At 37.1% G+C, this 144,179-nt stretch overlaps 3 protein-coding genes and 1 pseudogene across 3 annotated transcripts in view; all 4 read right to left on the reverse strand.

Moving 5' to 3' along the window:
* Positions 1-253, reverse strand: part of SCN9A (sodium voltage-gated channel alpha subunit 9) — a 164,569-nt gene extending 164,316 nt beyond the window's left edge. Inside the window, exon 1 of the mRNA XM_043487903.1 lies at positions 9-253. The gene's annotated coding sequence lies outside the window, so the exon portion shown is untranslated. The remainder of the gene's footprint in view (positions 1-8) is intronic.
* A 21,248-nt stretch (positions 254-21,501) lies between these two features.
* LOC122453938 (transmembrane protein 147-like) lies at positions 21,502-22,340 on the reverse strand. The gene has a single exon (XM_043488278.1). It carries the CDS (start codon positions 22,262-22,264, stop codon positions 21,590-21,592), a length of 675 nt encoding a protein of 224 aa, XP_043344213.1. The 5' UTR covers positions 22,265-22,340; the 3' UTR covers positions 21,502-21,589.
* A 2,527-nt stretch (positions 22,341-24,867) lies between these two features.
* Positions 24,868-103,278, reverse strand: SCN7A (sodium voltage-gated channel alpha subunit 7). The gene is made up of 25 exons (XM_043488190.1): positions 102,838-103,278; positions 85,235-85,473; positions 82,626-82,738; positions 82,190-82,279; positions 81,036-81,164; positions 77,808-77,899; positions 70,808-71,014; positions 70,334-70,403; positions 67,424-67,565; positions 63,438-63,641; positions 55,515-55,611; positions 54,585-54,829; positions 53,148-53,321; positions 51,229-51,585; positions 46,845-47,282; positions 43,976-44,081; positions 41,670-41,824; positions 39,200-39,373; positions 37,426-37,533; positions 34,965-35,243; positions 34,153-34,206; positions 33,268-33,405; positions 31,223-31,327; positions 30,640-30,910; positions 24,868-27,831 (listed from the first exon to the last, which is right to left on the reverse strand). Exons 1-25 carry the CDS (start codon positions 102,845-102,847, stop codon positions 26,765-26,767), a joined length of 5,064 nt encoding a protein of 1,687 aa, XP_043344125.1. The 5' UTR covers positions 102,848-103,278; the 3' UTR covers positions 24,868-26,764.
* A 40,891-nt stretch (positions 103,279-144,169) lies between these two features.
* Positions 144,170-144,179, reverse strand: part of LOC122453661 — a 1,408-nt pseudogene continuing 1,398 nt past the window's right edge.

The raw sequence follows: 144,179 nt of genomic DNA on the forward strand, positions 1-144,179 counted from the left end.
GCACTCACCTGCCGCCGTGCCCGCCGATCATGCCCACCCAGTGCGCCCGCAGAGTCTGGCCCTGGGGAGGGCGCGGGCTTCAGGGACCCTTCCTCTCCCCCGGCGTCCTCTCCACTGCTGCCGCGCCCTCTTTCTCTGAGCTCCTGTTGCTCGGCCGGCGCCTGCCACTGCCCGCCGCTGGCACCCAAGCCAGCCCAGCCCCAATTCCGGAGCCCGCGGAATTGGAAACCAGACACTCGCCTGGCGAACGCGGGCGAGGGCCAGCCGGGCGACTGCGCCCCTCCTTCCGGGGCGCGCCCAGAAAGGCGGCGGCCCCGCCCCGGCGCTCCGGCCCCTCCTCGCTCCCCGCCCCTGCCCCACCCTCGCTCGGCGCAGCCCTCCGCTCCTGCTGGGGGCGCTGGGCGGGGACCCGGGCGGGGCCCAGCCCCACCTCCGTGTTGGAGATGCCACATGCTCTCCATTGTCCTCCAGTAGAGAGCCGAGGAGGGGGTCGCTCGACTGCGCACCCTCACCTACCCCATTGGACGGGGCGTGAATGTGTGTGAGTGTGTGCGTGTGCGTGTATCTGTGTGTCCCTCCAGCTGCCAGCAGAGTCCTTCCCTTATTTCACACCGCCCCATCACCCTTTCCACTCTTCCTGCTTTGCTGAATCGGCTAACGTTTCCGAGAAGCCACCTGACGCGGAGCGAGAGAAAGAACGACGGGCAGAGGAGGTGGGGACCGGTGGCAGTGACCCCGCCAGTCCCTCCTGGGCCCCGAGCTCCGAGGATTCAATACTGGGAAGCCGTTCCCTCCCTGGGAGTTTGCCCACGGAGTCTGTTGTGGGGGATGGTGGCGCGCAAGACCTGTCTAGGCTGCGATTTTTCCTTTCTCTTTTATGATAGATCGATCGGGCTACCGAGACTTCCAGGCAAGCAAAGAATGCATTTCCTTTCAAAGGTGGAGTGAGGAGCCCAGGTCGCCCTGGGTGGGGAGGGAGACTTGGCGCAGAGGGTGCCTTCCCCGACCTGGGACCCGCTCATCTGGATAGGCCATCAGTCATATAGGTTCTGACTTTCGGAGCTGGGTAGGAGCGATTGTGAAAAGAAATCTCTATAAATCATTGTGTGCGGTTGCATGTGTGCGCGCGCGCGTTTTCTACAACAGCCTGTTGGGAGGAAGAATGATGCAAACAGAATCGAATTATCTTTCTCAAAGAGAAACGGGAAATTTCCACCAAGGAGGAAACTGGAAGGATTTTTGACGTTGTGGCAAAGTGGATCCCGGCCTTAAAAAAAGAGATAGATCACCTTGCTATGTAAATATGAATGATGGGCATTTGCAGCTTTAGTGTAATTTACTTGCATACCTTCTAAAATGGAGATGATAACCTAGTGGTAAACACACAGAATTTCAAGCCCCAGGATTTACTTTTCTGGGCGGCTTACTGAGCTTCAGAGATTTGCCCTTTGGCCCTTAGCTGTCAAGTTTGTGAGGCTTTCAGTTGAAGAGCACACTCGGTCACTTAGGGCTAATACTCAAGGCCACTTCGTGACCAAGTCACTTTCTCTTCATTATTTGCAGATAGAGGAAAAAGAATTAACAGTAGTAGGAGTGATAGCCTTTTTGACTAGATGCAGTAAAGTCACTGTCTTTTCTTACCACCTTGAAGTGCCCCTTCAACTAAATCGTCTGATGTACAGTCACTGAGATGTAAAATTAGCTCAACCAACCATTTCTCTATAGTTCCCTGACACCTAATCTGGGTTTCATTAGGGAATAATCCATATGATATTCAGAATAATTAGAACCCAGAGACTTTCAAACTCATGTTACTTTTTCCTCAAGAAAACTGTAACTTAGCACATAAAGACTCTAGCTGATTAAGACAAAGAAATAATGATCAATGCCAATGAGATGATTAAATTTATTAATATGATTAAGAGGAATGTTGATCAAATTCCATAGTACTCAAAGCCTTAAAGAAGCAGTCAAGAACAAACCAAAGTACCATGCTATAAAATATAGAGTGAGTTTATTGGATTTGTATTTCCTAGAGATGATATAAAATCAAGACAAAAAGAGTCAAGATGAACTGATAAATGATGGCACCATATAGGAAATTAGAGTCACTTTTGGTGGTTAATGTCATATAACACTGTCCAGAAAACATCTCTAGGGATAGTGATGAGGTACTAGGCTGGGTGATTCATTGGTCTGATGAAGTATAGCTGTTTTTCTTCGTGGCAAAAAACAGTTCTCCCCACCTGTGTGGTAGGAAAGGGATTTAGTATCCCCCTCCCCCTGCCACTAAGAAAATAATATACACCATGCTTTGACAATGAGTGTATACCACGCTTTGCCACTGTAGGAGTCCCTTCACTATACCTAGGTTCTCACTGGAAGTCTTAAAAAATAAAACCTCCTTGGTGTGTATGAGGGGTCCCTGGTGAGAGTTTGCCTGGGAATTTATTTGCAAAGTATGGTGTGTATTATTCATTCTTTTTCTAATTCTGCCTCATCTCCCAACTATTTAGTTACCATAATCTATTTAGTTCATGTACCCTTTTCAGTCTCACAAGCTTTTTGTAATCTCTTGCCTTTAGTCCATGCTGCTTGTGTTTTTATTGCTCTTCTGGCAGTGCTGGGATTATTATATTTTTGTCTCTGCCTAAATTCAGAAAAAGATCATCTGAGTCTCCTATTCAGTATTACATTAAATGCCCCTAAGAATTCACCAAGTACTCAAGTGATGGTGTTATATGTAGATATAACTAGATAATGCCATTGAAAATGTTAAAAGGTAGGCTTGAATTGTAGGAGGCAGAGAAGAACCTGACTGAACCAGCCAACAACCAATTAATTTATGAACTATTCACAACTGATCTTCTATAATTTGGGTAGAAAAAAGTAGAGATGTTTGTATTTTGAAATTACTAACATTATTCTTCAAAACCAAAGCAAAAAAGAATTGTTTTACTTTGGGCTGCCCGGGTGGTTCAGCGGTAAAGGATCTGCTGCAGGAGAAACGGGTTCAGTCCCTGGTTTGGGAAGATCCCCTGGAGGAGGGCATGGCAACCCATTCCAGTATTCTTGCCTGGGGAATCTCCATGGACAGAGGAGCCTGGCAGGCTACAGTCCATAGGGTTGCAAAGAGTCGGACATGACTGAGGCGAATTAGCATCTACACACTACATGGAAATCTACACATTTGTCTTTTTCACAATTGCCACTCCAATTTTCAAAACTATAGAAGTTTCTGGAGAAGACATAGGCAGCAATGTGAGACAATAAACTAAGCAACGTAGTACTGGCAGACTTTGCTTTTTCTCATTAAATAGGATTAGAAATATATTTCCTTTCTAGTATGTGCTAATGACAGTACTCTAATTTGAGATAAGTCAATTACAGTGAAAAAATGGGAGAATACAGCTACAAGTCTTTCTGTATATATAGCTAAAAAGTAGGGTTCGAAAGTAGTTTCAAAGTAAAATTATAAAGGTCTAGAAACGTGATGCAATATGCAAGGGCTTCCCAGGTGGCTCAGTGATAAAAAATCCATTTGTCAAGCAGGAGTGCGTGCATGCATGCTTATTCACTTCAGTGGTGTCTGACTCTTTGCGACGCTATGGACTGTAGCCTACCAGGCTCTCTCTGTCCGTGGGATTCTCCAGGTAAGAATACTGGAGTGGATTGCCATGCCCTTGGCCAGGGGATCTTTCTGGCCCAGGGATCCAACCAGCGTTTCTTGCATTGCAAGCAGATCCTTTACCACTGGGGAAACCTGCCAAGCAGAAGATACAGGTTCAATTCCTGAGTAGGGAATATGCCCTGGAGGAGGAAATGGCAACCCACTCAAGTATTCTTGCCTGGAAAGTCCTATAGAAAAAGGAGCCTGGCAGGCTACAGTCCATGAGGTGGCAAAGAGACACAACTTAGCAACTGAATGCAGACATACACAATATACAAAGAAGATTTTAGACATAATCTGAAGTAATAAGCATTATTTATGCATATGCATATAAAATCATGCATAATGAAACAGCAGGAGAAAAGCAGTTTCCTAAAAATGTGTCAGCTTCAGAATGTTTGCTGATCTAATTTTATATGGTCTTGGCCTTCGTGCCAGGGCTAAAAATAATTTGCATTCCTGCAGTGAACATGTAAAGACCTTTTTACATGTGAGATACTGGTAGAATTCTTAGAAGAGTATTTATTGTCTTAGTAGTGGGGCTAAATTAGTTTTAAAGTTGCTCCAGATTTACACCAACAAAGCTTAAAAGCAAGATTTGAAAGAATCCAACTGGTTTCAACTTGCTCAAATGCTAACCAGAATAAAATTAAACACTTTCTGAAGGACCTAACAATGTAAAATTATCACTGACTGGCATCCATTTAAAAAAATTACCACACTTGCAAAGAAGAAGGAAAATATGAACCGTAACTAGCAGAAAAGCAAATTAACGTGAACAGACTCAAAAATTATATAGATGATGGAATTAACAGATTAGTACATTATATTCCACATTTATGTGTGCTTTGTATGCCCTAGATAGCAGAAAAAAATCTGAGCATACACAAAATACAAACTGTTCTCTCCTTAAGCATTCATATTAGATAAATGTTATATCTACTGCTACCTGGTGTTCAAAATAAGTCAAATGTTACAGAAACATAATCTTTTATACTGTTTTCTTTCTCTTCTTCTATTTTTGTTTAACTACATTTTTTAAGAGAAGCTTTAAGTTTACAACAAAACTGAAAGGGAGATACAGATCTTTCTCATATACACCCTGCCTCCGTACATGTCCAGCATGTTTGTTCTAACTAAGCAAAGGAGAAAAGAAGCATAGAGCAAACTTTTTCCCAGGAGATCTTTCTTTCCTTCTTTTTTCTTTTTTCTCCTTCCTTCCTTTATTTCTTTTGTGGGGGACAGTATTTATACCAAGTTCTCTCAAATTTACTTATTTGCATTACTATTCCCATTCTCTTAGCTTGAGTGGCATGAACTTTTATCTGGGTTATATAAACAGTATACACGTTGCTTTTTCAGCTTCAGCACTACCAATTCTAATTCTCTACAGTCCCTATTTACCAAGTGGCCTTCAGGATGAAGGTCAAATTTCTTAACTTAGGTTTTACCTCTAACAGAACACTTTTGCTCTTGTGCTTTCCTCTAAAGAAGCAGTCTGCCCCAATACCTATGCTTGACTCACTCCTGTCATTGTCCAGGTCTTAGATGTCACATTCTCTAAGCCCTGCTTGCAGTGCTAAGTATGGATTCAATTCCCCTCCTCCCTGCTTCCATTATACCCTGAACTTTATCAAAACATTTATCACATTTTATTGTAACTGTTTGGGTGCCAGCGAAACCTTCCCAATGAAGTGATGCGTTAGCTGGACTTGGGAGGCTGTTCATGAATTAGTCAGGTAGATGGAGTTGAGGATAAAGGCCTTCCAGGAAGAAGGAATATTCCTGTGCAGCTGCAGATGACTTCACTTTCAGTTTGAAGGAAATTTAGGAAGCATTTGGGCCAATGATAGAACATAAACCAAGAGGGAAGGAGGCATGTGGTCATAAAAGGTCTTGAATGTACACTGATAAATTGTCTGGACTTAATCCAGAAGGGTGACATTCTCAGTGTTTTGAAAATATGAATTATCATCAGCATATTTGATATGTAGAAACACAACTTATATTAGAAAAAAATACACATTACTCTGGCAACACTGGGAAGGATAGTTTGAATAATCATACAGAGGAGAAAAAATAAAGACCTAAAGAAACTAATGAAGTAAAAGTGGAACAGTATAGTCAGAACTCATAGTTTGTTTTTTTTCCTTTAAGTAGAATTTTTTTTAAATACATATTTATTGAATTCAGACAGGAGAATAGATTGAGATATTTAGGATAGATCAAAAGTTTTTGACATGAGTGGCAATAGATGACAATGTTGATTTTATTAATAACCCTCTGCTACTCTCCAAGAGTATTATCAGAGGAATAGACTTAATGTGAGAATTAGATGACTAAGAGATACTGGGGGACATCCAGGTGGAAGTGTTCAGGAAGAAATCTGGATGTGTGGACTCAACATAGTATTGTCATTTTTAAAAATCCCAAATACGATATTTAAAACCTATATTTTAACAAAGGAGTACACAGAACATAATCTCGAAAAAAGTGTTTTTGATAGGAGTCACAACTCAATTTTATTTGGCAACATCACTTTGCTCATATTATTTTCTTGATTTATGCTTGTCACTTTGCTGCTGCTGCTGCTAAGTCGCTTCAGTAGTGTCCGACTCTGTGCGACCCCAAAGACGGCAGTCCACCAGATTCCTCTGTACCTGGGATTCTCCAGGCAAGAATACTGGAGTGGGTTGCCATTTCCTTCTCCAATGCATGCATGCATGCTAAGTCACTTCAGTCATGTCCGACTCTCTGCAACCCCATGGACAAGCAGCCCACCAGGCTCCTCTGCCCACAGGATTGTCTAGACAAGAACACTGGAGTGGGTTGCCATTTCCTTCATTCTTGTCACTTTAGGGATCCACATTTGGCAACAAAACACAGAGAAGAGAACCAAACAAACATCCAGTGTACCCCATCCAGTGTATCACAGGGTATCCACATAGTGGATGTTGTGGCACGTTTCCCATCCTCCAGGGAAAATAAACTAATCCCTGAAATCAGAAGATGTATGGGTTCCTCATGGCTTATAGCTGTGGTCCTATATGGGAGTTATCCTTGAATGAAGGAAGAAGCCTAACTCACGGTGTGGCCCCTCTCCAGAGGCAGCCCGTATTCCAATGACTGGTTAATGGAAGGTACATAGACCCAGTCACTTTGCCTGGATAAAGGGGAGTAAGTGCCCTAAGCTGACTGAGGCTGCTCCTGCCACTGCACTAAGATTCAATTTCTTTTGCCCAACCAGTCTTCCTTTATTTCTGCTCAGCTATGATTCCTGAGATGACTTCCCAACGAACCTCCGTACTAATCTTTATGTCTGATTCCTCTGTCTCAAAAGAGTCAGTATTGCACAGAAATGTTGAGGGAAGTGGAGCCAACTGCCCTGTTGTATTGTTATGGGGAAACTGAGAGTTTGAAGAAAATATTTTCCAGTCTCTATCATCTGGCAGTATTTCTGACATTTCCTTGGAAGTCAGAGGTTCAAAGCATTGGAGACAAGGGAGTGAATTGGCTGTTTGTTAGAGGTATAAGAGCTTTGGAGACTGCAGACCCCTTCAAGCCAGATAGATAGCTGCTTACAATGAGAGTGTAGACTGGAGGTTTTGATCCCTGTTATAAAGAAGTCAGAAGTTGAGGACACATGAAAACGCCTAATGAATTTGTATCAACCATGGACCAACAGTGACAACCTCTTGTTTGGAGAGTCTGTTATTGTTTATATTACTCCTTACCATAGACTTTGTTCAGCTCAGTTCAGTTCAGTTGCTCAGTTGTGTCCGACTCTTTGTGACCCCATGAATTGCAGCACGCCAGGCCTCCCTGTCCATCACCAACTCCCAGAGTTTACTCAAACTCATGTCCATCAAGTCGGTGATACCATCCAACCATCTCATCCTCTGTCATCCCCTTCTCCTCCCGCCTTCAATCTTTCCCAGCATCAGGGTCCTTTCAAATGAGTCAGTTCTTCACATCAGGTGGCCAAAATATTGGAGTTTCAGCTTCAGCATCAGTCCTTCCAATGAAAATATTCAGGACTGATCTCCTTTAGGATGGACTGGTTGGATCTCCCTGCAGTCCAAGGGACTCTCAAGAGTCTTCTCCAACACCACAGTTCAAAAGCATTAATTCTTTGGCGCTCAGATTTCTTCACTGTCCAACTCTCACATCCATACATGACCACTGGAAAAACCATAGCCTTAACTAGACAGAACTTTGTTGGTAAAGTACTGTCTCTGCTTTTTAATATGCTGTCTAGGTTGGTCATAAGTTTTCTCCCAAGGAGTAAACATCTTTTAATTTCATGGCTGCATAGACTTTGTAGTGTGATTAAAAACATGGAGTGTCTTCCCCAACTCAAATGATGCACAAAAGATCTGGACTTAATAAGTACAGATGATTTTTCACTTCAGGTTCTTATCAAAGAATGTATTACATTCTGTAATTCAAAAGCATTGTTGAAAGAAAGGGAATACTGTCCTAGTTAGCCATTGTATGTGCTTCTGATTTATGAACACCCCTAAAATATATATCTGAACCAGACCATTAGAGAACTGCAAACTGAGGTCCAACTGATATAATTGCTTTTTCTGATCTCTTAGGCCACTAGCCCATATTGAGGGTTGTTATCATAAAGTATCAGTCTCATGGGAACTGGGGAAGGAAGAGGATGGTGACAGAAGGTTGAAATGATGGCCATTGGCTAATTGTAGCTTTTAATGATCTACCCTACAGTTTTTTGGAAATCTCCCAAATTATACATATTTGGAAAATGATCTGTATCATTAAGCTGGGTTGACAAGGACATTGTAGTGCTCAAGAATGAACAGGATAATGGCTGCACTTTGATTGACTTATTTTCTTTTACATTCTTGTAACAATCACTTTGCTTTCTATCCTTTTTTCCCCAGTGATTTAACTTTGCAGTAGCTACTTATAAGCTGAAGAGTCCTGCTATCTTATTTTGTTTCTATCCTACATTTGAGTTCAGACTCTCTATACCTAGACAAAGCTAAACAGCTTTGTCAGAGTCAAATATATTAAAGAACATATTTCCTTCTTAAAAAAGATGACAGGATAAAAGATACTGTTGTGTTTAACTCATGAAACTCATGAAAGGATGAAGTGTACTATAGTGTTTAAAAATCCTAGGCTTTAGGGGCAGGTGAAGGTTGTCGATTGTGTTATCATGAAAAAGTTCTCTAAACACTCTACACCTTAGTTCTCTCCTTATGGAAATAGTAACCCCTGTCCTGTATGAGTCTGTAAGGATTTCGTTAGACCATGTCTCTACAAAGCGCTTATGACTAGGCTTGTCACGTAGAACTGATAGTTAATGCTCAATGAAAAATAGATGAATAAATAGAGCAATAGCTAAGTTTTTGAGGCAGTTGGCACACAATCATTCAATCCTCAGTACAACCCAAGTGTTAAGGATTTTTGCTATTCCTATTGAACAGATAAGGAGACTAGGGGCATATCTTAAATAATTTTCTACACAAATAATAAATGATGCTATACCACCTCTTCTGAGTGGAAACAAAAATCAACAACCAAAGAGGTAAGGAGGAGAAGAAAAGGGAGAAAGAGGAAGGGAAGGAGGAAGAAACAGGAGTGGGGCAGTATAAAGAAAGAAAGAGAGATAGAAAGGAGAAGCAGTTTATTTCGGATTGTTGGAACATGAAATACTTCTTTTCATTTCAACAGTCTTTAACCATGCAGCTTTCTCTGACTGGAAAGGCAGCCTCATTCTTTGTGTAGATAATTCTTTTCAACCATTATTTCTCAATTTGAAGCCAATTCTCAACTTCTAAGCCTGGGTCAGTTTCTCCCTGCCTTATGCTTTGTACTTTTCTTTCATTACATTTGACACAATTGTAATTAATTTTCTATTTTTCAGCCTAGCCTGCTAAACCATAGCTCTGTGGGAAAAAAAGGAATATATGTATCCTATTTATTGTTGTTAGCTGTTTTGTCTCACAGTTGTGCCCAACTCTTTGCAACTCCAGAAAGTGAAGCTCACCGGGCTTCTCTATCCATTAGACTTCCCAGACAATAATACTGGAGCGGTTGCCATTTCCTTCTCCAAGGGATCTTCCTGACCCAGAAATTGAACCTGCATCTCCTGCATTGGCAGGCGGATTCTTTATCCTTGAGTCACCAGGGAAACACTCTATTTATTACTATACCTTAATGCTAAAGGTGCCTGGTACAGAGAAGAAGTTCAAATGTTGAATGAATGAATGTAATAATAAAGAAGAAACTGGTAAGTGAATGTGGGGCTGATGGTGATAAAATATTTTATCAAATAGCATGTGCAAACATGGAAGGCAGAAAAAAATGGTGCATTGAAATTATGACAATCTGTTTGATAACTTTTGTGTATGATACTGAAGCTGAAGCTCCAATACTTTGGCCAACTGAAGCAAAGAGCCAACTCATTGGAAAAGACTCTGGTGCTGGGAAAGACTGAGGGCAGGAGAAGAGGGTGACAGAGGATGGGATGGCTGGATAGCATCTCAACTCAATGGACATGAGTATGAGATATCACTCCCAGACATGAGTATCACTCCCAGAGATAGTGAAGGGCAGGGAAGCCTGTCCTTCCCTGTGATGCAGTTCACGGGGTCACAAAGAGTTAGACACAAGTTAGCAACTGAACAACAGTGAGGAAGGGAATGAATGAAAGTGAAGTGGAAAAGATAAGCAGAAATAAATCATGGAGGGACTTTTTTTAAAATTTTTTTTTCATTTATTTTTGTCAGTTGGAGGCTAATTACTTTACAATATTGTAGTGGGTTTTGTCATACATTGACATGAATCAGCCATGGATTTACATGTATTCCCCATCCCGATCCCCCCTCCCACCTCCCTCTCTACCCGATCCCTCTGGGTCTTCCCAGTGCACCAGCCCTGAGCACTTGTCTCATGCATCCAGCCTGGGCTGGTGATCTGTTTCACCCTAGAAAATATACATGTTTCGATGCTGTTCTCTCAAAACATCCCACCCTCGCCTTCTCCCACAGAGTCCAAAAGTCTGTTCTGTACACCTGTGTCTCTTTTTCTGTTTTGCATATAGGGTTATCATTACCATCTTTCTAAATTCCATATATATGCGTTAGTATACTGTAATGGTCTTTATCTTCCTGGCTTACTTCACTCTGTATAATGGGCTCCAGTTTCATCCATCTCATTAGAACTGATTCAAATGAATTCTTTTTAATGGCTGAGTAATATTCCATGGTGTATATGTACCACAGCTTCCTTATCCATTCGTCTGCTGATGGGCATCTAGGTTGCTTCCATGTCCTGGCTATTATAAACAGTGCTGTGATGAACATTGGGGTGCACGTGTCTCTTTCAGATCTGGTTTCCTCAGTGTGTATGCCCAGAAGTGGGATTGCTGGGTCATATGGCAGTTCTAATTCCAGTTTTTTAAGAAATCATGGAGGGACTTTTATGACATGCCAAGGAACCTATTTAGACTTTATCTTGTCTGTCATTGGCAACCAGATTGCTGTTATCTTAAGAGGACTTTGATTCATCAGTTTCTCTCTGAACAGAATGATAGAAAATTTAAGACAATTTTCATAGTGCATTTCTAACAAGTATAGGGAACCCATGAAATGAATACTTGCCTACTTAAATTTATTGCTGCTTTCATTATATCTTTCCTTCCCTTGTTTTCTTTTAGTTTCATTCCCTTCTTTCCTTGCTTTTAAAGCTAAAAAATAACTCATTAGGGAAATATTGGGATCCTTGAATCTCTCTCTCCCAATCCAACTTCTACACTTAACCTCCTCATCACCATATTGTAGCTCCTGAGTCTTCTTTCAGGTCTTATAATCCACTAAATTTATTCTGAGCTGTATTCCTTTCCTAGGGCTGCTGTGATAAAGTACTGCAAACAGCAGATTGCCTTAAAAAAACAGAAATTTTTTCTCTCATAGTTCTGGAAACCAGATGTCTAAAAGCAAGGTGTAGGCAGTGTTGATTTCTTCTAGAGGATCTTAGGGAAGAAACTAGTTATTCCATGCCTTTCTCTTGGTTTTTGGTCATTGTTGACAGTTCTTGGTGATTTTTTTGGTCTCTAAATGCTTGAATTGGTCTCTGTTTTCACATGGCACTCTCCTTGAGTGTGTCTGTCTCTGTCCAGATTTCCAAATTTCCCTCTTCTTATAAAGGTACCAGTCATCTCATCTCATCTCAATTTGATGGCATCTGCAAGGACCCTTTTTTACATAAAGCCACATTCATAGGTACTGGGGGTTAGGACTTGAACGTGTCTTTATGCAGGACAAAATTCAACTCTCAACACGAGCCTGGAGTTTGACTTAGCACTGGTTGTTTCCTCTGCCTAAGATGGTCTGCCTTCAGATCTTAGCATGGCTGACTCCTTGTTATCAAGTACCAGCCCAAATGTCCCTTTCTGAAATCAATAGTGATGCCACTCCACAATGTTTCCTTCCCTGATCACATTCTATGCCTCACATCTTCTCTTTCCCAGTCAGTCTCTGTTACACCATCTGGTTTGATTTTCTTCATGTACCTTTAACTATCTGAAAGTATCTTGTACACATTAAAAAAAATCTGTGTCCTTGTATGAACATAATCTCTGCAAAGAACAAGGACCTTGTCTGTTTAAATAACTACTGTAGCTCTAGGATCTAGAATAAGGTGACCACTCACAATCTCTGCTCATTGAAATTTATATTCAGGCAGTTATTTATAGCCATAATAATAATGGATAATCTGCAGTCACAAAAATCTCAATGACATACAATAATTGGCATTTGTTGCCACAGGGATTGGATCAGTTCAGTTTAGTCCAGTTGCTCAGTCATGTCCAACTCTTTGCGACCCCGTGGACTGCAGCATGCCAGGCCTCCCTGTCCATCACCAAGTCCCAGAACTTGCTCAAATTCCTGTCCATCGAGTCGGTGATGCCATCCAACCATCCCATCCTCTGTCATCCCCTTCTCCTCCCGCCTTCAATCATTGCCAGCATCAGGGTCTTTTCAAATGAGTCAGTTCTTTGCATCAGATGGCCAAAGTATTGGAGTTTCAGCTTCAGCATCAGTCCTTCCAATGAATATTCAGGACTGATCTCCTTTAGGATGGACTGGTTGGATCTGCTTGCACTCCAAGGGACTCTCAAGTGTCTTCTCCAACACCATAATTCAAAAGCATCAATTCTTTGGTGGTTGATTCAGAGATTGGATGGGTGGCCCTAATTGTCTGGACTGGGCTTACACATTTGGAGGTTGGCCAGAAGTAACTAACCTAGACTGGCCTAGATTGGCTTCAGCTGGGACACTTTGGACAGCTCAGTTCTACAGTGTATTCTTTCACCATCCGCAGGCTTGCTGAGGCAGGTTTCCATGTTTTCAGGCACACGACACAGAAGTGGAAATATTTAAAATCTCTTGCAGCCTGTGCTCAGAACTGGTGTGAAAAGGCCAAAGCAAATCACATGACAAGGCTCAGATTCAAGGATGGAGAAATGAATGTATCTCACTCTTTTGTGAGATAAACTGTAACACCACATAGTAAAGGGCATTATAGGGAAGAGCGAAAAATTGGGACAAGAAATACAATCTACTATATAAGTAATTTTAAAAGTTACCTTAACTCCCATTCTAGAAAAGTATGGGTTACAAATCAATACCTATACAAATGTAAGTTTTTCTTCATTTAAGAAAACCAAATAGACATTTCACTGTTTTTATATAGAAGTGGTTAAGTGTAGTAGAATCTGATTGCATAGATTTGAATCATATCTCTAGCATACACCAGCCTAAGAGTCATCTGTAAAATGAGGACAAGAATAATTTCCATCCGCTAAAACTTTGTAAGAAGGTAATATGTATAAAATGCTCAGCATTGAGAGCTTGGCTTATTGTCAGCATTCAATAAACGATTGCCACTATTATTAGTATTGTTATTCATCACCTTTGAGGGAAAGAGCGAAATATATGGTATTATGCATAAAATGCTTTTATGAATGCTGTATTATTGTAAGCACTAAAGTGTTCAGTACAAATTTAGTTGAAACATTTTTTCTTATAATTTTTCTGTGGCTAATTTGGTTGGTAAAAGTTACAATAAAAAATCTACTGTCTCTATATACTAGAGATATAGAAAGATATACTCTCTCTTTTATACTATTTATATATCTATAGACTGAATAAAAGAAAGTCATAATCAGAATTAAGAGTAAGACCAGTATTTAATAAAGTGAGATATCTTGTGATTTATTACAATTATACAAAAATTTAAGTTAATTTATAATGCTAATTATAAATGCTAATTTATAATATATAAAGCACTGATATCATGATAATCCCCTGATTGGTACTATTTCATCTATTTTACTAGAATCCAATTTGGAATCCATCTCACTATCTGAGAAGAATTATTTCAAAGGTATTCCTTCATTAGGATATATCTGATGGCTCAGCCAAAGAATATTGACTACTTATGAGGATAAGGTATTCCTGAAATTATAATGTAAGTCAGAAGTGTGTGAGAAGTCACTAAACAGAACATTGTTTTCCAATATCTTGGCTGAAGCTTCTCTTTCCATTATGGGATTAAGTTACATAAGAAAGAAAGAAAAAAGGGAGGAAGGAAGGAACAGGGAGAGCAGGAGAAATTGAGGAAAGCTAGACTGTGAAAAATAAAGTGGTGAGGACAGAAGACCAAGGAGGGAGAATGGAAAGAAGAAAAGTGTTGCTGTTTTTTATGTCTGGAAAGATGATTGCGCTATTTATTCATTCTTTTTTTTTTTCGCGACTGTCTTCAGCATGCTTGGACAACTTCTCTTCCACATGACTTGCCAAATTCCAACAAGAACAGTAAAATGAAGAAAAAACATTAATTTGAATTATATTAATTTTAGGAGAGTTTGCATTTTTTTTTAATATTGAGGCTTTCCATCAACATACTTATTCAATTATTCTTTTTTGAAAAATGACTTAATAGCTCTTAGAAATTTCTCTAATATGTTCTTGTTCATTATTTGTTACCAATTTCAATTTTTTTAATGATCATGTTGTTGAAAAAATTGTATATATTTTATGTGCAGGTTAAATCAACTCATTAATAGTGATCTTCAAGTTTTCTAAATTATTACTAGTTTCTTTCACATAACATATTTCTCGAAAAAGTATGCTAAAGTATGTCCTTGTATGAATATATAACTTTGTTTATAATTCTATTATTTTTTGCACCTCTAATTTGAATGCCACCTTATTAGGTTTATGCTTTTTTATTTATTTTTTAATTGAAGGATAATTGCTTTACAGAATTTTGCTGTTTTCTGTCAAACCGCAACATGAATCAGCCATAGGTATACATGTATCCCCTCCCTTCTGAACCTCCCTCCCGTCTCCCTCCCCATCCCACCCTTCTAGATTGATGCAGGGCCCCTGTTTGAGTTTCCTGAGCCAGACAGCAAATTCCCGTTGGCTATCTATTTTACATAGGGTGATATAACTTTCCATGTTACTCTCTCCATACAGCTCATCCTCTCCTCCCCTCTCCCCATGTCCATAAGTCTATTCTCTATGTCTGTTTCTCCAATACTGCCCTGCAAATAAATTCTTCAGTACCATTTCTCTAGATTCTATATATATGCATTAGTATACAATATTTATCTTTCTCTTTCTGACCTACTTCACTCTGTATAATAGGCTCTAGGTTCATCCACCTTATAGAATGGACTCAAACGCTTTCCTTTTTATGGCTGAGTAATATTCCATGGTGTGTATGTACCACAACTTCTTTATCCATTCATCTGTCAACAGACATCTAGGTTGCTTTCATATTCTAGCTATTGTAAATAGTGCTGCAATGAATATTGGGATACACGTGTCTTTTGCAGTTTTGGTTTCCTCAGGATATATGGCTAGTAGTGGGATTGCTGGGTCATATGGTGGTTTTATTCCTAGTTTTTTGCATGTCTTTTTTTTAAAAATCATTTAAGTAGCATCCTTGTTCATTAAAGCTTTTTATCATATAGTTTTTATATGATAAATATTTATATGATAAATAAAGTTATATTGATAAAATTTTATGATAAATATATAATAGATAGTTTTTATCTATTAAAGCTTTTTATCATATAGTTTTTATATAAATATTTATATGATAAATATTTTATATGATAAATAAAGTTATATTGATAAAGTTTTATATGATAAATATTTATATAATAGATAGTTTTTATCTATTAAAGCTTTTTACCATATAGTTAGTGTTGTCTAATGTTAATAGTGCTAACCCTCCTTTTGATTAGCATTTGGTTGTGTGTGTGTTTTGCTGTTTCAACCTAGCTCTACTATTTCCTTTATCTGTACATCTCTGAGGATATATATCTGGTATTTGTTTCTTTTTTATATATAGTCTTAAAATTATTTTTAAGAGCAAATTTTATGGAGTTATTTTTGTTCTTATATATGTTTTGTGATTTTTATTTACTTTAAAAATAGATTTGTTTTTACTCTGTTCTTTTATCTTTAGAGCTAAATACTTAATATAGTAATTTGTCTTAGATTCATATATACGTAAATTTATAATGTATTTTTAAATTTAAAAAGTATATATTTTTATATTTAAAAATCTCCTGAACAATTTTAGATTTATAGAACAAAAATGAGAAGTTTCCATATATCTCACCCCGTCCCTCCAATTATTAATTTTTTAATTTAACATGGTATTTGTTATAATTACTGAGCTAATACTGAGAGATAATTATTAACTAAAGTCCATATTTTATTCAGACTTCCTTAGTTTTTACCTAATGTTCATTTTCGTTTCCAAAATCCCATCCAGGATAACACACTGCCTATACCTGTCATGTCTTGTGTGATAGTCTCCCAGGCTTCCATTGTTTTTGATGACCTGGACAACTGTGAAGAGTTCAGTTGAGTTGAGTTCAGTTCAGTTCAGTTCAGCCACTCAGTCGTGCCCAACTCTCTGCCACCCCATGAACCGCAGCACACCAGGCCTCCCTGTCCATCACCAACTCCCGGAGTCCCCAAAACCATGTCCATTGAATCGGTGATGCCATCCAACCATCTCATCCTCTGTCATCCCCTTCTCCTCCTGCCCTCAATCTTTCCCAGCATCAGGGTCTTTTCAAATGAGTCAGCCCTTCGTATCAAGTCAATTCTGCCAAATGCCCCTCAGTTGTAGTTTGTTTCTGTTTCTCCAATGATTAGACAGGGGTTGTAGGATTTGAAGAGGAAGATCACAGAAGTAACATATTTTTTTTGCTGCATCATGTCAAGTGTATGGGTTTCCCTGGTGGCTCAGTGGTAAAGAATCCACCTGCCAATGTAGGAGATGCAGCTCGATCCCTGGGTTAGGAAGATCCCCTGGAGTAGGAAATGGCAACCTACTCCAGTATTCTTGCATGAAAAATCCCTATCCATGGGGTTGCAAAAGAGTCAGACATGACTGGGCGACTAAACAACAGCAGTTATTGATATTTACATCAATCATCTTGCTATCCACTATTTGCTTTCTATTTATTTCATCTGTTTTTTTTTTTTTTTGGTTCGTTTTCAAGTTTTCCTTCTTTTAAAAATTATTTTAGTACTTTAAATTTTCCATTATACTCCTCTCTTTGGATTATTAACCTTCTGTTTTTTTATATTTTTTAATGGCTATTCTACAATTTTGAATGTGTTTCTTGAACTTATTATGGTCTAATTTCAAATAACATACCATTTCACGTAGACAGTATAAAACCTATTCCAGTACACTTTTATTAATATTTCCTCAGTCTTATCCATTTCACTATGTTGTTGTGCATTTTTATACATGTATTACAAATTATAAACAATATACATTACCTTTGCTTTATACAGTCAACTTAAAAACTGTTAAAGATGAGAAATATGTCTTCCATATTTATCTACATGTTTACAATTTCTAGTGCTCTTCAGTCCATTGTTTAAATCCACCTTTCAATCTCATATTTGCTTTCCACCTGAAGAACCTCCTTTGACCTTGTAGTACCGCGCTACTGGTGTTTGTCTTAAGAGGGGGCTTAAGTGGTGGGCTTGGACTTGGTGGGCTTCTTGGGCTTCCTGGATGGCTCAGTGGTGATGAGTCAGCCTGCCAATGCAGGGACATGAGTTCTATCCTTGGTCTGGGAAGATTCCACATGCCATGGAGCAGCAACTAAGCCCAAGTACCACAACCACTGAGCCTGTGCTCTAGGGCCTGAGAACCGCAACTGCTGAGCCACATGCCACAATTACTGAAGCCCTTGCATCCACAGCCTGTGCTCCACACAACAGAAGCCACCCCAAAAAGAATCTTGCACACTCCACAGAGAGAGTCCCTGCTTCTGCAATATAGAGAAAAGTCTGCACAGTAACGAAGACTCAGCACAGGGAAAAAGAAAGTAAAATTATTTTTAAAAAGTACTCATCTTTATTTCGGCAAGATTATACATATATAAGGTTGCTAATTATTGGCCCATAGGTCACTAAATCTCTGTAATTTTGTTTTTCTCTCTGTTAAATTTGCATAGTTTTTATTCCACATTTTCAAGTTCACTGATCTCTTTTGCAATTTCTAATCTGCAGTTGAATTCATCTGGTTTATTTTTCATTTCGGATGATTTTTGTTTATCCTTAGGACTTTACTTGTATAATTTTTACACTTACAATTTCTCTTATTAATTCATATGTACCTTTATAATCTTGTCCATAGCTATGATATTCAGAATACCTATTTTAACATCCTGGTCTCTTATTTCATAATTAATATCAAAACTGAATCTGTTTCTTTTTACTTCTGCTTTAGGGCCACATTTTCCTGCTTCTTCCATCATCTGAAAGTTTTGGATATTGGACATTGTGAATTTTACATTCCTGAGTGCTATTTTTTATTGTATTGCTTAAGTATGGCAATACTTAAATTCCTTTCAGACTTGTTTAGTCTTTTTGAGGCTTGCATTGACGTGTATTTAAGTCAGGTCTAGAGCAACCTTTAATAAAGGGTGGAGATCCTGAAACTTAACTGTCCCAGGACCCATTCTCTCAGATTTCATAATTTTGTGCTCACTATTGATTGATATCTACAAATATTTGTTTCACACATTTTGTTATGTTTTCTAGTTATTTACAGTGAGATGGCAATTCCCACATCAATCTTTTGTAAATGTAGAGAGAAGATCCTGACTTTAAATAATCTTAAATAAATTCCTTTCCCCCCACCCCCAATGATTGCATCTCACATTAGTAACAGCTTAGATTTGATTTTTTTCCCTTCCACATTAGCATATTCAATTTTCATGCATTAAACCAACACAGATAAGTAGAAGTAACTAAGATATGGAGAACATAACCATGACAGACAGCCAACAATACAGAATCTCCAGATCACCTAGATGAATTACTCTATAATTTCAGAGAAAATTAGTCAGATGCAAGTAATATTCTATAGGACTTATTGATAATATAAGAGTCACTGAGAAAAAGCAATATAAAACAAATAAAAACATACGGAAATTATTCTAGTACTGTCTTACAAATGCCTATAAATGCTTAGTATAATAATAATTTACAGTCTAGTTAGGATAGTATATCACATTTCCATTTTCTTGTTAAAGAAGATTTGTGTACAGAGTTGAGAGGTTTATATCTGTAGTATATGACTTGGCCTTGAGGGTCATCCTTCCTCCTTCTACCAAGAGCAGCAGCCAATTGTGTTAATAATTCTGGCAGATTGAGGTGAATGTACAAAAGCTGTTATATTGTAGGTTTAGCACAAGTCTGTGATCATGCAAAAATAAAAAGTGCTCACTAGTTTTTTTCATCTAAAATAATAAAAAGGTAATGTGATCGTATTGGAGATTAATGATGGCTGTTCCTGGAAGGTGCTTAGAGCCTCCTGACATTTCTTGTCATTGGTGTTAAGAAAATGGAATAGAGTGGACTCATGTCCTACAAGCTGTTCCATTGGTGGTACATCAGTACTCAACACTGCCTCATGAGCACTTGTCTAATTATAACGTGGCCTCGTGATAAGCTGTTTTTGCTTCTGAACATACTCTACAGTGAATGAATTGTTCTGGATGTACATACTCATTGTTTTAAATCATTGTATATTTCTGTTTAGCACTACAATTCTGGTTATTGCTATGATTTGTGTGGGTTTTCAGTAGATAATAATGCAGGCCAATTCAAGCTAATGCACACGCAATCGATGTCTTGCAAGCTTTTCATCATACTCTCTTCCTGTACAGATCAATCACTAATGAAGGTATCCAATTACTTTCTTTGGAGTGTGTTTGGGAATAGCATTAAGTGAAGATCTTGATATGGCCACCTGTTTATAACTGTGTATTATTCATGAGACCTTTCCTGTGTATATTATATGCTGCAGCAGCAGAGATCCCCAGCAGACCTTGGCTGGTTTTGCTTGTGGCGCACTGCAGTAGAATCTTTGTGCTCACTGGAAGGATGCAGTATTTTCTTCTGCAGAAAGCTATGCGAGGACAGGGAAATATGTTTAATAATTTAAGGTTCAGGAGGAAAACAGACATCTTAGAGATGATTCTTAGTCACTCTCTGTGATGTAAAGAGCACATAAATCAACACATCTTCTTTAATCAAACTGATGCTACTATTTCAGTCTTACATGTCCTAAATATGTCAATGCTTCTCCTTGATCTGAAAGCTTCACTCAGTCAAGAAAACAAATACTTTCATTCACCAGAACTGTGAAGCATAACTGATAAAACCTTCAGAAGGAAATAATTGTTGTTGTTCAGTCACTCAGTCGTGTCCAACTCTTTGTGACCCCATGGCCTGCAGCATGCCAGGCTTCCACATCCTCCATTATCTCCCGGAGTCTGCCCAAACTCATGTCCATTGAGTCAGTGATACAGAAATAATTATTCAACAAAAAAGATAGCTCTTTCATGTACTGAAACAGTATGATGTGCCCAATGATCAAAAAGGCATTCCTACTTCACATTGCACTATTTTATGGGTTTATGATAGTTTCCTTCTAGTTCAGTTCTTTGGGTTCTTTGGTGAGTGTTAGTCACTCAGCCATGTCCAACTCTTTGCGACCTCATGAGCTGTAGCCCACTAGGCTCCTCTCTGCATGGGATTCTCCAGGCAAGAATACTGGAGTGAGTAGCCATTCCTTTCTCCAAGAATGGCTGAATCTTCCCACGTGATCTTCCCAACCCAGGGATTGAATCTGGGTCTCCTGCATTACCAGCAGACTCTTTACCATCTGAGCCACCAGGGAAGTACGTACTAAGTAAAAAGTAAAAGTCAACATAGGGTTGGAAACTACTTCTTGTAACACCTGTATAGCTAATGAAGAGCAAATTATAATAGGATATTATATTAGAGTGATATGCTCTCTACTGGATAACAATTTTTTTGGTTTGAACTCTAAAGAATATGGTATGGATTTTTTTTTTTTAAAAAGAGTTGAACATTTGTTTAGAAATTTTGAAAAGAGATTTGGGTCATCCCTCAAGGGTTCTTATTTTTCTTCATAGCTTAGGAAAAGGAGATACAATGTGATCTGACTGTTGCCTGCTTTAATCATAAAATATGATTATAATTTAATCATTAAATATGATTACCTGAACCAGGCTCTTCTATCTTATTGCTTATCATTCACTGATTGTTGGCCTTCCTTGTTTCATAACAGATGGCCTGCCTCTTCATCCACGTCCAGTCAGTGGAAAGAAAGTTAAAAAGGATAGAATTTAGTTACATGGCCAGCCTTAACTGAAAAAAAAAAAAAAAAAAAAAGGTTATAAAGTATTTATTCCAGAAGGCCATGCATTTTTTTTTTTTTTAACTTTCCAAATACTGTTTACTTCACTGAACCTGGGGACGGGGAGAAGGTATGTGAAAGTCTGGGATGCCAAGCCTAGGAGTGCACGTTGACAACGGCGACATACAGGGCCAAGGTGCTGAGGGCCAGCAGCCCCGTCACTAGCGCTCGGGCCAGCAGTGCCGTCCAGCTGCCCAGGGAACAGAGGTGGACAAAGGTCTCCATGACAAAGGCCTTGTAGACGCTAAGGAACATCAGGAGGAGGACTGCTGGCTGGTAAGTGTGGTACAGGTCGTAGCGTGTTATCATCCACACCTGGGCAGAGGCGATGATGTAATGGACCAGGCTGATGTTGGAGTCGATGCTCATCTGGATGTATTTCCAGTAAAACTCAATGCCCCGAGCTCCAACCCAGAGGGGGATGCAGCAGGACATAATGAGCTCGGCGGTGGCCCAGCCCAGGGCAGCAACCATGATCTTGTATTCCCCCTTGCCGGCATTCCAGGACATGACAAGGTTTAGGCCTATCAGGTCTGCCACATCCACGCTGGCCTTCATGAACTTCCCAATGAAGTCATAGATGCCGCCTTCCCAGGTGGGAAAGAAAGTGGCCAAGAACAGCATCTTGCACAGCTGCACGAACAGGTAGGTGACCCCGGCCTGGACGCACTTCCAGAAGGCGTTGTACTCCGACAGGCCGCTGCACTTGTAGGTGATGAAGTAGGGGAAGTAGGCCAGGGCGAAGCAATTCCCGAAGTGGAAGAGCGTCATGACGACGGCCGCCCGGCCCGCCGGAGCGCGCCTCTCTGCCTCGGCGGCCTGGCACCCGAGCCCGGGCTTGGCGCCCACCTGCTAAGAAGCAGGAATGCTATTACCATATAGGAATGGGAGAATATGTTTGAGGAGCTAATAGTCACTTGTAATATACTCAGAGTCTACTTAATGATGAGACTTAGTTATAAAATAAACTTTTATCTAAAGCTTTCACTTAGTGAAAGGAATTTATTGAACAGTATTTACTCTTGTGCCTTGAATTTTCTGCAGTTTTGCCCTTCAAGATGACAGAGTATAGTGCCCATTTGGAAAGGAGTCCACTATTTCTGTTTCCACTAGATGGACTGTAAGCTTCGAGAACATTATACTCAGTATGCTTGATGATGGATTTTCAAGTGCTCAGTCTGGGCTGTGGCAGCAAAGTTGTGATTTTCTCAACAGGAGAACTTCAAGTAATTGGGAGTTGAAGCAAGAGAGGAAGAATGGGACTGACGTGTGAAAATATTTTCCTAATTGCGTGCATACTGCTAGCGTGTGGTCAAAGGCCAGACCGAGTCCTGTGGTGATCATCAATATAGCAGCTGTGGTACATTTACTTCCATTAATAATCTGAGTTGTCACATATACCAACTTTTATATATCATTTTATCAATGGTCTGTTCTCCCACTAGATGACAAGTTCTTGAAGTCAGAGACTCTGTATTTTAACTTGGTTTTTGTATCTAAATACACTACTTGGGTCACTCAACTAGAGCCAGACATCTTGAAGTGCAAAGTCAAGTAGGCCTTAGGAAACATCAATAAGAAAAGCTAGTGGAGGTGATGGAATTCCAGCTGAGCTATTTCAAATCCTAAAAGATGATGCTGTTAAAGTGCTGCACTCAATATGCCAGCACATTTGGGAGACTCAGCAGTGGCCACAGGACTGGAAAGGGTCAGTATTCATTCCAATCCCAAAGAAAGGCAATGCCAAAGAATGTTCAAACTACTGCATGTTTGCACACATCTCACATGGTAGCAAAGTAATGCTCAAAATTCTCCAAGCTAGTCTTCAACAGTATATGAACAGAGAACTTCCGGATGTTCAAACTGGATTTAGAAAATGTAGAGGAACCAGAGATCAAATGGCCAACATCTGTTGAGGTATAGTAAAAGCAAGAGAATTCTAGAAGAACATCTACTTCTGCTTCATTGACTACACTAAAACCTTTGACTGTGTGGATCACAACAAACTGTGGAAAATTCTTCAAGAGATGGGAATACCACATCACCTTATCTGCCACCTGAGAAATCTGTATGCAGGTCAAGAAGCAATAGTTAGAACCAGAAATGGAGCAACAAACTGGTTCCAAATTGGGAAAGGATTGTGTCAAGGCTGTATATGGTCACCCTGCTTATTTAACTTAAATGCAGAGTACATTATGCAAAATGCCAGACTGGATGAAACACAAACTGGAATAAAGATTGCTAGGAGAAATATCAATAACCTCAGATATGCAGATGACATCACCCTTATGGCAGAAAATGAAGAGGAACTAAACAGCCTCTTGATGAAAGTGAAGGAGGAAAGTGAAAAAGCTTAAAACTCAACATTCAAAAAACTAAGATCATGGCTTACGGTCCCATCACTTCATGGCAAATAGTTGGGGAAAAAATGGAAACAGTGACAGACTTTATTTTCTTGGACTCAAAAATCACTGCAGATGGTGACTGCAGCCATGAAATTAGGATGCTTGCTCCTTGGAAGAAAATTATGACCAACCTAGACAGCATATTAAAAAGAAGAGACATTACCGGCAAAGGCTTGTCTAGTCAAAGCTATGGTTTTTCCACTAGTCATGTATGGAGGTGAGATTTGGACCATAAAGAAAGCTGAGTGCCAAAGAATTGATGCTTTTGAACTGTGGTGTTGGAAAAGATTCTTAGGAGTCCCTTGGTCTGCAAGGAGATCAATCCTAAAGGAAATCATTCCTGAATATTTATTGGAAGGGTTGATGTTGAAGCTGAAGCTCCAATACTTAGGGCATTTGATGTGAAGAACTGACTCATTGAAAAAGACCCTGATGCTGGGAAAGATTGAAGGCAGGAAGAGAAGGGAATGGCAGAGGATGAGATGGTTGGATGGCATCACTGACTCGACGAACGTGAGTTTGAGCAAGCTCCAGGAGTTGGTGATGGACAGGGAAGCCTGGCATACTTGAATCCATGGGGTGCAAAGAGTCAGACATGACTTAGCAACTAAACTGAATTGAATGCTACTTGGAAGGGCTTCCCAGGTAGAGCTAATGATAAAACACCCATCTGCCAATGTAGGAGACATAAGAGACATGGGTAAGATCCCTGGGTAGGGAAGATCCCCTGGAGAAGGGCATGGCAACCCACTCCAGTATTCTTGCCTGGAGAATCCCAAGGGCAGAGGAACCTGGCAGGCTACAATCCATAGGGTTGCAGAGAGTATGACATGACTTAGCATGTATGAATGCACACTACTTGGAAACGTGAACAGACTGGTTTGATAGTATATATGAGACAGTATATGCTATAAGAATTTTAGCACAAAAAGAAAATGAGATGCTATTTTCCGTATTTTCAGGTAAACTCTGAATGAATAAGCTTTAATTTACAGCTCATCTTAAACAGTTCTTATTATACAAATTGCCATAATTTACCAAAGAAAAAGAACCAAAGCTTACATAGTTAACAAGTAGTATTTACTATTTTCTTTAATATCTAAAAAGTACAATATTATAAGATTTCCTAAAAATAATTCTTTACATAGTTTTTGGAAGGTTAGTGGCAAACATGATTTATAATTAAAAGACATAATTTTCAAACTAAAATCAGTTCATAGTCTTTACGGATTTTACAGAAGCAAGTTAAGATTCAGTTGAAGTATATGAAGCAGTTTCCACAATAAAGCTTTTCCAAGAAATAGAAAACTGAGACGCTTAAACAAAGCACCATCTGTTACCATGTCACCAAATTAACACTGACTCCTCCCTGGTCCCCATCACATGATGGAGAATGGGAGGAGAGAGGGAAGGAACACTTATAATAAGAAACAGAACCCTGAAATTACATTTGCTTAGGGAACCCCCCAAAGGCATCTTGGTCAGGTTAATACATTTCTGAGGAGCAGAAATAGATTATAATAGTTAAGGCTCAATCAAGATCATGCACTCATAATAAAATACAATTACTGATATTTAAGTAATGTTGAATGCCATACAACATATTTAAAACTTGTCATTAAGTCAACAGTATACATATTTTCTTTTTGAATCCTTTAGCACTTTGTAGGGACAAAGAAGTCAGTCTTAAGACAATGGAGTAAATACCAGAATCCCAAACCATAGAGATGCCTGTGACTAAATTTTATTACATGAAAACAACTATTTGTGTCTATCTTTAAAATTAATTTTACTAGTGAAAATTAATGCTTAGGATTTTAAAGTTTTTCAAACAGAAAGTATTTTACAGAGTATTATGTATGTGATGAAATAAAAACAAGACAAGAAATTTGGAAAAATAAATGAGAAATGGAAAATTAACTTGCATACACTAATGTTATAAAACACTACCACTAACAAACTCATATTTTGATCTCCTAGTTCAGAGGTCCACATGGTTTTAGTGATTTCTTTTTTTCTTAAAGTTATATATATAAAAAAAACCGAAGTGCCGTGAAAAGTAGTTAAAGTGACTACTATTTTCCAAGGAGAAATGAGATAAATTTGAAAATGTAGGCCATAAATTTAGTTCCCTTTATGTTCTAGGAACCCGTGCTCTTAAAAGAGCTGGTCCTTAACTGAAACTGGCCAAAGAGAAAAGACACTGGGAACCCAAGAGCAAAGAAATAACTAACTCCCAGACCAAATGTAAAATAAAACCAAAACAATCAAAAACAAAATCTGGGCTCTAATCAATCTTTTTCAAAAATGGTTTGGATCCACAGCCCAAGAGTCTCTCTGATTGATCTCAAAGGCACTTCTAAGAACTGCATTTTCCCTTCTCCTGACCGGTATCTGTCTAGGCTAGTTTATGATTCAATGGCCTGTAGCACTGTATTATTTTTTAAAACACCGTCCCACTTTAAGAAAGTACTTGTTTATTTGTAATTAAGTCCTATTAGTGGTGACTTGAATCCCATCAAGTTAAAGTAAACATAAAACATATAAGGAAGTTCCTTTTCCTACTAATTTCTGCCATTAGCTCCTTCTTCCCCTAGAAGTACACAGCATATAAGCCATATAGAGAAAGCAAGTATTGGAATATTAAACAATAATTTTAACCTAATTTAACTCTGCAGTAATATTAAGGGGTTGTCTTTGTTAGATTGAATATTTAGGGATAAATGTAAGTTGGACATGGGATCTTGTGAGCACAAGCTAATCTTTCATGGGTTATAAACAGTTGATTATTAAGTGAAACCTTTACTTTCTTAAACTTTTAAAATTTGGGGGACATGTAAAAAAGGTGAAAAGGAAGTAAGAGGGATTATACCTGGCTTTGAATTACTGACACTCCCTCAGCTTTATCAATATAGGAATCTTCTTTGATAGCTTGAACTTCCCTGTCACCACCTATCATATGAGTATCTGAAGTATTTTTGTCACTTTGCCTCAAACGGTAACTTTTATAAGCACGCTGAATGATGGTTGCTGAGACTACCTCTTGTTTTCGTTTCAGAGTAGTTGTAATTGGCTCATATGTGATCTTAAAAGTGTTGGTTAATGTAAATCCTGATTCCATCTCTGAAAGAACTTTCTCCATGCTCAGATCTTTACCCATAACTCTCTTTGTTAAAGCAAGTAAGATGTCAAGGCAATGAATTCTGTCTCCAACAGCCATGGGAAGATCCATGGCAACAAGCTGGCCCTTGTTTGGTTTTGCCATGAAAAGAGGAGGATCAAGAGCAGCTGCAAAGTCTGAAAGCTTGCTAGAGTCTATGTACTGGGTTCTATCAGGATCGAACCTCTTCCATACCTGAAAGAATTTCCTAAAATCTTCCTCACTCAATGTCTTGGCTTGTTTTTTAGAAGCAATATTTAAAAACTCCATGACAACAACAATGTACATGTTTACAATGATCAGCCTAGATAAGATGATGTAACTGACAAAATAAATAATCCCAAGAAAGGGATTGCCACAGTCTCCTCTAACCTGAGTCCCAGGGTTAATTTTATCAGGATCACAGTCAGACCATTTACTACTGAAAATTGCGTTGAGCATCCCATCCCAACCAGCAAATATTGTAACTTGGAAAAGACAGAGCATACTGCTGCCAAAGGTTTCAAAGTTGGACATATCATCAATTCCAGCTTCCTTTTTAACATAGGCAAAATTATACATTCCGAAGATGGCATAGATAAACATGATCAGGAAGATGAGAAGACTGATGTTCAACAAGGCAGGGAGGGACAGCATCAAAGGAAGCAGCAGATTATGGAACAGCTTTAGTCCTTTCTCAGGATGCAGAATGTGGATGATCCGTGAGAGAAGTATCAGTTGCACAAGGGAAGGAGATACAAGGTAATATCCTACCATCAGAGGCAGAAATAGTCCTTGGTGTAGGAAAAAATAAAGCAGGCAATACAATTACTTAGAGGAATATAAATTATTTTACATTTGTTTTTTTCTATATGTTCAGATAATTAATCCTACCCCTGTAACATTTGGCACACATTGAAAGTTTGGCTTAGCCAAATACTAATAGTGGCAATGTTCAGCGTCTAACAAATTTGGATGAGAATTTGGATGAGAATTATTTCTACCATTATTTCCAGGGTACTAGGGATCAGACACTTCTGGAGTCACAGATGGCATGTATCCATAATGTAGGACAGTAGTCATATTTTTTTTTTCTGATTGCAGTTAGATCCAGCAATTTAGTTCAAACCAACTTTTACTGGATATCTAATAAAGGTACCATGAAAATAAGCAAAGGTAAATGACATGACTCCTATCCTCAAAGACCATATGATACAGACAGTAGAGGTAGACATTTAAACTAATTATCATGCAAAGCAGAAAGACCTAGTTAATAAATATAATTGAAAAAAATACTTTGCATTCAGATTCATAGGTTATAATTTGGTTTATTGACTTCATAAATACCATATGGACCCTTAGGAATTTTAAATGTGAATAAACAAGTCTTGGTCTAGAAGTTTTCTTTCTCACTGTGGTGAGAAGAGAACTATGAGAGTGAGATATATAACTATAAAACAAGGTGAAATTATAATTACCATAAAAAAACATAAGGAATGCTCTCTGGAAGTACTGGAGACAGTGTGGTTCATTTTGAGTCGAAAAGATGGAGAAGGGGAAAATTCTATGAAGCTTCTAAATGAGATAGTATATTTGCTGAATCTGGAAGGATCGTGTCTCACATTTCTGTTAATTTGGTTACTGGCAATGATGGCATTCTCTCTGATGTTATATCTTACATATATCCCCCTCTCCACAGTGCTTTAGTGAACCTTCTACTCTGACTCAAATTTTCATTTCTCCTCAATCTTCCAAACTCTTACATTATGTAGGAGGTTTCCCCCTTTAATTGTAAACACATCTTTACTCCCTGTTCACTAAGATTTTAGATAAGAAAGGAAGTGAAGAAAATTGTCTCTATCTTGAGGATACTACTTCCGCTCAAGCACAGACAGCTCATTCTTTCCCACTCAACATTTCTCAGTATAGAAAGATGGAACAAGCAAGCATCTTTTCTTCTTTCCAATGTGATTTCTAGATACTTCTCTTTCATATTAATTTTATAAAGAAAAAAATTTTGATAGTTTGTGGATCATGCCATTCAACTATAACATCTACCATTCCTTAGCTCTATGATCTGTTCATTCCCCCTCATTCATATTCATTGCAGACTTTAGTACACGGCTCACTGGTGTCCATTCCACCCCAGCACCTACCATCAACAGTCCATTGAAAGGCTAGTCTTTCAGTCTTTGGCTTTGTTAACTTTAATACTCTCCATCATTTTACTTTAGTTATACCTATCTATCAGTATGTTCTGAACCCAGGATATCTGACCTTCTGAGATATTTCCTCTCCTTCTAGACGTCTGATTCAATTATCCTCATTTCAACCTACAGGGGTCCTTACTTTCATTTTCTTCCATTTTCCTTCTTTCCGCTCTCTCCTGATTTCATGTGCTTTTCTAGGAAGCTTCTTGCAATTGTCCATCAGTGTTGATTGCACTGCCTCTATTACCAGCTGAACGAGTTAATTTTCTGGAGGTAAAACTGGGCAGAAAGTTTATCCACATTTTCACTACTGACTGCTTAGAATAGTACTTGACATTAACACTGAGATATTGTCCATACTCTTATGAAGATAACATTCTAGTATGTGTATTATGGGAGGCAGACAGTAAACCTTTTCTGCCTAGAACACTTTTATCCTAGATTCTTGGCTAGCTCCTTAACCAGTGGGTCTCCATTTAGTTTCTTGCCTCTTCTGTGAAGCTTTCTCTGACCTCTACTTACTGATTATGTGCTTCTCACTTCATTGTGGTGCCGGGGCGCCCTGTGCTTCTTATCTTACCAATACCTTAATAGCACATTAACATGTACTATTTAATTATCTGTATCCTTTGATAGATTATAAACTATGTATATATAGGAATTATGCCTACCTCATTCGCTACTGAATTCTTTGCATATAGCATAATATCTATTCAGAAAGAGGATAATCAAATATATTTGTTAAATAAAGGACTGAGATCTCCAGAGTAAGAGAAAACTTGTGACCAATTCATAAAAGCCTAAAACTCTAGTGTTGCGAAACTAGTAAACAATTTTAGAGATTAGAGGAAGGAAAACAATGAGTTTGAAAGGTTCTATCACACTAAAACATAAAGGTCCTGTGAGTGTCATCTTAAATAAATAATGTATGTGATATACTGAAGGGATAATTAAGCATTTATCTGGTGGTCTGTGTAATAAAGTCTATGTATTAATTCAGAAAGTATTTTTTAAGTATGTTAGATAAATATATCTGTCAGGCATGTGTACACGTGTAAATGTAAAAATGTAAGGCATTCCCTGGTGACTCAGATGGTAAAGAATCTGTCCGTAATGTGGGAGACCCGAGTTTGATTCCTGGGTGAGGATGATCCCTTAGAGAAAGGAATGGCTACCCACTCCAGTATTCCTTGGGGAAGTTGGGGCTTTCCTGGTGTCTCAGATGGACTAATACTTTCATTTTTTTCAAGGCATTCCTGCTGGAAATAAAGAGTCCCCCCCCCCCCCACCGTTGTGTTTATTAAAGAGACTATACCTCAGAAGATGATTACTATAGGAGCTTGACTGAATTAATATTATTACAAATGAAAATCTGAGTAAACAAAATCTTACCTGTAATAGAGAAAACAACCACCATGAAGTCAAAAATGTTCCATCCACTGGTGAAATAGTTACAATGGAAAATGATGAGCTTTAGTACACATTCTCCAGTATATAGCATAACATAAACTGAGTTAATCCAAAACAGAGCAGTGTCGATTTGGGGGCTCTGTTCATCACTTTGTATCATAACAGTTATTGCTTGGAAGCATATAAGAGTCATAATGATGATATTAAAAACTCGACTTGTTACCAAGTCAAAGATGAATCGTTGGAACTTGTTCTGTGTATAAAGGAAAAAGGTATAATATTCTTATTAATAAGATACTTATACACATTGTCTTTAGATTTACAACTTCCCTCCCAGCATAAATAGTAGAATACGTGAAAACTAAGATTTTTACCAAGCTATAATTACAGCATGTAGTCAAAGAAAATAAACAAAAGACCATCAAAAGTTGTGTCAAGGAACACCTTTAAAAAATCATGTCAAAAGCATTTGTTGTTAAGAATTTTAAAAACACATCTTCATTTGTAACAGAGTATATAAAGGAAACTTTTTCAGAAAGCTAAAAAAATCTAGATGTTTCCTTACTTCTGGGTGGGGTACTGGTTTCTGAGAGTCTTCATACATCAGCTTCTTCAGGGCACGGTACTGCTTCTTCTGTTTGACTGTTATAAAGATATTTGAGCCTCCCTGGTAAAGCAATGAAAGAAAAAGATATTAAAATCATATTTAATCCACATTTCACCTTATATTAATATGCATTTTCTAAAGCTTGGCAATTATTGATTTAATCCTCTAAAGAATGCTTAACTGCAATGGGCTATATAATGTTTAAACATGTCTGACCTTCTGCACAAAAATCCATACAAAATACAGAGTATACACTGGAAATGATTGATATTCAATTATATTTTGATGCATTTTGCTATGGGTAGTCAACCCTATTTTAATTTTTTAGTTACTGGGACCTACCTCTTGTTAGAGACAAAAGAGAAACAGCAGAGGATATCTGGAAAGGTTACTAAGAATAGTTAACCTCAAAAGCTGCACTTGATTTGTACCTTTCAATAATCAAGAAAAAATAGAATTGGTCATATACTTGTTTTTATATGTTCACAGGTTACTTAATTTTCCAAATATTATCAGAAGATATCTTTTCATTATTATTCCAAAAGCACCTAGGGCTTACCCCTTCACAATACCTTCTAGGAATTATTCATTTTTGTGTTTTTAGTGTTAAGTTCAGTATCTTATATAGGAAAAGCAAAGTGAATAAGAGGTGAACACTTAATGTGTTAATCTAGGAGTTAGGAATTGTTACTGCCCATGTCAGGACTGGGTCACTTAAATTGACGGGGTTCACCAATTTGAAGCCCCTGGGCAAATCCTAGGATGTTATTCCACTGGGCTGAAATCCTTAAGAAGCTGAAGCATACAGTCCAATGACCACTGATCCTTCTGCATGCATGCATGCTAAGTAGCTTCAGTCCTTCTGCTGCTAAGTCGCTTCAGTCATGTCCAACTCTGTGCAACCCCAAAGACCGCAGCGCACCAGGCTCCCCCATCCCTGGGATTCTCCAGGCAAGAACATTGGAGTGTGTTGCCATTTCCTTCTCCAATGCATGAAAGTGAAAAGTGAAAGGGAAGTCACTCAGTTGTGTCCGACTCTTGGCGACCCCATGGACTGCAGCCTACCAGGCTCCTCCGTCCATGGGATTTTCCAGGCAAGAGTACTGGAGTGGGAAAGCCCATCTAATTACTCTAATCCCATCTAATTAGTGCAGACTCAGAATGATTTGTTTACCAGATTCTACACCACATTGATGACTTTGCTAACTAGGAAATTTCAAGATTAAACTATTCTTTTCTTTAATTGACTAGAAGCCATTTCTACACTTAATAGAAAGTAGATCCCTGGGGTTAAAATAAGTGGATTTACATGACATTTGAGGCATTTGTATTAACAGAAGCCCTGAAGGGAGTCTTTGTGTGGAGATGACACTGAACAGGGGTTTTTCAATTCTGCCTCTGAATTTTCTTATTTGTTCCAAGGAACTTCTACTTAGGTCACCTAATTAGGATTTATGACTCTCTACTTTCAGCAGAATACTCCAGTATTCTTGCCTGGAGAATCCCTTGGAGGGAGGAGCCTGGTAGGCTACAGTTCACCGGGTCGCAGAGTTGGACACGACTGAGCTACTTTTCACTTCACTTTCACTTTTAGCAGAAAAAGCCATTTCAACTGACAAAGATGTCTCTGCTGGGTACAATTTTGAACCACTTTGAGTACATCAAAGAGTAAAAAAGTGTGGTTTATTTTTCTTGAACATCTTCACATATTTGTGCAGATATAACAATGTTATTTTTCAGCATGTCATGATTTACAAACACATACACGGAAACAGTTGTAATGTTTAATGTTTAAACTTGTCTGTGCTTATTTGAATATAGAAAAGAATGTAAAGATAAACATTTTAGCAATATTCAATCTGCAGGAACATAAATAATTTTTTAAAGGTTAAGTACCAAATAAAAATGCTATTAAGCTGAATCTAAAACCAATTATTTGAAGCAGGACATTTCCCCACCCCCCCCACTTGGACATTGACTGACAAAAGAATATTTATACTTATCTTTATTTTATGCTTGTGGAAATTGGCAACAATAGCACCAATCAACATACTCAGAGGAAGAAATAATCCGATGATAATAAAGTCAATAAAGTAACAATACATATAGATGTTGTTTTCAAAATTAGGTTGCATATCTACCTAAAAGTTAAAAAAATAAGCAAAATAAGGCAGAGCACAGAGGATTTTTAGCACAGTGAAAATATGCTATATGATACCCTTATAACTAAGGGTATACGTCATTATACATTTGTCCAAACCCATAGAATGTACAACACTGAGTGAATTTTGGGTGATCATGATGTGTTAGTGTAGGTTTATCTTTGGTAAAAAAAATATAGCATTGTGGTGAGTGATATCAATAATGAGGAGGCTATGCACTTGTGAGGGTAAAGGTATATAGGAAATCTCTGTAACTCCCTCTCAATGCTGTAGATCTAAAACTGCTCTGAAAAAAATATGTTTTTAAAAATAAAATACATGAAAAAGTGAGAAAACAGCAAAATATTGACACTGACTTTTTAAAACATAAGATTTAGAAAATATTTTAGGACAAGAAAATCTAACAGTGCTACTTGAGGCAGTATTTCCTCTTTGTTCTTTGGTAAAGAGTTATCACTGCTTTTATTTGAATTTTAAAGTTTATTGCATTGGTTTAATCATTGTTATAATAATCTTCAAATGTGCCTGTTGGGCTTCAACCATTGTATATAATTCTGGAAGGAGTTCATTGTTCATGAAATATTCAATCTGAAATGAACTTTCTGTCTAGCATAAACATTTGCTATTACCATGTTAATTACTCAATTATTGCTTGTGTCCTGTCCTTGAATTGCAAAAATGACTTAGCCAACCTTAAGGATGGTTCTCGGATTGTACAGTACTTACATCAGTAGAATCAACTGCTGAATTCATAATAGTGATCCATCCATTAAATGTTGCCTGTAAAAATGGCATGTATTTAATTCTTATGGAAATCTTATGCTTTGAGGCAAATAAAAATTAACGGTCAATATTATTAATACAGTAAAACATTTGATTAGTAAGGTCAACCACACTTCAAAATATTGTGTAACTGAGATCTTTACCACTTTCATTATTACATTTATATTGTCTATTAAAAACTATTTAAAAACGAAAAAAATAAAAGCTATTTAAAGCTATGTAGTTTATTTGTAGTAACTTGAAATATTTTAAAACAGTATAAATAAAAAGAGAGAGATAGATGGATAAATGGTGAATAACTACCTGCTGCCCAAGTGTCATGGTTACTTGTAATTGCTATATGTGTGCTTTATACTATGAGGGAGGTAAGACAGGAAAGATGCTAGATGTTGGGGGACTGAAGAGTCATTCCTCAAAGCACTAAGTAGAAACAAAACCGCAGTAACCTGAGTTGGATCAAAAATTGTGTACCTATTGTCTGATCAGTGGTGGAGGTAATAGGTTTGGTCAATACCTGGCATTTCTTCTGTTAACCTAGTTCTACCTTTATCTCCACTTCCTTTTTCCAACAAAGCAAGGACTATATTTCACTTTTGTCTTTCTAAATGAGCTTGGTATACTATGTCCCATAACCTACATCTACTATCAATTGCTAAAATAATTTAAAACTAATTTTATTAAGCATCCACATTTTGTCCTTTATGTTCACCTACAATACGAATAAACATAATTCAAAAATTCAAACATATACTTACTACTTGAAGCAGTGAAAGAAAACTGATTCCAACATTATCAAAATTTAGTTTTGCATTCTCCCATGGCATGGATTCATTAAATACAAGGCTTTCACATTGACTTCTGTTCATGACTTCAGATAGAGGAAACCTTTCGCCACTTGTTGGGTCAATGCACTCATAGAATTTGCCAGCAAATAAGTGTACTCCTATGATGCCAAAAGCCAGCCAGATCATAAGGCAGACCAGAAACACATTCAATGTGGGTAAAGTTGTTTTAATCAAAGCTCTCACTACCACCTGGCATATAAAAGACAAACATATAAACTTTCAGTAAGAAATGTGAAAGTATTTTAATTAAATTGGGAATATTTATTAACATAATGTCATATTCAAATAACAAAAAAGGCCATCTTTGAAGATGTAATGGCTCACTTGCTAGTATTTGAATAACCTAAATAACAATTTATATTTAAAATATATATTAAAAATTCATATATTCTCAAAAATTTTGCACTAAAATACAATGGTGCTGATTAGTATAAATACGGAAATAAATAATTACTTCACTGATTTAACATGTTTATCCATCTCCCATATTGTACCAGAAATAGGCAAAACAAGTGAGCCTGTGTAAATGTATGAGATTATTTAGAAAGCAGATAAAATGAGAGTGAAAAGAACCTAGGCCTAAGTCTTGGGGATTCTAACTTCAGGGATGATTAACCTACACAGTGGAGGGAAATTAAGAGGAAGACCAGAAGACTGTAGATCAGTGAAGCCAAGGCAAGTGACTATTTAAAGAAACACTGAGTGCCCACAGTGCCACTGTGCTTCTCAAAATCACTAACCACTCTGAACCACTGTCTCTGGTGAACCACTTCAGAGTGGGAAGTCTGGGAAATGAATCTACTGCCTAAACTTAAATAAGCAGCAACAATCTATAATCACTGTCTCCATTTTCTCAGGTCCCTTTAATTCTTTAATTATTATATTCAGAATTTTATTTCTATAATTCCACTAAAGCTCTTATACAAATGTAAACCAGCGGCTATACTCAATGCAATATACTTCATCTTTGCTTTCTCTTAATCTTTTCTTCATCATTTACACTTGACTCCCTTTCCACAGCCTCACTTCCTTCTCTCTTTTCCCCCCACCCTGAGGCCCCATTCTCTTTCCTATCATTCTAATCTTGCCTTCTATCAGCCATTTCTGAAAATGTAGCCATTTGTCTGTACTTTCTTGTTTATATTCCTTAGATTTCTGTCCTTGAATTAATATTTTTACATTTAATTGTACTTCTAATTATATTTAGTTTCATTTCTAAAACTAAGTCACGGATCTTTTGTTGACACTACATATTTTGAAAGATCCGCTGATGCCTCTGATGAAAATAAGTCTATGTCTATTAGAAAATATATACAAATGTTAAGAATAAAAGAAAGAGATATGGTTGAAATAAATATTTAAGTAATAAGAGCACCTGAAGACCTGAAGCTTATAAAATACATAAAATTTTAATTTTGTAATCACATACCTTCCTTATATACTCATGATATATCTTCAGAATTAATTCAACTACAGATAGAACTACCAGAGGATGAGATGAAGATTAAGATCTGGATCTGACTTTGGCCTAAGCATAATTATTTATCTGATGTCAAATTATCCATGGCTACTATCTCATTGCCATTCTAATTAATGTACGGCATCAAATAGTACGGACTTGATTTCTGACAGAGCCACTTTCCCTAGCAAATCATTTCCTAAAATTGCCTGTGTTTCTATAAATTGAGGGAAGACAATTTGCTAATTTTGAAACTCTTTTTTCCTCTCCGTGTATCTAAATTGATTAGGAAAAAAATACACGATATGTCAGAATGTTTTTAAAGTTAAAACATGTTATTTTAGTTACATTTATTATCTAATTTGTGTGTATAACTATATATGTGTATATGTATTTCACTTTATTTAGGTATAATTTACAAAAACTGTATAAGTTTAAGATGTACAAGATGATGTCCAAATATATGTATAAAATGTGAAATGATCCCCATAATCATACTAATTAACACATCTATCACCTCACATAGATATCTTTTGGGATAAATGGTGAAAAACATTTAAGCTGTACTCTCAGAAAATTTCAAGTATATAATGTAGTATTACTAACTGTAGTTATGATACTGTATACTAAATTCCCCAGGACTTATTCATTTTATAAATGAAAGTTTTGGATCCTTTGATCAACATGTCCCCATTTCCTTCACCCACAACCCATGTTTTAATAGGCTATGTGTAGTTTATAGCCCTAAAATATTGTATGAAATCTTTCTATCACTAAACTGAATGTGCATTGGAAATTTGGCTTTTGTATTAATAGAGACACAAATGAGAAGATAACAAAGATTATTAATTTATGGATGTTTATTAATTCCAAATAAAAACTTGTAGATTATATTAGAAACTTTTCTCTTACCTTCATTTTTTCAAATTGAGATAGAACTCTGAGTGCCCGAAGGAATTTAATGGAAACAAGTGGTTTTAGTTCTTCCCGAGATTTGCCTATTAAACTAAGACAGAACACCTGGATATATATAAATAAAAAATTGAATAGAATTTAATTTTAAATTTAATCAAAACAATCTGTAAATGAACATTTATTACAGAAAATTACAGTCAAAGCCTACTAAAATTTTTAAAAGTATTCTAAAGCTAGTTAAGAACTATTTCACAAAATTCAAAAGTATTTTTTGGTGAGAATAATAAATGTTATTGAGATAAAAAATTGTGTATTTGAGATTCTTTATGGTCAAAGATTAATATTTACATTCATTTTTATTTTAAAATTAGATTAAGAATTAGTTTCATGATTACTTGCAATAGAGTAATAGTAAAGAGTATATTTGTTAAAACAGAATTTAAAATATGTTTTCATATGAATCCAAATATATATATAGTTAAGACAATATGAACAATAGGATTTCAGAGATGAGGCATCAAGGAGGAAATGAATATTGTTAAGTTCAAATACTAATTACAAAAAAATAAGGATTCAAAGGTGATTTTTTTTAAAGTAAACATACATGCATAAATATGATTCAATATTAATAAAAATGAAGGTGGTATAGTTATGATTAATTTTGTTGTACCTTCATTTTTCTATATTTTCAAGGTAATATAAATGAAAAAAATTATTCTCTTTTACCCTACACTAAAGAGGCTCAGAGTGGGCTTCAAAGTAAGGATATCATTTACATACGCATGGAAGAATGCAGATACAAAAGAACAATAACCAAGAAACAGGAAAGTGGGTTGCAGGTACAGTGTGGTATCATTGAAATAGAAGGTTAATTTGCAAGAATTGATTTAGAAGACAAAGGTCAGATATTATAAGTCATTATTTATAGACTGAGAAGTTTCAATCATTGTTGATAGAATGGGGAGACATTTGTTCATTCAACAAAAATTAATGAGCACCTACTATGTGACATGAATTGTTCTAGGCATATAGGGTAAGGAGAGAACAAAATTGAGAAAATATCTTGGTTTAATGGAGCTTATTTTTCTTGTTATGTGGAGAACAGAATAAATGTGTGCAGTGGTGGAATCTCCTGTAGTGATTCACATGTTCTGGTACCTAGGATAATGTGCTACTGGTGAAGTTTACGATGGAAAAGTGCTCAGATGCTCAGTTGTGTCCAACTCTGCAATTCCATGGACTGTAGCCCGCCAGGCTCCTCGGTCCATGGGATTCTCCTGGCCAGAATACTGGAGTGGGTAACCATTTCCTCCTCCAGGGGATCGTCTCGACCCAGGAATCAAACTCGTGTCTCTTAAGTTTCCTGCATTCGGCAGGCAGATCCTTTACCACTAGGGCCATATGGGAAGCCCGAAGTTTATGTTAGGTGGTCTAATTTTAAATGTATGATTTAAAGGTAGAGCCAATAGAATTTGAATAGTTTATAATGATGATATTTTCAAAATATTGTTCAATAAGTCTATTCTCTTAGCAGCAGGTTTATAGGTAATGATTAGAAAAATCCAGGAGTTAAGTGCTGAAATGTTAAAATTTTAAAATGGAAAGGATGGATGTTAAACATTACATATAAAGAAATATGGGATATTGGTGACTGAGAATGTATAGAGAAAGGTAAAAGAAAGATACACATAAATCAAAAAGAAAGTCAGAGTAAGAGTAAAGAAGGAAGAGTAAACAAATAGCCTTTAAAATTTTTCTTTAAAATACGTACGATAACAACCATGAAGTCTAGTTTGTACCAGCCATTAGTGAAATAGGCTTTAAAACCATATGCCATCCACTTTAGAAGCATTTCCAGAATAAAGATGTAAGTGAAGATCATGTCAGCATATTCTAATAAGATTTTAATAGTCTTTCTCTGATCAATATATATATCTTCAAAAGCCTGTGGGTGAAATATTTAAAGATCAATGTACATGTAAATTCTAAAAACTCTTCTGGCAAAGTGGGGAATGAAATCCCATCTCCAGATGGTGACCACTGTCATAGATTGCAGTCTCAAGGGCTTATACACTTGGTTTGAGTTTTTTCAAACAATCCATGTCCATTTTCTGCTCCCACGCCTGCAGCAGACATCACTAATTGATTCCAAAACCTCTACTTATAGAGTCTGAACTTGACCTCAACACTGTTCTAAACAATGAACTGAAAATTCTCTCTCAAATCAGTTATTCAAACTTAGATGGAATCTTTAGTCATATCTGACCTGGTTCTTATCTCTTATAGCCATCTCACAGATACATGCCATTGTGAATCAAGGAGTAGAGATACAAAGAAAACCCCTAAACTTGTGTTTTCAGAAATCCCTACAGCTATTACAAGAAAAGTCACAAAGCATGTCAGATAAACCAGTGGAAATAAATGAGTATGAAATAAGACTATAATATTCTTCTAACGTTTCTCAGTTTTAATAGATCAACCTCAGTTTTATTGTGGAGGAAGCAAAGTCTGATAATGTCATTCAAATTAATTTCATAGTAATTTTTTTAGCATTGAAAAAAAGGCCATAAAGTATCAATAACCTCAGGCAGACTTGTTGCAAAGTGCAACGGAGGTCAAAGATTCAACACAGACGAAAATAACCATACATATAGAAAGGTGTGATTCTTGAAAAACTACTGTTAAATAAAAGTATATATAAAATAATAGAATTAACTGGCTCAATGGAACCAAGTATGGACTAAAGTATCCTTTAAAACAGATTATAAACTTAAGCCAAAGTTATTCTAAAGTACTCTTTACTAAATGGATTTACCTACTGAAAAGATACATAATGCAAAATAATGTAAAAAGATACGCAGAAGCCTCTATTTCAATTAAAACATTAAAAAAATAGGCAACCTCGGGACTTTGCTGGTGGCTCAGTGGTAAAGAATCTGCCTACGAATACAGGGGACACAAGTTTGATCCGTGGTCCAGGAAGATCCCACACGCCACAGGACAGCCAAGCCCACGTGGCCACAGCTGCTGAGTCTGAGCTCTAGAGCCCGTGGGCCACAACAAGGGAAGCTACCGCAGTGCGCAGCCCGGGCACCTCAACAAAGAGTAGACGTCACTCGCAGCACCTGGAAAAGCCTTTGTGCAGCAGCAAAGACCCAGTGCAGCCATAAATTTAATAAATAAATAAATCTTTTTTAAAAAAACAGGCGAAACCAGTAGACGGCAGTTGAAGCCCACACACTGGCTACCCACGTGGAATGCGGAAGTAACGTGAGGGGTCAGAGGGCGGTTCTGGAGCCCTGGGAGTGCTCTCCTTCTCAAGGCAAGCGATGGTTATGTGGGTACATTCACTTGGTGAAAATCCTTTATGCTATGCACTTATGATCTGTATGCTTTCTGGGATGTGTGCTAAATGTCAATATAAAGTTTACTTTTAAAATGTATGCAGGACAAAGTCTGGTTCCCAACCATCACACCCTCTTCTGTTTCCTGTATCTCACAATTAACTTTCTTGTGGATCAGTCTCTCATCTTCTTTAATCATACGCAAGCAAATATCAATGCACATTCTATTTTTCTTCCTTTCCTACATAGAATGCAGCATGCTGTGTGCTTTATTCTTTCTTTTTTTTCACTTGTTACTATATCTTGGGGAATTGCAATATCAACATGCAGACAGGTCTTGCATTTTCTAGCTAACGGCACAGTACCCCACTGGATGACTGTACCATAGTGTATTTAAATAGTCACCTAATATGTATTGTTTTTGCTTTTCAGTTTTTTGGTATTACAAAAGTTCTTCTTGTAAACACACTTAACACATGTGAAGATTCTAAGATAATTTCCCAGAATTAAGATAGTTGTGTCAATGAGTAAATATATTTGTAGTTCAAAGGTTCTTAAAAATATATACAGTCTGTCTCTTTCCTTATGGAACAAGTACCAAAGTACTAGCACAATATGTGCACATTATTAAACTTTATTAAAATAATAGGGTATTTATTAACATTCTTTTTCCTGCTATCATTCACATATTTTGAAATTATTTATTTAATATTGAATGAAGCATATACAGACTCTCTAAGAAACTGCAATGTATATCTTCCAAAACTAAAATCATAGAATATAAAATTTGGTACTATATTAAGTATTCTGGGGGAAAATAATTTGGCTTGATGACATTATGAATTAATAGACACATGATGCATTTTTCCCATAAAAATATCACATAGGCTCACTTACCAGAGCACCTGTGCTAAGCAGAGTGACAAGGCCAATAAAACACCTAAAGCAACTGTTTTCTACTATTTTGCAGCAAGTTTTCCTTATGTTCTGCCAGATTTTTCCTTTCTTCGGGCCTCTACTGATTTGAGCAGATGAAGATCTTCGTTCATAAACTGTCAAGAATGAAACTATTAAGAACAAAAATCTAGAAATTCATGAAAAGTTAAATATTTCAAATGCTTTAACAATCATTTATTTACAGTATCTAATATAGATGTTCTCTGACTTATAAACATTAGATTTATACTCCTACTGTAGTGACCACTGCAATGGCTGAGGAAAAAAAACAAAAGTTCGTGAGTTCCATAATAGTAAGGAAGGAAGGAAAAAAACCTTGATGCTGGGAAAGGCTGAGGACAGGAGAAGGGGGCGACAGAGGATGAGATGGTTGGATGTCATCACCAACTCAACAGACATGAGTTTGAACAAACTCTAGGAGATAGTGAAGGACAGGGAAACCTGTCATGCTGAAGTCCACGGGGTCGCAAAGCATTGGACATGAATCAGCAAGTGAACAACAAGTAAGTAAGTATATGTTAATCGCGTCCAATTCTTTGCAATCCCATGGACAGTAGCCCACACCAGGCTCCTCTGACCTGGAATTTCCCAGGCAAGAATATTGGAGTGGGTCGCCATTTCCTGTTCCAGGAGATCTTCCCAACCAAGAGTTCAAACCCATATGTCTTGAGTCTCCTGCATTAGCAAGGGGATTCTTTACCACTGCACCACCTGGGGACCATAGCAGGAAAAAAGAAATTGTGAAAGGCACAGATGACTCAGAACATCCTGTTACCCTATTAGACACAATCTGAGAAAGAAGATACCCCCACTCCTACAAAACAAACACACCCACACACACCATCTTCCGATTATTAGATTTTTTTGGTATAATGCCTGAAAATTCATTCTGTGAAGATTCACATAACAAGCATTTTCATTTAAATATGCAAATATTTATGACATGTTAAGAGGTATAATATCAATTAAGTAAATTAAATTTATCCTAGTTCTTCAGTGACATGGGATAGAAATTTTGAATGAGACTATTTAAGGAGCTAAGCCTGGATTATGGAGTTTTTATGGGTAGGGTACAGGTGTAATTCTATCTTCTGATCAAGAGAGTTAGCATAAGGAAAACCTGAGGCTTGAAAAGGGTGTGATTAACTAATAAGAGAATGAAGCATGGAGGTGGGTGCAGTTTAAAGTCAATACATTTAAAATTTTTCCCTAGAGCCAATTTATACATTCTTGGTCAGAAAAACATAGGAAATGTTTTCTCCCTGGTCTTTTATCATGTAAGTCCTAGAACTCAGGCTACTGAAAGCAGATTCTTATTTTTGAGTATAGGAATTTGAACATTTAGGAATTGCCATTTTGATGATTTCAGTGATTTTAAATATTTAGAACCTATGGTTATTTGTCAGTCTTGATAGGAGACTAATACACTACTCAGTAGCCCAGTCATCTCCGACTCTTTTTATAGCCTAACAGGCTCCTCTGCCCATGGAATTTTCCAGACAAGAATACTAGAGCAGTTTGCCATTTCCTACTCCAGGGGATCTTCCCAACTCAGGGATTGAACCCGTATCTCTTGTGTCTCCTGCATTGGCAGGTGGATTAGTTACCATTAGCCCCACCTGGGAAGCCCCTTTAGGAAACTAAATTAAATTATAAATTATAGAGAGGTGCATATTACATGTTTAATAACTTAGACAACTGACCGAAGCCCTATATATTTCTTAATATTCATGGAGCTTATAAAAATAAATGACTATTACATTTGTTTTCCTATGAGTATTTTAAATATTGACCCCATTCTATGAGGTATAAACACACACACACACTAAATTAATCTTTCTATTAATCCCATGAAGTAAGTCTTATTCTTATCCTCATTTTACGTATTAGGAAATGAGTCAGAGGAGGGTAAGTAAAAGCTAGTAAATGGTGGGCTGGGATCTGAACTCAGTATGTGTGATTTCAGAACTAAAACTTTTAACTACTTCATGAGATCCCCTAGGAAGCAGGCCCTTTCTCCCCATTCCAGACATTGACTTTTTCTTTGACATTTATTATAAGTTTCTATCTGTATATATATGAGCATGAGTGCATGTACACACACACAAACACATTTGCATGTGTGTATTCCTTAGTCAAGTTAATAAACTCTTTAAAATTAAAAGGGTATTTAATAGTATTATTAGGTTAAGAGAAATTTAGCCTAATGTTAATATAATGATTAAAAGAACTTATTTTTTTCTTACCATTTCTAAGATGCTTTGGCTTTTCATGTTCATAGACCATTTCTTCTTCTTCAGAGAGAACAATATCAACTGTACTACATTCAGATGAGCTCGACTGCTTTACTTTCTGAAAAGTAAGTCCCACCAAGAAAGTTGCCATTAAAGTTTCATTTACTCCACTATACCTAAAGCTTATTTCATTTTCAGAAAAAAGAAAAATTATGTACAGAAAAATTACTGTCACAGTAAATGACTTTACGCCAATTTCATGATTGATATTAAAATACATACAGAGACTTCCCTGGTGGTTAAGACTGAGCTTCAAGGCAAGGTGCAGGGGTTCAATCCCTGGTCAGGGAATTAAGATCCCACATGCCACATGCCAGTTTTTACAAAAAATAAAAACTAAATTAGAAATAAAATTTAAATGTATACATATCTCTGGGTGTCGAAATGTTTAAAGATATTTTAAAAATTAATGTAAGATAAAATAATTTTCACATTAAAATGAACATATAGTGAATAACATTGTTCTAAAAGATGTATAGGCTATCCCAAATTTCTGAAAAATCTAGTTGGAATATATTAAAAAATTATAAATATTTTGTTCTCTGTCTTTTGCACAATAAATGTCAAAGACGTAAAATTAGCAAGTTTTGTTTGCTTTAAGCCATATATTGTCAATTTTAAGACATTATACTGCTCTATTAAAAACAAAATATTCAGGAGGATATTACTTTTAAATAAACAAATCTTTTAAAAGGTTATTTGATTTCCCTTTGTATTCTCTTTATTATTGATAAAATAAGGTATAGCAATGCATTGATTTGGGAGTAGACAATAAATTAATATTATATAATATTCAAGCATACAATAATTGAAAATCATACATTATATATTTAAATGATTCATTTGAGTATTTAAAACCCTCACACATAAATTACTTGATATGATTTTCTCAAAACCCTGAGTATTTATTATTTTAAATTTATAAATAACTCAAAATTATAAATCATTTTAGTAAAAGATTACTTAGTGACCAATATATATGGCTACATTATGAAAAAAATAAGTTTCAAAATCTGATTTAAGTTTGATGTTATTTTTATGAAATTTATATAATTACATATTTGTACTAAAAGAGAAAAGTTCAAATACCAAAGAAAACAAGAATATGAATCTCTGAATTATCATATCACTTGTAATTTTTATATTTTATTCTTTGCTTTTTTAGATCAACATCCTAAATACTCTTGGGCTACATAATCTGGAGAGTGATTAATTAAATATATAATGAAATATATAAATGATAAAATCTTCTCTGAGTAGTTAACCAATCAAAAGAACCAAATAATTATGCAGCTTAAGTAACAACTTCTGAAACTTCAACATTTACAGTTACATTAAGTTCCATCTTTCCTATATATTTTCATATCTCAGACTTTCTAATGAGATTGACAAGAAGTTTTTCAGGACATTTTCACACAATGTGTTGCGATAAATAGCAATTTTACCCAGAAATGTATGGTAGCACATGCCTTATAATGTTGTTATAATTTAAATAAAATCAGTGTGCAAGAGAAGAATATTTTTCATTTCCTAACATTGGTATTAATTAAAGGAAAATGGACCTGACAAGATTGGGTATGATAAGGAGTGAAAATGTTTCTCTGAAAGGAAGATGCTTTTACCAGAAACTAGAAGGACTCTGGATAATTGAAACTTAATGCCTGTTAGAAGGCCAATTTGATAAGCTATTACAGAGAACAGCTGATAAACCAGAAGAGGTCTGGGAGATAAGATGGTACCAGAGACTTTGAGGATCTGGAAAAAGACATTATCTTCCCTGCCCTATGCCAGTGAATGAAATAAAACAATTCTCTAGTGAAGTTCAGTGGAAGTGGCTCACACTGCAGATGTGATCGCTATAGATGTAGCTTTGTATTAAATGGTACCTCCTACTAAGACTGTGCTACTTGCAAATGAAGACAGTAAGACTGGATTCAGTGAAGTATACATTTTTAAAGCTAAGTGAACAGTAGTGTCTGCCCTTCTTTAAAGGTGATCCTTTATTATTTTTTTGGTTCCCTGATGGCTCAGCAGTAAAAAAATCTGCCTACAATGCAGAAGATGTGGGTTCAATCCCTGGGTCAGGAAGATCCCCTGGAGAAGGAAATGGCAATCCACTCCAGGATTCTTGCCTGCAAAATCCCATAGACAGAGGAGACTGGCGTGTTACAGTCCATGAGGCCACAAAGGAGTTTGACACGACTTAGTGTCTAAACAACAACAACAAATTGTTTACATTTACAACTGATGTTTCTTTTACCCTTTGGTCTTTTAGTCCAACTCAATTATGCTGGACTAATTATGTTCTAATATATGTTGCAGAAATAAACTGACAAGAATCTTAAAATTTTAGCAAGCAGGAAAGTATCTGTATCTTAGCACGCTTCTAGTCTCATCTTATATTAAAGATGATAAAGCCTAGGAGAGTTTAGTGATTTCTCCAGTAATATGCATTAATTGTAAAAATCTAGGTTTCTTCAATATGCTTTTTATCACCCCATTAACTGAAGATATTATAATTATGTTATCTAATGTTTGCTAAGTGCTTCCATATTTTAGACATTATTCTATGTACTATTGAACTATTTTCCTTAATCATTCTATCTCTTCTGAGAAATAGATACAATTTTATCCTCATTCACAGATGAAGAAACTTAGGAAGTTTAAGAGACTGGATCAGGAGCAGAAAATCAGGAGAAGGAGTGCTGTAGCTAGGACTGAATGGGTAATAATCTAACTTTGGAACTTCAGCATTGCTTCACTTCCTTGTCAACAGTGCCATCAATCAACAATACGAAACCGTGATGTTACAACAACTTACCTCTTTGCTGCTTCCATCACCTGACTTGCTCTGAATCTCCTTATTGTCTGGATTTTCTATATCAGATTCTTCTGAAGCAATCGGTACAGTTTCTGAGACACTGGGACTGGGGATTAGTGACTGATTCTCATTCTCGGTCATTGTGTTTTTCTCTGTGCCGCTGCTTTTTTCCTTATCCTTGAGGAAATCTTGGGTGTTGCTCAATTCAGAGAGCGTGTGGTCAGAAATATTCTCTTTAACATATACATCACTTACATTGTCCATTGTTTCCTCTAGAACATTTTGTTTTTTGCATAGTATTTTAGAAAGCACATAATTTATTCCCTTTTTAATTCTTGCCATTGCACGCTGGAGATTTTTTGCTTCATCATTTTCTTCAGTTGTTGCAGGCTTGCATGAACCAAATGAGATGATCAACGCCAGAAACAGGTAAAGTATCTGAATGCGGAAGTAAATGAAGCTAAATGCATCTCATTTTTTGTTTTCTTTCAAACAACAACAACAACAACAAATATTTTTAAAAAGCTGGCCTGCAATCTGAAAACAGCATACACATTATGATGCTCTTTAAGCTGTTCAGTTCTTATCTACAGAGGATCAGTTGCTGTGTTAGGAATTTGGATAGCCAGAAGGTTACAATGTTTTATGAAATATCATTTGTTTCTCCTTTACAGATGAAAAACACAAAGCTTACAGATGCCAAGTATCAAAAATCACAGAGGTTGAACTTAAGTCTGTCTTACTCCAGTTTGTTTTCTTTTCTACTAAGCCAGGCAGACTCTCCCAAGGTGAGAAAATCAATTGCTACTCCAGGTGGCTGAATTCACTTCAACCTAACTCAGAAAGATATCAGAAAGATATGTAATGATGTCTTCATGGGTTCTGCAAATTCATGAGGACATTCCTGGGGAGAGAGCTATCCCTAGTTTTGAAGGCCACATCTAATTTTCCTTGTGATGTGCAAGCACAGGGTTTGGGTAGGTTAGTTGATTCTCTGTGGTAATAAATTTGGTCAAATAAGAAAGAGATGAGTAATGGAAGGATCACTCCTAATATATGCAAATTATTTTGAATTCGAAGATGGTGTGTATTTCAACATTTACTATCACTGAGAAATAAGATCAAGGCATGTCCAATTTCCAGAGAATTAGATTTTTATTTTGTTTCTTATTGTAGAGTATAAATTATAATTTTAGATTATAAGATTAGAGATAATTAGAGATACATTGATTATTCTTTTAAAGTAATAATTTAGGCATTTTGTCCTTTATGGAAGTTTTCTCTCTTCTCTTCAAATATTTGAACTTTTGGAAATTTAAATTACTTTATGCTTTACATATTATTTTTAAAGGGAAAAGTTCAAATGATATTATGTATAAGAATATGTATATAACTTACATAAAACTTTTCTACTGTATTTCCGAGTTCTTAATACTTACACTGATAATTTATGTGTACATAAAATAAAATAATTAACTATATGAAGATCTGCAACATTCATTTGTTAAAATATCTTTCAGAATTTTGGATCTATCTGAAGAGACAAATTCTCAAACACTCTGATAATTGTTGAGTTTCTCATGCATATATACACCTAAAATATTATGAAGTACCCACCAAATTGTGTTCAATTCTAATAGATTACCTTTAAGTCTCAATAACCAAATCTTTTTATCTCTTAGGAATATAGAAAGCTCAAATAAGACTCACTTGTGGAAAAATAAAAATACTTTTGCAGATAATAAAGTCATAAAATAAATTATCTTAACTGAAACCATAGTTTGGTGTATAAAATAAAATGGAGGGTTTAACATTTGGCTCAGCATTGGAAATTTCTTACAGGTAGGATCTCCTGAACAACTAACATATGTTTTCTATAACCTACCATGACAGACTCTCAATGGCTGAAAAACTGAAAACTGAAAAGATAGTAATTGAATGTCAGTATGGCATCACCAATGCAACAGACATGAACTAAGGCAAACTTCAGGAGATGGTGAGGGACAGGGAGGCCTGGCATGCTGCAATCCATGAGGTTGCAAAGAGTCGGACATGACTGGGCGACTGAAAAACACCACCTACAGACTAGTTTGATTGTTCTTCCACTAGTGTTCCATTTTGCTATCAAGGTTTATTTACACAGAATCTGGGCAGGGGCTCCACGGGCCTTGTAGAAACTACCTTATTAGCATCTCTATCATTCTCAAAGGACAAAGAGCAAGAACAAGCATAATTTAAGGTTGTTGGTTGTTTCTTTTTCCTTTGGTTAAGTATTGTTCACAGTGAGAAAAAAGAAAAGGGTGTTAAGGAAGAATTTCATGACTACAAGCTTCATATGAGTTGGAACCATTTTTTCTCTTCAGTAGATAACTAGCACAATGCAAAGCACAAAGTACATGATAAAGTATGGAATATTTGTTGAAAAATTAATGAATTATGGAACAAATGAAAGATTTCTATGTCAGGATTTGGAGAGGAAAAATTATAATACAATTGTATTTCTAAGAGCTTATGATCTAACATTTCTTATATCTTAGACATGTACACACACTCCCTATCACGCATATATACATATGCAGTGAGTGTTAAAAGACTGAAAATTAAGTTGAAAATGCTGTGATGTAAAGAAAGAACTGTGTAACACTGTAAAATGCAACCACTTTATGGGACTCATGATCCCTTCCTTCATGGAAGTTCTAGCTTAATAAGGAAGATAGACAAGTACATGAACAATTAAACACAGTGTCAGTATGTACTTAGGACAGGAGTGGGTCCAGGGTAAATAAAAGCAATGAGAAATGCACTGATACAATGAATTTTAACCTGTGATTTTTTTGTTTCTTTCTTTTGGGAGATCCGCTTGATCTCTGTGAGTTAGGAGTGAAAAGTAAATATTGAGTCTCTTTTTTTCCCAATAAGAACAAATATATTTTATAAACCATTTTTTTCCCTAAGAAGAATTATGAAAGTGAAAGTCACTCAGTTGTGTCTGACTCTTTGCAACCTCATGGACTACATAGTCCTTGGAATTCTCCAGGCCAGAGTACTGGAGTGGGTAGCCTTTCCCTTCTCTAGGGCATCTTCCCAACCCAGGGATCAAACCCAGGTTTCCTGCATTGCAGGCAGATTCTTCACCAGTCGAGCCACAAGGGAAGCCCTAGAAGAAGTATAAGATACTTCAATTAATGTAATCACTCCAATTATGGAAATTTAGGAGTGAAAGTGTTTCCTCTTAGTTAATATATGATAGTTTCAAAGATCAGTGGTTTTCAAAATTTGCTGCACAATTTAATCAAATGAGGATTTTTTTTTAATCCTGATGACTAAGCTATGTCCACATAACAATAAAATCAGAATCTCTGGGAATGAATCCAAGACATTATTTTATTTTTATTAGTTCTCCAAGTAACTCCAATGTGCAGTCAAATTTGACAACCAGTGCTACATTTAAGTGCTTCTTAGAATTTAATGTGTACACAGATCACTTAGGGATATTGTTAAAATGTAGATTCCACTTTCACAGGTCTGGGATGGGGTCTGAGAGTCTACATTAATAACTGTCTCCCACATAAAACCAAAGCTACTTAGAGTAGCAGGTTATAACCAGTGAAAATATGATGAACGTCATGTATGCAATTTTCCAGCAGCCACATTAAAAGTATAAACAAAAACAGGTGAAATTAACTTAACTAATACATTTTATTCAACTAAATGTATAAAAATATTATAATTAAAATGCTTTCACTTCAGTCATGTCCAACTCCTGATGGCGCCATGGACCATAGCTCACCAGACTCCTCTGCCCATGGGATTTTCCAGGCAAGAATATTGGAGTGGGGTGCCATTTCCTTCTCCAGGGGATCTTTCCAACCCAGGGATTGAAGCTGCATCTCTTGTGTCTCCTGCACCGGCAGGCGGATTCTTTACCACTAGTGCCACCTAGGAAGCACTTTCAATATAAGAATTATTAATGAAATCATTTACATTCTTTTTTGGGGGAGGGCAGGAGAAGAGGGGGACAACAGAGGATGAGATGGTTGGATGGCATCACCAACACAATGGACATGGGTTTGGGTGGACTCCGGGAGTTGATGATGGACAGGGAGGCCTGGCATGGTGCAGTTCATGGGGTTGCAAAGAGTCGGACACAACTGAGCAACTGAACTGAACTGAAGACTTCAAATTCAGTGGGTATATTACACTTATAACATATCTCAAAGTGGACCACTCATATTTTAACTGATTAATGGCCACATGTGGCTAAAGGCCTCCATATCAGACAGCACAGTTGTAGACCACTGGCTTCCATAAGTCTTCATTAGGAAAATGCCAGACTACAATACATAAGTTTTTCAAGGAAAGTTTTAAAGCACGGATTACTTACCAATAATTTTCCAATTAAAATCACCATCATGTAAAAAGGAATACAACTCAATTGACCTGCTACCTTAAAGCAATCCCATAAAGTCTCTATCCACTCTCCACAGAGAATCCGGAATACATTCAGGAAAGAATGGAAGAAATCATGCATGTGCCAGTGTGGAAGCTGACAGTCTTCATTTATGTTGCAGACATATTTTTTGTAATTTGAACCATACAGGTTTAGGCCAACCACAGCAGAAAAGAATATAAACGTGAACAACAGCAGGACCAAGTCTTTCAGGGCAACTATTGAGTTACAAAGAGTCAGCATCAGAATCTTAAATGTTGGCCAGTATCTTCCCAATCTAAAAATTCGTAACTGATGGAGCAATGTAAAAACAACAAAAATAAGAAAAAAAATAACAAAAACTCTGGTCACTATTAATTACAATGTACATTTAAAATTTTTATTAGCATTATACCTATAAATGTGTGTAGTCTCTAATGTAATATTCACTTTTGAGCATTATTAATACTAAGCACCGAAAATTCAGTTTATATACAACTTTTAATACATCTTACATGTTCTATAGTTTTTTACACCAAACTTAAGTATACTTTCTATTGATCTGTCAATTCCCATTTTTTCAATATTATACTATCATAAGTACTCTAGTTTTGTTTTAATATCTGGTAAAGCAAGTTTCCATTCTTTATTTTTTTACAAAATATATTGAATATTTTCCCACATTTCAACATATAGATGATATTGGAAAAGTCTCAAGGGTCCATTGAAGTCCACTGACAGTTCTATTGTGTGCATGAGTGCTAAGTTACTCAGTCGTGTCTGACTCTTTGTGACCCCATGGACTGTAGCCTTGCCAGGCTCCTCTGTCCATGGGATTTTCCAGGCAAGAATACTATTGTGTATTTACCTTTAAAATTAACATGAGAGCGAAACATTCAAGGTTTAATCTGAATATTTCACTTATTTTCACTAGATTTAAAAATTTTTATTCACATGGCACAAAATCACTTTAATATTTGAGTCATCTAAAATCCACATAAAATCCATATCCAACTTTTTCCGGTATGTAGTTGGCTTATGGGACTCAAGGATTAGGACTTAACACTTAACCATGTAAAACTTAATCATTTTAGGTTCAATCTGTTACTAGTCTTTCAGATATTTTGATACAATCTTTTATTATATTGTCTGTATTTCCTAGTCTTGCTTCATTTATAAATTCAATAAATACAACTTTTATATTTTCCTCTTACTCATTAGATAAGCCTATGGATAAAGACAGGGTTCTGAAGAATTACTTGGATAAGATTAAATCTACGTAATTATTTTCATTTCTGCTACATTCCTTCAACTGGTTAACAGAATAAGATAGTATATTATTTATCAAATACCCAACAAATTCCATAAATATTATTCTAATAACATAATTTCTTTGCTTAGTTCCCTGATGCTTTTACTGCCACCTATATTTTAGGCATATATTGATTCTGACTTGATAACCTTCATAGTAACATTCTATTAGCCTGACAGTCTTTCTTTTACAAAATTTTCAAATCTATATTTAGATATACTCACCTGATTCTAACTCTTTAGTTACACATTGGCATTCAGCTTTTGGGACTCTGTATTACCCTGCTTCTCAAAACTGCCCCAGTAATCCTGACCCTGCTTTACAGAACTATATCTCAAATTCACTGTATATATGGCTTATTTCTTTTAATGCCTGGGCCAAACAGCGTTAGAAACTACTTACTCTTTTCTGGGTTACTTTCTAACCTTGTTACATAGGAATTATTTCATTTAATAGTTCCAACATACCAACAGGATAGGTATTACTATTCCTCCCACTTTATGTCTGAGGAAACTGAAATGAATTTTTATAAAATAAAATTTAGGTCTTGTATTCTACTTACCACCCTGAATGATCGTAAAATAGCCAGTTCATGAAAATTTGTTAGATAAAGTTCTGCTAAACCATGGAACACAATTAGGCTATCATAAATGTTCCAGCCTACTTGGAAATATCCATATGGATGCAAGGCAATTATTTTAAACATCATTTCTGTTGTGAAAATTCCAATAAACACCTAAATAAAACAAAACACAGGGATGAGAATATGATTTCAATAGCTCTATCAGAACCCTCACACAGAATAAATTTTCACTGTCACTTTCTTCACATTTTCTCTATCAAAATATGATTAGTTTTGGAGTCTGCATCACAAGGACATGTTCATACATTTTGTTTGACAATCTAAAGTCAAACATTGTATATAGAATCTTCAATTACTTTAATAAAAGTCATCCTGGAAGAAAACAAAGGAATATTTGAGAGTGAAAAATCTTTTCATTTTGAATAGTTCCTTTGGGGATAAAGAGTACATATTAAGATTCTTAATTTTTTAAAAATATAAAAGAAAATTTTAAAAATATAGATGATCTAAAAAAAGGTAAACCTATGAAAACTGTCATTTGAAAAACTGTACGGGCAGAAATAACTAAATTATTGTTTTGGTAGCAAATAAATATATAGTTCAAAACTGGTAGCAACTGACAGTATTAACATCAAGCAACTGTGCTATGCTGTGTTTAGTTGTGTCTCAGCTGTGTCTGACTCTTTGCGACCCCATGGACTGTAGCCTGCCAGGCTCCTCTGTCCATAGGGATTTTCCAGGCAAGAATACTGGAGTGGGTTGCCATGTCCTCTTCCAGGGGATCTAAACCCAGGTCTCCAGCATTGCAGGCGGATTCTTTACCATCTGAGCCACCACAAAAGCCTACTATTCAGCAATAAAAGCAAACAAAATTGAACAATATAGATTGACCAAAACTGATCGAATATAACTTGTTTTTAAACTCATGGAAAGTTTTTTCTCTTGCCTTTTTTTTACATGAAAAAAAAAAAGAGGTGAATTTCAAAAATACCTTGCCACAAAGATAAGCTCCAATCTAAGGTAGGTTCAGTTGTAACAGGATTCAAAATTCAGGTGTCAGTGAAGAACTTGTGTCTGTTATTTCACCTCTGCCTTTGTGATCTAGGGGCTACCATATTAAGAGAGGGGATATTTGAGATGGGAAAGGAAATAAATAATTTTTATTTAACTTGACTGCCATGCAGCTGGCTAGAAATCTTAAACAGACTCTAGCTAGAAATCTATTCAAAGGTAAGAACATTTACAAAGGAGGGCTTGGAGAGGTGAGGTAAGGAAGCATGAAAACGATACTTCATTTAATACTCATACAATGTATTTGCAACATTTTGGAGTTATAAAGTAAAATAATGAGGATAATGGTGACTAAAGAAAAGCCCTGAAATTGCAGGAGAAAATAACTTACAATGAGAGCCTTACCACGTTTCCAATGCTGAGAATATTGCTGCTTTCCAGACTCATTGGATAGTGTTCCAAGGCCAAAAAATTTATGTTTAGAATTATACATATGATAAGGAAAAGATCAGTAAATGGGTCCATTATAATCCCATGGACAAACTCTTTCAATTTTAACCAACAGGGAGAACAATCCCAGATCAATAAAGTTTTAGCACATCTATACCAACAAAATGGGCATCTCTGCCTGGATTTTTCAAGCTCTGAAACTGAAAGAACAGAAAATTATACATGAGTTAATTGTTTATTTAATCATTAAGCATCTAATTAGTAGAAAATTTTTACTTTTGCAAGCAAAGGGAGGTTATAAACTAGACTTCTAATTTTGAAATAGCAAACAGAAATATTTTGAATTAATGAAAATCAAAGCAAAGTAAATTTCCTCTATTTTGCTCATGCTTGCTGTCCTAGACAAATGAAAATGAAAAAATTATGTACTAGAATTAAAATATAGGAGTACTTCTCAAGAAAAACTAATATGGAATATAACTGAGAGTACCATGTTTATAATTTTAGATTTATATGCTTTATAAAATAATGTCTTTCAATATTATCTATAATAATGATTACTGGTTATACATATATTAAAAGTAGAGACAAGTATAAAAAGAGCCTCAATATGTTAATGTTATATACTCCAACCTGTATTTTTAGTTAAAATACTCATGCCACTTTCAGTGTTAAAGAAAATTCCTTGGCAGTTTTTGGTGGCCTTTTTCAGTGTTTAAAACATTATGCTTATGAAATTTTAAAGTACTGTTAACCCTAATAGTCTCATGTTCTTCCTTAAATTTTAGTTATTATCAACTAAAATTCGGAAGAAACTGGAGGATTTCTTAAAACTGAGTTATAAAAATGATACCTTTCATCACGTCTAAATATTTTTTACTTTACCTCCTTTATGGTTGATAGTAGCATCATCCGACGCACCCAAAGAAGTAATCATAGAAGTTGATGATCTTTTCTTCATTTCTATCTGTATGGTCTTGGTCTAAAAAGAAATTTGATGAGTCTAATTCTGGCTTCTCCCCTTTGTAGATTCAAGATTATAGCTATAAGAAGGTTTATAACCTTCTTAAAAATGCCAATTCTTACTTCCAAAAACCTTTCGGGTTCCATAATTGGCCACTTTTTACACTATAGTTACTTTTTTTGGGGGGGTGCTGTGTGGCATGAGCGATCTTAGTGCCCCAACCAGGGATCAAACCATTGCACCTGCAGTGGAAGCACAGAGTCCTAACCACTAGCCTTTCCGGGAAGTCCCACTATACGTACTATTAAACTGACTTAGGATTATTTGGAAAACACATGTGCATTACTTGTAGGTCAACCAAATCACTTTATACTATGAGGTAAACTATAAAAGGAGCAAACTAGAGAATGTTAGTGCTATTACCCATATTTGACAAAGAATTCAATGTCCAGTTTAGAATTATTGTGGAACATCCAGTTGGCAGATATGCTACTGAATATTAACTGCTACTGAGTATTAACACCTTACATTTCTCTAGCGCCTTATATTTTTTTACTTGAAGATGTGTTAACTATGACTTCGTAAACACTCTTGATTAAACCAAATTATTTGGTGTTGAGATGATAGAATATGTCTCATGTAATATCAGGTAACAGAATGAATTTTAAAGGATGGGTCTGATTAGAACACACATAATAATCCCAAAAAGAAATCATTTCTTTCTGTCCCTCTTGTCTCTTGTATAATGGTTTTAAGATATCCTGTTTTGCTGATACAAAGTTTAAAAGAACCCTTGCATTGGATAGGCGCTCAAAACACTTAAGGCTGTGATGTAGGTATTACAAGTTCTACATATTCATGATGATCACAAGTATGGCCCCAGAGGTCTCTAGTGATCATGAGTAAATTTTGTTTTTGAATTTAAACTGTAAGTAACTGACAAGGGATAGATGATATCACACCATAGAACTCCCAACGATTTTTACATTCGGCACACACGAAGAATAATAATATTTGTATGTTTCTTAATTTGGTAAATAGGTGAGCCTAATAGGTGAAATAGTGTGTGTTAGTCACGCAGGTGTGTCTGACTTTTTGTTACCCCATAGACTGTAGCCCACCAGGCCCCTCTGTCCATGGAATTATCCAGGCAGGAATACTGGGGTGGGAAGCCATTCCCTTCTCCAGTGGATCTTCCTGATCCAGGGATCAAACCCGGGTCTCCCACATTGCAGGCAGATTTCTTTACCATCTGAGCCACCAGTGAATAAACTTACATAGGTGAGGTACCTTTTGAATAAGGATAACTGGCATGGGCACTGAGGGAATTAATGGTTGAGGTTCACTGATAACCCAGAACACTCTGGCAGGCAGGCTCTGCTGTGGTCTATCTGAAGTCTCAGAAGAGATATCAAGGAAATCATCAAATTCATTTCACTCGGTATCAGTCAAGTTCCCCCTAATTTCAAAAATACTAGAGCTCAAAGAGGCAAAAACTAATTCCACTATATACTGAGTTCCATCAGAAAAATGAGTTTCTTTAAGTCTACAGATCTCTGTTGCTTCACTTTTTTCTTAATTGAAAAAATAAGCAAAAGTTCAGGATGCAAAACTAATTTATTGATCTAAACCATGCTTATTCCAGAAAGTATTTTCTTAGCTGACTTACAAGGCTATATAAAATATGTGATAATTTCTATAATTCCAAATTTCTATGAGTTAAAATCCAACAGAACTATAATTTTTCTGTTATTAAAGCCCAAGAGGAATTTGCCAGGTGTTTCTTCATAAAGATACCCTGTCAAATCGTTAATAATATCCTTCACTACATTCTTAATACTGAGGAATTATTCCTCACAGAGCTGCTTCTGATAGTGACAATGTTTGATGAATTTACATCAAAGAACAATCTGGTAAAGATAACCATCCATGGTTGGAGGGGCAGTGGAGGGGGAAGGGTAATAATATTATTGTTGATACAGTCAAGGCTCAATTCTTTACTGATTTAGTTTGAACTGTGGATACATTTGGGCTTCCCAGGTGGTGTATGGTAAAGAACCCACCTGCCAATGCAGAAGATTTAAGAGATGTGGGTTCGATCCCTAGGTCAAAAAGATCCCCCGGAGAAGAGCAAGGCCAACCACTCCAGCATTCTTGCCTGGATAATCCCATGAACAGAGGAGCCTGGTGGGCTACAGTCCACATGGTCACAAAGAGTTGGAAACAACTGAAACGACTTGGCATGCACACATGCAAGGATGTATTTTAGGATATGAAATGAACAAACTACATTATCAGTCTAGTAATATATTTACCTCAATTGAGCCTTTCAAAAAATATTGAATAAGTGCCCATAAGTTGGCCAACTACTAAAGATATTGCTATTTTATAATGCAAATTGAGAGGACTATGATGGAAAAAAAATCTCCTTTTTGAAAGTATAAGTGCTAATAAGGGCATATGCCTGAATTTTAGACAATCCAATGTTAAAATTAGACTGGAAGAAGGGGCTAAGATTCTTCTCAGCACTGGTTTCAATTTTCTCTGGAAGGGAGCTATTAATAAGGAAGAACTCAGTCATACTTCTGGTGTTAAGCAATGAACACCTGGATTGTTCATCTTGGACTCAGGCTCACTCTCCTTACTGAAACCACACTGGCCTATTTCATTCTCTAACTCATCCTGTTCCTGCCCACCAGAGAGCAAGGAAGGAATCATTCTTCAGATCTCAACTCAAATGCCAGGTCCTCATAAAAACCTTTTCTGACTCAGAGAAATCCTTCATTAAAGGCTCTCAAAGAACTATGTTTCTCACTTTTATAGCACCTTCCACATTTTCATTTAATTTTTTTAGGGAAGAATAATACTCACCAGGTACCCAATAGGTTGCTTCAACCATTAATGACATTATACTTTCCATTTTTCATGTATTACCCACCCTACTTTTTTCCTGAAGTATTGTAAAACAAATTTCACACATCATAAAATTTCAGGTAAGCTCTTTTAAAAAATAATCACAACACCATTACCAACATCAAGCAAAATTAGCAATTCCTTAATACTACCCAATACCTATATCATGCTCAATTTTATTTCATTACTCAGAAACATTCTATTATAGTTAATTTGTTCCAATCAAAATAAGGTAAAACTTTTTTTGGTTTGTGGTTCTGTTGGTTATCTTATATCATTTTATTTATCCTACATGATTTGTTAAAAATACTGAATCACTCATAGAATTTTCCACATTCTTAATTTGGCAGATTATGTCTTTTTAGTGTAATTCAATGCATTCTTCTCTCCTATAGTCTCTAGAAAGAGATGATTAGATTTAGAAGCTTATTAGACAGTACAGATTTTGGCAAGAATATATTGTGGTGTTTTATGTTTCTTATTTAAAAACATCAGGAAACACAATGCCTGGTGGTCCCAGTTACAGATTTGCTAGAATAGTTTTATAGTTTATCTCCCCAATAGACCACTAGCTTCATGAAGATAGACAGTGTATCTGTATTCACTAATTTTTAAATCTCCAATGTTTAATACAAGCCTAATACAGAAAATTGTCAATGATGTTTTATTTAATTATACATGTAAATTCTAAGATTGTCATTTTAGATGGGCAAATATTTTTTAATACCTACATTCCTACTGTTGTGTATATCTGATTCTTTTCGTAAGTTTTGCCAATAACTGAGAATTCATAGACAAATTTCACCTAGAAACTGTGTAATTGATGGAATAATAAGGTTTCAGTGTTGACTCTCTAGAACAATGATGAAAAATGTGTTCTCTTTCTCACTGTCATGAAATCAAATACCTATAAGTATAGATTGAATTTTGCAACTGGAACTCCTCAGTAAGAATTAAATTGAGAATTTGTGAAGACACTATTTATGTATCTGGCACATGATGTTGTTGCTCAGTCGCTAAGTCATATCTGACTCTTTGTGACCACATGGACCGCACCATGCCAGGCTTTCTTGTCCTTCACTATCTCCCCAAGTTTGCTCAAAGTTACATCCATTGATTGGCGATGCTATCTAACCATCTCGTTCTCTGCGGCTCTCTTCTCCTGGCACATAGCTGACAATAAATATTATATACTATTATTATTACTTTCATTATTATTATTTTAATTATCCCTTTAGGGGGACACAGTCAAAGACTTGAGAATTTCATATTGAGGAGTATTCTCCATATGGACTGCTGTGCCTTCTTGCAGTTGCCTTCTTGTGTTTCCTATAATTAATCAATACCATTTTTTCAGTTGCTTAGTATACTCTAAGCAGTGCCAAGTGCTTTACAAGCATTTATTTAATTTGAATCTCACAACTTACGACAGATATTATAATATACACCTTACAGATGAAGAAACTGAGGTTTAGAATGGTTAACTTCAGATATGTAGATGACACCACCATAATGACAGAAAGTGAAGAGGAACTAAAGAGCCTCTTGATGAAGGTGAAAGAGGAGAGTTAAAAAGCTGGCTGAAAACTCAAAATTAAAAAAACAAAGATCATGGCATCCGGTCCCCTCACTTCATGGCACATAGATGGGGAAAAAATAGAACAGTGACAGGCTTTATTTTCTTGGGCTACAAAACCACTGTGGCTGCAGCCATGAAATTAAAATACACTTGCTTCTTAGAAGAAAAGCTTTGACAAACCTAGACAGCATATAAAAAGAAGAGACATTATGGTCCATATATTCAAAGTTCTGGTTTTTCCAGTAGTCCTATACGGATGTGAGAGTTGAACCATAAAGAACGCTGAGCACCAAAGAATTGATGCTTTCAAACTGTGGAGCTGGAGAAGACCCTCGAGAGTCTCTTGGACTACAATGAGATCAAATCAGTCAATCGTAAAGGAGATCCACCCTGACTATTCATTAGAAGGACTGATGGTAAAGCTGAAGTCTCAATACTTTGGCCACCTGATGTGGAGAGCCAACTCATTGGAAAGGACCAAGATGTTGGGAAAGACCGAAGGCAGGAGAAGGGGGCGACAGAGGATGAGACGGTTGGATGGCATCACCAACTCAATGGACATGAGTTTGAGCAAACTCCAAGAGATAGTGAAGGATGGGGAAGCGTGGCGTGCTGCAGTCCATGGGGTTGCAAAGAGTTGGACCTGACTGAGTAACAACAACGGAAGGTTAACATACTTGGCAAATATCATAAATCTAGTAAGCAGCTAAAATGGACTGAAATCTATATTAATCTGACTGCAAAACTGTGATTTTAGCCAATATAATCTACTGTTTTATTGTAATGTGAGAATATGAAACATATATGCAATTTCCCAGTAATTTCAATGTAGGAATTAGAATTTGCCGAGTGTTACATCAGTCACCTAAAGAGTCCTCAGTATGTTCCATTTAAAATTCTTCATTCTCCAGCATTATCTTATGTGTAAAAAAGGAAAAGAAAATACATCTTGCAAAAATGACTTTTACTCTCATTTTCCCAAGAAACTTTTGAATGACAAAATGTTCTAGTACTCTTCCAGGAAAAGAAATCTCTCATAATTGAAAGACTATTTAAATCCAGAAAGGGTTTATGTGGTCCAGAATAGCCAAATGAATGGAGATATTGGGAAATTACAAAATACTCTAAGTTCTTCACAAGCAGAGTTAATAGGGCATCTTATCTGAAATAAGAGAAGAATTGTGCTCTTGGATATATCTGTGTGTAGCTCTTATCATTTGAAATGCCACTTCAAAACAAATTATACATTCCACATATCATTCGGACTACAATCATTCAATCTGTAGGATCTCAGACTCATTTCTAGAGACAGAAAGCTGTGTAATTTATCTGTGACTTCCTCATGAGTGATATAAAGGCTATACTCAATAGCTTCTTTTGATTAATATACATGCTTTCTTCATACCGTCCACAATTGCTTCTTCTTTCAGTGGTATGCACTGACCTTGTAGATAAATGTATCTATCAATAACTTGTCATTTGGTATGATCCTACATTATGTCATTCAGGCCCTACTTTTTAGTGGAATGACTTTTCTTGAGTTTCTTTACTGATCACAGCTTAATGAGAGAGCTAGTTAATAGAGAGTTATCATTTTCCCCTTTTGGTCCAGCAGAGGCCTTTGATTAATGAACCTCTTCGCCAGTCATACCACACATGCCAGAGTGAATCATGGCCCATTTCCTCCTTTTTTTTTTTTTTATCTTTTCTACATGAGGGATAAGCAAGATACAGTTCTTTTCCCTCAATTCTGTCCTTTTTACATCTACTAGAAAATGTAGTTCAAACACTTCTTCCCATGTAGACAGTCTTCATTAGCGAGTGTCAAGAGTGAAAATAGTAACAAACCCAGAGGGAGGGAAGAGAAGGCAAGGCACGGCTCCCTTCCCACAAGTGAGGGCCCTGTAATCAGGTCAGTGGGTGGGAGCACTGGACTTGCTTGTGACCCCTCTGGGCTGAGCACCTTCCAAAGGACAAACTCTGAGGCAGTGGGGCACCTCACAGCACCGGGGAAGGGAGCAGCACCTCAGAAGAGGCAGGAGTTCCACCCCTCAGGCTGCTCTGGCCCCTGCCCGCCACACACCTGGACAGCTCTGGGGAGGGATACTAGGCGGCTGAGCCAAGCCTGGGAAGAGGTGTGAGACAGCCAGGTCCTGTGGAATACAAGAAAGCTGCTTCTGGTTGCTTTCTGGGGGCTTGTTTGCCCTTTTTGCACACTTACAGCAGAATTTAGATTTTTTTTAAGATGATTTTCTATAACTTTAATATTACTTCTGCCAATACTTTTAGATTCATAGACCAGATCTTTTGCTATGAAGCTAAACATCTAAAAGTACATTCAAATGGAATACCAGGGTAATTGAAAATTAGAGTAAAACTGTATTAAGCTTTACTTATCATGAACTTAATTACTGCACAGATAAAATAACTTCTTATGCCAGGATGGACAGTGCATTTCCTCTTGAAAGAGCCAGAAAGTCAATATTTTTTTTTCTCTTTTCACAACTTCACTACTATACTTTGATCCACGCTTTTAGTACTTTCTAGCTTCTAAATTGTGGGAGGTGCTATCACTTTTGAGTTGAACACTGAAAATTTCCAAAGTCAATTCTGATGTTCTGTATGAAGTAAGTTTAAATTAATAAACTATGCCTGCATTACGAGAAAAAAAAAAAGTGTATACTTCGTTACAAGAAGTTCAAATACATATATACATATATATATACACCCATAGTTTATTATATATATAATATATTTTATATAATATATACTGTGTATATATATCGGAGAAGTCAATGGCAACCCACTCCAGTACTCTTGCCTGAAAAATCCCATGGACGGAGGAGCCTGGTAGGCTGCAGTCCATGGGTTTGTGGTGTCAGACACGACTGAGCAACTTCACTTTCACTTTTCACTTTCATGCATTGGAGAAGGAAAAGGCAACCCACTCCAGTGTTTCTGCCTGTAGAATCCCAGGGACAGCGGAGTCTGGTGGGCTGCCGTCTATGGGGTCACACAGAGTTGGACACGACTGAAGCGACTTAGCAGCAGCAGCAGTGTATATATATATATATATATATATATATATATACATCCATAGTTTATTAGCAGTAGTAATCAGCATTTTGGAACAAAAATATTGTATATATTAAGTGACCAAAAAACGTTGGTCACTCTTACCACACCACACTCAGAAAAGAATGTTATGTAGGAAAAGTCAGCCCTTTTACTAAAATCACTTATGATCTTATCATGTACCACACATAGATAATGAACATCTATTAGAACAAATATGCTCCAAGACTTGAGAAGATACATTCTGACTCTAAAAGAGCATTAAAAAAATCTATACCTCTGCTGTTATTTTTTCTTCTTGAAGTTCTGGTAAAGGCTTCTGAAATTCCTGATCAATCTTAGATTTCTCAGTAGCTGTCTGCTTTTCTTCTTCATAGGATATAGCAAGTAAGCCTAAGAACAAACTTGCCATATAAAAGGCAAACCAAAAACTTATCACAACAAAAAATATCATGTAGACCTTCCCAGAAGCATAAAGGATCTAAGGAGAGGTGGAAAAAAGACAGAGAGGAAATGTTATTTGTCTTACTGTGATCTCTTATTTTAAAATAAAAAAAAAAAAGAAATTTTGTTAGAATTTAGTTACAAGTGGAATGCAATTACAAGACAGTTAAAGTACTGGCTTTACCTGGAGAAATAACTAAAAAGCTCTTTAACTTTAGACATATATGTAAGATACAAAATAATGGTACAAAATCAGGGAAGAATTTAGTAATTTAATTCAGGGTGAGCATTTGACATTTTTGTCTTCATTAACAGATCAAACATAATGAAAGAAAAAACTGTCATCTTTCAATAAAGAACGCTGGATAGTCCGAATATGAATGATTGTTTCCTTTGCAATAGAATCTTTAAATATATGAAGTGTAATAAAGTCAAAGGATGAATGTCTGGATATTACTTTCTTTGGATCATTACTTTATGGAAACATCACAACAAAGTACAAGATCATGTCTGTTCAAAGAGAGGAGGAACAGGAATATTTGATTATCTGTCAGGATACTTGCTTTCGTGAAGAACCTCTGCACAAATCACCTAGGAAAGTCATACAATTCACATATATTAAGTCATTTATGGATATACATGCATGCTTCCCTTGTGGTTCAGACAGTAAAGAATCTGCTTGCAATGCAGGAGGCATGGGTTCAATCCCTGGGTTGGGAAGGGGGCCTGGAGGAGGGCATGGCAACCTACTCTAGTATTCTAGCCTGGAAAATCCCCATGGACAGAAGAACCTGGCGGGCTATAGTCCGTGGGGTCACAAAGGATTGGACAAGACTGAGACACTAAGCCCTGCACATGTGTGCAAAGCTGCTTCAGTCATGTCTGACTCTGTGACCCTACGGACTATATCCTGCCAGGCTGCTCTGTCCTAGGGATTCCCCAGACAAGAAAACTGGAGTGGGTTGCCATGTCCTCCTCCAGGGGATCTTCCCAAGCCAGGGATCGAACCTGCATGTCTTATGTCTCCTGCATTGGCAGGCACGTTCTTTACTACTAGTGCCACCTGGAAAATCCCATTTATGAATAGAAAAATACAAAGTAGCAGATCTCTAAACTGAGCATTGACTGGCTTTTATTTCAAAATAAGTACCTAAGATATATCAGAAAATTGAAAAATTTATAAGTAGATATTACAAATCCAAAATATAGTCCATTGATCTATCCTCACTGATTACAAGTAGATGAACAAATTTCAGGAAAACATATGGGAAAAGTTTTCACTTTTAAGCATTCATTTGAATCAATAGACAAGTCTTACTTACAGAAAATATTGTGTTGGCATGTTAAGAATGTTTACAAATTAACAGGAAGTTCTAACATCTAATCAGAAATAATTTCTTCTTAATAAGAAATTTTTAATAAACAGTATTTTTTAATAAACTCTATTATCCAAGTGAGTAAGCTATTTAGGATTTGGTTAAATATTTTCCCCACTAAATAGCTGTTATCCACAATACATTCAGAAGTCAGTATTAGATATCACGAGTATTGTAGGATATACACATTAATAAATACTTTATGTTTGTTATTTCCTTAATTCCATGTAAAACATTTACATTGTATTTACCATGTAAAAAGGAGATGAAATTAGATAAAGATCTCACAGCTGTGGGGAAATGCCTGAATCCAAAATTTTTGCTCTTTCCACTAAATGAAGCTGATAGAGAATAAAAGCATACAATCTTATTAGAATGAAAAAGTGTGCAAATTCAAGTTTTATTGTATTTTAGCAGAAAACAGGGGCTAATTACAGCCTGTTTACCGTATATTTTTATGAAAATCAAATGAAACAATGTATGGGAGGATCTCAGCTCATGGCAAGTATGTGATAAACGTGAACTGTGATTGAATATAACCCCACTCCATGAGAAGTGACAACCTGCTTTGTTCATTTCTGTACCAATGCCACATCAGAATACTTGGATTAAATAATGCTTGTTTAATGAATGGGGAATGCTATTCTCCAAAACACAAGCTGTACTCTTTGGGAATAACTGTTGAATTTACCTAGTCATGGTTCAATAGAGCAGTGCTGAGTAAAAAATCCAGTCCAAATCAAAGCAAACCTTATCTATACTAGTCAATAAAATCCTAGAGTGCAATAATGATGAAGGTCTTGAAAGACTCCAGAATCAGGGCATTCCCAGACTGTTCTCATTTCCCTGGTGTGTGATGGGATTTCTTTTAAACAATTACTAACAAGTAAATTAACTTACACACTTTGAAAGCTGTAAATAAAAGGCAAGACATTCACTATTATATAAAGTAAACAATTCATAAATATTCACTTAAATTTTTTGTTTATTAAAATTTTATTAAGCATTTCTATATGTTAGATGCTGAGAAGACAAAAATTAAAATAAGACAAAATAATTCTTAGGTCATTTATCTCCTAATGGGCAGAAATACTGAACAAGCAAACATGATTGCAGAGACCATATCTTAAAGGGCGCTATGGACCATGCATTTGGACACTGAACTTCATCCTATAGACATCTGGAAATCACTGGAGGATTTTGAAGAGGATAACATGGTAAGATTAGTTCAGAAATAAGAAGTTCCTAGTGTTGTGGAGGAGGCATGATACTTGTTAAAAAGTTTGACAAATAACAATATACTACTCTTTCAAAATTAGAAAAATATAGTTTGCATAAAGAAAACAATCACTTGTAATATTTTAAGTACTTCTACTAGAAACATAATTTTCCTACAAGCATGTTTGGTTTACTTGATTTTCATTTAATAATATATTATGAATCTTTGTGCTAAAAATATATTACCTTATTCTTATCATTATTAATGGCCTATAAACATACACATATGTATATACACACCATAATTTATCTATTCAATCATAAAAAGTACAGTACATGTGTGTTTAAAAAGAGTATTCTTCAACTGCACATACTTTTGGAATTTAAAGTAATTATTTTATCTAATATCTTTTGCTATTAACTATGCTGCTGAAAAACACTGCATATTCCACTTTTCTTAAAAGAAAAGCTGAATCTACATTTTTAATGAGTATATATTATATCCTTCTGAGAAACTATGGCACACAAAAGGAGAATCAGAATTTTTGTTTAAAGTCTCATAACAGTAAGCTTTCTGTTACTATAACTGGAGCATGACTGACTATTAAAAGAGGATGAGAAGAAATAGAAGAATTAAAAAGAAATAGTACATTGTAGGCATGAATAACCTTTCGTTTCAGCATGTGAATTCTTAGTTGCAGTACACGGGGTTCCTTGACCAGGGATCAAATTCACTCCCCCTGACTTGGGAGCTCAGAGTCTTAGCCACTGGACCACCAGGGAAGTCCCAACAATTTCTTAACAGATGGTAATCTCATAGGTTCAAATTTTTTGTCTGAAGAATTAGCACCTAGAAATGCTTTCTAGTTAATGTCAAATCTATAAGACCACAGAGTAGGACACTGGTCGCTGGTAGATACATGTGTTTTAACTTTGGGGAAGTTATCTGACTGCTTTGATCTTAGGGTCTTCATGTAAAAGCATATGCACATATTTATATCCTGACCTTGTAGGACTGTTTCAAAGATTAAATAAGATACCAATACATAAGAACACTAAAGTGTTTACATACAGTTTGACATTGAATAATTCTATTTCCTTCTGGCCTCAAATTCTTCTCCACACAAAAATTATTTTAATAAAGTACATTACATTTGATCATTATTTTAGAAAGGAGGAGCATGGCATCATTCTTACGTGCAGTGCAGATTCTCTGTGTTCTTACCTGGTGATAAAGTGCTTCAGGGTAATCCTGCATCATTAACCGAAATAAAGATAATAAGGCCCAGCCAAAGCTGTCAAAATTTGTGTAGCCATCATCAGGATTTACACCAGCTTTTACACACACATATCCTTCAGGACACTGACTAATTAAGATGAAGAAAAGAAAAACTGCTTACTCTTAGGTGACTTTCAGATCAAGGTTAAATCACAAATTCAGAACATCTACCCATGAATAATAAAGGGCTCCCTCTTTCACGGGGCATAGTCTTCTCCCAAACAATTCCCAGTGAAAAAAAGTTGCATATGAGTTAGATTTTCAGCAGATATAAGTGAACAGCATTAATTAAGCTAAAAGACAACAGGGACTCACAAATGGTTTTTGCCAAGTCTTTGTTAAAGATTTCTTTACTACCCAAAATCAAAGTGAAAGTATAACTGGTGGAAAATGACATTGATAAAAATAAAACTGCAGTAGTTGAGAGTTTAATTTTTAAATGATCTCACCTCAAACCCTTAGATACCATTATTTAAAGAGTGAGAAAACATTGTTCATCAATAATTTATAAGCAGTAACGGCACTTTGGTAGAAAGATCAGATTAAATATTTATTTCATTTCCTTTCATGGAGTCTTCATAATTTTGCCTACTGGGGCTTGGTTCTTGTGGTCCATTATGAAAGAAGTGGCCCAATAAATCATGCTTCTTCTCTTATCACCTCTCTGTAGTTCCCTCCCACATTATTGGAGCTTTGGCCATGTGACTTGTTTTACATATTTGTTAATGGCTAACAAATGTGATACAAACAGAGGTTTAAAAAGTACTTGTGTGTTGAGGCTTGCTAAATTGCTGACCTATAGAATCTGAACAGATGAAATTTTGTTCTTGTCTTAAAACACTAACTTTTGGGATAGTTTATCATACAGCAAAGTATAATGGCTGCAGATGAAACACTGACATTCTCTTCTGGGCTGATATACTATATCATTGTCATTCTGACTATCCACGACTTGGTATCTTGAACATGCATTTCATGTCAAATCTAGTTTGGAATGTCCACAGAAAGGTTTAGCTCAAGTGGGATAGGGCAGACACAATGAGATGGGTTCACAATCTGGACTTGAAAATAGAATGGGAGCCCAGCAGTAAAGGGGTAAAAAGGTTGAATAAGCAATGAAATGTCTAAATCACCTTGTATATGCTGTCGCTTCAGTCATGTCTGACTATTTGTGACCCTATGAACTATAGCCTGCCAGGTTCCTCTCTCCATGGGATTCTCCAGGCAAGAATACTGGAGCAAGTTGCCATTTCCTACTCCAGGGGATCTTCCTGACCCAGGGACTGAACCGAGTTCTAATTGGCAGGCGAGTTCTTTACCACCAGTGCCACCTGAGAAGCACCCCCCGCCGTGTGTGTGTGTGTGTGTGTGTGTGTGTGTGTGTGTGTGTTAGTTGCTCAGTCGTGCCCGACTCTATGCAATCCCATCAAATGTAGCCTACCAGACTTCTCTGTCCATGGGATTCTTTGGGCAAGAATACTGGAGTGTATCACCATGCCCTCCTCCAGGGATCGAACCCAGGTCTCCTGAAAGAGTGTCTAGTGGACTCTTACCATCTCAGCCACAAGGGAAGCCTCTGGGAAGCCCCCAAATCACTTTAATAGGACTAAACTACATAACTCATTCTCCTGCCCCTATGTGCTTTTTCTCTATCTCAGACCCAGAGCCTCTAAGAACTGAGTTTCAGATGGATTTCAAGTCATTCTAGTTGAGGAAAGTAACACAAGGAATTAATCCATTGTACTGCTGAGAACCACTCTATTTCAACTTTATTTCGTCATCTGAAATTATAAGAAAATAAAAGTTTTTCCAATAGTCATGTATGGATGTGAGAGTTGGACTATAAAGAAAGCTGAGCACCAGAGAATTGATGCTTTTGAACTGTGGTGTTGGAGAAACTCTTGAGAGTCCCTCGCACTGCCAGGAAATGCAACCAGTCCATCCTAAAGGAAATCAGTCCTGAATATTAATTGGAAGGACTGATGCTGAAGCTGAAACTCCAATACTTTGGCCACTTAATACGAAGAACTGACTCACTAGAAAAGACCCTGATGCTGGGAAAGATTGAAGGCAGGGGGAAAAGGGGACGACAGAGGATGAGATGGTTGAATGGCATCACTGACTCGATGAAGATGAGTTTGAACAAGCTCCAGGAGTTGGTGATGGGCAGGGAAGCCTGAAGAGCTGTAGTCCATGGGGTTGCAAACAGTCAGACATGACTGAGTGACTGAACTGGACTGAAGACTTGAGAGTTTTGTCATCTCACTGAAGAATTATTTTAAGTCCTATTGTTGTTTAGTTGCTAAGTCGTTTCTGACTCTTTTGAGACTCCATGAGGCCCACTAGGCTCCCCTGTTCATGGGATTTCTCAGGCAACAATACTGGAGAGGGTTTGCCATTTATTTCCTCTTCCCGACCCAGGGATCAAGCCAGCACCTCCTGCACTGGCAGATGGATTCTTTACCGCTAAGCCACCAGGTTCCCATAAGCTGCCATAATTCCAAGAACTGGTCTCAAGGAAATTGAAACCAAGCAACCCTGGATCCGAAGATTAGTCATAGTTAAAACAATCAACACGATGCTGGGCAGACCACGGAGGACCGATTTCAAGATGACTGTCCGCTGACTGTGCTGTTTCTGCATGTAGCTCCCTCCCTCTTGCCCCCTGATTGTCGGGGCAGATGGAGAGTCAGCCTTTGAACAATTGTCACCCTCCCCTCGGTTGCTAGCATCTAAAATAAAGCAAACTTTCCTTTTCACTAAATGGCCTCTTATTGGTTTTTGAGCAGTGAAGAGCCCAACTCCACTCTCCATTACAATACAGACTTGATAGAAGAAAACATTAACACCACTTACCTAGCATCTGATCTGTTGCCACAAAGAAGAGCATATCTTTCTCCCTCCAAATAATAAAAGTTTTCTGTTTCTGGAAAAATATGAAAGACATGATGTTTTGTATCTAACTTTGAGTGAACAGCATTTATCTAAACCCAATTACATCTGTACAGATGAACATCCTTCTCTACAGCAAGAAGGAATGAGTTTGTAGCCTACCATTTTCTCTCAACCTAGGAGGCTTTGGTCATATTTATTTATTTTTGAATGATAAAATTTGTGAGTTTTAGCAATTCCAAACTTTGGTTTCCCTGACATAACTTTCTGAAGACTTGGAACTTTATCATCCTGATAAAGGAAACTGATCCAAATTAGTACTTGAGCATAGTTAGGTATTTACATAAAGATTGTTCTGAAGTTGAATTTGTTCTGAAATTGAAGGTTCAACATTTCTGTGAAGAATGCTTTTTGATATAGATGGCAAGGGATTCTTACCTCGAATATAATATGGATTTCCAGTTCTGTTATTCAGCATGTCAGTTTCATTTTCTTGGGGCCATCGCAAACATTTATGTTTCAGATTGCCCATGAAGAGCCCCATCCCAATTAGGGAAAATACACTCAGAAAAAAGAGAGTTAGGATAATGACCACAGTGAGCTTCTTCAAACAATGGATGAGTATCCCTACAAAAGACTTCATTCCTGAAAAGAGAAAGGTTTGTTTTTCATAAAATAAAATACCTTAGTAAAGCAGCATTAGCAAACTTCTCCCATGGTGAATGCAGATGCCATTGAAATCAATAGCTTTGTGTTTTATAATTTCATTTATCATTATCTAGATCTGATAAATAAAAGAAATAACATGCGAAACTTTGAGATTTCTGTATTATTGCTAATTTATTACACTTGGCAATAATTCAGACATTCTTTAGTACTTCTACTTATTTGTTTTATTTCTTTTTACTACATAAAGAACAGGCCTGCTCTCTTGGTTACTGTTTTTCATACTAATCACCATTATTTACAAGCACAGGTAAAGGCATAGAGTTACAAGTCAACATGGGTTGCAAATGTTGTTGAAAAAGAAATAGTTTGAAATAGCAGTATTCTTTACATTTTTATTAATTTTTATGACCTGAATTTTTGAAGCTCATTAAATAAAACATGAAAAAACTTTATGAATAGAAATGGAATAACATACAACTGTGATTATATGTCACTGTATTTATACCAGGATACTTGTTAATTAAGAATTCAACTTCAATGTTAGTTTTACTTAAGGACACTCATTTTTCTAACTATTAAATAATACATGCTCAATTCAGAAAATATAGAAAGCAAGAAGAAACAACAAAAACCCCATAATTATACTTCATAAATGAAACTACCATAACTCTTCTTTCCTCCAATAATGGATAAAAATATACCAACTTCATGATGTTGAGCAAGTTACCAACATTTTAATGTTTCTGTTTAATTATTTTTAAGGGAGTATAAATATACTTATTTCATACATCATTGTGAGAATTGAAAATCTATTTTTTTAAATGACATCCTCAGATGATTAGATTTCTTGAGTGTAATAGAATAGGGTTGAAATAAAGTTATTAGAAAAGAGCGTCCTCAAATAAAACTAACTTTAAAATACTTGGGTGCAATCTCAAAAAGAACAGAATGATCTCTGTTTGTTTCCAAGGCAAACCATTCAATATCACGGTAATCCAAGTCTCTGCCACAACCACTCAAGTTGAAGAAGCTGAAGTTGAACGGTTCTATGATGACCTAGAAGACCATCTAGAACTAACAACAAAAAAAAGATGTCCTTTTCATCGTGGGGATTGTAAAGAAAAAGTAGGAAGTCAATAGATACCTGGAGTAACAGGAAGGTTGACCTTCGAGTACAAAATGAAGCAAGGCAAAGGCTAATAGAGTTTTGCCTAGAGAACACATAGCTCATAGCAAACACCCTCTCCCAACAACACAAGAGACAACTCTACACATGGACATCACGAGATGGTCAACACTAAAATCAGATTGATTATATTCTTTGCGGCCAAAGGTGGAGACTAAACAGTCAGCAAAGACAAGACTGGGAGCTGACTGCGGCTTAAATCATAAACTACTTATTGCAAAATTCAGACTTAAATTGAAGAAATCAGGGAAAACTACTAGACCATTCAGGTATGACCTAAATCAAATCCCTTATGATATACAGTGAAAGTGACAAATAGATTCAAGGGGTTAGATCTGATAGAGTGCCTGAAGTATTATGCATGAAGTTCATGAAATCGTACAGGAGGCAGTCATCAAAATCACCCCCAAGAAAAAGAAACAGCAAAATGGTTGTCTGAGGAGGCCTTACAAATTGCTGAGAAGAGAAGTGAAAGGCAAAGGAGAAGAGGAAAGATATATCCATCTGAATGGAGAATTCCAAAGAATAGCAAGGAGAGATAAGAAAGCCTTCCTAAGTGATCAATGCAAAGAAATAGAGGAAAACAATAGAATGGGCAAGACTAGCGATCTCCTCAAGAAAATCAGATACCAAGTACTGGTCCTTTAATAGACTGGAACCTGGTGGTCGGGAGTCGATGATGAGAAAGTGAAAGAAGGAAAGAGGCTAATATTCCCTGGGTTACACAGCCGGCTTTCACGCTCCAGGGAATCAGCCAGAAAAAGAGAGATAAAGAGAAAGAAAGAAAGACAGACACGGGGACCAAAGCTCTGATGGAGCAAAGGTGTTTTAATCAACATGGCATGGGCATATACACTGTAGTTATTCTCAGCAAAAATAAAGATTAAAAATCCAGACTTGCAAAACACAAAGCGATCCCTATTAAAGAGAGAAGAGGATACTTATCACCATAATGAGAAACTAACAAAGGAAATGCCTGGATTCCTCAGCCCCAGGAAAGGCAAGGTGTGCCTCTCCTCTTAATTCCTGAATATTCAGGATCAACAAGGGCCAAAGGTTTCCTGACAGATCCATAACAGCACACAGGAAGCCTCCTGTTAAATGCTTCCTGACAACCAAGGGAACATTTCATGCAAATATGGGCACAATAAAGGACAGAAATGGTAAGGACCTACCAGCAGCAGAAGATATTAGGAAGAGGTGGCAGAAACACAGAAAAACTACACAAAAAAGATTTTAATGACCCAGATAACCACAATGCTGTGATCACTCACCTGGAGCCAGACATCCCAGAAGTCAAATGGGCCTTAGAAAGCATCACTATGAACAAAGTTAGTGGAGGTGATGAATTCCAGCTGAGCTATTTCAAATCCTAAAAGATGATGCTGTGAAAGTGCTGTACTCAATATGCCAGAAAATTTGGAAAACTCAGCAGTGGCCACAGAACTGGAAAAGGTCAGTTTTCATTCCAATCTCAAAGAAAGGCAACGCAAAAGAATGTTCAAACTACTACATAATTGCACTCATCTCGCACAGTGGCAAAGTAATGCTCAAAATTATCCACGCCAGGCTTCAACAGTACATGAACAGAGAACTTCCAGATGTTCAAGCTGGATTTAGAAAAGGCAGAGAAAGCAGAGATCAAACTGCCAACATCTGTTGGATCATAGAAAAAGCAAGAGAATTACAGAAAAAAACATCTACTTCTGCTTTGTTGACTATGCCAAAGCCTTTGACTGTGTGGATCACAACAAACTGTAGAAAATTCTTCAAGGGAAGGGAATAGCAGTCCACCTTGCCTGCTTCCTGAGAAATCTGTATGCAGGTCTAGAAGCAACAGTTAGAACTGGCCATAGAACAACAGACTGGTTTCAAATTGAAAAGGAGTACATCAAGGCCATATAGTGTCACCCTGCTTATTTAACTTATATGCAGAGTACATCATGCAAAATGCTGGGCTGGATGAAGCACAAGCTGGAATCCAGATTGCTGAGAGAAATATCAATAACCTCTGATATGCAGCAGATAGCACCCTTATGGCAGAAAGTGAAAATAAACTAAAGAGTCTCTTGATAAATGTGAAAGAGGAGAGTAAAAAAACTGGCTTAAAACTCACCACTCAAAAAACTAAGATCATGGCATCCAGTCCCATCAATTCCTAGCAAATAGATGGGGAAACAATGGAAACAGTGACAGACTTTATTTTGGGAGGCTCCAAAATCACTATAGATGGTAATTGCAGCCATGAAATTAAAAGATGCTTGCTCCTTGGAAGAAAAGCTATGACCAACCGAAACAGCGTATTAAAAAGCAGAGACATTACTTAGTCCACAAAGGTTTGCCTAGTCAAAGCTATGCTTTTTCCAGCAGTCATATATGGATGTGAGAGTTGGACCATAAAGAAGGCTGAGATGAGAAGAATTGATGCTTTTCAAATGTGGTGTTGGAGAAGACTCTTGAGAGTCCCTTGGATTGCAAGGAGATCAAACCAGTCAATCCTAAAGAAAATCAGTCTTGAATATTCATTGGGAGGACTGATGCTGAAGCTGAAGCTCCAATACTTTGGACATGTGATACAAAGAACTGACTCACTGGAAAAGACCCTGATGCTGGGAAAGATTGAAGGCAGGAGGAGAAGGGGACAACAGAGGATGAGATGGTTGGATGGCATCACGGACTTGATGGACAGGAGTTTGAGCAAGCTCTGGGAGTGGTCATGGACAGCGAAGTCTGGCATACTACAGTTCACTGATTGCAAAGAGTCAGACATGACTGACTGAACTGACTGAAAGTCACTCCTGTGATTAAAGAAATGTGATACCTAGAATAAATATATAATTTTAATTGCTATCATCCTAAAATACATATTTACAGCTACTTTGGCCACTTGGAATTATACTATGAATTGTTTTGCTATATGCAAGTCTTTTTAAAGTATTACATTAAAAATGGAATTTCTGTGTCATGGTATATGAGATATTTAAGTATTAATTCATATGTTCAAATTTTTTAAAGAATATTTGAGCTAATGCATAAACCAAAGACTATAAATATATAATCATGCCTTTACTAAAGGTAGGACATTTGAAAAAATATCACTGCCAATTTATTAGAAGAAAAATGGGACATTTTAATTTGATATTATTGCCATGATCACCATAAATATCTTTTAAAATATGTGTCTTTGCACTGTGTATTTTTTATTTGGTCACTGTCATGAGTCCTGTGTATATCTTGTACTGAAAAAAATTTTCACATTGTTTTGTTGAAATTATCTTTAGGAATGGAAATTCTTAAATATAAGTAAGAAGGTATGTGTGTATATAAACATAAACTCATGCAAATATTTTATCAATAATAGTGATATTATAGTATATAAAGTATACTTATACATATATAACTACAAAATATTTTTATTAATATTACTGTGACATAAATATATTATATACAGAATATATATAATCAAGCTTCTTATGGAGCTTTTAGTGTCAACATTTTAATCGATGATAAAAAGAAGTCACCATCACACTTTATAGACTCAAATTTATTAGTAATTTTCATTGTTATCTTCCATCCATTGCTATCTACCATTCAAAGCTTTGAACCATATGTCAATTTTGATTTTGATTTCCTGGTATAACTTTTTCCTTCTTTTTACTTTTAAATTTTCATTTTGTTTTAGTTTAGGTGTATCGTTTGTGGATTCTAACATTTCTGATTTAATTTTAAAGTCTATATATTTCTTTAATTAATTAATTTTCACTTCTGGCTCCGCTTGGTCACTGATTCTGCACATGGGTTTTCTATAGTTATGGCGAGCAGGGGGCTACTCTTCAGCTGTGATGCATGGGCTTAGCTGCCCAGTGCTGTCTAGGATCCTCCTGGACCAGGGATCGAACCAAAGTCCCCTGCGTTGGCAGGCAGATTCTTAACCAGCACTTGGACCCCAAAGAAGCTCAAGTCTCTACATCTTGACAGATAATTTTAACTCAATTATGTTCACTTTTATAAACTGGATTATACTTTATGCCTTAGAGTACATTTTTAAAAGAAAAAAGGATTATTTTCATTCTCTTGAATAGTGTGTTTTTCCTTTCTTCCTTGTTTTCATACACACTGTATTACCAGTATGTGCCTAGGTTGTTTTCTCCTTTGAAAAAAAAAATAAGAGCAATTCGTACCAGCCTGTATGCTCCCAATTCTAGTTACTGTATTATACCTGAATTTACCTGAATTCTTCTATGATCTTTACCTCTAATTCTAAGATGAAGATGAAGGTGATACAACTTATGTTCCAGTAATTTGTGGAGAGTAGTAAAAGAACTAAGACTGTGGAAATTCCTGCAAGGACATTTCTTGCTGCTGGTTTCTTCACTGTGCTTGGTGAAGCTACCATGTCACAGACCATTGTTATCAAACAGGTTATTGAGATATATTTTATAAACCATACAATTCACCTGTTTAATGTGTACTATTCAATGTTTCAGTATATCCACAAGTGAAGTGAAGTCGCTCAGTTGTGTCTGACTCTTTGCAACTGCATGGACTGTAGCCTACCAGGCTCCTCCATCCATGTGATTTTCGAGGCAAGAATACTGGAGTGGGTTGCCATTTCCTTCTCCAGCCGATCTTCCCGACCCAGGAATTGAACTCGGGTCCTCCCTCATTGTAGGCAGACGCTTTGCCGTCTGAGCCATCAGGAAAGTCATATCCACAAGGCAAGGCATCCATTATCACATTTTCCAATGTTTTTGCTGTTTTGCCCAGCCTGGACTCCAAGCACAGAGTATGCATACATCTGGCCTTCTTCATGATGTTCCAGTGGATGAACGTTGCTTGCAGATCTTACCTTTGGTGTTATCACACTAGCTTGTGGGTTTATTCATTCCACTATTTGATAAAACTTCTGACTCATAACAGCCAAAAAAAAAAACTCTGAATGAAGTTTTCCTATCTTACTGTTTTTATTCATTCTGAACAACAAATCAGAAGGTATTAGTAGGCTTCCCTAAGACATACTCAGGAATGGGATGTGTAAATTATTCCTCAGCATCTTCCATCAATGTGGTCATGGTCTACACTATTTAACAGAACCTTCTTGAATGTTGTGGCATGTGGAACACATCCTATCCGAGCACTGAGACTAAAAGGGTACTTATCTTATTTTACATAACTTTGTTCATTTCAACTGGCTTTTAGATTCAATGAGGAAAAGAAGAGGATGGATTATATAACTGTCTGGACTGCTAATTCATTCAGAAGTCTAAGGACAATTTTAGTATTTCATATTTAAGACATAAAATTAAAGAAATAAGAAAAAATAGAGAAGTAAAATATTTTGATTGAGCTCTACATTTTGTTATCATAAGCATTGAAACCACTTCAAATAAGTAACAAATGTGGTATTATTTTTCCTTTCCATTCCAGGAGTGACAAATAAATTTGATACTTGATCTGATATTCATTTATATCAAAGATGAAACATTGTTTAACTTTTCTCCAAGCAATGGCAGGGCTGTTCAAATGAATACATGGAAGTACATAAAACAAAATGAAGACAAAGAACTCGATGCTTTTTCTTACCTTGGTTTAAAGGAATAATTTTCAAAATTCTCAAATTTCTCATAATTCTAAATAATGAAATGAAATTCAGAGGTGAATATCTTGAAATATGCCTGTGGAATTAAATTAAAGTCGTTTAGAAATCATATTGAGTTTATGTTACTGACATTTGATTTTTTATAATATTTGAAGCTTGTTTCTAAAACCAGACATCCAAATGTTCCCTTGCTTTCATTATTGCATTTTGCAAATAGCTTTATTATTGATTGGAAGGGAAAGATTTCTACCATGCAAGGTAATCAAGTAAACATTAATCTACAAATTATGAGAGTTTATAAAAGCTTGACACCTTGAGTAGTCAAAATTTCATCAAATACTCTATATAATGTTCATATTTTGCAATCTTAATTGGTTTGAAAAGATAGTTAAAATAAGAAAATACATAGCTTTTGAAAGGAATAAGATTTATTTTAAGTATTTAAACTCCTGGTGCTGATAATGATGATGATAACAATGGTGATGGTGATGGTAGCAGAAATCAAAATGTATATTGGTTAAGGACACAGATTTTAGAGCCAGACTGCTGGTATAGAAATATAGGCTCTGCAACGGTATTTTTCACAGAACTAGACCAAAGAATTTCACAATTTGTATGGAAATACAAAAAACCTCGAATAGCCAAAGCAATCTTGAGAAAGAAGAATGGAACTGGAGGAATCAACCTGCCTGACTTCAGACTCTACTACAAAGCCACAGTCATCAAGACAGTATGGTACTGGCACAAAGACAGAAATATAGATCAATGGAACAGAATAGAAAGCCCAGAGATAAATCCACGAACCTATGGACACCTTATCTTTGACAAAGGAGGCAAGGATATACAATGGAAAAAAGACAACCTCTTTAACAAGTGGTGCTGGGAAAACTGGTCAACCACTTGTAAAAGAATGAAACTAGAACACTTTCTAACACCATACACAAAAATAAACTCAAAATGGATTAAAGATCTAAATGTAAGACCAGAAACTATAAAACTCCTAGAGGAGAACATAGGCAAAACACTCTCCGACATAAATCACAGCAAGATCCTCTATGACTCACCTCCCAGAATATTGGAAATAAAAGCAAAACTAAACAAATGGGACCTAATGAAACTTAAAAGCTTTTGCACTACAAAGGAAACTATAAGTAAGGTGAAAAGACAGCCCTCAGATTGGGAGAAAATAATAGCAAATGAAGAAACAGACAAAGGATTAATCTCAAAAATATACAAGCAACTCCTGCAGCTCAATTCCAGAAAAATAAATGACCCAATCAAAAAATGGGCCAAAGAACTAAACAGACATTTCTCCAAAGAAGACATACAGATGGCTAACAAACACATGAAAAGATGCTCAACATCACTCATTATTAGAGAAATGCAAATCAAAACCACAATGAGGTACCATTACACGCCAGTCAGGATGGCTGCTATCCAAAAGTCTACAAGCAATAAATGCTGGAGAGGGTGTGGAGAAAAGGGAACCCTCTTACACTGTTGGTGGGAATGCAAACTAGTACAGCCGCTATGGAAAACAGTGTGGAGATTTCTTAAAAAACTGGAAATAGAACTGCCATATGACCCAGCAATCCCACTTCTGGGCATACACACTGAGGAAACCAGATCTGAAAGAGACACGTGCACCCCAATGTTCATCGCAGCACTGTTTATAATAGCCAGGACATGGAAGCAACCTAGATGCCCATCAGCAGATGAATGGATAAGGAAGCTGTGGTACATATACACCATGGAATATTACTCAGCATTAAAAAGAATTCATTTGAATCAGTCCTAATGAGATGGATGAAACTGGAGCCCCTTATACAGAGTGAAGTAAGCCAGAAAGATAAAGAACATTACAGCATACTAACACATATATATGGAATTTAGAAAGATGGTAACAATAACCCTATATGCAAAACAGAAAAAGAGACACAGAAATACAGAACAGACTTTTGAACTCTGTGGGAGAATGTGAGGGTGGGATATTTCAATAGAACAGCATGTATACTATCTATGGTGAAACAGATCACCAGCCCAGGTGGGATGCATGAGACAAGTGCTCGGGCCTGGTGCACTGGGAAGACCCAGAGGAATCGGGTGGAGAGGGAGGTGGGAGGGGGGATCGGGATGGGGAATACGTGTAAATCTATGGCTGATTCATATCAATGTATGACAAAACCCACTGAAATGTTGTGAAGTAATGAGCCTCCAACTAATAAAAAAAATAAAATAAAATAAAATAAAAAAATAAAAAAAAAAAAAGAAATGGGAGAGAAATATAGGCTCTGCTATTTACTAGTTGTGTGATAAGAAAAAATTACTTAACCTATTTTGCCTCGGTTTCCTCAAAAGTGAAAAGTAAGGATAAGGGTACTTTCTAATTCTGAGGATATGGGGAAGATTAAATTAGTTAATCGATGTACATTCATAGCAAAGCACCTTCACATACTAAGGGCCCTTAGTTGCGTTAGCCAAGTTTTAGCTAATAGCAGTGGCAAGAAGAAAAATAATACTAGTGATAGCAGAAGTAGTGATAATAATTTCAAAGATATTAGCTACTATTTTTTGACTGCTCACAACATGGAAGAAACTAATCATGTTCTTTATAAAGGTTATTTCTTTTTTAAAAAATTGACACTAACTCTACAAATAGAGTATTACTTTATTTTTAACAGGAGTTTGATACCTGTGACAATTTCTTTAGCCATAAAATAGAGTACATTAAATAGAAGGATTGAAAAACTTAATACACATGTAAATTATCTGAATTTAATGTATCATTCTAGAAAAATGTGCATGTGTATAAAATATCTTATTCTGATAATTAAAATATTTACTGTTCTTAAGCAATATCGATGAACAGAATCAAATATGCTGGAATCCTCTCCTATGTCTCCAGGATATTTTCTGGTCACCAAACATAATCACCTCAAATGCGAAAAATTCAACCTCTATTGTTTTTGCTTCAGGTAGAAAACAGAGATAATATCCCATTCCTTTGATTTTCAATGCATAGTCAGGACTAGTTCAGTTGGAGCTGCCTAAGAGAACTCAGAGAACTCACTATGTCTATGATTTATGAATTGTTCTGTACTCACAGAATTTTTACAGGCAGAAAATTCTGTCAACCTCAATGTTTCTTTATGAAAAGCATTTTTTTTAGCAAGCAAACATTATGATGTTTGTAACTTAAAAGGAGTACTCACTCAAATAAAGTTACACTGAAATCAAGCCAGTTCCATGAATCACCAAAGAAATAAAAAGGTCCTGCCCAGATGCCTCTTGCAATGAGTTTTACAAGTATTTCAAACGTATAAATTCCAAGCAAAGTATTCCTGCAGAAAAAATTTCACATAATTTTTATATTACTTTTCATATTAAAAATGAAACCAATATATCATAATTCTGAAATATATGTCTATGATAATTATTTGGCAATCAATCAACCAACCAACTAGACAACCATAGGATAGGGCTTTAGTTAGGGCTTCCTGAGTCTTACAACAATAACTATGAAATTTGGCTATCAGTTTTTTTTCAACAAATTTTAGCTCAGGGTTATATTTACATATATTTAAGAAAAGAATAAATACAAAATATCAAATTTATCCCACACTGGGAGTCCAGCAATAAGCAACTGAAATGTAGGCAAGTATGAAAGAACTTATTATATACATATGCAAGAATTTTTACAGTGAATCAGTATAACACGTATTTACCTTCCAAAGTTAACTAATTTTAAGAATAGAAACCTTGAGGAGTGGCATCAAGAAGGTCTTCTTCCCTAGAAAATGTAATGGGCCTTTCCATTTTTGTATTCTAATGCAAGGTAAGCTACTCACACCCCTCAGGAAAAAGAAGGAGAACAGAAAGGAATAAAAAGATATCTTTTTATCTAAAGAATAGACAGGATAAAAGTTATCTGTGTTTGAAACAAATCTGGTGTGGGACTGCAATAGTAAAGAAAATCTGAAGCACTGAAATATATCAATCATTAGAATAAAAATAAAGCTTCACTTGTATGATGCCACAGACATAAACACATATACAGATAAAGGCTCAAGCATCTATATCATGTTAACCTAACATGCTGGGAAATTTAAAATCCAATTAAGAGTAATGATGGGAAGAAAAACATTAAAATTGATTAACAACATGTGGATATATTTTATTCAGAAAATTCATCAATTGTGGAATATGTATACATATTATATTATGTACAATGTATACCACATGTAAATTATAAATATTAATTTGTACCATCTTATAATATGTAGTACATAATGTACTATAACACAATGTGTTAAATATAAAATATAATCATATACGAGATTATACATAATAAAATTATATAACTTACTGCAATGCTGGCCCCCATCTTGGCAAATCAGTCATAGACATAAATATGCAGTCAGTCAGGACGCTAACCAAAATGAACAGTCGGAAAAAGGTAAGTTACAGTCAAGGAACAATAGTAATAAAAATAATGTTTAAAATACATTTCTATAATCTGTTTATATGTACACACATGAGATCACATAGTTTCTTAAGTTTCAAAAAATGTACTATTTATATTGAAAAGCAACAAGGATTAAGATTTGCTACCACTACTTGTGTGCACTAGAAAATGCATTTTAAATGTATTTTCAAATATGGAACACACTGAAACTATAACCAAGATTTCAGTTTGACATAAAATGATATGTTAATTAAAAAGAGAAAAAGACTGCAACAATATTTGAATAGAATAGTTGCATTTGATGTTAGTACAGTTTAAAACCAACAGAAAAGGATATGGATGTACCAAAATCTTAATGGTTGCTCTTCTAATTGAATTGAAAGGAGACAATGTACACCAGGTAGCACTGAATCTGAATATTGTTCTCTTTTTATTTAATACTATGAAAGTCTATAAGAAGAAAAAATGAAAATCAAGTGAAATTAGAACTGAGAATTATGATCTTATCAATCATGCAACATTTTCCAATGACCATTTCAGTCATGAAGTCTAACACTTATACTTAAATTTTTATATCTGTTTACAGATTAAATCAAATGGAAAGGTTTTTAAGCTAGTTTTATTCATATTTAGGCTTATCTACCATACCTTTTTTTGCCAGTGTTCTACCTAAGAAAACCATTTGCCACACACCAATCCTTAAGTTTTCCTGCAGAACTGATGTAATAGAAAGAAATCTATAGCTTGATGGCTCAAGAGTATCCATTTTAGCATACTAAAATTCAATAAATGTAAAATAAGTTAATTTTATTTTGAAGCAAATAAGATATGAGACTGCAGTAGTAAAAGTGACCCACCCAATGCATGCAAACATTATCTTAATCATTAGTAATTTTCTATGGTATATAACCATGCTGTACATTATCACTGACATAAATATATTTAACACAAAAATTTATGTCATGTAAAACTAATCTGTTGGTATATTTAAGTATTAAACGCCCCCAAAAAAGAAAAATCAGAAACATCTTAAAAAGGACTTATATACATATGTATATGTGAAGATATATGTGTGTAAAATACACACATATAATATATGTGTGTATGTGTGTGTATATATAAACATACAGAATTATATACACACACATATATGCACTTTTGTTATACATACATATCCATTTGGAAAATTCATTCATGTGCTGTATGCATAACTATAGTATACATTGCTGTTGTTTAGTCCCTAAGTCCCATCCGACTCATTTGCAACCCCATGGACTGTAGCCCTGCCAGGCTCCTTTGTCCATGGAATTTCCCAGGCAAGAATACTAGAGTTGGTTGCCATTTCCTTCTCCAATTCCTGACCCCATGACTGAATCCATGCACCATCAGGGAAGTCCTCATATTACACATCGCAAACATTATATACACTACCATGTAATAACATTAAATGTATAGCATAAAAGGCATATAAGGATATTGGAATCTTTTTACTATATGCATTTACACTGTAAAATGTCAGCATGCTTCCACCATGCAAAGTATTTGAAAGAGTTGTGACTAACAGAATGATCTCTTTGCCTTCCATCCAGCATGCATGCTGAGTCCCTTCAGTCGTGTCTGAGTCTGCGACCCTATGGACTGTAACCCACCAGGCTCCTCTGTCTTGGGATTCTCCAGGCAAGAATACTGGAGTGGAAGGTTGCCATGCCTTCCTCCTGGCGATGTTCCTTATCCAGGGATCGAACCTGCATCTCTTACATCTCCTGCATTGACAGGTGGGGTCTTTACCACTTGTGCCACCTGTTACTGATTCATTTTCTTTTCACTCATTTGGTAAAATCATTGAATGCACTACAATATCAAAGAATATCAAATTACATTTGTCCACAATGGGGCTAATTCTTACCTCCCCCAAGTCTGACCTTTTTTTTTTATAATTACTTCATTTTTGTTAGAAGCTTTCAAGCTCAGAACCTTGGCATTATTAATCAGTCTTCAAATCCTGCTGTTTCTTCTCAAGTGTGTTACTTCTGTCTCCAAGGCACTCTTAGAATCCAGGCTTCTTGACTTCAGGCCTGGATTACTCTCTCTCCTATTTCATCTTTCTGACTCTATCACTACCATGAAATAGTAATGTAGAAGTCTCTAGATTAATCTTATTTAAACACTGCATTGATCACATCAGTACTCTGGCCATCACACTAAAGCCATGTTGTCATCTCCATTATCTCATCTTATTTCCCACAATTTACAACAACTACAGGGTTCCAGTTCTATCATCAGCCCATCTCTTCCTTATTTCAGAATTAATCTATGCTCTTGCCTGTTCAGAGAAGATTTTTGCCTTGTAAAAACTGAAGTGTTTCTGAAGCTGTAATTCAAGGTTCTTCCAGCTTTGTCAGTCCACACAGATCTCTGTCTTTTCTAAGCATAATCGTTTTTATCATTTTGTGCTTCTTGCTGAATTGTCAAATATTTAGTAATTTTCTCAAATCATTCTTGGAATAAGATAGGATGTGACTGTATGAATGAATAAAATTTATGAATGAAATATAGTTTGGTTTTATTTCTCTAACTACTGAGTAAGCACATGAAGTTGAACAGTTGAAACTGCTGCACATGTAATTGAAACTTTATATTACAGTTATTTTAAAATCAATACCCTTAAGTAGCCAACCATCATGCTCCCATAAAATGAAACATTAAGGTATGCCAGTATAGCTTATTACATACAAAGTACAGTTATCCCAAACAAACCAACCAGGCAAATAATCAGTTTTGACAAAAATCTCAAATATGTGTTAAATTTCTTGTCCAGTTTTCTGTAACTTAAAATTACCTCTTCACTTACTCTTCTGCCTTTTTTCATTCTTTTTCAATTACAGTTTTTTGCATGTCTGGAAAATGGATAAAAATATAGCCACAGTAAGCTTAATTAATCCTTACCCTTTTATTAATGTAGTATGGGTCCACATCTTCCAATGGCTCTGACACCATTGCTTGAGGAAGATTTCCATAAACAAATGGAAGCTCTTTTCCAACCTCCAAGTCGCAGTTCGGCTTTAAATCTTCTTTGTCTTCCTCACTTGGCTTTTTAGTACTGTGCTGTTCCATAACTTCAAGAGATTCTCTCGTGAAAGGGACCAGGCTCTTAGGTTCTGGGGAAGCCATTTTCAATTTTGCCCCTGCAAGAAAAGTATTTTCTTCATTTCTGCATAAGATTTGGATACAATAAAGAAAAAAATTAAAGTACAAAAGGCTAGGATATGAATGAAAGAGAATGGCAAACAATGCACTCAATGAAAACTCCTGCATTTAAGAGAAATCTGAGTTATTAAACTTGGTTTTGTTTCCCTTAATGTTAGATTTCACTTGTAATTTCATCAATAACTCATTCTATTTCATTTACTCATCCATTGAATCCTCTTTCTTCTACTGAAATCTGCCTTTCAGTTTCTCCCCTGTAACGAAAAAGCTCTAAAGTGGCTACAGACTTTTGGAAGACCAAACCCAATCATTTCACTCTCAGCTGTATTTAGTCACTGACTAGACTTTGCTTCTCTAAACTCAAGTTTCATTGGCTCTGTGACCCACTCTTCTGTATCTCTTCCTACAACTATGATCACTTCCTTTGACTTAGTTTTTCCCCCAAATTTTCAACTTTGATATCCTTTAAAGTTTTGCTTTTCCCTCTTTTACCTCATCTTTTTGGTAAGTACCTAGGCAAACACAGAGTTTAAACTACTATAAATAGGTATTCACCAAGTACATTTCCCAAAACACTCCCTTCTCTTAGTCATCTATGTGTCAATCCACCAATGACAGCAATTTAACAAGTAAAAACAAAATTTGTTGTTTTTTCCCAAGACCAAAACCACTCTTTAACCTAACAGTCATTGTAAAATTACATATAAACGCATTACTTTGAAAATTACTCATAAAATGTTTTTCTTTGTCACTAGTTCCTTAGAAAAAAATAATCTTCCTATAATAAATTTCTATCAGTTATTTAAATATTATCCATTGTTCATACACCTACATCAAGGTAGCCATCTCTGTAATTCTATCTCTGGAATTCTAGTCTTTATCTATTTCAAGTTATTCTACAGGCCACTTGAATTAGTCTTCATTAAATATAATTTCATGTATCAATTCTCCATTAATGAAACTTATTCTTTCCTTTTACACTGAAATATGCTCTTTTGCTGATTTTTTCCAGCCCAATTTCTGTCAAAACCAACTCTTCAAGTGACTCTACTGAGTCAGCAACAACTAACTGATTATTCTTTATACATTCTCTTTAGCCCTCATTGCAATTCTACTATTGCAAATAATGATTCTGTACTTGATATTGCAGCATTTTCTACATGTGTATTTTGTCTCTTATACTGCCTGCCTTAGGTAAATTTATCCTATCGATATGATATGTCCTAAGACAGAAATCACATACATATGTAACATACACACAGATACAGTAATCCAGAATTTTCCTCTGTTGTGTAAAATTGAGTTTTTAAATAATTGAATCTATTACTTGCTATTAGTGGAAAGTGAGAAAAAAATAACTTGGTTAACAATAATGGAGTATAAATCATTGTGAGAATCAAACTAGTACCAGCTTTAAATAAGTGGTTTGTAAGAGATATTTTAACTATACAAATGCTAATCTCCAGACATCCAAGGAGAGGACACACAGTCCATTCTTAATCCTGAAATATAAAAGTGGAAAATAATCACTGGGACAACTCCTTATACCTTTCATGACATCACAGTTTTCTTGGCTTTTCTTTTAATTCCTACTGCATTAGGCATCTAAAGAATGACTTTCTATGCTCACTTCTAAGAATGTATATAGAACAAAATGCCACCCCTGCTTCAACTTTATTTGATTTTTCAATTTAAGCTCCCACCTATAAATTCTATTTCCCAAAATGTAAATAAAAAGATACTCAGTCTATCCAATGGATTTATTTTCCCTTGGTTCAGTCACTTGTGACCACACAGAGGGACATTTTCATAATAGCAATGTCTGCTTATGCCCAAGACTCTCCAAGGATATTGCAAGGATGGGGCGTTAAGCAATTTTAAAAGAGAGAAATATGGAATCGAAATATTAACATATATCAACTTGGAACCCTCTTTGTTAATTAGTGAAAACTAATAATTGCACATCAAAAAATTTACCTATTTTTCAAATAACTTGCTTCAATCATGCACAAAATACTTATTAAAGGACCATTAATAATTGTTTATACACACCATATGTACATATAAACACAATGCTCAAAATCCTTAAAGCTAGGCTTGAATAGTACATGAACCAAGAAATCCAGATGTACAAGCTAGAATTAGAAAAGGCAGAGGAACCAGAGATCAAACTGCTAACATGCACTGGATCATAGAAAAACTAAGGGAATTCCAGAAAAACATTTACTTCTGCTTCATTGATTACACCAAAGCCTTTCACTGTGTGAATTACAACAAACTAGAAAATTCTTAAAGAGATGGGAATACCAGACCACTTTACCTGCCTTCTGAGAAACCTGTATGCAGGTCAAGAAGCAACAGTTAGAACCAGACATGGAAAGAGAAGAGTGAAAAAGCTGGCTTAAAACTAAACATTCAAAAAACAAAGATCATGGCATTCGCATTACTTCATGGCAAATAGACAGGGAAAAAATGGAAATAGTGACAGACTTTATTTTCTTGGGCTCTAAAATCACTGTGGACGGTGACTGTAGCCTTGAAATTAAAAGACATTTGCTTCTTGGAAGAAAAGCTACGATAAAGCTAGACAGCGTATTAAAAGGCAGAGACATCACCTTGCCAACAAAGGTCCATATAGTCAAAGTTATGGTTTTTCCAGTAGTCATGTATGGATGTCAGAGTTGGACCATAAAGAAGGCTGAGTGTCAAAGAACTGATGCTTTAAAACTATGGTGTTGAAGAAGACTCGTGAGGGTCCCATGAAGAGCAAGGAGATCAAACCAGTTAATCCTAATGGAAACCAACTCTGAATATTCGTTGGAAGGACTGATGTTGACGCTGAAGCTTGAATACTTTGGCCACCTGATTGTGAAGAGCCAACTCACTGGAAAAGACTGATGCTGGGAAAGATTGAGGGCAGGAGGAGAAGAGGGTGACAGACGGGGGTAAGATGGTTGGATGGCATCACTAACTCAAAGGACATGAGTCTGAGCAAACTCCGGAAGATAGTGAAGGACAGGGAAGCCTGGCTTGCTGTCATTCATGGGGTGGTAGAGTCAGGCACACACGAATGAATGAACAATAACATAGTAATACCTCACACATCAAGTTTTGTTGAGGGGAGTAAAAATGCTTTGAATAAGTACAGTTTATGAAGACACACTGCAAACAACTGAAGTTTTCTCTTACTTACACATAGAATCTTCCTTTAAAAAATTTAATAAGCTTTCAAAATTGTACTCCTTACATGGAGTTCCTTGAATTGTTCCTTAATGGTTCATGGTTATAGGCTAGTATAAACAAAATCACAAACTTAGGAATTAGACCTACATTGAAATCCTAAATTCTGTTACTAATTCTGTTCTGTTCTTAGAGGTCTCAGTTAAACTACTTATATTCTTGAAACTGTCAGTCATAAAATTGGGATCCTACCCAGGTTAAGTTAAGGATAAAATCAAATAATGTGAACGAAGTGCCTAGTACAATGATTGGCACATAATAGGTTCAAAGTAAATAAAAATTTTAAACTGTGATATAATTTTATATCTTGGAATGATTGGTCAAATTTAATAGAATAATAGTATAGTTCAATACACATCAGGTTTTGAAATTTGAACCAAAACAACCTGTCTGCACAAATGTAGTAAGTATATTTTTGCAGTAGAGGAAACTGCCAAGGGGATTTACTTAAAAGTAACTGCAGTATCAATCAATGCTGATTGTGTCTACCAAGAAACTTAATATAACCTTTATCTATACTGAAGGAAAATGGAGGAGGTAGTTAGTCTCTCTTCTGTTGTATTCCATGACCACAATCAAAAGGCATGCATGTAAACTGGAAGGTCTTCAAATGGGATCAGAATGTTGATAAAATTCAAATCATTCCATCTATAGATGAGTTATTCATTGACTGTGACCTTATCGTCTTAGAACTTTCCAATCCTAGAATCTTTGAATTGAATTTTCACAGAGTATCATATGACCTAAAGGTTTTGGCTAAACATTAGATAAACTAAACCTATGCAGCATTGAATGAACAAAATCAAAAGCATTTTACAAATATCATTTCATATTAAGTAAAAATGTTTCTTTTATATTTTTAGGGATACATTCTAACTGCTAAGAAACATTATTAAGTTTATGTGTATAGAAACTATTGTCCTTAAAAGTAGATACAAAGGGATGTCATAAACTTATTGCAAAGATGCTACCATTAGTGAAAATATTTTTGGACACCATCTATAGAAACCCCAAAATTTAATTTGTCAGCCAGTATTCCTTTTGTATAGGCTTCCCTGGTGGCTCAGGTGGTAAAGAATCTGACTCCAATGCAGGAGACCCAAGTTTGATCCCTGGGTGGGGAAGATCCCATCGAGAAGGGAAAGGCTACCCACTCCAATAATTCTTGCCTGGGAAATCCCAAGGACAAAGGAGCCTGGCAGACTATAGTCCATGGGGTTGAAAAAGAGTCAGACATGACTGAGTGACTAACATACACGTACATTAAATGTGTATAGTCCAAATATAATCTTCTTTTTCTTTCTGTTATCCCTTCACAGCACAACAATCTTTGATTCCTCAGTCTGCCACCTACTAGCTATGAGACCTTAATAACATAGCCTGGGTAAACTTTGGAACCCCTCATGCACCTCACAGGGTCATAAACATGAAACCAGACTATACATGTAAGCCTGCTCCACAGCACTGACTACCACTGTTAATTCTCTCTTCCTACCCAGTCAGTTATACCAAAAGACTTCTTTAGTCATAATTTTGATGTTGAATGAAACTACCATGGTTGTTGACTAGATGAATAAATAGATAGTGGACACTATCTTCTATAGTATGATAAAGAAATGCAAGCACTTAATCAAATGAAACTGGCTTGCATATAACTTTTAGACAGCTGAGTGCAGATTATAAATTATTAATCATTAAATCATAATTCAGTAAAAGCATTTCTGTGGGGAATTTATGAAGTATGATCCAGGCACTATGTTTTCTGGTGAGTGATCTTAATATAGCACAAATGCCTGAAAAATATAGAAAGATTAATAGTTAATCTGTCCATTAGACTGCTTTTCTAAAAAATTGAATTGCTAAAGTAAGATTTTGGCAAGAATTGTATCAAAGTCAACTCAAGTTTGGATCATAACAAGTATAATTCAAAACATGCCACATTTATCACCTGATGATTTAAAGTGGCACAGCTAGAAATATTTCTATATACGAGGACAAGAGAAATATTTCTACATGTGAGAACTGACTGAAAGGCAGCTGTTAGGGCAGATCAAACATCTGATGAAAATAGCTACTGTATTCCCATGTGTATATAAGCTCTAGCTGCCAAAAACTGGTTCAGCCTCCACTCCATTTGCTGCATAACTAATACATATTCTTGGATTTTTCCTGTGTTGGAATATCTTTACCTCAGTATAGCTAACATTTTCTTTAATCCAACATTTTCTTGCCCCTGAGATTGTTTCACCCTTTCCTGACTTAAATGATTTGATTTCTGGCTCTTGTCTTTACACCTCTACAGCTGTGTTCCGCCCAGGGTTTAGCCAGTTTTGGTTAATTCTCCTCATTATGTGTGCCAACCCCTTCACAGATCACTGCCTTGTCATGGAGAAGGGACTTGCATAACTCAATGAAGCTATAAGCCATGCTGTGTAGGGCCACCCACAATGGACAGGTCACAGCAGAGAGTTCTGACTAAACGTGATCCCCTGGAGGAGGGAATGGCTAAATGAAGCAGGGCAAAGGCTAACTGAATTCTGCCAAGAGAATGCACTGGTCACAGCAAACACCCTTTTTCAACAACACAAGAGATGACTTTACACATGGACATCAAAAAATGGTCAATACCAAAATCAAATTGGTTACATTCTTTGTAGCCAAAGATGGAGAAGCTGTATGCAGTCAGCAAAAACAAGACAAGGAGCTGACTGTGGCTCAGATCATCAGCTTCTCATAGCAAAATTCAGGCTTAAACTAAAGAAAATCAGGAAAACCACTAGGTCAGCCAGGTATGACTTAAATCAAATCCCCAATGAATATGCAGTGGAGGTAATGAATAGATTCAAAGGATTAGATCTAGCAAACAGTGTGCCTGAAGAACTACAGACGGAGGTCCATAATATTGCACAGGAGGCAGTGAACAAAACTATCCCAAAGAAAAAGAAAAGCACAAGACAAAGTGGTTGTTGGAGGAGGCTTTACAAATAGCTGGAAAAAAGAAGAGAAGTGAAAAGCAAGGGAGAAAGTGAAAGGTACATACAACTAGATGCAGAGTTCCAAAAAATAGCAAGGAGAGACAAGAAGGCCTTCTTCAATGAACAGTGCATAAAACAGAAGAAAACAACAGAAGGGAAAGACTAGACATGTCTTTGGGAAAATTAGAAGTAACAAGGGAACACTTTGCCCAAAGATGGGCACAATAAAGCACAGAAACAGCAGAGACCTAGGAGACGCTGAAGAGATCAAGAAGACAAGGAAAGAATACACAGAAGAACTGTACAAAAAAGATCTTAATTAACCAGATTACTAAGATGGTATGGTCAGTCACCCAGAGCCAGACATTCTGGAGTGTGAAGTCAAGTGGGCCTTAGAAAGCACTGCTATTAATAAAGCTAGTGGATGTGATAGAATTCCAGGAAAGCAATTCAAAACCCTAAAGGATGATGTCATCAAGGTGTTGCATTCAGTATGTCAGCAAATCTGGAAGACCCAGCAGTGGTCACAGGACTGGAAAAGGTCAACCCTCATCCCAGTTCCCAAGAAGGATAGTATCAAAGAACGTGCTAATTATCCAACAACTGCACTCATCTCCCATGCTGGTAATGTCATGCTTAAAATCCTGCATGCTACACTTCAGCATTTGCAAATGAAGAACTTCCAGACATCCAAGCTGGGTTTAGAAAAGGCAGAGGAACCAGAGATCAAATTGCCAACATTTGCTGGATCATAGAGAAAGCAAGGGAATTTCAGAAAACCATGTCTCTGTTTCAATGACTACATTAAAGGCTTTGACAGTGTGGATCATAAGAAACTGTGGAAAGCTCTTAAAGAGTTGGGAATACCAGACCATCTTACCTGTCTCCTGAGAAACCTGTATGCAGGTTAAGAATCAGCAGTTAGAATCCTGTATGGTACAACTGATTGGTTTAAGATTGAGAAAGAAGTATGACAGGGCTGTCTGCTGTCATGCTGTTTGTTTAACCTATATGCTGAGCACATCATGAGAAATGACGGCTGGATGAATTACAAGCTGGAATCAAGATAGGTGGGAGAAACCTCAACAGCCTCAGATATGTGGGTGATACCACTCTAATGGCAGAAAGTAAAGAGGAACTAAAGAGTCTCTTGATGAGGGTGAAGAAGGAGAGTGAAAGAGCTGGCTTAAAACTAAATATTAAAAAACTAAGATCTTGGTATGTGGCCCCATTACTTCATGCAAAGAGAAGGGGAAAAGGTGGAAGTAGTGACAGATTTCCTCTTCTTGGGCTCTAAAATCACTGCGGATGGTGACTGGAGCCATGAAATCAGAAGACAATTGCTTCTTGGCAGAAAAGCAACGACAAACCTAGACAGTGTGTTAAAGGGCATAGACATTACTTTGCCAAAAAATGTCCATACAATCAAGGTTATGGTTTTCCCAGTGGTCATGTATGCTTGTGAGAGCTGGACCATAAAGAAGGCAGAGTGCTAAAGAGTTGATGCCTTTGAACTGTGGTGCTGGAGAAGACTCTTGAAAGTCCCTTGGAAAACAAAGAGATCAAACCAGTCAAGCTCGAGGGAAATCAACTCTGAATACTGTTGGAAAGACTGATGCTGAAGTTGAAGCTCCAGTATTTTGGTCATCTGATGCAAACAGCTGACTCATTGGAAAAATCCCTGATGCTGGGAAAGATCGAGGGCAGAAGGAGAAGAGCGCATCAGAGGATGAGATGGCTGGATGGCATCACCGATGCAATGGACATGAACTTGGGCAAATTTGGAGGATGGTGAGGAATGATCGAGGATGCTGAGGGGAGGCCTGGCATGCTGCAGTCTATGGGGTCCCAAAGAGTTGGACATGACTGGGAGACTGAACAACAACATATGTGCCTAACTTAGGATTGACCTACTTCAGGTCCCAGTTCTGGGCTTTTTGGTGGCTTCAGACTTCCTGATTGCTCAACTCTATCCTCCCTTAGTTTCCTTGTCCTAACCCATCTCAGACCCCTTGTTAACACATTATTGGAATATGTTATCTTACAGAAGACTCCCCTGGTATGACGGTGAAGAATCTGCCTGCAGTGCGGGAGACCTGGGTTCGATACCTGGGTTGGAAGATATGGCAACCCACCCTAGTATTCTTGCCTGGAGAATCTTCACAGACAGAGGAGCCTGGCTACAGTCCATGTGGTTGCAAGAGTTGGACATGACTGAGTGACTAAGCACAGCACATGTTGCAGAAAGTGACTGCAAACACTCTCAAAAATTTATCTCTCAAGTCTCTCAAAAATATATCTGCAATCATATATGTTTATAATTCTATATTTTAGCTTTTTGGTTTCAGGTATGTTTTTAAAAAGTGAGCTCTAATTTTCCTTTAAAGATTGTTATTGCAGTTTGACATGTCATATAGGGCAATAAATTTAACCATGGTGTTTCCTTTTGACATTCATTTATCAGTCATTTGTGGAACATGTATTTATTAAGTGCCAAGCACTGAGCTAGGTATCAGTGCTGTAAATATTAATAAATTATAGTTACTGAATTTAAGGACAATGGGAGACAGACTTGTTAACAAATAAGAATCAAGTTATCTTGGTTATCTCTGAAAATTATTATTTCAAAGCAAAAGATATGCAAATTAAAATCATCTCCAACACTAGTGGGTCTGGATTCTATAGAGAGTTCGTCAAATTTTCCAACAATGAGAATTAACATCTCTCTTCTTTGAAGAAAGAAGCACAGTCAAGGACCTTAAACTTCAGAATGACACCGTCAATACACACAATAGGAAATCACAGCCAGCATCAGTTAACAGTCTATCTGCATCTGATTGCAAATTGCCTGAGAACAAGGAACAGGAAGCTTAGTGGCAGCTGAAATACCAAGAAGGGATGCAGATCACTGGGTATAGGATCCCAATGAGGGTGTCCAAGCTCAACAAAAAATACTATTCTGACAGTGATAAAGGCAACAGAAAGCCTGATTGCCAGGAACATAAAAAGTTAAACTAATTCTACCCTAAACAGTCTTACTTGAATCTTCTAAGAAAACAACTGCTTTGGTTTCCTACCAGTGAGTTTAGGAAAGTGGTCTAACTCAATATTCTAAAGCACTCAATGTTCCCAATTTTTCTAGGTATTCTCAAAATTTCCACTGCTTTGTGAAAGTGGCCTCTGGGATTTCTGAATTACCCCTTGTTACACTGAAAAAATGAGCACATTGTAATGGAACTGGAATCTTCCTAGAATTGTACTTCTCATGAACCCAAAGATCTGTTAGGTCATTAACCAAAAATTCCTGGCCAGTAGCCATATTAGGGGTTAACAATATAAAAAAAAATTACTCTTTGCCACTTCCCAAAGGAATTCAAAGGGGCTTTGTCATGCAACTAGATTCTATATGTTGTCTTCAGTCCTAAAGTCCTTGATGCAACTAGTTCCCCTGAGGTATAAGATATGATCTCAATATTTGTTTTAAAAATACAGAACTGGAACTATGCCTTGGTGCTCCTGGGACCATACACAACCAGTTGACCTCCTTAAGCATCCTCTCAATCTGCAGTCAAACTGTGGATTTTCTTAGCCCTTTATTTTTGCTCAGCTTCTGACCAGCGGAACTAAGCTCATAGATCCACAAACGGTGCCCTAAATCTGCAAATCAGATGGAAGAGCTCTGGACCAGTTGTCATCTAGGGCCAACCATAAACCTCCAGCACCTACTCTGGCTCTAGGTTAGCTTGAGATGGGCACAAAACCTTCAATAATATGGTCCTGGGTGGTTGACTAGATGTGAGCGTGTCAAACCTGCAGTTTATGAATCCTGAGGCCTCTGAGACGATGGGGAAGGGGAGAGGATGGTGGCCTTGGATCAACATCCCAATACTGAGGGTTGTAGGGAAAGAATACCTTCTTACGCACCTGACTTGAATTATATCAGCTCTTGACTGGATATTAGTGCTAATATTGAAAATGTAGGAGTCAGCAGCCCAACCCAAACAGACAATTTCAGAGTATCTTGGGCTAGGGCCCCTTGGGATGAACCTAATGCAGCCTGCTAGAGAGAAAGATTCCTTGGCTGATAGCCATGCTTCATCTAACCACCCTCATAAGGCAAGCAAAGACATCATTACATGTTGTTTTATGTTCTCTGATATCCCAAGTATGTGAGACAGACGAGGCTTATACCAGAACTTCTGAGGCAAATACTTGTTTTAGAATATCACTTCTCTAAAGGATCAAATGCTTTTCACCTCTCTGGACCCCTTATCTCCCTCAGCTCTAGAATTTTCCTGATTCTGTGGGTGTCTTGACCTTACCAGATGTTGCCATTCTGCCACATATGTCCTAGTGCAAAACAGGTCTAAAGTTTGAAATAAAACATGCAACCAGAACATCCACCTTATCCTGTTGCTCCCAGTTCCCCCCAAGATAATAAATCTAACTTTTCCCTTCCACCCTTTCCTTTTGTTTCTGACCCACTCAGTTTCATAGTTCAGTCGCATGACCAGGAATCACAGGGTTCTTGGGACAATTTGAGTGTATTTTTGTTGCTGAGAACTAATCATTTATGCCATTCCCTGTCCGTTTCAAAAGAAAGCATCTGAGTTAGATGATGAATGACACAGTCACTCAACCAGTCGTCTCATGCTCAGCCCCTCTGTAGCTAAGCTCCCAGGAAGAAGGCTGTGTGGATAAGCAGCATTCTCAATCAGCAACTGCAGCTGCACCATCTTAGAGATCACGAAGGCCGGGAAAGAAGGGGGCTACCAGAAGTCAGTGTTTTTTTCTCTCTCTCCGTATCCTATTACTCATTGCTTCCCTGTCCCTCAGTTCAATTCCCAGAGCACAGCCTACCAGTAATGCAGTCAAGCTGCGAAGACAGATACTGCACATACAGGAGGTGACTGTCCAGAGCACTCACAGCCTCTTCACTTTCATTTTTCCCACCTGAAGGAATTAAAACTACTGCATCTAAGTAATCAACCCATATGCTTTCTGGGAAGACAGAGTTGATCCTAAGCATGAGAAACAGATGCTAGAAAAGCTTTGTCAAAGGGAATTATGAAATGTTTTACTCTGTACGGGATAATATATATATATATATATATATATATATATATATATATATTTATTTATTAATTCTCTTAATACATTTACCAAAAGATTTAGTGTGACTTACAAAGGTGTAGACCTGTACAGCAAGATAATTCAAACTAAAAAAAAAATGAAGCAAAAATTAGCACCATAGATCCATAGAGAAGGGATAACAGCAAATGTCAATTTCACTCTGACAGGAAATAGGAAATAAAGGGTAAAATGACTTCTCACATGCTTTCCAAGCTATTTTGAGACAATTATGCTATTAGACAAGGACAATGCAGCAAGCCTCTTGCACCAATTACAGTCAGATAATTGCAAAAAATGTAATGATAATAGTAACAAGGCTGTAAACATTTGGAGACTAGAATGTACTGCATGCGTAAGTGAGGGAGACAGAGTTAATGTAATGATTAACTGGAATCTCTGTATTGTTGAGAATATAGGAACCACACCTGCTTTAGTGAAGAATTTAGATCATATTTCTATTCATTGGAGCCTTTTGATTGCACTTCATAGATGTATTATGGCTTATATTTCATCTTTCCCAGTTTCTGTAATGACTCACAGCTAAATTCTCTGATGCAAAGCCCTTTCACCAAGAGTTCTCAATTGTTTTTTCTTCCCCAGGGTTTAGAACTCAAATGATATTAGATGCATTGCTTTTTTCTCATGAAGGATACAAAAATATTTTAATTGTCTTTTAAGAAGCATCAGGAAAGATGAGTCATGGTATTTTGAAAGATATGGTAAGATTAAAACAATCAATAATTTTAGCAGTAAAACTCTAGAGACATATTGGAGACTCTTCCCAATGGACACCATCTTTGGCAGGCTAGGATACAGAAGTAATGGGCCCTCTCACGGTTCAGTTGAGAGTGTAAACAAGTGCATTTTTTTCTGAAAGATTGCTTGACAATACTCCCTAAAACAATGCTGAATGAACTCTTTCACCCAGCAGTTAAACTGCCCTATGAATATGTTGCTGAAGTTTAAGTTCATATGGAAAGATTCACCAAATAAATTATTTAGTGAAAAATATAGTGTTGAGAACAGCTTGCATTGCATTCAAAGAACATCTTTGAATAAAGTGTTTTAGATACACAGTGGCATATATGCTTGCACATGCATGATGTTTTCCCTCTAAAAGGAAGAAACTGCTATGTCTATGGAGAAGGACTGAAAAGGTGTCAAAGAGCTCTGTTGCTTTCTTGTTAGTATTTCTATACTCATGCGTGCTTGCTCACTCAGTCATGTCTGACTCTTTGTGACCCCACGGACTATAACCCACCAGGCTCTCCTCTATCCATGGGATTCTCCAGCCAAGAATACTGGAGTGGGTTGCCATTTCCTACTCCAGAGGATCTTCCTGACCCAGGGATTGAACCCGTGTCTCTGGCGTCTCCTGCATTAGCAGGCGGATTCTTTACCACTGTGCCACCTGAAAAGTACTACTTGAACATAATTTACCATGTACATGCATTATTAAAATCCAGAAATGTAAAGTTTACACACTGAGGCTTGGGGATAAAGGAGATTGACCAGAATAATGCCAATCCACCTGGAATTTTATAGCTGTCTGTTCCCCAGGACTTCAGCCTATTTCTTTTTCTGCTTTGGGATCATATTTTTCACTTCAGTTGCTTACTTCCTGTTTAGCTTTGATTATCTGACTCCTACACTTGGACCTAGATTCTGCCTGTAGCTGTGGTCATCCTGATTTGGCTTCAATACATCCACTTAATTCTGGACTCAACTCCCTCACTGTGACAATTTCAGCCAGCACATTCCTAGAATATGTTATTCTGCAGAAGAAAGTAGTAAATAAGTAATTTTCTCAAAAATATAAGTATGCATTGCCATTTTGCTTTGATTTTATTTCTTAAGAATTGTTTCATTCTGGGTACTTTTCTGGATTTAAAACTTAGGAAAGAAGTCTTGGAAATAAATAAGTACCAGCAAAAATCTAAAGGAATACGTTCCATCTTTCCTGCAAATTAAAAGTTCTACTTTGGGAAATGAAGTGAAAGGTGAAAGGGTTAGTTGCTCAGTTGTGTCCAACTCTTTGCAACTCCATGGGCTGCCAGCCACCTGGCAGGAATACTGAAGTGGTTAGTCATTCCCTTCTCCAGGGGAATCTTCCCAACCTAGGGATCAAACCCAGGTCTCCTGCATTGCAGGTGGATTCTTTACCGTCTGAGACACCTGAACTCTCCTCAAATCTAATAGACTCAAATTCTAATGATGGTTCACTAATATAACCAGGAGATCAGATCTTTAGAAGAGTCATCTTTCCAGAGAGGAGCAGTTCCGGAATTCAGATACCATGCATTCACAGTGTTATGATTTATACTGAGGAGAAGAAATCTGGGCAAGAGTCTTATGAGAGAGTCTTAGCACTCAGTCTCTTTTCACACACATCCACTTAGAAGAACAAGCCCAAGGAAAGGTCAATGGAAAGGTCAATGCATGTTTGAATGCTCTGATAGGATGCAGGAGAGTGTCTGTGGGAGATGAACTCTCACCAGGGTGAGAGTTAGAACCGGCAGTGGAGGCAGAGAAGAGTTCCAGGAACATGAAGGAAAGTTGCCTGGGTTTTAAGCATGCCCACTTGAGCTTCTCTATGGCAACCTCATGGTTCACTAGCAGGGTCCCTTGTTTCCTTGTTTCTATGGATATGATAATAATTTATAGCTGTGCCTGTCCAGGCCACCAAAACAAGCAAGTTGGGGAAAAGCCAGAATCTTTCTAGAACTAGTTATTCTTGTGACCCTAGTCAATCAGACCCTTGATCAGAAGAATCTGGCCAGAGGCCACCTAAGAGGTAAGAGCTCAAGAGAGAGGAAAGTATTCTTGCTCCTGTGAGAATAATACAAAGGAGAGCTTGCTATGTATGTAACTTCTAGACTCATTAGCAATCCTGAGACCCTCTGGCCTATGGTTTCAGGCTCCACTGAATCTGTGGAAAAATTTAAAAACATTTTAAGACATTTAAACATTAAAAAAAATTAAAAACATTCCAGAACTCCCATAGTCACTGGAACCCAGGATGCCTCTTAGAATTGGCTATTTACCTCTGCTCCAGGTCACTCTGAAACAGTCGGTCTGCTTTTCCGGGATCTACTTATACCACCCTGAAACTACTCTATCTTTTCAAAAGTGGAACCAAATACACAGACACCAACTCCTTCTCAAATTGGAAAGCAACTAGAGAGGAGCCATAAAACATACTAGGGTGAGACCAGCTATGGACTAGAGCCAAAGCCAAATCAGTTGCTTAGACCATGCAATCTCTGCAAAAACCCAAAGAATGAGAGGTTGGTGGATGGGGAGCCCCACTGTGTCATTCAAGCAGGAGAGAAGGAATATTCCACTCAGTACCATATATTCAACCAGGGAGTACAGCCCCCCAATCAGCATCCTCTTAAGTCCTAGTTTAAAACCAAGTGCCCTGGACGGGATAATCTTTGATCTTTAAAATCAGAAATTTCCCTGAGTGGGGCTTCAACATTTTCATTAAGCTGATACAGTCCAGCACCTGGCCACAATCAAAACTGTCCACAGAGCTGGCTGTCCTCAGTCAGCAACAAACTGAGTCAATCCAATCAGAAATGCTGTGTATACAACAGAGATATGTTATCTAGACAAATGAGATTTCCCCACATCAGCATAGAGTATAACCTGAAAAATTTTCTCTTCAACATTAAAGGTTCCCTTTTTCAGTGTTTCAGAGATAAGACCTTGTTTGCATGGCCTTGGTTAGCCCATGTTAATAGAAGAAAAGCGGACCAACTCAGGGGAAAATGAGGTTTGTCCATAAAGTTAGTGTCATATGATGGTTGCTTGTCAGGGAAGAAAGAGTTTGTAGATGTCCTCTCACAGTGGACCAATTGTGACAGGAGTTAGTGGAAATCATGGAACCAGACTCCCAGGAATCTAGAATGTCTCTTTCAGGCTGATGCCTCCACCATAAGTTTTCAAGAGAGAGTCTATGGTGGTAGGTTGAGGGTTGAATATGTCAGTGGTGTTACAGATCCTGTCCTAATGAGATCTAGGACTGGGGCATATTAGGATACTTCTTTCCTAAGTGAGACATTGAGTAAATTATGGTTGTTCCCATTTCCAGTGTGCTTTAGACCTGTATTCATCCTCGCTGCACAAAGTTAGTGGGAATGTGTCAACTATCCTCCCAGAGCCTCTCCCACAGGAAACAGAGGACCCAGTTTCTGGGTGCTTAGCTCCAGGGTCCCCTCTCCAGTGGTAACTGACACAGCAACACTGTATCCAGTCATCTGAAATCTGTTGGTCTTTTTCCTGGGCCTACCTCCTATTTCAGGTTTTTCGCCTGTTCCGAATACATTGGTGGTAAAAAGGAGCTCACAGTACCTCTTCCTTCAGTGAAGAATTTTACTAAATCCTAGCAATCAGGAATAGTGTATTTATGCCTAAACTTTGACTTCTCCTGTGTTAATTAGTGGACCAAACAAATTCAGCAATATCCAAATATTTGATGGTTTCATTCCAAGGAAGTAAGAACATATACCCAAAACAAAATTTAAAACTAAAAAGAGGAAGATAGTAAAGCATATTTTGAGAATATTCAGAAGTGTTTAAATATGAATTGTTATCCAAGGCACAGAATTTTGTAAGGATGGAGGCTCACAGGTTGAATATACTTTAAATTGTATTGGTGGCAGTAGCTCATGACTTGAATTTGAATTTTGCTTCCTCTAGTGCATTCTAGCGAGCCCTGTCAAAACTTATATTGAACTGGAGTTTAATTGAGAGCTAGAGAGTGAGGTGGATGAAAATGAGGAACAATTCCTTATATAAGCAGTAGTTACCCACGGTACTACCTTTACATAAACCTCCATGTAATCTCTCTCATTTGGTCCTTATCAGGATCTGTAATTTTTTAATATCATTTACAAATAAGAAACATAAAGCTTAATCAAAAGTTAAATAACTTCAATTTTACAGAAACAAACATAAAGTTTTACCACATTAAATTCAAAGTAATTTGTCATATTAAATTCAAAGTTTTCTTCAGTGATTAGCTCATCAGTGATTAACCCAAATAAGCTCATCGAAGTATTACTCATGGGTCTTATCTTCTTTATTATAAAACTAGAGGTTGGGTTATAGAAACTTGAATTAGGGCTGGTCATAGCAGGGCCTGGCTTCCTTATATTTGCTATAGACTACATGACAGCTAGGAAGAAAAATATTCACAAAAAGCACCACTCAAACTCCTTCCCATTTCAAGAGATTTTTCTGGCCAGCATCCAAACTTGACTCCATGATTTCCACTAATGAAAGGAACCCATTAGTGTGTTATTCCACGTGAATTCATCATTTGTCCTTCTTAGACTGATATCCTAAGTATTGGAAGCAACATATAACCAGAGTCACCATGAACACATTATCATCACTTTCAAAAGAAAACCTTCAGAAGGTATGCATATTACAGAGCCAAACAATGGAAAAATGAAAAAAAAAAAAAAAAACCTGTTGATCCAAACAGTACCAAAATGCCCAGCCATTAAAACTGGGCACGCCATTTCCTATCACATTTGTGCTGCTAATTTTATACTATTGATTCTTACACAAAAAGCACCTATCTTGAAATCACTAAGTTACCTGGAGTAAGAGATAAGATTCGTTAGAAGTATACTTTATCTGGCAGAAGCTTTTATTCCTTCTGTTCTATTATTGTACCATGGAAACAAAAAGTCATTGGCATACAAGGAGTTTAGAAATTTTACACTACCAGAGCATCTTGCTTTCAGAAACTTACCTGGCAAGATGAGAAAACTGACCACACATAACATACAGTGCAGAGAAAACATTCACAGACCGTGGCTGCTGGTGAAGCAGTTCTCTTAATCTGAGCCCAGCATTTCCTACCGGGGACCCTAAGGGAGTTTATGGGGTGGGGCAGGCAGGGTGGGCCGGAAAGGCTGGCCGCAGACGGCAGCTCTCACCAACCTGGGACTGGGCACTCAGCAAGAAAAAGGTACTTACTTGCTGCCATGGGACAGGCTCCCACCAGCACCTACGGGAACCCCGAGAAGTTGGGCTCCCTGGACCCCCTTTCTCCTCCTGGGTTCCCTTTCCTCCGGATCTCTGGTTTCCTGAGTTCCCGGCTGCTCAGGAGCTGGCGCCTGCCCTCACCAGCTGATGCCACCCAGGCCACGACAGCTCCGCAGTCAACGGACCCCGCCGAAGTGCCGGCTGCAAAGTGTCTCTGGGGCGGCCGTCCAGTCGGTCCCCCAAAGACCTCTCCTGCCCAGAGGCGCAGTGGAGTCCTGCCCGCGGCGGGGAGGCCGCTTTTGAGCCCTCCGCAGTCCTCCCGCCCCTCTCCCAGCCACGCCACGCTCGCCGACTCCCTCAGCCCCCGGCCGGGGCGCGCCCTCAGCCTCCGGACCCGGCGCGGGCGGGGTGAGGACGACCCAGACGGGCCGCGGCGGCGGCGGCGGCTGCAGCTGTGGCGTCTCTTCCACCAGCTGCTCGGGAAGGGAGGGGGCGAGAGGAGCAGGGCGGGCGAGGAGGGGGAGCGGGCCGAGGGCTGCTAGGGCCAGAAGGAACGGAGCATCGAGGACCAGCCGGGATGCGGCTGGGGGTGGGCCAAGAGACGCGAATAGGAGGGACAGGAGCGGCAGAGGAGGAAAAGGCAGCAAACTCAGGTCTCTACCTCTAGTCGCTTGCTTTGTCTCCTTGCCTAGCTGTCCCCATAGAGCCTGCCAGGGCCAGATGTCAGCCTGCAGCATTCAAATCTGGACGTTGCTGTAGAGGTGTGCTCGGCTCCTGTGGAGGGAGGGGGACGATGTGCGGATGTTTAGGAAAGAATGGGTTGGAGTCCCTACAACCTTCTCCCTGGAGATGAGATTTCCTTCCCATTCTGGTGACTTGAGACACAAGGACAGAGGAACAGTTATCCACATGTTGAAAAACTAGCGCGCAACAGCGTACTTCAGGATGGCGAAAGGTGATGGACCCGCTTTCCCAGAGGGAGTTTGGAAAATTTTGCTACATCACAGAACATTCATTTTATAACCCAGTTTTGTTCAATAGTGAAGTTTCCTTAACAACAACAACAAAAAAGAGTCCTACAACATAGATAATAAAAGTAAGGAAAAGGTAAAAGAAATTATGTGCATTTATAAGAGGCTCAAATTTTATGTTCCAAGGCATCAGACAGAAAAATAAAGGAGAATTAAGCTAAGGTAAGTTCTGTCCAGGCCATGTCAGAAATAGCATGCTTCATCCATGATTCATAGAAAAGGTCTTACTACTTATATTTTGTTTTGTTTGCTTGTTTAAATTATACACTTGCTATGGAAAGTTTCCAAATATATACAAAAATAGCATAATAAACTCCTATGTACTCGGTCTCAACTATTGTCAATATGAAGTCAATTTTATTTTATCTATACCCACATTTTTACCTTGGATTAATTTAAAAGTAGTACAGTTATTTGGAGAAGGCAATGGCACCCCACTCCAGTAATCTTGCCTGAAGAATCCCATGGATGGAGGAGCCTGGTGGGCTGCAGTTCATGGGGTTGTGCAACAGCGCAAGAGCAAGACAGACTGAATGACTTCACTTTCACTTTTCACTTTCATGCATTGGAGGAGGACATGGCAACCCACTCCAGTGTTCTTGCCTGGAGAATCCCAGGGAAGGTGGAGCCTGGTGGGCTGCCATCTATGGGGTTGCACAGAGTCGGACACGACTGAAGCGACTTAGCAGCTGCAGCAGCAGTACAATTATTTCATTTTATCCAAAAAAATCAGCACATGTGTCTGAATGATAGGGGCTTCTAAAGAATAACCCCCCCCCCAAAAAAAACCAATGCAATTATCATACCAAAAACTAACAATCATTATTTTGTAGTCAAACATCCACTTGATTTATTTTTAATAGACAAAATGTGAATTACCAGCATCTCTTCCTCACTTTGTGGTTACATTCCAAGTAGATTTTCTAATTCTCTGAATTTTTCTTGAAGCAATTCAACTTACACATCCTCCTCACCAGTAAAATTCTTTATGCATCTTTCTGTACATTCAATCATAGTACAAATAATAAAAATTTGATAAAATTTAAAATAAATAAATAATAAAAACATGATAAAAATTTAACCAATATAAAATATCAAATACTTTAAAGTTGAAATAAGATGTCTGACATAAAATAAAGAGAAATACTGCTTTGTATAATGTGCAATTAAAACAGGCAACTAATCCCAAGCAGTTGTGCAAACCAGTAATAGAAACCAGAGGCAAACAGAAAGGAGACCAATGATACTAGATTTACCTTCTGAGTTGAGTAACCAATTTTTGTTGTTATTCTGGAGCAAATATTTTCTCTCTACTATAGATAATATTACTATGTTACTCTGACAACTTTTTAGCAATTATTATGCTCCTAATAATAATAATAGCTGATAATCACACTTTGGGTTGCTGTGCCGGGGCAAATGTTTGGTGGGAGGGGTTATTCGCAGTATGTTCTCCAGGCTTCTGCCTTAAGAATCTTCTATGTTCCAAGCCGTGCTTCCAGAGTATGTACTTAGAAGATAGAAGCTCTAGACCCACTTGCCCTGCTGCTCATCAGGAGAAACATTTTCTATCACACTACACTTGAACCAGATAAGTCCCTGGGGGAATTGTTTCCCTCAAAGCCTGCTTCAGTGGAGGCTGTTTATTCTAACCTCAAAGATGTTACTGTCAGGAGTGTGGATGGGCTTGGTATTTTGATTCTCACTCCACATCACCACATCTAGAGTTGGTAAAACCTTAAACAATTATCCAAAAATACAAACAAATCAAAACATACCTTCCTTTGAAAGTATGGCTACTAGCTGTATCATCCTTTTCTTCTGGTCGAGCATTCATCTTTGGCTTCCCCTGTAGCTCAGCTGGTAAAGAATCTGCCCACAATGCGGGAGACCTGAGTTTGATCCTTGGGTTGGGAAGATCCCCTGGAGAAGGGAAGTGCTACTGACTACAGTAATCTGGCCTGGGGAATTCCATGGACGGTAGTCCATGAAGTCACAAAGAGTTGGACACAACTGAGCAACTTTTACTCTTCTGACTTTATATTTTTATTAATTAAGGATTTATTTCCTGGTTGACAGTTTCCCCTGCTGTCTGGACTCTTAACAAATTTCTCATCCATTTGGATGCTGGTAACCATTTTAATAGCCTAGTTTCTAATTTCTTCCCTAGTAGATGATTTTTCTCTAGTCTGTTTTGGCTATTAAATCCCACACTCACACTTTGAATCTTGTCATAGCTAGCAACTACTTGTTTTTCTCTGTAACTTTTATCTGACATGCTAAATATCAGTTGCTGATTGTTTTTTTCTGTTTTTTCCCACCAGAATCCATGCTGTATGACAAAGGGGAATTGTTTATTCCCTGTTGTAAGATACTTGGAACAGAGAGTGTAATACAGTAGGTACTCAGTAAATCTGCTAAAAGAATGAACCCTAAGCATACTCTCAGTTCACTGAGTGCTTCTTGGAAGAATGTGGTGATTCACCAGTGATAAATCATAGGCCACATGTAATATGAAGAATGTGAAAATTGTTTGTTGATCTGCTTTCATTCTGCTGAATTTATGATACTTATGTACTTTAATGCTTCTGTAATACACAAGTGTGAATATTTCCCCTGGCTGCAGAATCTTGATGCAAAGCACAGAACTGTCTAAAGAGAAGTGACAGAAATAAGAAAGTCCAATGTTTTGTCTGTGGGGAATGCCAAGACACTCAGAGAGATAAAGCATTCAGCATCAAAACAAAACCCTTATTCTAAGCTACTAAGGAACAGATGCTGGTTTGGGATTGTTGTCAAAATCCAGGCCTAGATATTTTTTAAGGATGAATATAAAATAAACCATATTGTAGAAACATGTCTCTGAATCACTCAAGTTTTATGATTCTTAAGAGTTCATAGTTTCTTTTGCAAATACTAGTTAACTTCCCACATCATGTGTAATATCACAAGCAAATGCCTATGATCCTTTTTGTCTTAGTCAATTAGAGCTGATATAAAATATATCACAAGCTTGGTGGTTTATAAATAATGGAAAATCATTTCTCACAATTTTGGAGGCTAGAAAGTGCCTGCAGAGTGACGTTCTGTGTTGCAGACTGCAGGTTTTTCCTTGTATCCTCCCATGATGAACTGAGAGAGGACAAAAGCTCTCTCATGATTCTTATACAGGGATTAAATCCACTCACAAGGGCTCCACCTCTATGACCCCATCTAATCCTAATCACTTCTCAAGGGCCCTGTCTCCTAATGATGTCACATTGGGGAGTAGGGTTTCAACATCTGAATTTTTCTGGAGGAGTACACAAAGATACCTTCCTTTCAGTTTTTATCATCCTAACCTACCTACATCGTCAGTGCTGCAAAACCAAAATCTGTTCCTTATGATTATTTTTCTTTGTATATTCTACTTATGGTTCTGACTATATTTGAACTCCTTAGAACTGTTCCAAGAAAACCTTGCCATAGTTTTCAATTCTACCCCAAGTTCCAGAACTATAAGAATTTGGAAAGTGAACAAAACTGTAAAAAGTTGCTTAAACAGTTGCAGAGAAACAAAATAAATGTTTTGATTCTTAAGGATTCTCAGAATTGAAAGAACAGACTGTAGATGGTGAGAATCAATTGGAGTCCCCCTACAAAAAAAGTGGGCAAAATCTTTTTAGAGCTTTAATTATCAGTCAATAAATTACTAAACTGGTTCTAGTTTCTCAGATTCCCTGAAATATATGTGTATGTAAACAATGTCCCATTTTTGACTCTTCCCCAAAATATTCCAAATAGTCAACGGAGACTATCAATGAAAAGCCAAATTAAATACTGGACACCAGCAGGGGAAAATATGTCAAATATTTCATTTGGAAAACACATTCATATAGTATAAGGTGGACCATTCTGTGCCTATATTCATCTTATAGTTTCCTGTGGTGCCAAGAATCAGATTGGACAAATCACAGACACATCTGGAGTCTGTGTTCAAAATGTTCCTGATCACTGTGAGCATTGATGGTGGTATAATCCTACCTGCCAAAAGCTTGTTGATCACAGTGCATTCCATCTTATAATTTTGTATCCAAAATTCATCTATTAAGTAATTTCTAACCAGTCTTGGCAGAAACTCAAAATGCTTTCTAGTGAAATAATAAAACACAAAACAAAGATAATTACAAAATCACAATTTGTTGTTATCTGAATGTTCCATTGTAACTTGTGTGTCCATATGTGAAATAGTTGAATATATGCATGTAGTATGTAAAAGTAGGATTTGACTACCGTAACAAAAACCTAAAAAAACTGTGGCTTAAATATGGTATAAATTTATTTCTCTCAAACCTAATAAATCTATATAGAGGGGAGTTCAGGACTATAAAACATCACCAAATCAGGCTCTTTCAATTTTTTTGATCTGCCATCTCTACTATATTATACAATTGTTTGCAGGATTCAGGATGATTCATCAACGCGCTTGTATTACAGTAGGAAAAGGGAGTAAAGAAAATGTAATTCACACCCATTTCATGAAAGATAGCACTCCAAAAGTTTTATTTTACACATTCTTGAGCTCATATCATGTTGGCCAGAACTTAAACCCATAGATACAACCTGGGGAATGTCATGTGTATCCTAAGTCTATTTGGTGAGCCAAAAGTTGAGACTTCTACTAATGTAGAGAAAGTTAAGAATAAATATCGGGGATGACCAGTAACTTCTGTCATACCATGTCTGCATCTGCAATTAGCATTCTGACTGGATTGAATGCCCTCACCACACAGCAAATTAGGGGGGAAACGTGTGACTCCTAAAGATTTAAGAACTTATAAAAGCATAACTAAATTTATCAATAAACATTTCTTCCACCTAAATCAGAATTATCAGGAAAGAAATTCAGATTGAAAAACAATCATTTGAACAGTTACAATATTGGATTCTAGTTTGTTTCCTCAAATGCATTAGGTTTCTTACCTATCAAGAGTGATACTGGTGGGGTTCCCTGGTGGCCCAGTGGTGAAGAACCCACCTGCCAGCACAGGAGACTTGGGTTCGATCCCTAATATGGGAAGATCCCACATGCTGCGAAGCAAATAAGCCCCTGCACCGCAACTATTGAGCCTGTGCTCGGAAGTCCAGGAGCTGCAACTTCTTAAGCCTGTGCACCCTGGAACCTGTCCTCTACAAGAGAAGCCATTGCAGTGAGAAGCCTGCAAACCACACCTAGAGAGTAACCCCTGCTTTCCACAAGTAGAGAAAAGCCCATGCAGCAACCATGACTCAGCACAGCCATAAATAAATAAATAAATAATAAAAAAGCGCTGATATCGTGAAAGCTCAGACAATCATCTCAGCAGACAGCTAGAAAACCTCAGGAATTAGGGAGACCTGGGAAACTTGCACCTGGGCTAAGCTGGGTGCTGAAAATAGGGAGTTGTTTGAAAATCTGTAGGCCATCAGAGGTCCAACTGATGGACCTATCCCACTAGCTGCTCTCTTTCTCAACTCAAGGCAGGAAGTATATTCTCTAGAAAATTTGGATTATAAAGACCTGGAATCTTGAATATTAAACAGAGAGAAGAATAGAGAGAGGTTGCTGGACTGAAAGGAAGAACACTAATAAAAATGTTTATTCTAGCAACTCAAATATCCATCAACAGATGAATGGATAAAGAAGTTGTGGGACATATATACAATGGAATATTGCTGCTGCTAAGTCACTTCAGTCGTGTCTGACTCTGTGCGACCCCATAGATGGCAGCCCACCAGGCTCCCCCGTCCCTGGGATTCTCCAGGCAAGAACTCTGGAGTGGGTTGCCATTTCCTTCTCCAATGCGTGAAAGTGAAAAGTGAAAGTGAAGTCACTCAGTGGTGTCTGACACTTCGCGACCCCATGGACCACAGCCTACCAGGCTCCTCCATCCATGGGATTTTCCAGGCAAGAGTACTGGAGTGGGGTGCCATTGCCTTCTCTGAATGGAATATTACTTAGGCATAAAAAGTAATAAATCTGAGTTAATTGCAGTGATGTGGATGAAACCAGAGCCTGTTTTATAGAGTGAAGTAAGCCAGAAAGAGGAAAACCAAATATGTATATTAACACATACATATGGAATCTAGAAAATGGTACTGATGAAATCTATTTGCAGGACAGGAACAGAGATGCAGATGTAGAGAAGGGACTTGTGGTCACAGCAGGGGGAGAAGAGGATGAGACAGATTGAAAGAGTAGCATTGACATATATACACTAAGTGTGTAAAATAGATAAACTAGTGGGAAGCTGCTGACAGCACAGGGAGCTGAGCTTGCTCTCTGAGGACCTAGAGGGTGAGATGAGGGGGTGGGAGGGAGGCTCAGAAGGGAGGGCATATATGTGTAGTTATAGCTGACTCATATTGTTGTACAGCAAAAACCAACACAACATTGTAAAGCAATTATCCTCCAATTTTACTTTTTAATTTGTATTCTAGATGATGAGACTCTCCCCTGTGCTCCAGGTAATTTCCCTTAATTAGCACCAGTATTCTGGTAATCACATTTTATATTTCAGAAAGAAGATTCTAGGATCTCCTCCTGCAAAATTTAGCATATCCCACAGGATAGACTCATTGCTACTGGTACATTCATACCTTCAACAACAATTAACTGATTACTGGATCACTCTAGAATAAAGTCTTCTAGTCCACAAGATTTACTTTATCAATCCGCAAACCCATGCATAAATATACAGTGTATCTGATTAGTTACTTAGTGATCACTAAACAAGAATCACTTGACATTTGAGAAATGACTTCATCATGGCAGAGAAGAACTCAATCAAATCTACTGAACGAAGTAACTTTTTGAAGGTAAAGACAGAGTAAGGCAAAGAAGAAAATTGAAAGAAAATATAATTAACGTGAGAAATGAGTTATATGCCCATGGAACAAAGATAGGATGTACTATTTGAAGGATCAGTATATCAAACAGCTCTTGAAATCTCAATCTATGATTGACGGTGATGAAGCTGATAATGTGCTACACTCAACAAATTTGGAAAATTTGCCAGAAAATTTGGAAAACTCAGCACAGGACTGGAAAAGGTCAGTTTTCATTACAATCACAAAGAAAGGCAATGCCAAAGAATGCTCTAACTACCACACAATTGCACTCATCTCACACGCTAGTAAAGTAATGCTCAAAATTCTCCAAGCCAGGCTTCAGCAATATGTGAACCGTGAACTTCCAGATGTTCAAGCTGGTTTTAGAAAAGGCAGAGGAACCAGAGATCAAATTGCCAACTTCCGCTGGATCATCGAAAAAGCAAGAGAGTTCCAGAAAAAACATCTATTTCTGCTTTATTGACTACACCAAAGCCTTTGACTCTGTGGATCACACAGAGTGAGATCCACTCTGTGGATCACTGGAAAATTCTAAAACAGATGGGAATACCAGACCACCTGACCTACCTCTTGAGAAACCTATATGCAGGTCAGGAAGCAACAGTTAGAACTGGACATGGAACAACAGACTGGTTCCAAATAGGAAAAGGAGTTTATCTTCTATGCAGAGCACATCATGAGAAATGCTGGGCTGGAAGAAGCACAAGCTGGAATCAAGATTGCCAGGAGAAATATCAATAACCTCAGATATCCAGATGACACCACACTTATGGCAGAGAGTGAAGAGGAACTGAAAAGCCTCTTGATGAAAGTGAAAGAAGAGAGTGAAAAAGTCGGCTTAAAGCTCAACATTCAGAGAACTAAGATCATGGCATCTGGTCCCATCACTCCATGGGAAATAGATGGGGAAACAGTGGAAACAGTGTCAGACTTTATTTTTGGGGGCTCCAAAATCACTGCAGATGGTGATTGCAGCCATGAAATTAAAAGACACTTACTGCTTGGAAGGAAAGTTATGACCAACCTAGACAGCACATTAAAAAGCAGAGATATTACTTTGCCAACAAAGGTCCATCTAGTCAAGGCTATGGTTTTTACAGTGGTCATGTATGGATGCGAGAGTTGGACGGTGAAAAAAACTGAGCACTGAAGAATTGATGCTTTTGAACTGTGGTGTTGGAAAAGACTCTTGAGAGTCCCTGGGACTGCAAGGAGATCCAACCAGTCCATCCTCAAGGAGATCAGTCCTGAGTGTTCATTGGAAAGACTGATGCTGAAGCTGAATGTCCAATACTTTGGCCACCTCATGCGAAGTGTTGACTCATTGGAAAAGTCCCTGATGCTGGGAGAGATTGGGGGCAGGAGGAGAAGGGGACGACAGAGGATGAGATGGCTGGATGGCATCACTGACTCAATGGACATGAGTTTGAGTAAACTCCGGGAGTTGGTGATGGACAGGGAGGCCTGGCGTGCTGCGATTCATGGGGTTGCAGAGTCAGAAATGACTGAGTGACTGAACTGAACTGATGCTAGTAATGATGGAAGAGGTTGATAATAATATGGTGGAAATGAACAAGTATGTACAAATAAAGACACAACAGTATATTAAAGATAAAATAAGAGACAAAATTTCAAAGGTTCAATCTTCAGCTTCCAGAAGGAAAATATAGTGAATAAGTGAGAATAAATCATAAAATAAACAGCACAAGGAAATATCTCAGAATTGAAGAACCCAAGTCTCCCAACTAAATGGGCCCAGAGATCGCAAATCCATTTATGTGGAAATAATTTCTCAACAGGGAAAATAACCATGAAATACTAGAATTTTTAGATAAAGATATTAAAGCTCCCAGACAGAAAAGGCTGGATTAAAACTCAACATTCAAAAAACAAGGGTCATTGCATCCAGTTCCATCACTTAGGCAAATAGATGGGGAAACAACGGAAACACCGACAGATTTTATTTTCTTGGGCTCCAAAATCACTGCAGATATGAAATTAAAAGATGCTTGCTCCTTGGAAGAAAAACTATGACAAACCTAGACAGCATATTAAAAAGGTAGAGACATCAGTTTGCCGACAAAGTCCTTCTAGTCAAAGCTATGGTTTTTCCTGTAATCATGTGGATGTGAGAGTTGGACCATAAAGAAGGCTGAAGAATTGATGCTTCTGAACTGTGGTGTTGGAGAAGACTCTTTAGAGTCCCTTGGACTGCAAGGAGATCAAACCAGTCCATCCTAAAGGAGATCAACACTGAATATTCATTGGAAGAACTAATGCTGAAGCTGAAGCTTTGATACTTTGACCACCTGATGTGAAGAGTCAACTCATTACAAAAGACTCTGATGCTGGGAAAGATTGAAGGCAGGAGGAGAAGGGATGACAGAGGATGAGATGGCTGGATGGCATCACTGACTCAATGGACGTGAGTTTGCCAAGCTCTGGGAGATGGTGATGGACAGGGAAGCCTGGTGTGCTGTAGTTCATGGAGTGCAAAGAGTCAGACATGAGTTACATACCTTTTCCCCAAATCTTGAGTTATATCATTCTCCAACAAAATCAAGCAGATTCCTTTGAGAGATGGTTGATTATAGGACTGGGACGTGTAATATATAAGATGAGTCTGGAGCACCTTGCTTTTCCAGAAAATAAAAGCTCAAAAAAACTTCACAGTAAATAGGGCACATCAAAACAAAAAGACAAGAGAGCCAACTGAAAGCTACTAATGACTAAAGCTAGAACAATTTGAGCAATGAACTAAGTAAAGTAGTGTTGGATTATAACCCAAAGTATAAAATATCCATGAGTTCATGCTGATATAAATAAATGATTGAATATTATAATAAATGTGGGAGAAGAGACAAATCTTCCATGCAGAAGAATTCTAAATAATTTATATAGATTCTCCACACTGAAGGAGAGGGAGTATAACTCCCTACCCCTTAAATGTGGGTTACACATAGATACTTCGGTCCAAAGTGTACAGTATTGAAATGGGAGAAAAGAGTAACTTTACAGTGCAGAAACCTGAAAATCCTACCTCAGCCAGGTGATCAATGACAACATCAACAGTCATAAATCCTGTTGATAGTATGCACTCTTATGAAACGACTTGATGGAAATAGCACTTTACCTCTGTGATCTTCTTCCCAAAACTTGTATCTGCAGACAAAAAGAAAAACATCAGACAAATCCCAATAGAGGAACAACCTACAATTTATCTGACTAGTACTCTTCAAAACTGTTGATGACATTAATGCAAGGAAAAGTCTCAGAAACTGTCATACCCAAAAGAAGCCTAAGGATACAACTGAATATAAAGATGATAAGCTGGATGGGATCCTGGAACAGCAAAAAGAACATGAGGTTAAAAACTCTGGATTCCAGTTAATAATTTTATCAACATTGGTTCATTAGTTGTGACAAATGTATCATACTAATGAAAAATGTAAATAGTAAGGGAAATTCTGTGTGAGTGTGTGTGTGTGTGTTGGGAGGGGTGCAGAGAAGGTATATAGGACTCTTTGTATTATGCTTTCAAAAATTTTTTTTTATAAATCTAAAACTACTTTATAAGAAATGCAGTATTATTAGGGCAAAATAAAACAGGAATAGATATTTCCATATTCTCAAAGAATCTAGTCACAAAATAAGCATTGATTACAAAGGAAAAAATAACAACTTTACAGTGGAGTATCCTGACAGAGGCCAACATAAAGAAATGATCAAAATGAGGCAGCCTGGATGGGAGGGGAGTTTGGGGGAAAATGGATATATGTATATGTATGGCTGAGTCCCTGTGCTATTCACCTGAAACTATCACAATATTGTTTGATAATTGGCTATACCCCAAGACAAAATAAGACGTTGATAAAATTAACATCACCAGTAATAAGACATGTAATATTTTGTCAGAATATTCACAAATTCAATTTAATCAGGCGAGCACACAAAGCAAACTCAAATGGAGAGATAAACTAAAAAATAACTGGTCCATATACATCAAAGGTGTCAAAGTCACTAAAGGCAAAGAAAGACCAAGAGACGGTGATAGATTGTAGAGACCAAGGAAGCTCGACAAGTACAGATAATGTGGAATTCTGGATTGTATCCTGATCATTAATATAACATTGGTGGAAAAACAAGTGAAATTCTAGTAAAATCTGTAGATTAAAACAACAACACAAAGAATTGTGCTATAGGAATCCAGAAGGCAATGGGGTGGTGAATTCAAATATCTAGAGAAGAATGAACTCCAATCTAGTATTTTAGACACAGCTAAACCATCAGTTTAGCTTATTGCCAACTTCAGACTTAAATAGAAGAAAGTAAGGAAAACCACTAGACTATTCAGGTATGACCTAAATCAAATCCCTTATGAATATTCAGTCAGTGGAAGTGACAAATAGATTCAAGGAATTAGATGTGATAAACAGAGTGCTTGAAGAACTATGGAAGGAGGTTTGTGACATTGTACAAGAGGCAGTGATCAAAACCACCCCCAAGAAAAAGAAATGCAAAATGGCAAAATGGTTGTCTGAGGAGGCCTATGAAAAACAGCTATGAAAAGAAGAAAAGTGAAAGGCAAAGGAGAAAAGGAAAGATATACCCGTCTGAATGCAGAGTTCCAAAGAATAGCAAGAAGAGATAAGAAAGCCATCCTCAGTGATCAATGAAAAGAAATAAAGGAAAATAATAGAATGGGAAAGACTAGATATCTCTTCAAAAAAATTAGAGATACCAAGGGAACATTCCATGCAAAGATGGGTGCAATAAAGGACAGAAATGGTATGGACCTAATAGAAGTAGACGATATTATGAAGAGGTGGCAAGAACACAGAAGAACTACACAAAGAAGATCTTCATGACTCAGATAATCATGATGGTGTGATCACTCACCTAGAGCCAGACATCCTGGAATGTGAAGTCAAGTGGGCCCTAGGCAGTATCACTACAAACAAAGCTAGTAGAGGTGATGGAACTCCAGTTGAGCTATTTCAAATCCTAAAAGATAATGCTGTGAAAATGCCGCACTCAATATGCCAGCTAATTTGGAAAACTCAGCAGTGGCCACAGGACTGGAAAAGGTCAGTTCTCATTCCAATCCCAAAGAAAGGCAATGCCAAAGAATGCTCAAACTACCACACAATTCCACTCATCTCACACGCTAGGAAAGTAATGCTCAAAATTCTCCAAGCCAGGCTTCAACAGTATGTGAACCATGAACTTCCAGATGTTCAAGCTGGATTTAGAAAGGGCAGAGGAAACAGAGATCAAATTGCCAACATCCCTTGGATCATCAAAAAAGCAACAGAGTTCCAGAAAAACACATTCTGTTTTATTGACTATGCCAAAGCCTTTGACTGTGTGTATGACAACAAACTGTGAAAAATTCTTCAAGAAATGGGAATTCCAGACCACCTTACCTGCTTCCTAAGAAATCTGTATGCAGGTCAAGAAGCAACATTTAGAACTGGACATGGAACAACAGACTGGTTCCAAATTGGGAAAGCAGTACATCAAGGCTGTATATTGTCTCCCTGCTTATTTAACTTCAAAGCAGAGTACATTGTGTGAAATGCTGGGCTGGACTGAAGCACAAGTTGGAATCAAGATTGCAGGGAGAAATATCAATAACCTCAGATATGCAGATAACACCACCCTTATGGCAGAAAGCAAAGAATATCTAAAGAAACTCTTGACGAAAGTGAAAGAGGAGAGTGAAAAAGTTGGCTTAAAACTCAACATTCAGAAAACTAAGATCATGGCATCTGGTCCCATCACTTCATGACAAATAGATGGGGAAACAGTGGAAACAGTGGCTGACTTTATTTTTTTGGGCTCCAAAATCACTGCAGATGGTGATTGCAGCCATGAAATTAAAAGACACTTACTCCTTGAAGGAAAGTTATGACCAACCTAGACAGCTTATTAAAAAGCAGAGACATTACTTTGCCAACAAAGGTCCGTCTAGTCAAGGCTATGGTTTTTCCAGTGGTCACGTATGGATGCGAGAGTTGGACTATGAAGAAAGCTGAGCAAAAAAGAATTGATGCTTTTGAACTGTGGTGTTGGAGAAGACACTTGAGAGTCTCTAGGACAAAAAGGAGATCCAACCAGTCCGTCCTTATGGAAATCAGTCCTGAATATTCATTGGAAGGACTGATGCTGAAGCTGAAACTCCAGTAGTTTGGCCACCTGACGCAAAGAACTGACTCATTTGAAAAGACCCTGATGCTGGGAAAGATTGAGGTCACGAGGGGAAGGGGATGACAGAGGGTGAGATGGCTGGATGGCATCACTGAGTCAATGGACATGAGTTTGAGTAAACGCTGGGAGTTGGTGATGGACAGGGTGGCCTGGCGTACTGTAGTTCATGGGCTCACAAAGAGTTGGACATGACTGAGTGACTGAATTGAACTGAACTGAAACCGCCAGTAACATAAGAAAAGGATGTAAATAATTTTCAGACATGGGAGTTCTCAAAACTTTATTTTCCATGTTTTTAAGAAATTTTGAAAAATGTGATTTATCCAGAGAGAATAATACAAAATTACTCCTGGGATCTAATAAACAGGGTTTCAAAACAGAACAAATGTGCCAGAATGAGAGCTACATTGTAGACTCCAAGAGATCCAGTTCAGACTGGATGTGAAAGTAAATGTGGTATTTTACAGAAACTTTGAAAAGTGTGAGAATATTTAGTTAACAGTTTTAAAAAATAAGGAAATTTAAAAATGATTTGAGTATTAACCCTGGCAAAACAAAATCACACACACACATGGAAATATGGTTACGGTACTCTCCTTGACTTAGCAGAATCTTATTATCAAAGCAACCAACGTGGGTTTAATCTGTGTCATATAGCAACACGGGCAGGATGTTTGCATGGGCAAGGGGTGAAAGAGAGGGGAAACACTAATTTTCCATAGTTGAAACTGATAAATAATACTTTAAATTGATGAGTCAAAAAATAACAGTGTCTGCATACTATTTGTAAATTTGGAAGAAGATTACAGATGAAAGTTAAAATAATTTAAAGGGTTGCCTGCCTAAAGTCAAGAAAATGAATTTTTATACATGTCTTTTAGGACTATTTAACATTTTAGTCGATGTTTATGTTTTACTTTAATAAAACACAAAATTAATTGAAACTAAAGTTGATATATAATTTCCCAGGAAGTTATCATATCAACATCAGGATATAAATATTGTCTCTCCTCTCCTCTTGACTGCTGCTTTATCTCTTTATCCCATCTGAAGAAAAGACAAACTTGGCATGAGAGAATTCACAAAAGAAGTCCTTAAGAGATGATTCTCCGAAGAGAGGCTGGCATCCCCAATTTGTCACATCACCAGAAATGAAAGAAATTTCCAGAGTCACCCAATATTCAATTGGCTCTTCTCTTGTTAAGTGAATATTGCATTGATAGCCATAGCCTGAGAAGTTCACCTACACATTCTTCCAGACTGCACTCTCACATTCGAGAAAGTCTATTTGTAAGTGCCATCTTGTAACTCCCTTTAAACAAACAAAAAAAAACTGTGTTGTTCACAATCAGGTTCTACAAGGATAAGTTGTTAGACACAGCACGTCTCTGACCAACAACCCTGAGAGGAATTCAGGATGAAAAATAGAATGGGGCACCCTATGCTCTGGGTAAACAGGTCCCATAGATAGATGTATATATCTCAGGAAGAATTTATTTTAGTGGACCCAGATTCTCACATCTTCCCATGTAATCAAAAAAGCAGTAAAATCATTAACCTGAGATATCTGTTATTTGTGACTAGCAGTAGCCTTTTACCAAGATGTATGCTTGACTGCATACATAGCCAAAAATCATATATAAACTTGCTTCTTCTCTGCCTCTTGGGAGAAATTTCCTCAGAGCTACTGAGCAGTTGTCTTCCGGCTATCGTCTTGCCTAAGGTCCCTGAATAAAACTTAAACTCACAGCTCTTAAGTTGTGTATTTTTCTTTAAGTCAACATTCCCGCTGAAAACTCTCTTCTAGAAGCAAGGACATCCCTTCCAGAAACAGAAAGCAGCTGCCTTTCAGGACCCCCACCTCCCCATGCCCCGATATTCCAGCTGATGGAGGGAGCAAATCTTTTTTTTTAATTATTTTATTTTAATTGGAAGCTAATTACTTTACAATATTGTAGTGGTTTTGCCATACATTGACATGAATCAGCCATGGATTTACATGTGTTCCCCATCCTGAACCCCCCTCCCACCTCCCTCCCCATCCCATCGCTCTGGGTCATCCCAGTGCACCAGCCCTGAGCACCCTGTCTCATGCATCGAACCTGGACTGGCGATCTGTTTCATATATGATAATATACATGTTTCAATGCTATTTTCTCAGATCATCCCACCCTCGTCTTCTCCCACAGAGTTCAACAGTCTGTTCTATACATCTGTGTCTCTTGCTGTCTCACATATAGGGTCATCATTACCATCTTTCTAAATTCCATATATATCTGTTAGTATACTGTATTGGTGTTTTTCTTTCTGGCTTACTTCACTCTGTATAATAGGCTCCAGTTTCATCCACCTCATTAGAACTGATTCAAATGTATTCTTTTTAATGGCTGAGTAATATTACATTGTGTATATATACTACAGCTTTCTTATCCATTCGTCTGCTGATGGGCATCTAGGTTGCTTCCATGTCCTGGCAATTATAAACAGTGCGGCGATGAACATTGGGGTACATGTGTATTTCAATTCTGGTTTCCTTGGAAGGAACAAATCTTGAATGAAACAGTAGTCCAGCAGGGTTTATATCTTGCCAACACCATCTTTTCTGATGCACAACAAACATCAGCTAATGTAAACAGATAATCATCTAAACCCAGCATTCTGAAATTTTATGAAGGGAAATAAGTCAGGTTTTTCCCCTTCACCATGTTATAAAAAGCAAAAAGAATTAACTATTGTTTCATTCTTCTTTCTGGTTTCCCTTCTTCTATGTTTGTCAAGCCATTTGCCTCTTGCTCTATTTTCCCTTCAATAGTTTATCCTTCATTTTAAAAATCCTTCGGAAACCCTTTGCTGTCTCCTACCAGATCAAGTTAATTATCCCAGCTATGGGCTTTCATATTACTTATTGTAATTTATTTATTCATTGTGCCACTCTCTGATTTTTATCTTCTTCTTGGAATGGAACATCCAAGGGGTCAGTGACTGTGTTGTTCTTACCACTGTATCTCAGTATGAGCTCTGCAGATTCAAGAATTGTTGTATGTTTTATCTGTAAAACAAAATAATAACGTACCAGTGTCTAAAGTCATTGGGATGGTTAAATAATGCAATGTATATAAGGCTCATTAACTTACAGTAATTACTTAATAAATGTTATATTTTATTGCGATTCAACTTTTTATTACAGATTATTAAGGAACAATCACAACAATAACAGAACAACAATGCAATTTCCAAACACCTACTTTAGAATAAACTGGAAGGGTTAAAGGAAACAGTATCACACTGTAATTAGACAAGCTTCCTAAGAACTGTGGTTACATAATGTAAGGTATACTGAGGATTTTGGACACACTAGAGGAGGCAGAAAATAAATTATGCATGATGAATAGGAAAGAAAAGTAAGATTCCCAAGTGTACTAAACATATAAAATTATTAAAGTCATATTGGACAAGGCTTTGCTTTGCACAGTTCTGGCCTTGGTACTAGTAAACATATGTAAGAATATTAAACCATAGTACCAAGTGTAATCAGCTTATATTAAGTGCTTAATTAGTATTTATTGATAAAATAGTTTATAATTAGTGGTTTTACACATTTCCCACAAAATGTAACACATCGTTTAACAGAAACATTTCTCTGCTTAGAGGAGGCCTAGTGAAACCAAGAAGAGATTTAGAGCGCCGAAGAATTGATGCTTTTGAACTGTGGTGTTGGAGAAGACTCTTGAGAGTCCCTTGGACTGCAAGGAGATCCAACCAGTCCATCCTAAAGGAGATCAGTCCTGGGTGTTCATTGGAAGGACTGATGCTGAAGCTGAAATTCCAATACTTTGGCCACCTCATGCAAAGAGTTGACTCATTGGAAAAGACTCTGATGCTGGGAGGGACTGGGGGCAGGAGGAGAAGGGGACGACAGAGGATGAAATGGCTGGATGGCATCACCGACTCTATGGACATGAGTTTGAGTAAACTCCAGGAGCAGGTGACGGACAGGGAGGCCTGACGTGCTGCGATTCATGGGGTCGCAAAGAGTCGGACACGACTGAGCAACTGAACTGAACTGAACTGAAACAGTTTTGCAGGACTTCTCAGTATGATTATTCAAGACTGTCTCCACATATACAGCCTTTCTTCCCTAAGATGACCAAAACTGAGGCTTTTTTACTCTCCCCTAAGATTTACATTTCCCATCTCTTCCTGATCCCCCCTCCTTTTTTTTTCTACTTTCTTCCTCTGGGACCTTGCTCAGTTTTCTGCTTTTTCTTTATCTTCTAATTTTCCCATTAGGCTGTAGACTGTAGATACACTACACACTCCATCTACAGAAAAAGGCACATAGACACAAGCCTAGAACGTTTTGCACTTAGTTTCATAAGATTCGTGAGCCAGTCTGAGAATCATTTATGAATCTTAAAGTAGACAGTGTTTCTGCAGAGCACCACTCTATTTCTTTTCTCTGTCATCCTAAAGGAATAGCTTGTACTTGATATTTTGCTTCCTCCCCATTCATTCTTTCATTCTATTCTGGAATTTGGCTTTCGGCTCTTCCTGTTGAAATGCTCTTGCCAGTCACTAGAGTATCTTATATGAATAAAATACCATGCAACAGACATGGTTGTTGTCTCCATAAGAACTATACTGTTTCACTCTTCTTTCAGTCTATATTTTCACAAACTTTTTGCAAAGTTTACACTACAAAAATTACAATTGTACATGTTTCAATGCTGATTTAACTGAAATTGTGTATTACCATATGCTATAATTCAGTAATCTCATTTTGTTGCAATGGTTTTTCCTCTCTGGAAAATCATATTATGTTAGGATTCTGGGAAGTGAGCAGGCCCTGTATTAAAGCTGTAAAAAATGATTTGCTATATGTCAGAATCAACAGACACTTTTCAGTTTCCATCTGCCTAACACCTCTGTTGCATTATTATTTCCTTCTTGAAGCTATATTTTTCTTTGTGTTTGCTGATCCTACACTTTTCTAATCCAATTTCCCTGGCCCATTATCTCAAGAGACCTGGTTTTATTCCAGTTCTTTCTCTAGTCTAGGGCCTTCCAAAATAATTCTCTGCAATGATGGAAACGTTCCATAGCTGCCTAATACAATAGTCATTAGCCCTATGGAGCTATTGAGCACTTGAAATATAGCTAGTGAAACTGAGGAACTGCACTATAAATTTTTATTCTCTTGAAACTGATTTAAATTCAAATAATGGCATGTGGCTAGCAGCTACCTCATTGGGCAGTATAGCACTAGAGAGTAGTCTGGTTTTGAAGATATTTTTTTTTCTCAGTTGCTTTAGTTGCAAAAAAGGGGGAGCGGCATCAGAACAGCTGGCTGCAATGATTTTTTCTACTTCCAGGTTTACATTCTGAAAATAAAATAACATGTCATGAAGAATGACATAAAAATATGTCATTTTTCACATAAAAATGTCATGATTTCCTGAAAGCGCAAACCCCAAAGATTTTCCCTTCTATGATATGAAGCAGTTTGAATACTAGAGAACACAATAAGTACTCAGTTAGTTATTGGAATTTATTCAGAGAGCATTTGCACAGAGGAGTAGAATGCCACTGAAGAAATTATAGTTTGCTAAGAGAGGAGGTCTTTTTTTTTTTTTTTTAAGAGAGTAGGTCTTAAAAGTTCTCAAAAAGAAAAAAAAGTGCAACTGTGTGATGATGGATGTTAACTAGTTTATTGTGGTGACTATTTCATGATACACACACATATTGAATCACTGCTATACACTGAAATCAATATAATGCTAAATGTCAGTGACAAAAAAGAAATTATAGCTTGCTGTTGCAAGAAGCATACATATTGGCTACTTATGTCTTGATTGAATTAGAAAGCATTGACTTAAATTAGATAACAGAACTGATTTTGGATTTAATAATTATTCCATGATAATTTTAAATATTTATGAACTGTGTACATTATTTAAGGAATTTCCTCAACATGTTTTTTCAAGTGTCTGCACATAGTGGGCATTGAGTAAATGTGACTTGTTGAAGAAATACTTTTTTGCATCTGTGCATGATTTTATTTGGGGCTTCCAAGGTGGTGCAGTGGTAAAGAATCCACTTGCAAATGCAGGAGACTCAAGAGACACAGGTTCAGTCCCTGGGTTGGGAAGATCCCTGGAAAAGGAAGTTGCAACCCACTCCAGTATTCTTGCCTGGATAATTCCATGGACAAAAGAGCCTGCAGGGCTACAGTCTACGGGGTCACAAAGAACAGGACACGACTGAAGGACTGAGCATGCACGCATGCGTTGTTTTATTTATTTTTACTGGAGTATAGTTGTTTTACAATGCTGTGTTTCTGCTATACAGTGAAGTGAATCAGCTATATGTACACTAATGCGGTTGCTGTTGTTTAGTCACTAAGCCGTGTCTGACTCTTTTGCAACCCCATAGACTGTTGCAATGGCATCCCACTCCAGTATTCTTGCCTGGAGAATCCCATGGACAGAAGAGCCTGGGGAGCTATGGTCTATAGGGTCACAAAGAGTCAGATACAACTAAAGCAACTTAACATGCAGACTGTAGCCTGCCAGGCTCCTCTGTCCATGGGATTTCCCAGGCAAGAATACTGGAGTGGGTTGCCATTACCTTCTTTGGGAGGATCGTCCCAATTCAGGGATGAAACCCAGGTTGCTTACTTGGCAGGAAGATTCTCTATCACTGAGCCACACGGGGAGTCCATATGTACACTTTTATCCCCTCTTTTTGTATTTCCTTCCCATTTAGGTCCTCACAGAGCGTTGAGTCGAGTTCCCTATGCTATAGAGTAGGTTCTCATGAGTTATCTGTTTTATACATAGCAGTGTCTATATGTCAATCCCAATCTCCCAATTTGTCCTACCTCTGCTTTCCTCCTTGGTATCCATACATTTGTTTTCTGCATCTGAGTCTCTATTTTGAAGAACAATTTTAAATTAAGTTTTTTCTTTAAATACATCACATTTTAAATAAGAAAATACCCTATTGCCCCCTGGTGGTCAAATTGTGTCTTATATTCTACACAGTTTACCTCCTGCCCTACATTCCCATCGTTTGATTCAAGCTTTTTCTTATCAAAGGCAGGGTTTTGGTGCAGATCTATTTTCATTTCAGCTGTGACTTTTTTGAGATTAATAATTATACCTGACATGTCTGAGCTGACTCAACTGCTGTATCTAACGTCATTCCTGCCTCAAATCTACATTTCTCGGTCTCTGTTTTCCCTTTACCTCTCTTTCCTTCCCTTGCTCCCTTTCTCCTCCCTTCCTCTCATGATAACACACTTCATGCACATTTGCAAGGATGCACATTAATTTAGCTTCCTTTCTGTACTTCCCGTTCAAATTAACTTGGAAGGAATAGCAAAATTATATTATTAGACAGCCAAAGCTGACAATGATCTCTAGTTCAAATCTCTCATGGAAGAAGCTAAGATGTATGTCACAGGGGGAGTTTAAGATAACAGTGTCAATAGTAAGATGTTAGATATCCTGCCCACCACTCAAGCCTTTCCCTTCTGTATTCCTTCTTAGTTTCCTTCTTAATTTCTTGCACAATTGCCTTAAAGTCAGGGATTTTTCACTGTTAATTTCATACACAAATATTCTTAAATTTTGTGCAAAATATAGTTAGGTACAAGGCAGACACTTCTTTCCCTTATAAAAATTATAGCCTAATAGAGGATACAGATAAACAGGATTTACAGTGTGATGTGATAGTGCATTAAAAGGACAAATAGAAGTTACTATGGAGAATCAAGACAAAATTGTTCTGAATCAAGATGCCAAGGATCAAACAAAAACATTTCTCATGAGAAGCACTGGCTAAGTTTTGGCCAATGTTGCAATTTCAATAACCACATAGTAGTCAATTTGGTGGTAGCTATAAGAAATCTGGCCATGTGGTATAAAAGCAAAGCAATTTATCTTTCTACAGGACAAGTTTGTTTAGTAATAGGGATTGATTTATAAAAAGAAAACAAAAACAAACTCAGAACTCAGTCTGTTCCAGATTAAATACCTGAGCATCCCCTAACCCAGGCAAAGAGAAATGTGAGGAAAGAAGAGAGAGAAACAAGTAAGCTGACAGGAAGGTCATTAGATTTTACAATCAATTGAGTAAAAAATAAAAGCACTAATGTGCTTCAGAAAAAAACCACTTATGAAATTCTAGGCAGATAATAGGGAGTTTATATAAAATAAGTGCTCAGACTTTATTTCAATAATTTTTTTAAGAACTCAGAATGTATGAAAATTTTTGCTACATTTTGGGGGAGGTTAGTTGCAAAAAAGTGACAATTTATATTGGCATTTAGGAAAAAAAGAACAATATTTTGAGGGTCAGAATTAGTTACAAGTTCCAGATTTTGTTTTAAAAAAGAATATTGTTTTAGGAAATTATATTTTATATTTTAATGATAATGGAGAATTTGTCTTTTGAGACATATACAATTAAGGATTTTAAAGTTTACACAAATACCATAATTGTGACTAAAAGGGCTTCCTGTGTAGAATGTATTGCAATTGCTTTTTGGCTTCCACTCTTGTAGTCATTAAGAATAAATGTCAGTATTTGTAAAGGCACAAAATTTTGTCTTGCTGCAATGGTAATGATTTTCAATAGTCCAAGAACAGGGAAGGAAAACAAAATGCATTTAGAACGTGAAGATAATTTAAGAAATATATTACTGCTCAGGAAATTCTTAGAGTCTTGAGGACCTTGAGACTAAGAATACTGTGATTGAGAACTGACATTTGTATCTGAAACACAACGGTTTTATTTTATTTTAAATCAGCTAACATCATTTATAGTTAAAAATTTTATTGAGGACATTATATACAATACATTCTTCAGCTCAAACTGAAACTTATGGTAAGTATTCATTTTATGGAGGATTAATTATTTATTGAAGTCAGAGACATAATGGAGAATGTGAATAATGCAGTATATTGTACTCTCCAATAATTTGTTTGCTTGAAAATAGCCCAGATTTTCTTTTCAGTAGGATTCCTCACTCTTCACTCAGTTTCCTTCCAGCTAAGCTATTCTACACTTGTTTTGAAACTCCAAAGAATTCTGAATTGCTTAGTGAAGTGAAGTTGCTCAGTCGTGTCCGACTCTTTGCGACCCCAGGGACAGTAGCCTGCACCAGGCTCCTCCGTCCATGGGATTTTCTAGGCAAGACTACTGGAGTGGGTTGCCATTTCCTTCTCCAGGGAATCTTCCCGACCCAGGGATCGAACCCAGGTCTCCCACATTGTAGACAGATGCTTTATGGTCTGAGCCACCAGGGAAGTCCAGGGTCCCAATTATTTCAGTTATTTGGGGATAACTCAGCCTACTATCCTCTGACATTTAATAGAGGTGAACAATGATGCTTCTACCTTACATAATTCTATGCTTCCCCATGCCTAGAGAAGTAACGAGACCATGGTAAATAGGCCCTTGACTCCAGAAGAATGCAGAACACCATTTTTTTTTCAATTAAAAACCTCCCCAATTGAAATGCAATTAAAATGATCATTCAGGGTGTTATTAAAGGGGAAATGAACTTATTAAAAGGCAGCACACAGTAAGCAAAGGCAGTAACAGTGGAACTGTGCTTTGACAACTATCATTAGAGCTGACATCGTTCTGCACATATTATATGCAGAGCTAAAGGCTCATAAGGAAAGTAAGATTATCGTCTCAACATACTTAACGAGTCCAGGTAGAGCTAATTCAGGGTCCATGTTCTTAACCCCTAGTGGGTAATCTCTTAACCTCCATATTCCAAGCCAATTTACAGTCCCCAAACTTTGGTTTGCTTTAAAATTAGTTTAAACAAATTATTGCAAATTTAGTAAATATGAAGTGAGGTCCAGGGATCAACATTTTAACTGCAGCCCAGACACAAATGTAGACAAACCAAAGTTCTGGGATATACTGGCTTGGCAGGAATCATGAATACAACAATGGAGTTACACCTGCGAGCATCAGGTATTTGGTTTGTGCAAGTTGGAGGAGCCAGCTTCTTTACTCAATACCCTTCACTCACCATCAGCAGCCTGCACGCATCACTTGCCGAGCACCAGGCAAGTTCCCTTCTAGGGATTCTTTGTTTAGCCAAGCAAAGAGGCACTGCCTTCTTTCAAACATTTACTCTTCCTAATGTAACTGCTTCGGCTAAGCATTGGCATCTTCTTAGAATATTATGCCAAGAAGAACATAATACTCTTCCCAGGTCCTCTGGGAATGCTAAGTGGGGAACATTGAAAAGCAACTCTTTCCAAGTTTTACTAAGAGCCATCAGTGACAAGTTAAATTCTAATCCATCTTCTAAACACAATTAATGGAAATGCTGAAAGGAATGGACTCAGAAGTAGCCAGCTCTTATGTAATAACACCATTTCCAGTTTCATTGTAATTTGTCTATAAAAGTGTTAAACAGCATATAAGCCAGTTAGAATATTGATCTTTTTTCAAATTTTTTGTTACTTTTAAGCACCCATTCTTCAATTGTACTCTTTTCTAAATTTATTTTATTTTGTACTCAGATGCTCAGTCGTAGCCAACTTTCTGCGGGCCCATGGACTGTAGCCCTCCAGGCTCCTCTGCCCATGGAATTTTCCAGGCAAGAATACTGGAGTGAGCTGCTGTTTCCCACTCCAGGGGATCTTCCATACCCAAGGATCAAACCCATGTCTCTAGCGTTTCCTGCATTGGCAGGTGGACTCTTTACCACTAGCACCATTTGGGAAGCCCATTTCATTTTACAGATGCTATTATTTATAACCATATACACTTGATTCAGTTTTAGTTATCACACCAAGTTTTACAATGTCTGAGAAGTGCTTGGGGCACTCAAGATACTTTAGTACAACAAATGAGTGTACTCTAAGAAGCGCTATAAAATATGAAACAAAAATGTGTTTGGGTAGAATTACTGATTTTGACAAATTTTGCTATAAGCATTAGTATTATTAATATATAATTAATATATATTATTAATAAATTCATTAGTGTAATGAATTTCAACATGTGATGTATTTTTTGAATGATAAATTACTTGGAGATACTAACTTGAAGGTGCTCTAGGACTAGGTCCCAGATTTTAAAAATGCAGTAGCATGGAATATGCAAAAAATCAGACAGTCAATCTAATAGTGTTCTTGAGTGTCACATTATATACCACCAAAAAGTTTTGTTCATTAAAAGGTCCACACTGGAAGTATGGACTGCGTTTCTGGAGCTTAAAAGGCTGAGTTGGGGTTCATGAGAATCAGGGTACCACGGATTACCACCATAGATCTAAAGCTCACCCACATTTCCTAAACCAATTATGTTGTCCAAGTTACTGCAAATCCACTGATTTTATGTGGACCATGTTCAAATTACTACAGAACAATCTAAAGCTAAATTTTGTGATGCTTACTCATCCCACCACTTTTGACAAAAAAAGTTTCACGCAGCAGATGGAGGAATTTGGCTTTCTGATGGGAGCCCAGACAATCAGGTGAGACAGCTGTAAATGAAGGCCAAATTAACCCCCCATGGGGAAAACTTTGACAAATGAGGGATGAGAGTCCAGAGGGAACCGGGATAAATTCCCGCTCAACATTCTCCGGTTTGGACTATTTGGGATGCAGTAGTTCCAACTGCTTCTAGGAAAACGCCCAATAAACTAAAGCAAAAACTTACCCTTGTTACAGAGCCGTGGCTGCGTCACTCCCGGATATCTGTGCACTCCCCTTTATCACTGAGAAGTCAGAACCTGAAGCAAAATCTATCTGCTTATGCTTTATTGGTACTGTGGTCCCTCAGACCTCAATTCCTATGGTATTGCAATCACCAACAAAAAGCAAGCATATAAACTTTTACTTCAGATTCTATTTTCTATGTAATCCTATCAAAGAAAATACGGCTGACCAGGCAGTGTTTTTAACATCATTTCAGCCCTAATGCAAGTTTCTAAAGCTTTAAGAATTTATTCAGCTCTCATAGGAGCGAACACAGGAAGCCATACAGAGAAATACTTCATAGAGCAGGCTGAGTTAGGGAACTCAGAAATTGCTCCAACAGGGAGAGTTTTATGCCTGAAACTGTTTACTCAAGGCTACCTGACTTTCGCTAAAAGGAGATTTCGAATTGAAGTTGGTAGGGACAGTTACAGACTTATTTAAATAAGATTAAGATTTCTGAAAGCCAAGGGAAAGGAAACATGATAATACAAAAAATTAAGTTGGAAAAATCAAGAAACAAAAGAGGCAAATTGTTTAGAATTCAGCTGAGAAGGAAACTTGGCTTAGGAAAGGGCATCTAAAATAAACTGCTTTACTAATGTACCACCAGCTTTCGATTCTTGAAAGAAGATCAATGTAATAATGGCATATTATTCTTTTTAATTTATTTTTGGATTTGATATGCTAATACTTTGTTAGGGTTTTGCATTTATGATTATGGGAGACAGTAGCATACAATTTGACTTTCTTAAAATTTTCTTGTCAGATATTGGATCCATGTTTATGCTGACTTCATACCAGAATTCAAGTCTTTTTTCTATTTGCTGAAAGAGCTTTTGTATATGTCTAGAAAGTTTACATGTGAAACCATGGCTTTATAAGACTACTCACAGACTACTCAAATTTTATATTTCTTCCCAAGCCAAATTTGAAAAAATACATTTTAAAGAAATTTGTCCATTAAATGTTTAACTTCTAGAAATAGACCTGTCCATTATATTTTCACTTTGCTTTGTATACTAGAATATGTAATGATGTTCTGTTTAAAAAATCTTGATCTGGTAATTTCCTTTCTTCTTAATCAGTCTTGCTATTTTTTAAAACAAATTTTAGCTTGGTCTTTTTAAAGAACTAATTTTGGTTCTTTTGAGTCCTCGTCCTCTATTGTTCATTTATTTTCTATTTTATTGCTTGTGCATTTTATCTTTATTATTTATTTTCTTCTCTTATGTTTCCCTTTGATTTGCTGTTATTTTCTAGCTACTTTAGAGGGATTCTTCAATTATTAATGCTTAGGCTTTCTTCTTTCCACAATATGCATTTCAGTTTATAAATTTCACATAGCACCACTTTAGGTGCATATCATGAGTTTGTTTTCTTTTTATTTTCATTTAGCTTAAAATATTATCTGATTTCCTTGACAATTTGTAGAATAGGCTATTTAGAATTGTGTTATTTAATCACTATAGTGTTAGAAATTTATTTTTGTTGTTGTGTTGTTGTTGTTGTTTGCTATTTGTTACTTGCTTAATTTCATTGTGGTCAGATAAACATTCTGTATGATTTTTAAACCTTAGGGACTTTATGGTTCAAGACATGGTCTGTTTTGTTAAATGTTTCATGTGCCTTTGGGGGGAAAAGTATATTCTGTTGTTAATGGATAGAACGTTCTATATGTCAGTCATTTTTAATGGTGTTGTTCAAATACATTATGTGCTTCCTCATTTTTGTGCCCTTCTTTTAAGAGTAACTGAAAGAGGTATGGCAAAATATCCTACTATGACTGTGAATGTGTGTACTTTCATATACTGTTGCCAATATTTGTTCTCTATATTTTATTTTATTTTATTGATATTTTGGATATCAAAAGATATTGAATATAATATCATGATATCTCCTCAGTATGTTCAATCTTTTATCATTATGAAATATCATCTTTAAATGATGCTATTTGTTTTAAAGTATTTTTGTATGACTTTAGTAAAACTAAACATTCTTTTGGTTTATATTGCACAGCATAATTTTTACATCATTTTACTTTCAATCTTTCTTAAATGTTTTTTATAATCAGAAAATAGATCTATTTTCATCCAGAATGAACATCCTCATCTTTTAATGGTATCACTGGTATATTTGGATCTAGATCTATCAGCTTACTGCTTTTTCCCATTTTTCCCTTTTGCTCATTTCCTTTTTCTTCTTTCTTGACTTATTATGAATTAATAAAATGCATTTTTAACATTTCTAATTTCTCTTTCTTAACTATGTGTTGGAGAAGACTCTTGAGAGTCCCTTGGACTGCAAGGAGATCCAACCAGTCCATCCTAAAGGAGATCAGTCCTGGTTGTTCACTGGAAGGACTGATGTTGAAGCTGAAACCCCGATACTTTGGCCACCTGATGCAAAGAGCTGACTCATTTGAGAAGACCCTGATGCTGGGAAAGATTGAAGGCAGGAGGAGAAGGGGATGACAGAGGATGAGACGGTTGGATGGCATCACTGACTCAATGGACATGGGTTTGAGCAAGCTCCGAGAGTTGGTGATGGACAAGGAAGCCTGGCGTGCTGCGGTTCACGGGGTCGCAAAGAGTCAGACACGACTGAGCGACTGAACTGAACTGAACTAACTATGTGTGTTCAGTTGCTCAGTTGTGTCTGACTTTTCGCAAGCCTGGAGACTGCAGCCTTCCAGGCTCCTCTGACCATTGGATTTTACAAACAAGAAACCTGGAATGGATTGCCATTCCTTCTCCAAGGGATCTTCCCAACCCAGGAATTGAACCTACTTCTCCTGCATCTCCTGCATTGTCAGGCAGATTCTTTATGACTGTACCCTTGTTAACTATATATTGTATTATTATTTGGGCTTCCCTGGCGGCTCAAATGGTAAAGAGTCTGCCTGCAATACAGGAGACCCGGGGTCAATCCCTCCGTTGAGAAGATTCCCTGGAGAAGGAAAAGGCAGCCCACTTCAGTGTTTTTGCCTGGAGAATCCCATGGACAGAGGAGCCTGGTGGGCTACAGTCCATGGGATCACAAAGAGGGGAGAGATTGATTTCCTAGAGATTACAAAGTGAATCCTTGATTTATTGAGTCTACTTTAAATTAATACTTTACTCTATCAAGATAGTACACATAGATACATATTATAGTATATTCAAATTGCTGCTGTATACAGCAATTTGGATAAATCTCAAAATCATAATATTAAAGAAGATATATACAAAAAGTGCATACTTTAGGATACTATTTATATAAGATACTACTATCTGCCAAACTAATTATGGTCATATAAGTCAAGATAATGATTTCTTTGGGGGAAAATTGGCAGAGATGGGGTACAGAGGGAATTTCTTGCATGCTGGCATTTTCTATATTTTTATCTGTGTGTTGATGGCATGGTTGTACTATATCCCATGGACAAAAGAGCCAGGAGGGTTACAGTCCACAGAGTTGCAGAGTTGGACACAACTGAAATGACTTAGCATGCATGCACACATATACTATATCCATTTTAATGAAAATTCACTGAGGTATACACTTACATTAGCCTTCCCAGGTGGTGCTAGTGGTAAAGAACCCACTTGCCAATGCAGGAGATCTAAGAGATGCAGATTCAATCCCTGAGTCGGGAAGATCCCCTGGAGGAGGGCATGGCAACCCAATCCAATATTCTTGCCTGGAGAATCCCATGGACAGAGGAGCCTGGTGGGCTACAGTCCATAGAGTCACACAGAGTCAGACCCAAATAAAGCAACTTAGCACACATGTGCACATATACACTTATATCTGTACTATTTAATAGACATATTGATAATGTGTGATAAATTAATATATATTAACCTTTAGTAAATGTAAATAATCTAGTTTTAAAAACACTCCTTATAACTTCTGCAAATTGTCCAGACAGGGTGAATACACCCCTCTGTGCTCATAACACAGTGCTCATATGTTTTTGAGTACTCATATAGCTACCACATTGAAATGTGCAACTGTACTCAGCAGATGAATAATAGTCATTCAGTTTTCAAGGAGGGTTCTGGGAAATGTAAGGCCATGGGTCTTTAAGTGGTCATAGTAATCCATTTTGTAATCAAACTTGATTTCAGAAAAAAAATCTTGTAAATCTTATTCTCTTCAGCTATGCCTTAGGCTTGCTCTGGTGATCCTAGAGATCGTGGGGTCCAACTCTTTAGGACTCCATGGACTATACAGTCCATGGAATTCTTCAGGCCAGAATACTGGAGTGCGTAGCCTTTCCCTTTTCCAGGGGATCTTCCCAACACAGGGATCGAACTCAGCATTGGAGGTGGATTCTTTACCAGCTTAGCCACAAGGGAAGCCCAAGAATACTGGAGTGGGTAGCCTATCCCTTCTCCAGCAGATCTTCCCGAACCGGGGTGTCCTGCATTGCAAATGGATTCTTTACCAACTGAGCTATCAGGGAAGCCCTGATCCTAGAGACAGAGATTGGAAAAACAGCTTGTGAGAGGCTTGGGGTGTCTTTCTTCAAGAACCTGAGGCTTACCTGCATGACATCTATTTCTTCAAATCTGCCTGTTTCTTTTTTCTAAGTGCTAGAATCCTGCCACAATTGTCCTCCTTTTTTTCTTCATTATTTACTAACTTTACTAAGTAATCAAGATGTGTGCTAGGTGTGTGATTAAGACAGGAATCTTGAAGAAAGAGCCCTTCTTATCTTGGTTCAACTTTTAGCAATATTCCAAATACCTTGTCACTCAGAGTAGAACTTCTTCTCTTGAAGTTCATAGGTAGCTTATTTCTACTGTTCTTGTTTAAAGAATTGTTATAGGGACCTCCTTGGTGGTTCAATGATTAAGACTTCATCTTCCAATGCAGGGGGTGTGGGTTTAATCCTTGGTTGGGGAGCTAAGATCCTACATGCCTTGTGGACAAAAAACCAAAACAGAAGCAATATTGTAACAAATTCAATAAAGACTTTAAAAGAATGGTCCATACCAAAACAATCTTTTTTAAAAAATAAAGAGCTGTTATAAATTCTGTATGTGAATGCAAATAACTGCACTACCTCTAGTGTAGTGAAGACAACCTCTGTTGAAATATTGTCTACTAGTGCCTGACCTTGCAGACTTTTCATAGTTGACAACATTTTCATGTTTCTTTGATGGTTTCCATCTTTTTCTTATAACAATAACTTATTGGGCTTACAAACAAATTCATATCCTCTTCTTTGCATAATATTTCTTCAGTTTCCAGTAGAAAACACTCCTTACTATTTTCAAATTTTATAGCAGTAGCCACAGTCTTCAGCCTCAGCCAGCAAGGTAGTGCAATGGCTTTAAATTCATTCAGACATTATAATGACCATTATCTTCCAACCAAGAAAAGTCCTACTGCTTTAGAAATTGGGTTTCCATGCAGATTATGTTGAAAATGTTGTTTAGCCTGCAACATTACAGAGAATTTCCTTGGCTTTCTCTGTGCAGTGAAAATAAATAAACAAAGAAAACAACCATGATACAGAATGTTTTATATCTTCTGATTGAATAAACAAATTTTCCCTCCAAATCACAACTCTAGTCTTGTCAACTTGGATGCCTTTCAACAGTAAATTTCAACATCATGTTTTTAGTTAATTTTTACTTTTGACTCATCTCTAGGGAGATGATTTTAATTCTAGATAAACTCTGCTTTCATTTTGAGGACAGAGTTTTCAATGAGTCAGAAATAAATCCAACACAATTTCTAGTCCTCTACAGTCTTCCCAGGAAATAACTGCTGTCTGTCTAATTAGTTACTCAGGTTAGAAATTAGGAGTCATCAGTGTCATATTCTTATTGATCCTTCACTCACTCCATCATTACTAGTGAAATCTGCTGATTCACTTTTGAATAGTTTTTTTTTTTAATTTAATTTAATTTTATTTTCATTTATTTTTATTAGTTGGAGGCTAATTACTTTACAATATTGTAGTGGTTTTTGTCATACATTGACATGAATCAGCCATGGATTTACATGTATTCCCCATCCCACCTCCCTCTCCACCCCTTCCCTCTGGGTCTTCCCAGTGCACCAGGCCCGAGCACTTGTCTCATGCATCCAACCTGAGCTGGTGATCTGTTCCACCCTAGATAATATACTTTTAAATTCATATACACATCCACATTTACAACATCATTAACCTATTCCTAGTCACTATCGCCTGTCACCATTACTAATACAAGAGTCTCCTATGAGTACATCCACAGACCTGCTTCTATTCCAAACAGTTTCTGTCTGAAGAAAAATCACTTCACATTGGAAAACTGATTATACCAATCCATTTCTCCTAAAGTCAAGATCAAAATCATTATTAAGACCCTCGTGACCCTGCATGGTCTGACATCTTTCTATCCCTTCAGTCACCTTTCACTCCAAGCACCACCTCACTGAAAGCACTTCAGCCACATCTCTTCCTTTTGTTCCCAGAAACGTCTATACTACTTCACCTAGTCATTCTTCAGATTCCAGGGAATGCTTTGTTGACCATCCTGTGTAAACTATCAAATTCCTCTATTTTTTCAGTTGTAGCAGTTCATTTCAGTTCAGTCGCTCAGTCATGTCCGACTCTTTGTGACCCCATGGACTGCAGCACACCAGGCCTCCCTGTCCATCACCAGCTCCTGGAGCTTGCTCAAACTCATGTCCATCAAGTCGGTGATGCCATCCAACCATCTCATCCTCTGTCGTCCCCTTCTCTTCCTGCCTTCAATCTTTCCCAGCATCAGGGTCTTTTCCAATGAGTCAGTTCTTGGCATCAGGTGGCCAAAGTATTGGAGCTTCAGCTTCAGCATCAGTCCGTCCAATGAATATTCAGGACTGATTTCCTTTAGGATGGACTGGTTGGATCTCCTTGCAGTCCAAGAGATGCTCAAGAGTCTTCTCTAACACCATAGTTCAAAGGCATCAATTCTTCGGCATTCAGTTTTCTTTATAGTCCAACTTTCACATCCATACATGACTACTGGAAAAAGCATAGCTTTGATTAGATGGACCTTTGTTGGAAAAGTAATGTCTCTGTTTTTTAATATGCTGTCTAGGTTGGTCATAGTTTTTTTTACCAGGTGCAAGTGTCTTTTAAGTTCATGGCAACAGTCACCATTTGCAGTGATTTTTGTAGCAATTAGAACATTAATAATTTAACATATGTATGACTGATTATTAGTATTTCTCATCTTGCTTCTACAAAAGCTAAGTGCAGACAGAAACCCAGTTTGCTTTTTCTCTCAGGTCTGTCATGAGTACCTAGCACAGGATATGGACACACAGTGTTAGCTCATCAATTATTTGTTGAATGAATGAATGAAAAAATGATCTGGAAACCTTAAATAAAAGCAGTTTTAGTCTCTACAATATTCTCTTAAAAATTCTTAAGTCTCAGTATCTTACTAAGGCGTGTTCTTAAAAATCATATTTTTTTCACTTTCCATATTTCATATACCTCTTGGTTATCTGTTTCTTTTCTCTTTCCTCTCTTCATTCCCAAGAGAAATCCTGTGACTTAACTAAAACAAATCCCACTATCCTTTTCTCCAGCTTTCTCTTTTACTCACTTTTAGTATAAGTATGGGGATCTTTGGTTCATAGGTAATTGTTAAAGAAATAAGTGAGGACTGGGAAATAATAACAGTTAACATCTGTTGAGGGCTTCTTAATGTGTCTGGTGCCAGTTTCAGTACTTTACATGGATTGGCTCACTTAAACTTCAGAAACACCATTAGGTAAGGTCTGAAGCAATTCTCATTTTATTTAGGAAAGATATGAGGCACGAAGGCGTTAGTAATCTGTCAAGACCAGAGGAATGATAAATGGTTGAGCCCTGTCTAAACTTAGAAATTTTTGAGACCTGTCTATCACCAAGCAGTATGCTGCCATCTCCCAAAGGTAACAAAATAATTCTCAGTGGTGATGAGTCTGGAAAGGACTGTAAAAAAACCCATGTATTTTATACTGTTTTGTGCTTGTCACACACACATATGCCCACCCAGTATCTAGCATAGGCTCTAGGATATGGCCAATAAAATATCAGTAGAATGAACTAATGAATGAAAGAATTGATGATCCAATATACTAGTCCATCAAGTGGTACGACTTAAGGTGTTGAAGTAACAAAATGATAGATAAGCAGCATATGTTAAGAAGAATAATCTGTAGGGCAAATTGCAGGGGACAGTCTTGAAAAACTCCAGTAACTAGCCACCTACAATAAATTACATAGGAAGTGGTAAGATAGATGCTTTTAACAAAATTTCTTGAATGTGAAGTACTTTTCCTTTTTCTCCTTCCACCACATATCTGTAGAAGGACAGATAAGGCAGATAATGAGAAAGGGAAAGCAATTCACATCTATAAACTGTTTAAATACATTATTGTCCAGAATAAAAAAAAAATTCTCTCCAAAAACAGACCAGCTTATGCCTCAATGGAATTTATTTTCTATTTAATATCTCATAGAGAAGGCAATGGCCACCCCACTCCAGTACTCTTGCCTGGAAAATCCCATGGACGGAGGAGCCTGCTAGGCTGCAGTCCATGAGGTCACCAAGAGTTGGACACGACTGAGCGACTTCACTTTCACTTTTCACTTTCATGAGCTGGAGAAGGAAATGGCAACCCACTCCAGTGTTCTTGCCTGGAGAATCCCAGGGACGGGGGAGCCTGGTGGGCTGCCATCTATGGGGTCGCACAGAGTCAGACACGACTGAAGTGACTTAGCAGCAGCAGCAGCAGCAGCAGGGATTATATTAACCTCTTTCATTGTAGTTTTAGTGATAAGGAAGGAATGCAAATTGTTTCCTAAAGGGCCTTTTCCTTTTACCATTTCTATTACCTTGTTTCTCTTCCCAAACCACATCAGATTTAGCGTCAGGGTTCTAAGTGTTACTATAGTAGACAGACCTCTGTCTTCCTCCTCTTTTGCCAAAGATGTGCACATCCCAATGCTCAGAATGTCAATGTTACTTTACCTGACATAGGAGACTTTGCAAATGTGGTTAAGTTAAGGATCTTGTGAAAAGGGAGAGTATTCTGGATTATCTGAGTGCGTGCAGTATACTCATAAGGATTCTTATAAGACAGAGGCAGGGATGTCAGAGTCAGCGATAGTTTTGGAAGATAGAAGAGGGACCATGAGCCAAAAAGTACAGGAGGCTTCTAGAAGCTGGAAAAGGCAAGGAAACAGATTCTTCTCTAGAGCCTCCAGAAAAAGTGCAGCTCCTATGACACTTGGATTTTAAGATATCTGACCCCTCCCATAATGTAACAGTCACCCTAAGCTACTATGTTTGTGACAATTTGCTACAGCAGTGATAGGAATGTAATATCCCTATAGTATGTCCATAATTTTTTTTTTTTTATTTTAAGGTTGGCAAAGGAGCAAAGCACTGATATTGATTCACCTCAAAGAGTTAATTATTTTGCTATTGCTGAGGACAGAGACGAAGTAATTCTTGCAGCATTGAAAAGTTAAAGTCATCCAGTTTTGTTTTATTTTCAGAGATGTTCTAAGTGGCTTCAATAAAGTATCTTAGTTTTTCAAAACTAGGTTACCTCTGGAGGAGTAAAAGATAGATAGAGGGAGAAGGGAGAGAGGCAATGTGTATGTAAAAATATGTAGACACTGATTTATATATGTGTTTACTCTATAAAGTACCAATTTTTATTCCACTGTTTAAGATTATCAGAGGGAAAAAAAAAATAGCTCCTGAGAGTTAATCACATAAATCCAAGCATATGTATATCATTTTGATATATAAACTTGACTATATAAAAAGCATTCCAGAATTATATTGTTCAAAACAAAGTTTTCTAACAAGTTAGAAGCAATGTTTACACTTTACTCTGGGTTAATTACTCCATTTATTCATATCCTAACCATAATTTACATTTAAAATAGTATATTTGAATACAATACAAATATTCTATACAAATATTTGTACAATTTGTACAGTACAAATATTCTGTACAATTCTACACACATTGACTGTACATTATAGTTCGATCTTTCATTAATTTACTCATAACTTGAAACTCAATTTCTCCATTGTATCCAACTAATACATGTTTATCTTTTTCCATTTATTGTATATCTATGTATGTACCTATTGGTCAGAAGCTTTCCAAGGCTGATTGAATTTATATTTAAATAACAGTAGAGATAATTCATATCTTGGTATAATCTTATACTTAAATACAACAGACTGGGAAGAAAACCTGTATTATTACTGATGCTGTGTAGATAAACCAGGGATAATTCCAAATTAGCTTGTGACTGTGCCTCTTAAATGATGTGTGATTAACACGTTTTAGTCCTCAAAGTAATTTAAGAAAATATACCTTCTACCTGCCAGACATCCGTCTCCCCTCTATTGCACCTTACTCAGGGAGAATTTTCACAACCCAACGTTTTGCTTTCCTAGTAGCTGTGAAGTGTAAACTGACAGGCTGCAATGTCACTAGATGATGCCAAGAGAATCTGTTATGTCTGTCTGATTGCATGAAAACATAGCCCTGGTGAGTCACTCAAGTCATAGGCTTAGATAAGACTTCTAGAATCTAGACTCTAAAAGAAGAAAACATATGACATTTAAAATGTCATAGACAAATGAGTTCTTTTCCTCATCCCAGTAACTTATTGGCCTTGCCACCATTTTTTAAATGAAAGATTACTCTTGTGTCTGAATTAAATTCTTCTTACATTAAGGATGAACATTAAAACTCCATGAAAACAGAAAATTGGTGGTTATCCTCCCTTTTACTTACTTGTCTTTATATCAATCATCTCTTTGCAGTTGAACTTCATCATGTCAAACAGTTCATTTAAGTGGTGGTGACCACTGACCCTTGTAATTCATTCCACAGTTTTTTGCAATTTCACACTGTCTCATTAGGTTCAGTTATAGCCCGTTTCATGATCAGACTTTAATTTGTTCATTTTCTACTTAGCTTCATTATAGGCAATCATTTAAGAAACTCAAAGAGTTGTTAAATGGAGAGAAATTCAGCAGCCTTTAGAGTTACTCTGCCTTTGGGTATACTCTATGTAGATAACACTCCAGAGAGTCTGGACTTGTTCTTAAGCAACCTCAGAAACTGTAATTTCTATGGTTTCTATTGTCAAGAGCTTGAGGGAGCCTAATTAATCGCTCTTCCCATCTTTGGGAACTTAACCAATTTGTCAGACAACGAGCCAGTAAATATTAAAATAGGCTCAGAATTTTTCCAGTAAAGCTGGATTGAAAAGTATAGCAGAGTCTTTCTATCTTTATTTTGAACCTAGAATTTGAGATCTTCAAGTCTCTGATCCGTCTCATCACAGCTGGATAATCTGGACCTGAAAGAAGCCCTGCTTCTTCAGTTTACTCCATGGAATTTACAAGTGTAAGCATTAGCTTTGCCTGCACATAGCTCTCTCCAAAAAGTGAAAGAATTGGGTTCATGCTGCTTAAATTATAATGGTTCAGTCCTAACGCCATAATTATGTAATTCAGGAAAGTACAGACTTTAATTGGAAGGGTCATTTCTTCTATTATAGGGAGAACTCAACGCTGAAATAAGGTGGAAAGAAGGATGAAACGAAGTGCTCCTTCCTAGGAAGTGGAGTGAAATTCCTTTGTAGAAAAATGAACATTGAGAGATAGTTCCCTGCACCCAGGAAACCCTAACTTGCCAGGTATATGACAGCCCGAATTCCAAGTGTTTCTTTAAGCTATTATGGAGTTTCGGCTGAGCACTGAAGAATTGATGCTTTCGAACTGCGGTATGAGGGAAGACTCTTGAAGTTCCCTTGGACAGAAAGGAGATCAAACCAGTCAATCCTAAAGGAAATCCACTCTGAATATTCATTGGAAGGACTGGTGCTGAAGCTGAAGCTTCAATACTTTGGCAACTTGATGCGGAGAGCTGATTCATTGGTAAAGACCCTGCTGCTGGGCAAGAGAAGTGGGTGACAGAGGATGAGATGGTTGGATGGCATCACTGACTCAATGTATATGAATCTGAGCAAACTCAGGGAGATAGTGGAGGACAGGAAAGCCTGGCATGCTGCACTTCATGGAGTCACAAAGAGTGGGACACGACTTCGCGGCTGAACAACAACAATTTACAACTGGGACTCAGCAGAGATGACCTTAAATCCCAAACTACTACCTTTCAACTAGAACACTGAATAAATGTTAAGTGTCTAAACTCTTGTTTTTTCATCTTCCATAGGGCAATGATAACAGGACCTACTTCACAGGGTTGATGTGGATATTGAGAAATCACATGGAAAACACTATGCAAAGTGCCTGACCTATGGAAAGGCCCTTCCAGAATGATAACTATTGCAGTAATTGTGATTATTATTATCACTATTATATCCTCAAATGAATTTCTTTTTGAACTGAACTTGCTTATATATTCACATGCATATTAATCGTGGTTATGCACTTATTGAAATCAGAGTTTAACTATAACCCAGGATCAGCAAACACAGCCCATAGACCAAATTCAGCCCATACCCCTCTTCTTTTTCTTATAAGCAAATTTATATTAGAACATAGTCCTATTTATTCATTTTTATATTGATTATGGCTGCTTTGGAATAACAGTGGCAGGGTTGAGTGGTTGAGACAGATATGAGACTGTGAGACTGAACACCAACCAGCTCACAAAGCCAAAGATATACGCTTTGAGCCCCAAACAAAAAAAGTTTGGCCATCACTCCTAACCTTTGTGCAGGAATATGGGCTTCCCTGATGGCTCAGATGGTAAAGAATCCACCTGCAATGTGGGAGATCTGGATTCATTCCCTGGGTTGGGAAGATCCCCTGGAGGAGGGCATGGCAACCCACTCCAATATTCTTGCCTGGAGAATCCCCATGGACAGAGGAGCCTGGCGGACTACAGTCTATGGGGTCTCAAAGAATAGGACATGACTGAGTGAGTCAGCACAGCACAGCACATGTGAAACATCAAGATGCGCCCAACTTGGGTAGTAAGAAACACTTTGGCAATTCAAAATTAGAGCATCAATACATTTGAAAAAGGTAATGGTTAAAAATGTGAAAATGCCTCTGATATGGGTTTGCGAGGCAGTCAAGACTGAAAATTTTGCTGGGATAACTTGGAAATAATAGTGCATTTGGCTCCTCCAACCAGACACAAATAGGCATGTTTTTGTTTTATATTATTGTTTCTTAATAAAGCAAATCAGTCCTTTTCACCTTTACTAGTTCTCTTCTCTATTTGGGATTGTCATTCTTTTTCTAATACTTTAAGGTACATTTCAACTCCTCTGTTTTTCATCTTTCTTTATTAATAACAATTGTGAGGATATGGTGATGATACAATTTTTCCTCAATCCTGCTTTTTTCTGTAACCCCTAGGTTCAGTTATAAAGTATTCTCCTTTTCACTGATTTTTAGTTTTTAATTTTATTTTTCTGTTTCCAAAGGTTTAAGAGTTGGGTATGCTTCTTAACACCCAAATAATTATGATAAACTTAAAATTCTGTCTAGTTTATATTATGAGAATGTGATATATAAATATTTCACTTTTTAGATATTCATTTTAGCTAAGTGCATGATTTTTAAAAATTTCCATTGATATATAGTAAAGATTATTCTTGATTTGGTGATTTTAAGCCCCTTTCCATATATAGCCATAGTTATGTAATCAGATATACCAGTTGCATCATAGCAACTGTATAGTTTTACCTGTTTTTTGTGCACTATCTCAGTCCAATTTCAAAATGGGTATATTAAAATCTTTCACTTGTACTAAAAGAAAGAAAGGGAAAAAAACCAGCACAATATGACCTCATTTATGCATATGTAAATTTATCTTTAGATATGTGTAAACTTTCTTATTCCCAGGTGTTACTGCCATTTTGCCTGCCATCACCGTCCATTCTTATTTCTACCAAATCAGGGTTTCTATCATCTCAAATCTTCCTATTTTTTTAAAGTGGATATATAAAAGAGTACTTCTGTTGATTGGCCCTGTAAGTATTTGATGAATTCTTTAGATCTAATAGTAGCTTCTTTAGCATGGTTGTTTTTCAGGATAGTAACAAAGAAGCACAAAACAACGTCTCTTTGACTGTACCTACTTTGAGTCAGTGCCCAGCCTCATGCTAGCTCCCTAATCTAAGAGTTGTGATATGTTAAATTTTATCTCTAAGAAGTGATTCCATGTAGCAGACACTAGGTGGGGCAAAAACCTCACTTAATGCTTCTAGGGCACACTGATTTGGGTTTTGTCCAAAATAAACTCTGATTTAGGCTGTTTCTTACTGAAGTACTTTCTTGATCCTCACATACAGACCACAATCCAGAGCATTTGCTTTTTGCACACAGTCTTTAATGTTTCTGTAAAAAAATAGGGAGAAAGAAATGCAAGGTATTTCAATGTGTTGACTGTTGACTGCATGATAGACTTTGTTCTCCATAAGCTACAAGATTTAAAAATTTGAAAAAGACTGTGTGCCTATAGAAAAAAACAACCTTAAAGGAAATGCAGTTTTTATTAAGCACTAGTCCAATAGCCCACTTCTCAATGTTTCTCAGAAAATAAAATGGAAACCAGAACAACTGTTCTGTTCAAACTGGTTGTAAACCGAGGCAAAATAAATCTGACACTTCAAAATCAATCACACAAAATAACATGGAAGAAACCAAACCTTTAAAATTCAACTTAAGTATCTAGATAAATGGAAAGTCAAAGTGTTTTGACAAACACAACAGGTTTTATATTGGTGAAATGAAGTTGGTTATTTTTTCTAAGCTGCTTCTTTATAGTAGGCTAATCTAATGTTCTCTGAGGGAAGAAGTTAGGAGCTACAGCTGTGATAGTTGTAAAAAAAATGACTAGCCCCTAATGTTGTAATCTAGTAATTTATATCTTTGAATTGAAGTTTTGGTAGGTTTAGATGTTTAGTTCAAAATAATATTCAAAATATGGGCAGTGGGGTATAGTCTAGCCAATAAAAATATTAGTAAGCAAAACTAGGGATTGACTGAATGCACCTTCCACATATAAATGAGTGTCTAAGTCTTAAGGACAAAGCCCTCATTCACCTAGAACATTCACTCCAGAAATACGGAGGCTGTATCCAGTGAGCTGAGATTAAAGTCTTAAACATATTACTGCTCATTTACCTCTGTATATGGCAACTGGCAGGACCCTATATTCATATAAGAAATCTTAGAATTATCTTTGTACAATACTAAATTTTACAAGTTTATCTGCAATCCAATTATCTTTTCTATTATGGCTGCTTCCAGGAAAACTGATACTCTCCTTCGGTAGTCTCAGGAATATTTTCAACATAATCATTTAAGAAAAAAGAATTGCTTTGAGCATTAAAAATGCATACATAGTTCTGTCCTATTTATGAAATGTTTCTTGAAGTATTCGATTCTTGGTTGAAGGTAGAAGATAGCCACACTGGTTTGAAGGGAGTTGTTATCTTCAGAAGTCT

The sequence above is a fragment of the Cervus canadensis genome, chromosome 15 (assembly GCF_019320065.1).
Source record: "Cervus canadensis isolate Bull #8, Minnesota chromosome 15, ASM1932006v1, whole genome shotgun sequence".
NCBI lineage: Eukaryota > Metazoa > Chordata > Mammalia > Artiodactyla > Cervidae > Cervus > Cervus canadensis.

Bases quoted from the DNA above. Each gene is read 5' to 3' on its own strand.
- LOC122453938 (XM_043488278.1), bottom strand. From the start codon at position 22,264: ATGACGCTCTTCCACTTCGGGAATTGCTTCGCCCTGGCCTACTTCCCC.
- SCN7A (XM_043488190.1), bottom strand. The intron at 82,739-85,234 runs GTAAGGATTAAT...TTCTTCTTATAG, and splicing joins CATACTACATTAATAAAAGG to ACTTTCATAGTATTAAATAA. The intron at 67,566-70,333 runs GTAAGTGGTGTT...CATCTTAATTAG, and splicing joins GGCAACAGATCAGATGCTAG to TCAGTGTCCTGAAGGATATG.